At 39.3% G+C, this 128105-nt stretch overlaps 1 protein-coding gene across 1 annotated transcript; it reads left to right on the top strand.

Annotated features, from left to right (window-relative positions):
* The first annotated feature begins 29886 nt into the window (after positions 1-29886).
* ZNHIT6 (zinc finger HIT-type containing 6) lies at positions 29887-85346 on the top strand. The gene is made up of 10 exons (XM_079697266.1): positions 29887-30576; positions 31725-31790; positions 31878-31984; positions 32070-32155; positions 39683-39786; positions 61572-61640; positions 63067-63147; positions 64544-64621; positions 80533-80657; positions 85024-85346. Exons 1-10 carry the CDS (start codon positions 29906-29908, stop codon positions 85056-85058), a joined length of 1422 nt encoding a protein of 473 aa, XP_079553392.1. The 5' UTR covers positions 29887-29905; the 3' UTR covers positions 85059-85346.
* The last annotated feature ends 42759 nt before the right edge of the window (positions 85347-128105 follow it).

Genomic DNA, 128105 nt, shown 5'->3' with positions numbered 1-128105 from the left:
CATGGAGGCTAAACAATACACTACTTAATAACGAAGAGATCACTGAAGAAATCAAAGAGGAAATCAAAAAATACCTAGAAACAAAGGATAATGGAGACACGACGACCCAAAAGCTATGAGATGCAGCAAAAGCAGTTCTAAAGGGAAGTTTATAGCAATACAGTCCTACCTTAAGAAACAGGATACATCTCAAATAAACAACCTAACCTTGCACCTAAAGCAATTAGAGAAAGAAGAACAAAAAACCCCCAAAGTTAGCAGAAGGAAAGAGATCATAAAGATCAGATCAGAAATAAATGAAAAAGAAATGAAGGAAACGATAGCAAAGATCAATAAAACTAAAAGCTGGTTCTTTGAGAAGATACACAAAATTGATAAACCATTAGCCAGACTCATCAAGAAAAAAAAGGAGAAGACTCAAATCAATAGAATTAAAAATGAAAAAGGAGAAGTAACAACTGACACTGAAGAAATACAAAACATCATGAGAGATTACTACAAGCAACTCTATACCAATAAAATGGACAACCTGGAAGAAATGGACAAATTCTTAGAAATACACAACCTGCCAAGACTGAATCAGGAAGAAATAGAAAATATGAACAGGCCAATCACAAGCACTGAAACTGAAACTGTGATTAAAAATCTTCCAACAAACAAAAGCCCAGAACCCGACAGCTTCATAGGCGAATTCTATCAAACGTTTAGAGAAGAGCTAACACCTATCCTTCTCAAACTCTTCCAAAATATAGCAGAGGGAGGAACACTCCCAAACTCATTCTACGAGGCTACCATCACCCTGCTACCAAAACCAGACAGGATGTCACAAAGAAAGAAAACTACAGGCCAATATCACTGATGAACACAGATGAAAAACTCCTCAACAAAATACTAGCAAACAGAATCCAACGGCACATTAAAATGATCATACACCATGGTCAAGTGGGGTTTATTCCAGGAATGCAAAGATTCTTCAATATACGCAAATCAATCAATGTGATATACCATATTAACAAATTAAAGGAGTAAAAGCATATGGTCATCTCAATAGATGCAGAGAAAGCTTTCGACAAAATTCAACACCCATTTATAATAAAAACCCTGTAGAAAGTAGGCATAGAGGGAACTTTCCTCAACATAATAAAGGCCATATATGACAAACCCACAGCCAACATCGTCCTCAATGGTGAAAAACTGAAAGCATTTCCTCTAAGATCAGGAACAAGACAAGGTTGCCCACTCTCATCACTCTTACTATTCAACACAGTTTTGGAAGTTTTAGCCACAGCAATCAGAGAAGAAAAGGAAATAAAAGGAATCCAAATCAGAAAAGAAGAAGTAAAGCTGTCACTGTTTACAGATGACATGATACTATACATAGAGAATCCTAAAGATGCTACCAGAAAACTACTAGAGCTAATCAATGAATTTGGTAAAGTAGCAGGATACAAAATTAATGCACAGAAATCTCTGGCATTCCTATACACTAATGATGAAAAATCTGAAAGTGAAATCAAGAAAACACTCCCATTTACCACTGCAACAAAAAGAATAAAATATCTAGGAATAAACCTACCTAAGGAGACAAAAGACCTGTATGCAGAAAATTATAAGACACTGATGAAGGAAATTAAAGATGATACAAATAGATGGATAGATATACCATGTTCTTGGATTGGAATAATCAACATTGTGAAAATGACGCTACTACACAAAGCAATCTACAGATTCAATGCAATCCCTATCAAACTACCACTGGTGTTTTTCACAGAACTAGAACTAAAAATTTCACAATTTGTATGGAAACACAAAAGAACCCGAATAGCCAAAGCAATCTTGAGAATGAAAAATGGAGCTGGAGGAATCAGGCTCCCTGACTTCACACTATACCACAAAGCTACAGTAATCAAGAGAGTATGGTACTGGCACAAAAGCAGAAATATAGATCAATGGAACAGGTCAGAAAGCCCAGAGATAAACCCACACACATATGGTCACCTTATCTTTGATAAAGGAGGCAGGAATGTACAGTGGAGAAAGGACAGCCTCTTCAATAAGTGGTGCTGGGAAAACTGGACAGGTACATGTGAAAGTATGAGATTAGATCATTCCCTAACACCATACATAAAAATAAGCTCAAAATGGATTAAAGACCTAAATGTAAGGCCAGAAACTATGAAACTCTTAGAGGAAAACATAGGCAGAATACTCTATGACATAAATCACAGCAAGATCTTTTTTGACCCACCTCCTAGAGAAATGGAAATAAAAACAAAAATAAACAAATGGGACCAAATGAAACTTAAAAACTTTTGCATAGCAAAGGAAACCATAAACAAGACCAAAAGACAACCCTCAGAATGGGAGAAAATATTTGCAAATGAAGCAACTGACAAAGGATTAATCTCCAAAATTTATAAGCAGCGCATGCAGCTCAATAACAAAAAAACAAACAACTCAATCCAAAAATGGGCAAAAGACCTAAATAGACATTTCTCCAAAGAAGATATACAGACTGCCAACAAACACAAGAAAGAATTCTCATCATGATTAATCCTTAGAGAAATGCAAATCAAAACTACAATGACATATCGTCTCACACCAGTCAGAATGGCCATCATCAAAAAATCTAGAAACAATAAATGCTGGAGAGGGTGTGGAGAAAAGGGAACACTCTTGCACTGCTGGTGGGAATGTGAATTGGTACAGCCACTATAGAGAACAGTATGGAGGTTCCTTAAAAAACTACAAATAAAACTACCACATGACCCAGCAATCCCACTACTGGGCATATACCCTGAGAAAACCATAATTCAAAAAGAGTCATGTACCAAAATATTCATTGCAGCTCTGTTTACAATAGCCAGGAGATGGAAACAACCTAAGTGTCCATCATCGGATGAATGGATAAAGAAGATGTGGCACATATATACAATGGAATGTTACTCAGCCATAAAAAGAAACGAAATTGAGCTATTTGTAATGAGGTGGATGGACCTAGAGTCTGTCATACAGAGTGAAGTAAGTCAGAAAGAGAAAGACAAATACCGTATGCTAACACATATATATGGAATTTAAGGGAAAAAATGTCATGAAGAACCTAGGGGTAAGACAGGAATAAAGACACAGACATACTTGAGAATGGACTTGAGGATATGGGGAGGGGGAAGGGTAAGCTGTGACAAAGCGAGAGAGAGGCATGGACATATATACACTACCAAACGTAAGGTAGACAGCTAGTGGGAAGCAGCCGCATAGCACAGGGAGATCAGCTGGGTGCTTTGTGACCGCCTGGAGGGGTGGGAGAGGGAGGGTGGGAGGGAGGGAGACGCAAGAGGGAAGGGATATGGGAATAGATGTATATGTATAACTGATTCACTTTGTTATAAAGCAGAAACTAACACACCATTGTGAAGCAATTATACTCCAATATAGTTGTAAAAAAAAGACCAAAAGACAGCCCTCAGAATGGGAGAAAATATTTTCAAATGAAGCAACTGACAAAGGATGAATCCCCAAAATTTACAAGCAGCTCATGCAGCTCAATAACAAAAAAACAAACAACCCAAACCAAAAATGGGCAAAGAGCTAAATAGACATTTCTCCAAAGAAGATATACAGACTGCCAACAAACACATGAAAGAATGCTCAACATCATTAATCATTAGAGAAATGCAAATCAAAACTACAATGAGATATCATCTCATACCAGTCAGAATGGCCATCATCAAAAAATCTAGAAACAATAAATGCTGGAGAGGGTGTGGAGAAAAGGGAACACTCTTGTACTGCTGGTGGGAATGTGAATTGGTACAGCCACTATGGAGAACACTATGGAGGTTCCTTTAAAAACTACAAATAGAACAACCATATGACCCAGCAATCCCACTACTGGGCATATACCCTGAGAAAACCATAATTCAAAAAGAGTCATGCACCGAAATGTTCATTGCAGCTCTATTTACAATAGCCAGGAGATGGAAACAACCTAAGTGTCCATCATTGGATGAATGGATCAAGAAGATGTGGCACATATATACAATGGAATATTACTCAGCCATAAAAAGAAATGAAATTGAGCTATTTGTAATGAGGTGGATGGACCTAGAGTCTGTCATACAGAGTGAAGTAAGTCAGAAAGAGAAAGACAAATACCGTATGCTAACACATATATATGGAATTTAAAAAAAAAATGTCATGAAGAACTTAGGGGTAAAATGGGAATAAAGACACAGACCTACTTGAGAATGGACTTGAGGATATGGGGAGGGGGAAGGGTAAGCTGTGACAAAGCGAAAGAGAGGCATGGACATATATACACTACCAAACGTAAGGTAGATAGATAGTGGGAAGCAGCCGCAGAGCACAGGGAGATCAGCTCGGTGCTTTGTGACCGCCTGGAGGGGTGGGATGGGGAGGGTGGGAGGGAGGGAGATGCATGAGGGAAGGGATGTGGGAACAGATGTATATGTATGACTGATTCACTTTGTTATAAAGCAGAAACTAATAATAAAAAAAAAAAGAATAAAATACTTAGAAATATATATAGCATGACATGCAAAAAAACTTTTACAATGAAAACTACAAAGCATTGTTAAGTGAAATTAAAGACAATCAAAGTAAATGTGTGACATTACATTTTCATGGACTGTAAAACACACTACCATTAAGGTGCCAGTTTTCTACCAATAAATCTATCAGTTCTATACAATCCTTGTCAAAATCCTAGCAAGATCTTTTGTAAAAATTGGTAAACTGATCCTGAAATTTATATGGATACGCAAATGACCTAGAATAGCTAACACATTTTTGCAAAATTAGGACTTAATTATCTGATTTTAGAACTTAATATAAAGTAATGATAATCAAGAGAGTGTGGTATTGGTACAAAGATAGACCTATAGTTCAATGAAATAGGATAGAAATTCCAGAAATAAATTCTTACATTTATGGTTACTTGATTTTTTACAAAATGTCAAGGCAATTCAAAAGCGAAGAATAATAATTTTAACAAATGATGGTAGAACAATAACATATCCATAAGCAAAAAAGAACTCAAACCATTACTTTGTATTATATGTTAAAGAACAACTCAAAATGGATCACAGACCTAAATGTATGAACTGAAACTATAAAGCTTCTAGAAAATATTGGAAAAAAATCTTTGGGACTTTGGTCTAGGCAAAAATTTATTAGTGTGACACAAAAAGCATAATTCATTTTAAAAATCGATAAAGTGAACTTCACTGAAATGTACAACTTTTGCTCTTTAAAAGACACAATTAGGAAAATTAAAAATAAGTCTAGGGGAAAATATTTGCAAACCATACAAGGGCTTGTCATTAATTATCTACTGCTGTGTAGCAATTGGCCCAAAAGTTAGTAGTTTAAAACAACAAATATTTATTATGTCACACAATTTTTGAATCTGAGGAATCTGAGTGCAGCTGTCAGTCAGAGCTGCAGTCATGTCAAGCCTCGATTAGGACTAGAGAATTTGCTTCCAAGCTCACTCACATGGCTGTTATCAAGCCTCAGTTTCTTGCTGTTTGTTACCCAGTGTATTAGTTTGATAGGGCTGCTATAACAAAATAGCACAAATTGAGTCGCTTAAATAACACAAACTTATTTTCCAAAAGTTCTGGAGGCTAGAAGTCCAAGATCACAGTGTCAGCAGGTTTTGTTCCTTCTGAGGCCTCTTTGGGTTGTAGATGACCTTCTTGCTGTGTCTTTGCATGGTTTTTCTCTGTGTGCACACATCCCTGATGTCTTCTTTTGTGTTTAAATTTCCTCTTCTTAAAAGAATTGGATTAGGGCCCACCTGAATGGCCTCATTTTAATTTAATCACCTCTTTAAAGGCCCTATCTCCAAACAGCTGCATTTTGAGGTACTAGGGGTTAGGGCTTCAACATTTGAATTTGGGAAGAACATAATTCAGCCCAGAACGGTCAGAGACTTCAGTTCCCTGACACATGGGCCTCCCTGTAGGGCTACTCACAACATGGCAGCTTATCTCCCCCAGAGTGAGTGATCTAGGAAAGAGAGTAAGAGAGCAATTGGCTGAGACAAAAACCACAGCCTTTTTTCAAACCTAACCTCAGGAGCAACATATTACTTCTGCTGCACACAATTGGTAATACAGACCCATCCTGGGACAATTCGGAAAGGTTCTACTCATTGGTATGAATGACAGAGCTGGAGATTATCGGGGAACACCTTGGTAACTATATAACAAAGACTTTTATCCATAATATATGAAGAACTACTACAATTTGTTAATAAAAAGACAAATAACAAAAACAGGCAAAAGACTGTCTTTTCATTTTGTCAGTGGTTTCCTTTGCTGTGCAAATGCTTTTAATTTTAACTAGGTCCCATTTGTTTATTTTAGCTTTTATTTCCTTTACTTTAGGAGACAGATCCAAAAAAATATTGCTGCAATTTATGTCAAGAGTGTTCTGCCTATGTTTTTCTCTAGGAGTTTTATAGTATCTGGCTTTACGTTTAGGTCTTTAATCCATTTTGAGTTTATTTTTGTGTATGGTGTTAGAGAATGTTCTGATTTCTTTCTTTCTGATTTCTTTTACATGTAGCTGTCCAGTTTCCCCAGTACCATTTATTGAAGAGACTGTCTTTCCTCCATTGTATAGTCTTGCCTCTTTTGTTGTAGATTAATTGACCATAAGTGCATGGGTTTATTTCTGGGTTCTCTATCCTGCTCCATTGATCTATGTGTCTGTTTTTATGCCAGTACCATAGTAGTTTGATTACTGTAAGTTCACAGGATAGTCTGAAGTCAGGAAGCATGATTCCTCAAGCTCTGTTCTTCTTTCTCAAGATATGACTGACAAAGAATTAATCTCCAAAATATACAAACAGCTCATACAGCTCAATATAAAAAAAAAACCCAATCAAAAAATGGGTAGAAGACCAACAGACATTTCTCCAAAGAGACATACTAATACGCACATGAAAAGATGCTCAACACCACTAATTATTAGAGAAATAAAAATCAAAACTACAATAACGTATCACCTCACAGCAGTCAGTATGGCCATCAAAGATGCAAATGTGTGTTCACATGTCCAGTCATGAACTAATTTACATAAGTTAGTTCAAGTGTCTGGCATACATCGTCATGTGTGTGCATCCCCTACAAGTGGTTGTGCTTTTGTGTACTCTACTGTACAGTACTGTATAGGGTACAGTAGTACAGTATCTTTATTTCAAGCCCAGGATGTCCAGAAGCAAGCATAAAGCAGCAGTGATGTAGCTGGTACTGCTAAGAAGCACCAGGAATTGGAGGCCCAGAAAAATGACGAAGAGAGACAAGAGGAAGAAGAACTGACTGAAGAACTGAAGACATTCACGATGCAGGAAGTGGCAACAGGATTTTCTTTACCTGAAGAGGCACTATTAGTTTTTGAGGCACAGGACCCAAACGTAGAACGGTATACGAAGGTTGCAGCAGCCGTCCAGAATACAATCCAGTGCTACTGTGTCATCTATGACAAGAAAATAAGAGCTACTACCCAGACATCACTGGATCGTTTTTTCAAGAGGATAGATAGAATTGAATCTAGCAAGGAACCAGAACCTGTGCCTGTGAGTGAAAATGCAGCTTTCCCTCCGTCTCCTATTGCTGATGATCCTTCAGCTCTACCATCTCCCACCTCCTCTACCTTCTCTAGTCAGTAACTCTTCTTGCCTGTTCACTTGATGCCAGCCCCTGTATACCAGCTGTTGTACTGTACTACTGTACTTTTCAAGGTACTGCACTGTAAGGTTAAAAATGTTTATTTTGGGGGATTTTTTTGTGTATTATTTGTGTGAAAACTATTATAAACCTATTACAGTACAGTACTATAGAGCTGATTGTGTTAGTTGGGTACCTAGGCTAACTTCGTTGGACTTATGAACAAACAGGACTTACGTAGGTGCTCCTGGAATGGAACTCGTTCACATGTAGGGGACTTATTGTATTTACAATAGCCAAGATATAGAAGCAACCTGAATGTCCAACAACAGAGGAATGCATAAGGAAGATGTGGTACATATATACAATGGAATATTATTCAGCCATAAAAAAGAATGAAATAATGCCATTTGCAATAACATGGATGGACCTAGAAATTATCGTATTAAGTGACGTAAGTCACACAGAGAAAGACAAATATCATATGATATCACTAATGTGTAGAATCTAAAAAAAGATATAAATTAACTTATTTACAAAACAGAAACAGACTCACAGACATAGAAAACAAACTTATGGTTACCAAAGGGGATAGCAGGTAAGGGAAGAGATAAATTAGGAGTTTGGAATTAACATATACACAGTACTACACATAAAATAAATAAGAAATACTACTGTATAGCACAGGAAACTATACTCGGTATCTTGTAATAACCTATAATGAAAAAGAAGCTGAAAAACAGTATATGAATTTTATGTATAATTGAATCACTTTGCTGTACACCTGAAACTAACACAACATTGTAAATTAACTATACTTCAATAAAATAAAATTTAAAAAAATGAGAAACAAACAACAAAAAAATGGGCAAAAGAACTGAAAAGACATTTTTCCAAAGAGAAAATGCAGATGGCCAACAAACACATGAAAAGATGCTCATCACTAATCATCAGGGAAATACAAATCAAAACCACAGTGAGATGTATCATCTCACACCTGTCAGAATGGATATCATCAAAAAGAACAGAAATAGATAAATGGCAAGACATGACGGCTGAGCAGAAGGACTTGAGTTCACCTCCTCTCAGGAAAACACCAAAATCACAACTAACTGCTGAACAAACATTGACAAAAAAGACAGGAACCTACCAAAAAAGATATCTACATCCAAAGACAGAGAAGAAGCCACAACAAGATGGTAGGAGGGGCACATTCATGATACAGTCAAATCCCAAACCTGCCAGGTAGGCGACCCCAACACTGGAAAATAATTATATCGCAGAGGTTCTCCCACAGGAGTGAGAATTCTGAGCTCCACATGAGGCTCCCCTGTCTGGGGGTCAGGCATCAGGAGGAGAAGCCCCCAGAGCATTTGGCTTTAAAGGCCAGTGGGACTTGATCGCAGGAACTCCACAGGACTAGGGGAAACAGAAACTCTACCCTTAGAAGGCACACATCAAGGTCTCATGTGCATCAGGACGCAGCAAAAAAGGAGTAACTTCACAGGAGCTTGGGCCAGACCTACCTGCTGGTATTGGAGGGTTTCCTGGAGAGGCAGGGGGGCAGCTGTGGTTCACTGTGGGCACAGGGACACTGGTGGCAAAGGTACCAGGTATTATTCATAGGTGTGAGCTCTCCTGGAGGCTGCCATTTTGACACCAAGACCTGGCCCCACCCAATAGCCCGTAGGCTCCAGTGCTGGGATGCCTCAGGCCAAGCCACCAACAGGGCGGGAACACAGTCCCACCCATCAGCAGACAGGGTGCCTAAAGTCTTCCTGAGCCTACAGCCACCTCTAAACACACCCCTTGACACAGCCCTGCCCAGCAGAGGGATAAGACCCAGCTCCACCCACCAGTGGGCAGGTACCAGTCCCTCCTACCAGTAAGCTTGCTCAAGCCTCTAGACCAGCCTCACCCATGATGGGGCAGACACCAGAAGCAAGAGGAAGCAGAACCCTGCAGCCTGCAGAATGCAGACTACAAACACAGAAAGTTAGACAAAATGAGACGTCAGAAGAATATGCTCCAGATGAAGGAACAAGATAAAACCCCAGAAAAACAACTAAGTGAAGGGGAGATAGGCAATCTACCAGAAAAAGAATTAACAGTAATGACAGTAAAGATGATCCAAATCTCTGAAAAAGAATGGAGGCACAGACCAAGATATAAGAAATGTTTACCAAAGACCTAGAAGATTTCAAGAATAAACAGAGACGAACAGTACAATAACTGAAATAAAAAACACACTAGAAGGAATCAATAGCAAAATATCTGAGGCAAAAGGATTTATAAATGACCTGGAAGACAGAATGGTGGAAATCACTGCTGCAGAAGAGAAAAAAGAAAAAAGAATGAAAAGAAATGAGGACAGTTTAAGAGACCTCTGAGACAACATTAAATGCACAAACATTCCCATTATAGGGGTCTCAGAAAGGGAAGAGGGAAAGAAAGAGCCTGAGAAAATACCTGAAGAGATAATAGCTGAAAAATTTCCTAACATGGGAAAGGAAACAGTCACCCAAGTCCAGGAAGCACAGGAAGTCCCATACAGGATAAACCCAAGGAGGAAGACACCGAGACATATATTAATCAAATAGTCAAGAATTGAAAACAGAGAAAATATTAAAAGCAACAAGGGAAAAGCAACAAATAACATACAAGGGAGTCCCTATAACGTTATCAGCTGATTTTTCAGCAGAAACTCTGCAGGCCAGAAGGGAGTGGCATGATATATTTAAAGTGAAAAAAGGGAAAAACTTACAACTAAGAATACTCTACCCAGCAAGGCTCTCATTCAGATTCAAAAGAGAAATCAAAAGCTTTACAGACAAGCAAAAGCTAAGAGAATTCAGCACCACCAAACCATCTTTACAACAAATGCTAAAGGAACTTCTCTAGGCAGAAAAGCAAAGGCCACAACTAGAAACAAGAAAATTACAAATGGGAAAGCTCATTAACAAAGGCAAACATACAGTAAAGGTAGAAAATCATCCACAAACAAGTATGATATCAAAACGAGCAATCATGAGAAGAGGAAAGTACAAATGCAGGATACTAGGGATGCATTTGAAAATTAAGAGACCAGCAACTTTAAAAGTCTTGTATATACATGGACTGCTATATCAAAACCTCACAGTAACCAAAAACCAAAAATCTACAATAGATATACACACAAAAAAGAAATAGAAATCCAAACACAACACTAAAGAGCATCACCAAAGAAGAAGAGAAGAGAACAAAAGAGGAAGGGAAGAAAAAGATCTACAAAAACAAATCCAAAACAATTAACAAAATGGCAATAAGAACATACATATTGGTAATTACCTGTTATATAAATGGATTAAACACTCCAACCAAAAGACACACTGGCTAAATGGATACAAAAACAAAGACCCATATATATGCTGTCTACAAGAGACCCATTTCAGATCGAGGGACACACACAAACTCAAAGTGAGGGGATGAAAAAAAGTATTCTATGCAAATGGAAATCAAAAGAAAGCTGGGGTAGCAATACTCATATCAGACAAAATAGACTCTAAAATAAAGACTGTTATAAGAAACAAAGATGAACACTACATAATGATCAAGGGATAGATTCAAGAAGAAAATGTAATAATTGTAAATATATATGCACCCAACATAGGAACACCTCAATATATAAGGCAAATGCTAACAGCCATAAAAGGAGAAATCGACAGTAACTCAATAATAGTGGGGGACTTCAACACCTCACTTATATCAATGGTCAAATGATCCAGACAAAAAATCAATAAGGAAACACAGGCCTTAAGTGACACATTAGACGAGATGGACTAAATTAATACTTATATAGCATTCCATGCAAAAGCAGCAGAGCACACACTCTTTTCAAGTGCAGATGAAGCATTCTCCAGGATAGATCACATGCTTGGTCATAAAGCAAGTTTCAGTAAATTTAAGAAAACTGAAATCTTATCAAGCATCTTTTCCGACCACAACGCTATGAGATTAGAAATCAACTACAAAGAAAAGACCATAAAAAACACAAACACGTGGAGGCTAAACAATATGCTGCTAAGGAACCAATGGAACACTGAAGATATCAAAGCGGAAATCAAAAAGTATCTAGAGACAAATGAAAATGAAAATACAACGATCCAAAACCTATGAGACGCAGAAAAAGCAGTTCTAAGAGGGATATTTATAGCAAAACAATCTTACCTCAGGGAACAAGAAAAATCTCAAGTAAACAACCTAACCTTACACCTAAAGGAACTAGAGACAAAAAGAACAAAAATTCCAAAGTTAGTAGAAGGAAAGAAATCATAAAGATCAGAGCAGAAATAAATGAAATAGAGATGAAGAAAACAATAGAAAAGATCAATGAAACTAAAAGCTGGTTCTTTGGAAAGATAAAAAAAAATTCTTGGGCTTCCCTGGTGGCACAGTGGTTGAGAGTCCACCTGCCAATGCAGGGGACACAGGTTCGTGCCCCAGTCCGGGAAGATCCCACATGCCGTGGAGCGGCTGGGCCCGTGACCCATGGCCACTGAGCCTGAGCGTCCAGAACCTGTGCTCCACAACAGGAGAGGCCACAACAGTGAGAGACCTGCATACCACCAAAAAAATAAAAAATAAAAAAATAAAAATTCTTAAACCTTTAGCCAGACTCACCAAGGAAAAAAAGGGAGAGGTCTCAAATCAATAAAATTAGAAATGAAAAAAGAGAAGTTACAACAGGCACCACAGAAATACAGAGAATCATGAGACTACTATAAGCAACTATATGCCAATAAAATGGACAACCTAGAAGAAAAGGACAAATTCTTAGAAAGGTACAGTCTCCCAAGACTGAAACAGGAAAAAATAGAAAATATGAACAGATCACAAATACTGAAATTGAAACTATGATTTGAAAACTTCCAACAAACAAAAGTCCAGGACCAGATGGCTTCACAGGCGAATTCTATCAAACTTTTAGAGAAGAATTAACATATCCTTCTAAAAATATTCCCAAAAATTGAAGAGGAAGGAACACTCCAAACTCATTCTATGAGGCCACCATCACCCTGATACCAACACCAAAGATACCAAACACACACACAAAATTACAGGCTAATATCACTGATGAACACAACACAAAAATCCTCAACAAAATACTAGAAAACTGAATCCAACAATACATTAAAACAATCATACACTATGATCAAGTGGGATTTATCCCAGGCATTCAAGGATTTTTCAACACCTGCACATCAAACAGTATGACACACCACATCAACAAACTGAAGAATAAAAACCGTATGATCATCTCAATAGATGCAGAAAAAGCTTTTGACAAAATTCAACACCCATTTATGATAAAAACTCTCCAGAAAGTGGGCACAGAGGGAACATACCAACAACATAATAAAGGCCATATATGACAAACCTACAGCTAACATAATGGTGAAAAAATGAAAGCATTTCCTCTCAGATCAGGAGCAAGACAAGAATGCCACTCTCGCCACTTTTATTCAACATGGTTTTGGAAGTCCTAACCATGGCAATCAAAGAAGAAAAAGAAATAAAGGGAATCCAAATTGGAAAAAAAGTAAAACTGTCACTGTTTGTAGATGACATGATACTACACATAGAAAATCCTAAAGATGCCACCAGAAAACTACTAGAGCTAATCAATGAATTTGGTAAAGTTGCAAGATACAAAATTAATATACAGAAATCTGTTACATTTCTACAACTAACAACAAAAGATCAGAAAGAGAAATTAAGAAAACATCCCTTATACCATCACATCAAAAAGAATAAAGGACCTAGGAATAAACCTACCTAAGGAAGCAAAAGACGTGTACTCAGATACTGATGAAAGAAATCAAAGATTACACAGACAGATGGAAAGATATACCATGATCCTGGATTGGAAGAATTCATATTGTCAAAATGACTATACTACCCAAGGCAATCTACAGATTCAATGCAATCCCTATCAAATTACCAATGGCATTTTTTGCAGATCTAAAAGAAAATATCTTAAAATTTGTATGGAAACACAAAAGACCCCAAATAGCCAAAGCAATCTTGAGAAAGAAAAATGGAGCTGGAGGAATCAGGTTCCCTGACTTCAGACTATACTATAAAGCTACAGTAATCAAGACAGTATGGTACTGGCACAAAAACAGACTTATAGATCAAAGGAACAGAATAGAAAGCCCAGAAATAAACCCATGCACCTATGGTCAATTAATCTACAACAAAGGAGGCAAGACTATACGAGGGAGACTCTTCAATAAGTGGTACTGGGAAAACTGGACACCTACATGTAAAAGAAAGAAATTAGAACATTCTTTAAACACCATACACAAAAATAAACTCAAAATGGATTAAAGACCTAAATGTAAGGCCAGATACTATAAATCTCTTAGAGGAAAACATAGGCAGAACACTCTTTGACATAAATCGCAGCAATATCTTTTTGGATTTACCTCCTAGAGTAATGAAAATAAAAACAAAAATAAACCAATGGGACCTAATTAAACTTAAAAGCTTTTGCACAGCAATGGAAATCATAAACAGAACAAAAAGACAACCCATGAAATGGAAGAAAATATTTACAAATTAAGCAACTGACAAGAGATTAATCTCCAAAATATACAAATAGCTCATGCAGCTCAATATCAAAAAAACCCAATCAAAAAATGGGTGAAAGATCTAAATAGATATTTGCCCAAAGAAGACATACAGATGGCCAAAAAGCACATGAAAAGATGCTCAACATCACTACTTATTAGAGAAATGCAAATCAAAACTACGATGAGGTATCACCTCACACCAGTCAGAATGGCCATCATCAAAAAGTCTACAAGCAATAAAAGCTGGACAGAGTGTGGAGAAAAGAGAACCCTCCTACACTGTTGGTGGAAATGTAAATTGGTACAGCCACTATGGAGAACAGTATGGAGGGTCCTTAAAAAACTAAAAACACAGTTGCCATATGATCCAGCAATCCCACTTCTGGGCATACATCTGGATAAAATCATGCTTCGAAAAAATATACGCACCCCAATATTCATTGCAGCACTATTTACAATAGCCAAGACATGGAAGCAACCTGAGTGTCCACTGACAGATGAATGCATAAAGAAGATGTGGTACATATATACAATGGAATATTACTCAGACATAAAAAAGAATGAAATAATGCCATTTGCAGCAATATGGATGGACCTAGAGATTATGATACTAAGTGATGTAAGTCAGACAGAGAAAGACAAATATCATATAATAGCACTTATATGTAGAATCTTAAAAAAAAGATACAAAATAACTTAATTACACAACAGAAGCAGACTCACAGACACAGAAAACAAACATGTTTACCAAAGGGCAAAGGTGGGGGGAGGGGTAAATTAACAAGAGTTTGGGATTAACATATACACACTACTATATATGAAATACATACTCAACAAGGACCTACTGTATAGCACAGGGAACTCTACTCAATATTCTGTAATAATGTATATGGGAAAAGAATCTGAAAAAGAGAATTACACATATATTATATGTATAATTGAATCATTTTGCTGTACACCTAAAACTGACACAACATTGTAAATCAACTCTACTCCAATATAAAATTAAAATGTTAAAAAATATATCAAAAACAATATGTGAAACAAGCTTTATCTTGATTCAAACTATTCCAGAAGATAAATCTAAGAAAAAAGTTATAAAACCTATTTTTAAACAACAGCATCACGAAAAATAAGTATATGCAATCCCTAGTTGACTACTTAGAAGGGTAATATTCATTTAGATGTATGTATCTAAAAATAAAGTTTTACTATACTATGATCACATTTAATCCATGCATACCCTCCTGATAAGCCAAAAGAATTAGTCTCACTTTGTCCATTTCAGTAGAGAAAACTACTTTGAACTCTAGCAACCCATAGCATTCTAAGGACCTCCAAGAATTCCACCATGTTTTTTACCTTCTCCTGGCTCAAAACTTTATGCATAAATGATTATGTAAAAAATCCAGAACCAGAGAGACAGAAAAAAAGAGAGAGAAAGGGACTCATTGAGAATGAGAAAAGAATAACCATAACTCTAAGGATCTAAAAAGCCTTGAATTTTAGGTGTAAGTTTCACGTATTTCTTGGAAAAAGTCTCCCAATTCTGAATTCATTCAATTAAAACTGAGCAATTCAAAAACAACAACAAAAAACAAACAAACCTATGTACACTGTTGGTGGGAATATGAATTCACACAGTCATTGTGGAAAACAGTATGGAGGTTTCTCAAAAAACTAAAAGTAGAACTACTATATGACCCAGCAATTCCACTCCTGGGTATGTATCTGAAGAAAACAAAAACACTAATTTGAAAGGACACATGCACCCCAATGTTCACAGCAGCATTATTTACAATTGCCAAGATATGGAAGCAACATAAGGGTCCATCAACAGATGAATAGGTAAAGAGGAGGCGGTATGTCTTTACAATGGAATACTACTCAGCCATAAAAAAGAACAAAATTTTGCCATTTGCAGGAACATGGATGAACTTGGAGGGGATTATGCTAAGTGAAATAAGACAGATAATGCATGATATCACTTATATGTGGAATCTATAAAATACAACAAACTAGTGAATATAACTGTTACTCAATGCAAGTCCATGTGCCCAACACACAGTGAAGCCAAACAATATTATATGTTGGAGTCTGGAGCAGAGAAAGGTTTACTGCAGGGCCATGCAAGGAGATGGGTGGCTCAGGCCTTAAAAACCCCAAACTCCCTGAAAGCTTCTAGCAAAGCCTTTTATAGGAAAGGTGAGGAAGGGGCGTGGTTAGTTGTTGCAAACTTTTTGGTGTCAGATCCTTCGCTTTCGAGGTCAGGTCATAGGTCATGATGTTCCTGTAAACCTCCACCGAAACAAAGGTTATTCTCTGTTCTGACAAGAAAAGGCAAGGACCCAAGGTTCAACTTTTGACCTCCGAGGTCCAAGCCCTGTCTAAGAGGAAGGGTCCCTTTGCGGGCTGGTTACCGTGCCCAGGAGCCTTCGTCCAGTACCCAGTCTGGGTCCTCCCACCAGTGCCTAGACGCAGCTGAGGAGGCAGATCTCAGTTGGTGGCGCCCTCAGGGCCAAGTCCCAGACCCTGCCCAGCCATCACAAGTGAGGGAGCAAGGTGCCCAGGACTCAACTGGCCCTCAGGCTCCTCAGGCCCCCCAAACAGGTGCCGGATTTCCCGGACTGCGACCCATGGACACGGCTGCCACCATTAGGTCGCAGAGGTGGGGATGGGGGAGAGGGTCGCTGCTGCTTCAAGGCCTGGGTCCGACCAGTGGGTGGCTGTGGTGAGGGCTCTGGAGCCCTGCAGGACACAGCCCTCAGCCTGTCCCCGGCTCCCCAGCTCACCTGCTGGCCCAAGGCCAGGGGGACTGGAGGGCCCCGGGAGGAAGGCCGAGATCCGCCTCTCACGGCACTCTCTGCCCCGAGGAACACTGCATGCAGACTGTTGGCAGAGTGGGACCTCTAACTGCCAAGCACTAACCGTCATGTGCTACTAGCTGTGCGCTCGCCCCGCTGCTGCTATTACATAACACAAAAGAAGACTCACAGGTATAGAGAACAAGCTACTGGTAGCCACTTGGGTTGGGGGGGGCAGGAGGGGCAATATAAGAGTTGGGGAGTGCGAGGTACAAACTATTTGTTGTAAGGCAGGCTCAAGGATGTATCGTACCAACACAGGGAATACAGCCAATACTGTGTAATAACTAAATGGAAAATAACCTTGTAAAATTGTATTAAATTTTTTTAACTTAAAAGGTAAAAGATAACATAAGAAAAAATAGGCAAAAGATTTGAATAAACATTTCACTAATAAATATTTCACATATGAATGACCAGTAAGCACATGAAAAGATACTCAACATATTACTAGTCATTAAGAAAATGCAAATTAAATTCACAATGAGATATCACTATATACCCGTAATCAAAAAGACTGACCAGGGAGCCGGAGGAAGATGGCGGAAGAGTAAGACCCGGAGATCACCTTCCTCCCCACAGATACATCAGAAATTCATCTACACGTGGAACAACTCCAACAGAACACCTACTGAACGCTGACAGAAGACCTCAGACCCCCCAAAAGGCAAGAAACTCCCCACATACCTGGGTAGGTCAAAAGAAAAAAAGAATAAACAGAGACAATAGGATATGGACGGGACCTGCACCAGTGGGAGGGAGCCGTGAAGGAGGGAAGGTTTCTACACACTACAAGCCCCTTCGAGGGCGGAGACTGCAGGTGGCGGAGGGGGAAAGCTTCGGAGTAGCGGAGGAGAGCACAGCAACAGGGGTGTGGAGGGCAAAGCAGAGAGATTTTGGCACAGAGGATCGGTGCCCTCAGGCACACACCAGCCCGAGAGACTTGTCTGCTCGGCCGCCAGGGCGGGCGGGGCTGGGAGCTGAGGCTCGGGTATCGGCTTTCAGTCGGAGCGCAGGGAGAGGTCTGGGGCTGGCGGCAGGAAGAGACCCTGAAGGGGTTAGTGCTAGCCCGAAGGGAGTCCGGGGAAAGGGTCTGGAGCTACCGGAGAGGCAAGAGACTTTTTTCCCTTTTGTTGCCTGGTGCGCGAGGAGAGGGCATTCCCCTCCCTCCCCTCTGCCTGAGTGAGCCAGAGCCCCCGAATCAGCGGCTCCTTTAAACCCGTCCTGTCTGAGCGAAGAACGGACGCCCTCCGGCGACCTACGCGCAGAGGCGGGGCCAGGTCCAAGGCTGAGACCCGGGAGCTGTGAGAGCAGAGACAGGGAAATCTCTCTGTGCAGCCTCCGAGGCAGCGGATTAAAGCTCCACGGTCCATTTGATGTGCCCTGCGTCTGTGGAGTGCATGAATGGACAGCGAATCATCCCAAATTGAGGAAGTGGACCTTGAGGACAAGATTTAAGACTTCCCCCCCCCCTTTTTTTTCCTCTTTTTACAACGAATTATCTCAAATTAAGGAGGTGGACTTAGCAAGATTTCAGACTTTTCGCCCTTTTCCTCTTTTTACAACGAATTATCCCAAATCGAGGAGGTGGACTTGGAGAGCAAGATTTTTGATTTTTCCCCCTGCTCTCTTTTTGTGAATGTGTATGTGTAATCTTCTGTGTAAGATTCTCTCTGTATAGCTTTGCTTCCACCATATGTCCCAGGGTTCTTTCGGTCCGTGTTTTTTTTCAATAATTACTTTTTAATTTTAATAACGCTACTATATTGCATACTTTATTCTATTTTATTTTACCTGCTCTTTCTTTTTTTCCTCCCTTCCCTTCCTCCCTCCTCCCTCCGCTCCTCCTTTCCTTCTTTCTTTTTCTTTCCTCCATCCCTCCCTCCCTCCCACCCTTCTTTCCACTTTCTTTTTCTTTCCTTCCTCCCTCCCTCCCTCCCTCCTGTCTTTCTTTCTTTCTTTCCTTCCTCCCTCCCTCCCTCTCTTCTTCCATTCACTCTTCCTTTTGCTTTCATTCCTCCCTCCCTCCCTCCTTTCTTGCCTTTCTTTCCATCCTTCCTCCCTCCCTCCTTTCTTTCTTTCTTCCTTCCTTCCTTACTTCCCTTCTTCCTTTCTTTCAATCTCTCTTTCTTTCTTCTACTAATTATTTCTTTCTACTTTTTCTCACTGTTATTCTGAGCCGGGTGGATGAAAGGCTCTTGGTGCTGCAGCCAGGAGTTAGTGCTGTGCCTCTGAAGTGGGAGAGCCAACTTCAGGACACGGGTCCACAAGAGACCTCCCAGCTCCACATAATATCAAGCAGCGAAAATCTCCCAGGGATCTCCATCTCAACACCAGCACCCAGCTTCAGTCAACGACCAGCAAGCTACAGTGCTGGTCACCCTATGCCAAGCAACTAGCAAGGCAGGAACACAACCCCACCCATTAGCAGAGAGGATACCTAAAAACATAATAAGGCCACAGGCACCCCAAAACACACCACCAGACGTGGACCTGTCCACCAGAAAGACAAGATCGAGCTTCAACCACCAGAACACAGGCATTAGTCCCCCCCACCAGGAAGCCTACACAACCTACTGAAACAACCTTAGCCACGGGGGACAGACACCAAAAACAACGGGAACTACGAATCTGCAGCCTGCAAAAAGGAGACCCCAAACACAGTAACATAAGCAAAATGAGAAAGCAGAAAAACACACAGCCGGTGAAGGAGCAAGATAAAAACCTACCAGACCTAACAAATGAAGAGGTAATAGGCAGTCTACCTGAAAAAGAATTCAGAATAATGATAGTAAAGCTGATCCAAGATTCTATTTCCCAGATCCAAAATCTTGGAAATAGAATAGACAATATGCAAGAAACAGTTAACAAGGACCTAGAAGAACTAAAGATGAATCAAGCATCGATTAAAAACACAATAAATGAAATGAAAAATACTCTAGATGGGATCAATAGCAGAATAACTGAGGCAGAAGAACGGATAAGTGAGGTGGAAGATAAAATAGTGGAAATAACTGATGCAGAGAAAAATAAAGAAAAAAGAATGAAAAGAACAGAGGACAGTCTCAGAGACCTCTGGGACAACATTAAACGCACCAACATTCGAATTATAGGGGTTCCAGAAGAAGAAGAGAAAAAGAAAGGGACTGAGAAAATATTTGAAGAGATTATAGTTGAAAACTTCCCTAATATGGGAAAGGAAATAGTTAATCAAGTCCAGGAGGCACAGAGAGTCCCATACAGAATAAATCCAAGAAGAAATACGCCAAGACACATATTAATCAAACTGTCAAAAATTAAACACAAAGAAATCATATTAAAAGCAGCAAGGGAAAAACAACAAATAACACACAAGGGAATCCCCATCAGGTTAACAGCTGATCTCTCAGCAGAAACTCTACAAGCCAGAAGGGAGTGGCAGGACATAATTAAAGTGATGAAGGAGAGAAACCTGCAACCAAGATTACTCTACCCAGCAAGGATCTCATTCAGATTTGATGGAGAAATTAAAACCTTTACAGACAAGCAAAAGCTGAGAGAGTTCAGCACCACCAAACCAGCTTTACAACAAATGCTAAAGGAACTTCTCTAGGCAAGAAACACAACAGAAGGACTATACCTACAATAACGAACCCAAAGCCATTAAGGAAATGGGAATAGGAACATACATATCAATAATTACCTTAAATGTAAATGGACTAAATGCTCCCACCAAAAGACACAGAGTGGCTGAATGGATACAAAAACAAGACCCATATATATGCTGTCTACAAGAGACCCACTTCAGACCTAGAGACACATACAGATTGAAAGTAAGGGGATGGAAAAAGATATTCCATGCAAATGGAAATCAAAAGAAAGCTGGAGTAGCAATTCTTATATCAGACAAAATAGACTTTAAAATAAAGACTATTAGAAGAGACAAAGAAGGACACTACATAACGATAAAGGGATCGATCCAAGAAGAAGATATAACAATTGTAAAGATTTATGCACCCAACATAGGAGCACCTCAATACATAAGGCAAATACTAACAGCCATAAAAGGGGAAATCGACAGTAACACAATCATAGTAGGGGACTTTAACACCCCACTTTCACCAATGGACAGATCATCCAAAATGAAAATAAATAAGGAAACAGAAGCTTTAAATGATACATTAAACAAGATGGACTTAATTGATATTTATAGGACATTCCACCCAAAAACAACAGAATACACATTTTTCTCAAGTGCTCATGGAACATTCTCCAGGATAGATCATATTTTGGGTCACAAATCAAGCCTTGGTAAATTTAAGAAAATTGAAATTGTATCAAGTATCTTTTCCGACCACAATGCTATGAGACTAGACATCAATTACAGGAAAAGATCTGTAAAAAATACAAACACATGGAGGCTAAACAATACACTACTCAATAATGAAGTGATCACTGAAGAAATCAAAGAGGAAATTAAGAAATACTTAGAAACAAATGACAATGGAGACACGACGACCCAAAACCTATGGGACGCAGCAAAAGCAGTTCTAAGGGGGAAGTTTATAGCAATACAATCCCACCTTAAGAAACAGGAAACATTTCGAGTAAACAACCTGACCCTGCACCTAAAGCAATTAGAGAAAGAAGAACAAAAAACCCCCAAAGTTAGCAGAAGGAAAGAAATCATAAAAATCAGATCAGAAATAAATGAAAAAGAAATGAAGGAAACGATAGCAAAGATCAACCAAACTAAAAGCTGGTTCTTTGAGAAGATAAACAAAATTGACAAACCATTAGCCAGACTCATCAAGAAAAGAAGGGAGAAGACTCAAATCAGTAGAATTAGAAATGAAAAAGGAGAAGTAACAACTGACACTGCAGAAATACAAAAGATCATGAGAGATTACTATAAGCAACTCTATGCCAATAAAATGGACAACCTGGAAGAAATGGACAAATTCTTAGAAATGCACAACCTACCAAGACTGACTCAGGAAGAAATAGAAAATATGAATAGACCAATCACAAGCACTGAAATTGAAACTGTGATTAAAAATCTTCCATCAAACAAAAGCCCAGGACCAGATGGCTTCACAGGCGAATTCTATCAAACATTTAGAGAAGAGCTAACACCCATCCTTCTCAAACTCTTCCAAACAATATCAGAGGAAGGAACACTCCCAAACTCATTCTACGAGGCCACCATCACCTTGATACCAAAACCAGGCAAGGATGTCACAAAGAAAGAAAACTACAGGCCAATATCACTGATGAACATAGATGCAAAAATCCTCAACAAAATACTAGCAAACAGAATCCAACAGCACATTAAAAGGATCATACACCATGATCAAGTGGGGTTTATTCCAGGAATGCAAGGATTCTTCAATATACGCAAATCAATCAATGTGATACACCATATTAACAAGTTGAAGGAGAAAAACCATATGATCATCTCAATAGATGCAGAGAAAGCTTTCGACAAAATTCAACACCCATTTATGATAAAAACCCTGCAGAAAGTAGGCATAGAGGGAACTTTCCTCAACATAATAAAGGCCATATATGACAAACCCACAGCCAACATTGTCCTCAATGGTGAAAAACTGAAACCATTTCCACTAAGATCAGGAACAAGACAAGGCTGCCCACTCTCACCACTCTTATTCAACATAGTTTTGGAAGTTTTAGCCACAGCAATCAGAGAAGAAAAGGAAATAAAAGGAATCCAAATTGGAAAAGAAGAAGTAAAGCTGTCACTGTTTGCAGATGACATGATACTATACATAGAGAATCCTAAAGATGCTACCGAAAAACTACTAGAGCTAATCAATGAATTTGGTAAAGTAGCAGGATACAAAATTAATGCACAGAAATCTCTGGCATTCCTGTACACTAATGATGAAAAATCTGAAAATGAAATCAAGAAAACACTCCCATTTACCATTGCAACAAAAAGAATAAAATATCTAGGAATAAACCTACCTAAGGAGACAAAAGACCTGTATGCAGAAAATTATAAGACACTGATGAAAGAAATTAAAGATGATATAAATAGATGGAGAGATATACCATGCTCCTGGATTGGAAGAATCAATATTGTGAAAATGACTCTACTACCCAAAGCAATCTACAGATTCAATGCAATCCCTATCAAACTACCACTGGCATTTTTCACAGAAGTAGAACAAAAAATTTCAAAATTTGTTTGGAAAAACAAAAGACCCCGAATAGCCAAAGCAATCTTGAGAACGAAAAACGGAGCTGGAGGAATCAGGCTCCCTGACTTCAGACTATACTACAAAGCTACAGTAATTAAGACAGTGTGGTACTGGCATAAAAACAGAAAGATAGATCAGTGGATCAGGATAGAAAGCCCAGAGATAAACCCACGCACATATGGCCAACTTATCTTTGATAAAGGAGGCAGGAATGTACAGTGGAGAAAGGACAGCCTCTTCAGTAAGTGGTGCTGGGAAAACTGGACAGGGACATGTAAAAGTATGAGATTAGATCATTCCCTAACACCATACACAAAAATAAGCTCAAAATGGATTAAAGACCTAAATGTAAGGCCAGAAACTATCAAACTCTTAGAGGAAAACATAGGTAGAACACTCTATGACATAAATCACAGCAAGATCCTTTTGGACCCACCTCGTAGAGAAATGGAACTAAAAACAAAGATAAACAAATGGGACCTAATGAAACTTCAAAGCTTTTGCACAGCAAAGGAAACCATAAACAAGAGCAAAAGACAACCCTCAGAATGGGAGAAAATATTTGCAAATGAAGCAACTGACAAAGGATTAATCTCCAAAATTTATAAACAGCTCATGCAGCTCAATAGCAAAAAAACAAACAACCCAATCCAAAAATGGGCAGAAGACTTAAATAGGCATTTCTCCAAAGAAGATATACAGACTGCCAACAAACACATGAAAGAATGCTCAACATCATTAATCATTAGAGACATGCAAATCAAAACTACAATGAGATATCATCTCACACCAGTCAGAATGGCCATCATCAAGAAATCTAGAAACAATAAATGCTGGAGAGGGTGTGGAGAAAAGGGAACACTCTTGCACTGCTGGTGGGAATGTGAATTGGTACAGCCACTATGGAGAACAGTATGGAGGTTCCTTAAAAAACTAAAAATAGAACTACCATATGACCCAGCAATCCCACTACTAGGCATATACCCTGAGAAAACCATAATTCAAAAAGAGACATGTACCAAAATGTTCATTGCAGCTCTATTCACAATAGCCCGGAGCTGGAAACAACCTAAGTGTCCATCATCGGATGAATGGATAAAGAAGATGTGGCACATATATACAATGGAATATTATTCAGCCATAAAAAGAAACGAAACTGAGCTATTTGTAATGAGGTGGATAGACCTAGAGTCTGTCATACAGAGTGAAGTAAGTCAGAAAGAGAAAGACAAATACCGTATGCTAACACATATATATGGAATTAAAAAAAAAAAAAATGTCATGAAGAACCTAGGGGTAAAACGGGAATAAAGACACAGACCTACTTGAGAATGGACTTGAGGATATGGGGAAGGGGAAGGGTAAGCTGGGACAAAGGGAAAGAGAGGCATGGACATATATACACTACCAAACGTAAGGTAGATAGATAGTGGGAAGCAGCCGCAGAGCACAGGGAGATCAGCTCGGTGCTTTGTGACCGCCTGGAGGGGTGGGATGGGGAGGGTGGGAGGGAGGGAGATGCATGAGGGAGGGGATGTGGGAACAGATGTATATGTATGACTGATTCACTTTGTTATAAAGCAGAAACTAATAAAAAAAAAAAAAAAAAAAAAAAAAAGACTGACCATACCAACTTTGGGCAAGAAATGTAGAGAAACTGGAACCCTAATACTTTGCCAGTGGGAATGTAAAATGGAATAGATATTTTGGGAAACAGTTTGACTATTTCTTAAAAAATTAAACATAAACTTTCTACATGGTCCAGAAATTCCACTCCCAGGTACCTATCTACTCAAGGGAAATGAAAATATATGTATACACAAAGACTTATATGTGAATGTGGAAGCAGAATTAGTCATAATACCAAACCTGGAAGCAATCCAAATGTCCATCAGCTAGTAAAGGGATGAACATAATGTGATATATCTATACAATGGAATATTATGCAGAAATAAAAAGGGAACAAACCACCAGTACATGCCACAACATGGGTAAGCTTCAAAAACTTTATGCTAAATGAAAGAAGCCAAACTCAAAAGACCACATATTGTATGATTTCATATGACACTTCCAAGAAAGGCAAATCTATAGAGATAGAAAACAGATCAATGGTTGCCTGGGAACAGAGATTGACTGCAAATGGAAACAATGGAATTTGGGGCGAAGATGGAAATGTTCTAAAACTGGACTGTTGTGATGGTTGCACAACTCCATAAATTTAAAGTTACTGAATTGTAAGTTTATAATAGGTGTATCTTTTTAATAGGTGTATTTTTATGTGAATTATACCTCAAGGAAGCTGTTACAAATAACACACAATAAAACAACACTATGTATTTCACAAAGACGTGCTTACATAAGGAACCATATCAAACGCATGAGAGTGAGGCGGAGGGTAATGAGAGAGGAGATGTACAAATGACAAAAACATTAAAGAAAGGATTGTCGCACATGGTGAGAATGTGCTGAGAACTGGGGAATGTGATTATCTCAGCTTTGTCCTCCACAGTGAGAAAGAGAAAACAAGTAAGCTGTCATCAGTGAAGCTTTCAAAATTACTAGTAGAATGAGGAAAATAATACTTATAATTATAAAATGCTTTACTGTTTAAAAGCTCACATACATTTTCTCATTTAATTCTCAAAACAGCTCTGTTAAATAGGTATAACTATCTCCATTTTACAGATGAAGAAACCAAATTAGACGTGGCGCGGTCACACAACTAGTGGCTACTAGTAGCTAGTAGCACGTAGCTTGGAGACTTAAACCCAGTACTTTTCCCATTGTCATCAGAGAACACTGCCCAGATCAAACTGGTCTTCCCTGACAACTCCACAATCATGTTTACACTAAGAGATCCTATCCCCCCTTACTTTGCTTATCCACTCAGACTCTTCCCCAGACATTTGGAAATGGACGATAGTGAGTCTCCATGACTACACGCACTGAGGATATATAAACCCGGGGGTTGTGGAGTGGCTGTATTTTTTAACAAGGTACATGGAAGAGAGACAACTGGCCTTCAAAGAAAGAAGAACGAAGCGGATTCAGTGACAAAAGGCCCTGTGGCCACCAAGGCAAACACACATTCACACTGTGGCAGCCATGGAGAGGTGCCACCCAGATCCCCCTTCAAAGAACTTGATATGCAGCCACAAGAAGTGCAGTCATCAGCCTCCAGCTGTCAGCTCCAGCTGCAGAGAAGCCTACTGCCCAAGATGACGCCCTTTCTGGGGCAGCCTGCATCAGGTGACTGAGTGGGGTCAGATATAAAGCATGGAACAGTTCTGCCTGATGCAGGACACTCGAAAGAAAACGCTTTCTCCAGAGCTAACCGGCAAGTTGGCCAAAGACTTGTCAGACCTGCATCACATCTTAAATTCTCTCTTTGACCAATCCTGCTTCCTCTTCCTTTCTTTACAGGCATTGAACCCTAATAACTCCTAACAGCATCTGTTTCTCAGTAACCCAACATGCAACCCATCACAACACATGCCCACAAGATAAAATTCAGGCTTCCAGGCTTTCTGGTTCCTGCCTCTTGTGTGGGCCCAGCCGCACTTCCACTTTCCAGCCTTTATTTTAACCAGGCTCAGGTGCGAACAAAGGCTTTGACCAGATCATTAATTTTCTGTTAGAGTACTGCCACTAATAGCCACGTAATTTTGAGCAAATCATTTTATTTCTCTGGGTCTTCACTTTCTTACCTGTCCATTAAGTGATCAGGAAAGGCCCTCCTAATCTTTACCCTATAGTCAACCAGACACTGCCTGCTGAGCCACCAAAATGGTTTTAACCGTCCATAATATACACTCTCTCATGGTATTTCAGTCTTAGCTTAGATGCTTTCCTAGAAAGTATCCCCAGCTTTCTAGCTGTTAAATTGAACTCAACTATGATTTCGGCAAAGGGCCAGCTCCCAAAGTGAGTAGGAGAGCCGCACCATGGATGCCTGGTGCAGGGCTGGGAGACAGAAGATAGAGGATAGCATGAAGGTTCAATCCTATACTGCAGGAGCTGGGCTTGTCCCTCTACTCCACTGAGGTAGAAAAGGGAGGGAAAGGGGTTTGAGGAACTGGATAGGAATTCAATGATAGCCCCACAAATAACTTCATCCCCCCCGTCCCTGCCATGTCTGTCCCTGCAGGCAATACCCTTGCTCTATACTCCAACAACCCAAAGTTCTCTCCGGCAGGACCACTCAAGTTCCCCTTTTCCCTCAAAACTGCCATTTAACAACATCACCACAACCTCTGATACCTCCATCAAAACTACAGCCCTAAAGTGTTGTTTAACTTAGTTAAGTGACTAGCTGTGATACTCTCAAGAATCCTTACTGGTTTAACGATATTCCCTCTAGTGACTGTGAAAAAAACATACAGATTACAAGAAAAAATGTAGGAAAATGACAAATATCCAAAATACTCCAAAGCGTTTTTGCTTCTGGTGTCTGATTTGTAGTTTCACAACTTTCTCTGTGATCTTAAATGGACATCCGTTATTCTCATGAGAATAAACACTTCCTCTTGTTCTCATCCCCCAAATGTTGTCTTTAGCAAGGCCACATGGATTCTTTCTGTCATTTAGCCCCTATTCCTAGTATAAACGTAATCTGGCCTGCAAATCTGAGACAGGCTGGGACCTGGGACCCTTTGCTGCAGTGCTTGCACCTGGACAAAGAGTAACAGAATACAAAGAAACTATAAGGGACTAAAAATAACCGTGTGCAGGTGGGGCAAATTAAAAACAACAAGATACAAAAAGACCAAAAACCCAACTGCCACTTCTCAGGAGTCTGCAGCAAAAGCAGGGTACTGCACTTGCACCCTGCACACAGCACCACCAAGGAGATAGGCAGACCACCTAAGCCACCCCTCAGGCGGACCCCTGACCCACCCCTATCCTCACCGCATGTAAAGGAACCAGCTCCCTCCTGCCCCACCCCCATCCCAAGAGCCAACAAAGGCACCTGTTACTTGTTTTCGCTCCCTTGTGCTGCAGCACTAGTCCCAATAAAGTCTTGCCTGATTTTCTTATCTGGCCTCTTATCAATTTCTATTGATTAAGGAGTCCAAGAACCCTGGTCGGTAACAGGGTTACCAGTCAGGCTCTTTTTGACTCCATGGGTAGCTGGCACCTCTAAGTATATTGACAAAACACTGTCCATGTGACTCCTTTGGAAGTCTCTTCCTCGTAACCCATAAAAAAAATTTTACGAAACTTTCCCAACTTACTTCAATGCTCCTTCCAGTGCTACAGTATCAGTGGAGCCCCAACTAAGGTTTCAAAATTTCCTCATTCTGCTCACCCATTCAAAATTCCCATTCCCTGATGAACATGTGAATGAGTGATAACAGTTAAATGCCCTGCAAACCATAAAAGGATTTGAAGGATTGGCACAAAGCAGCCCAAGCTAAAAATCCATTTCTTTGAAGTCTCCTTATGCAGAGAGAAAAATATGAATCTCAGACATTATGTAAAGATTAGGTGAAAATGCCTAATGCCCAGTATGTAATATTAATTTTCAAAAGTAACTGAAACGGATGCCAGGCTAGTTTTTGTTTTCTGTGTTTTGGTTTTAAGATGTTCTAGTCCTGGGGGTTGAATTTTCGGCCCAGTCTTTAAATATGTGTGATATATATATATATATATATACATATATATATATATGTATATGTATATATAATCCTTGACTGTTGTATCTCTGCATTTATTTGGTTAACATCTCTCTATATATATATATTCTAAAAATATATATATATTCTATATATATATATATTCTCTCTCCTAGAGAGAATCCTGTAAGATGCTATAAATGGGGAACTGGCTGATGCCGGCTGTTACGGACAAAGAAGTGAAAGAATTAAAGTTAATGCCCTCTTTCCTACCTGAAACCTATCAGGATTCCCAGTAATAATAGCGACCATATGTTGACTTTCATCACTGCTAGCTTATTTCCATGCATGATTACACTTAATCATCAAAATAAACCAAAAGATTTGTAATACCATCGTCTCTGGAGTACTGCTGAAGAAACTGAAGCATGGAGAGGCGTAATATCAGGTGTTTCTTCCATTTTCATGCACGTTCAGAACAGATTAGGGTAGTCTTCCAATTACAAAGCTGTGAGGGTCCCGCTTCTCCCCCCGGAGCGGAGATCCTCCGCTCTCTTTAAACGGAAGCGTGTGGCCACGTGCACAGGGCGCGGCCTCCCCAAGGGAAGGGTTTGGCGAAACCCCGCCCCGAAGGCGGGATGACAGCGGGCGCGGCCTCACTCGGATCCCGTAGGATCTGTGCCGGACTGCAGCAGAGCCGTAAAGAGCTCTACGAGTCGTGAAGCGGCAATGCGCGGAAGCGTTGCTTTACGACTGCTTGGATAGACGCGCCGGGCCGGCGTTTTCTTCTTGCTACTTCTCTGATCCACACGTGGGCCGCTGTCGGTGTTGTGGCCAGAAATTCATTCCTATTGGCGTGGACCAGCCATATTGAAGGACTGAGTGGCAACGGAAGTCAAGGATCTTGAGCTGATGGATTTTGCTGCTGAAAATGAGGAGACGTCGGGAGGAGGTCTCCAGAGTGGAGCTGAAGGGGCGCGGCTAAGTCTCGAGTCAGATGGAGAGAGAGGCAGGGGCACGGTAGGGACCGAGGAGGCCGGCAGTGGAGAGGCGGGGAATGGACTGACCGGAATGGGGAAGACAGGGGAAGGGGAAGAAGGAAATGGACCAAGGGCAGAGGAGATGCGAGTGGACCTAGCAGTTGTGAAGCAAGAAGTAATGGACTGGTCAGAAATGAAAGAAGGTATGCGGAATGACCAGTGGGTAAAGCAGGAGGTGGAGAATGGGCCTGAGGTGAAAGAGGAAAAACCAGGCACGTTGGAGGTGAAGCAGGAGACGGATAGTAGTTTGATGGTAAAAGAAGAGAAGGTGGAAGAACCAGAGGTAAAGGAAGAGAAAGTGAAGGTGAAGGAAGAAGTGATGGACTGGCTAGAAGTGAAGGAAGAGAAAAAAGATGGCTTGAAGATTAAAGGGGAGGAGATGTTTCTTGATCAGAACGTAAAAAAGGAGGAAATAATGGATGAAGTGTGTGTAAAAGAAGAGAAGTATTTCCCTAAAGAAGAAGTGATGGATGATACAAAGGTGAAAGAAGAGCCTCAGATAAATCCCCCAGTGGGCTCCAAGCGGAAACTGGCCATGTCAAGGTAGGGCAAGGAGAATTCCATTGGGGGAATAAAGCTATGGAATTTTCTGTTGTCTAGATTGAAAGAAATTACACTACCAGAAGGGTGTGGAATAATGATAAATAAGCGCTAGTTTGGGCCCCTGGAGCCTGAATGATGGCGGGGGGGAGCGACTGGGAAAGGAGGGTTTTGTCAGATGACAATAAATTCGGTGAAAATATGTGAGGTTGGTACTAGTGTCCAGTGGCCAAGTTAGGAAGTGAAAATTCTTGGGGCCAGAAAACCCTTGGACCAGAATCTGGCTTGACTTAATATGCTCTTGGCTCAGTATTCTTTTGAGAGAGGATAGGTGTGAGGAAAAGTCTAATAAAACCAACAAGGACAAAGTGGAGTAAGTTAAAATTAGACAAAATACACTTGAACTCACCCAACTATCTAGTTTCTCTGTGGGTACTATGAATATTTATTGCTTTTGATTTAATTTCCTTATAGTGTGATAATGAGGCAGCATAGGAAATAAGAGTAGTCAGTTTCTTGGGATTATCACTGTCTTGAACACAGTGAGTAAAACAGAAGTAGCTGTAGTTTGATTGTCAGTATCCCAAGATCCTGAAAGAACAGTTGAAGACAGATGATGCATAATAGCATTTCTAGATTATTTTGACGCCCATTCTAGGTTGGGTGAGGAGTTGAGAAAGATGAAACTGCTACTCTCTAAATTTGCCTGGGTCTTATATCTTTTTCTGGTGTGTCTGCCTTTAAGATAAATAAACATAGCTCATGGGTTGGACTTCTGGGTATGTGCACACACACAATTGTTAACAGTGTCAAGAGTTACAAGTTAAAATATCGAATGATCTCATTCTCAGATTATAGTAGAAAAGGAAGTCAAAGTGAGATGATTTTTTTTAATTTAATACGTGTTTTCTTGAATTACATATCATTAACAACATTGTAAATGTAGTTGTCATTTCCTAGAGGAGAATTTTCTAATGATGTTTGACAGCTATCAAGTATTTCATAAGAGTTACTTGCATCTACTTTATTCACTATGATTACACATCTGTAAATTGATTGTGATGAGTAATTGACTCAGCATTAAAAGTTTATAAATAAACATGTAAAATTAATATTTGATAATTTATCAAGTTTCATGTGGGCTTTTGTAGATGTGAAACTTGTGGTACAGAAGAAGCAAAGTACAGATGTCCACGTTGTATGCACTATTCCTGCAGGTATGTATGTCATTTCCTACCCTGTTATCTCTGCCTGTACCCTTTTTACCTCAGAGTGTAAAAGTACCTCCTCTTTTGTCTCTTCAGTTTGCCCTGTGTAAAGAAACACAAAGCAGAACTGACATGTAATGGAGTTCGAGATAAAACTGCATATGTTTCAATGCAACAATTTACTGAAATGAATCTCCTAAGTGGTAAGCCATCTTCTGCATAGCCGATTGATGCTTCCTGGCCATTGGCATATATCATTTGTTTATTTTTCTATTTCGAAATTTGTAGATTATCGATTTTTGGAAGATGTGGCAAGAACAGCCGACCATATTTCTAGAGATGCTTTCTTGAAGAGACCAATAAGCAATAAACATGTAAGTATTTCTTCTACCCCCTTCCAGTTAGAATTTCTTCTAATGAATTAGATTCTTTTTTTTTTTCACTCAACAAATATATTAAGTTACTAGGGATACAGCAGTGACCAAAACAAGGTCCTTCTCCTCATGGAGCTTGTATTGTAGCAGGAGAGACAGGAGATGAGTAGAGGAACAAATATAATTTCAGGTAACGTTAAGTGCATGTGGAAGATAGGACACAGGAGATTAAAGAAAATGAAAATGGTGTTTGTTTGCTGGGGGAGGAGGGGGTTATAAGGGTACTATTTTCCGTACAGTAGTCAGGAGAGGCTTCTCTGAGGGATGACATTTAAGCAGCAGTCTGAATGATGAGAAAGAGGCAGTCATGTGAAGGTTTGGAGAAAGACTTTCCGGTAGAGACAAAAGCAAAAGTAAAGAATGAGTCGGATGAAGTTAGAGTGTTTGAGGAATTAAAAGAGGGGCAAGGTGACAGAAGCGTAGTTGAGTGAGGAGCATGTTGAATGTGAGGTTAAAGAAACTAGTGAGGGCTCCTAATGTATTCGAAGTAAAAATGGAAGCCATGGGTGGATATTGAGCCTGTTTGCTTTTAGAAAGATCACTCTTGCTGCTCTCTGGAAAGTGGAATTGAGTAGGTAAGAGTGGAAGATTGGAAGCTGGGAGACCGGTTATAAGGCTGTTGTTGTGGTTCTAGTCAGAGAGGATGCTGTTAGAATTATTGGGAAGTGATTAGATTTGAATTTTGAAGGAAGAGCTAACAGGACTTGTTGTTTTAGTGTACTTAATTTTCATACTTTCATCCCTTTTTCATTCCTTATGCACTATGCAAAATTAAAAGCTTACATATTTGAAGTATTTTGCAGCTGCTGTTGTTCTAAAATTTCTTTAATAATATTATTAAATCACATCATGGTACTATGTTCGTTTTTCAATACCATTTTGGTATTGGAGTTGCAGAATTTTAGTACCGTTTAAACAGTTTATTTTGTTGGTGTTATTGGTACAGACATGACATTACCCACATCTGAAAAAAAAATTACCATGCACCAAGTTTTCTTTTCCCTCAAGCTTAATTAGACATAATTAAATTCTACTTAAAAGATAAATTACTTTTTAAATTTCTTTTTGTGAAATATGGCATGCATATAAAAAAGCATAAAATAGAAATACACCTTTTTTTTTTTTTTTTTTGGCTACGTTGGGTCTTCGTTGCTGCACGTGGACTTTCTCTAGTTGCGGCAAGCAGGGGCTAATCTTCATTGCGGTGCATGGGCTTCTCATTGTGGTGGCATCTCTTGTTGCGGAGCACAGGCTCTAGGCGCATGGGCTTCGGTAGTTGTGGTGCACGGGCTCAGTAGTTGTGGCTCACAGGCTCTAGAGAGCAGGCTCAGTAGTTGTGGCGCACAGGCTCAGTTGCTCCGCGGCATGTGGGATCTTCCCAGACCAGGGCTCGAACCTGTGTCCCCTGCATTGATGGGTGGATTCTTAACCACTGCGCCACCAGGGAGGTCCAGAAATACACCATTTAATGAATAATTATGCAGTAAACATCCATGTAACTACCACCTAGGTCTAAAATTAGAACATTACCAGCTTCTCAAAAGTTCCTGCCACCAGCTTATGCCCTTTCCTGAACCATTCTTATTTCTGGATTTTCTGTAATAAATGGACTCTGGGTTTTCTAAATTTTAGAAACAGTGCTATGGTGAACACTTCTGTTTAGGAATTGTGGTTTACTTATACATATGTTTTTCTGGGGTTTATAACTAGAAGCTGAATTGCTTTGTTGTGGCGTATGCATATCTTCAATTTGACTATATATTACCAAAACATTTTCCAAAGTGGTGATACCAGTTTATACTCACAGTAGTGTTTAAGTGTACCTATTGTCGCATCCTCTCCAATACTTGGTCAGAGTTTCTGAGTTTTTGTCAATTTGATGGCTGTGTTATTTTATTATGATTTTTAATTTGTAGTTGTCTGATTCTTAAAGAGATTGAGCACCTTTCAAATATTTTATTGGCCAATTGGATATTCTTCTTTGTGGTATGCCTGTTAAGTCTTTTGTTCATCTTTTCATTGGTCAGTTGTTTTTTCTTACTGGTTTGTAGTAATTCTTTGTATTTTTAGATGCTAGTTGTTAGTTGGTTGTGTGTGTTATAAATTCCTTCCTTCATTCTGTGGCTTGTCTTTTTACTCTCTTTAGTGTTTTATGGTAAACAGATGTTCCTAATTTTCATGTAGTAAAAATTGTTGTATGTTTCCTTTATAGTTAATAGTTTTATGAGTTTATAAAGAAATCCTTCCCTACCTTGTTATGAAGCTGTTCTCCTGTAACTATTTTCTAAAAGTTTTACAGTGTTGCATCTCCCATTTATGTCTGTAAACATGGAATTCATTTTTGTCTAGCATGTCAAGTGGAGGTCCTATGTAATTTTCCACATGGATAATCTACTTTTTCTAGCATCATTTATTGAAAAAATTCATCCTTTCCCTACTGCTCTACAGGACGATCTTTGTCATAGTCAAGCATCCATATATGCTTGGGTCAGTTTCTGGCTTCTCTGTTCGTTCTGGTGGTCCTCTTATCTATCCACACCAATGCTCAGCACTCTAAACTATTGTAGTCTTTTACTGAAACTCACTGAAAGAATAAGTCCTCCCACTTCATTCGTTTTTTAGAATATAGCCATTTTTCTAGAATATTTTCTAGAGTATTTTCTAAAATATGGCTGTGGCTCTTTGTAATTTTATACAAATATGAAAAATCAGCCTGTTGATTCTACAGTCCTACCTTCCCCACCTGGGAATTTTGATTGGGGTTGCATTTATTTTGTAGAGTTACTTGAGTGATTGGATTTTACAGCATTGAATGTTTAAATCCTTGACTGTTGTATCTCTGCATTTATTTGGTTCTTTAACATCTCTATAATTTTCTCAGTGAAGGTCTTGCATATTTCTTATTAGATTTATTCTTGAGCACTCTATTTTCCCATACTATTTTAAGTAGTGTTTTCTTTTGAATGTTTTATTATCTCTTTGCTGGTATTTAGGAATGAGATATTTTTGTTGTCTGTTTTATAGTAGTAACCATATTAAAATCTGTCCCAATACCTTATCTATAGATTCTTTGAGATTTTCTCTATAAACAGTTCATCACAATTTGTTTCTGTCTTTCTGTCCTTGTTTTATCTTTTTCTTGCCTTATTGGTATAGCTAGGACTTCCAATAATGTCAAATAGTGCTGATGATAGTAGATATTTATGTTGTAAGTTGAAGTCCATCCCTAGGTTTGATGATTTGCTGAAAGGATTCACAGGATGCAACATACAGTTGTACTCATGGCTAAAATTTATTACAGTGAAAGGATACAGAGCAAAATTAGCAAAAGGAAAAAGTATATGGGGCAAAGTCTGTAGGAATCCAGCCACAAGCTTCCCAAGGTCCTCTTCTATTCGAGTCACATTGTACGCAGTTAATTCCTCGGGCAATGGGTTGTGATAATTAACGTTTGAAGTTATTGTCTACTAGGGAAACTCACTGCCCAAGGTTTTTACTGGGGGCTGATCGCAGAAGCACCCTCACCCTAGCACTTGCCAAATTCCATACTCCCAGAAGGGAAGCAGATAAAACCACATTTTTGTACAATTTCAGCACAGTGAACCACTCTTATCATTTTAGGAAAAGTTTTATGTCAGTGTAGGGTCCATTTACCCGTCAGTCAAATTCCCAGACACCAGCCAAGAGCCAACTTTGCCAACAGAACTTTCTAAGGATAACAGTCTCGGGCCTGGTATATTAACTCTTCTGTACATCTTTGTTTCATAACTCCTGATCATAGAGGGAAAAGTTTCAAGATTTCACCATGATGTTTGCTTTTAAATTTTTTGTAGATACAGTTTGATATTTAGATTAAAGCAGTTCTGTTCCTAGTTTGCTAACAGATGTTAACATGAATGGTGGTTATATTTTATCAAATGCTTTTTCTGTATTTGATTATTTATTCTTTTAATTAATATATAATATTCTAGTATGAATAATAATCTTTTAATCAATTTTCTCTTGTAAGTTAAACTTGCATGGTATATTATTATCATACCCTGCTTTTTATACTTTGCAGAATTCAGTTGTATTACGTATATGTACACATTATCCATTCATTCATTTTTGCATTTCTGTCCATGAGTGAAATGACTTCTGATTTTCCTTTTTGGTATTCTTAGGTTTCATATCATTGTGATTTTAGTTTCATAAAATTATTTGGGTATGCTCCCATTTTGGTCCTGGATACATTAACTAACATTGGGATTATTTCTTCCATGGAAGTTTGGTAAAATGTATTAATGGGCTTCTGAAGTTTATTCTTTACCGTTTATTGGACTATTTAGGTTTTCTCTGTCTTCTTGAGTCATTGTTAGTAGACTACATTTTTCTAAGAATTTTTCCATTTTACCTAAATTTTCAAATGCATTGGCATAAAGTTCTTCATATTTTCCTTTACGTGTCTGTAGAAGTTGTATTATCATTTGTGATAATCCTTATTTGTGCTCTCTTTTTTTCTAGATCAGTTGCTATTGTGAATTCCTTTTCTATTTTGTTAACGTGTCCTCTTGACTTTTGTTATATCCTTCTATATTTTTAGCTTAATTGCATTGTGGTCAGAGAACATATTTTTTCTGAGTTCATTCTTTTAAAATACATTAAGACTTGTGTTTATGGCCCAGCATGTGGTCAGATTTTGTAACGTTCTCTGTTTGCTTGGGAAAGAAAAATTATTCTGCATTTGCTAAATCTAGTATTCTAAATATATTCATTCCTTTTAGGTCAGATTTGTTAATTATGTTGTTCAAATTATTTATAGTGCTACTGGGTTTTTTTTGGTTTTTGTTTTTTGTCTGTTTTTTCTATCAGTTACTGAGAGAGGTATGTTAACATTTCCCAATAGATAAAATCAAAACGATTTGTATGTTTCTCCTTGTGGTTCAGTTAGCTTTGCTTCATATGCTTTAAGGCTAAATTATTAGATACATACTTCAGGAAATTCTTGGTGTATTTAACCTTTGGCATTATGATGTGACCCTTTTTGTCTCAAGCTTTTTGTGTACTTTATCTGGTATTGAACTATTTCAGTCCTTTGGTTGGTATTTGCATGGTGTATTTTGTCCCTTACTTTTACTTTAGGCCTTTTTGTATCTTTATGTTCTGGATGTACCTTTCCAAAGTACCATATAATTGGGGTGCAGTTTTTCTCCATTCTGACAATCTGGAACTTTTAACTGAATCATCAAATTCATTTACTTTTTAATAAAATTACCTATATATTTGACTTTAAATGTGTCACCTTACTTGTGCTGTTTGTCCACTTGCTTTGTTTTGTTTTGTTCTTTTTCTTCTTGTCTTTTGGACTAATTGAGTAATTTCTTATCATTTGAATTTTTCTTCTATCAGTTTAGAACTTATACATCCTTTTTCTATCCTTTCATTGGTTAGGCTAGACATTGCATGCATACTTCATTTATCCGTATCTAAAGTTAATCAGTACCTCAAGCCTGTACTTAAACAATGCAATGACCTTAGAACAGGAGTTGGCAAACTTCTGTAGAGTCAGATGGTAAACCTTTTTTTCAAACCTTATGGTTTCTGTCACAACTACGCAACTCTGCCACTGTAGCAAAAAAGCGGCCATGAATAATACATAAACAAGTGCGCAGGGCTGTATTCCAACAAAATTTGTTTATAAAAATAGGCAGCAGGCAGGATTTGGCCCTAGTTTGCCAGCAGTTACCTTAGAACACTTAAATTCCATTTAACACTCTACTGACTTTTCGTATTGTTTTCAGGTATTTAAATTGTCTTTTTTGTTTCAATCTCCATACAGTAATTACTGTTTTATCTAGTCAGTGTTTGTTTTGGTTTATCTTCATATTTTCCACTTTCTTTGCTCTTTATTTTTTCTGCCATCATCTTAGACTTTCTGTCTGAGAGATCACTTTCTACCTCAAGTAGATCTTTTAGAATGTCCTTTAGAGAGAGTTTGCTGGTTGCCAACTCTTAGATTACTCTATCGGCATTTAAATCACTCTTAAATGATTTTTGTCTATAGAATTCTGGGTTCAGAATTACTCTTCCATTGTCTGTGGCTTCCATTTTTATTGTTGTAAAGTCATCTGTCATTTTTAACTGCCTTTGAAATCTTTTTTCTCTGGATGCATTCTTTTTATTGTTGGTCTTCTGCATTTTTACTATACTGTGAAGATGCACCTTTCTTTTTATTTATCTTACTTGGGAATTATTAAATTTATTGAATTAGTGGAGTGTCTTTCATCAATTCAGGGAAATTATCAGCTCATTTCTCTTAAAATATTACCTGTGCTTTACTCATTCTCTCTTCTTCTAAAACTACCATTAAACGTGGCTTAGGCCTTCTCCCTATATCATACCTACACCTTAACCTCTCCTGATTTTGCCATCTTTTTTATCTCTAATGCAAAATTTTAGTTTGGCTTATTTAAAAATCTGCTGAGTCACTTTTTATAGTTTCTCTTCATTGCACATATTTTCAGGCTTTCTTTTATTCCTTTAAATTTTGCAGAGCAGTTCTGTTATCTGTTTATGATTTTTTTAGTGTCTGAATATATAGGGAGCTCTCTCAGCTACATCTTTTTTCCCTTTTGGTTCCAGTACACTGAGCCTTATTTTCTTATATTGTTTATACTTTTTTATTTTTTGTTGAGTACTGCTTTTTTTTTTCTTTAAGTATTATTTGTGGGAATTTTTTGAAGGTTAGAAGAAACAGGCCTTCCTTTATTCTACCAGGTACGTAAGAACATTGCAGATCTGGACTATCTTAAACCAAGTTGAAGGTTTAAGATTGTGTTAACCACACAAGCAAGGCAAATCATTTCATGGGCTAGCATGGACTCAACCAACGTACATGATCCATTGAGTAACACATGTCAGAGCTAGAATTCTCATATCCCATTTTGTACATCCTACATCAGTGGCTACTTTAACTTAAGCCTTGTACTAGGCAGTGCCATAGTTCCTCCCTGAATGAAGCTACCTGACTAGTAATAGAAGCAGGCATATATATATATATATATATATATATATATATATATATATATATATATAGCTAACTATGGTATGAAACCATCAGTAAAAAAAGAAAGAACTGTATAGGTAATCCCTGTGATTGCTAAAACCTGTATTTTTTTTAAATCCCCATAAAATTCTTCTTTTGGCTTATAGAGTATATGGTTAAAATCACAGGCTCTGGAATTAGACAGACCTGGATTTGAATGTAGGCTCTACATCTCAGAAATAGCTGAAATAGCAGAAATGGGAGTACTAATAGTACCTGCCTCATAGTATTGTGAGGATTAAATGAGACATTGCTGTTTAGTGCAGTCTGTGAAACATAACTACTCAATAACTATTAATTATTGTGTTTTGAACATTGTTTTATGTGCTTTTGGAATTTAAGGCATTTTAATATTAATTTGCCTGTTTGTTTCTGGTTGTTAGATGTACTTTATGAAAAATCGTGCTCGAAAGCAAGCTATTAACTTAAAACTTCTACCCAATGGATTCACCAAAAGGAGAGAAAATTCAACATTTTTTGATAAGAAGTAAGTGTCTGACTTCTTTCTTAGTATATCAGATGTTCTGATTTGATTAGGAACATCTTTTAAGGTTTGGTTTACTATAGAACATTGCTACTCGAAGTGTGGTCTATGAAGTGTTTGTTATTGGTACAGGACAAGATGACTGCACGAATTGGAAATAAACATTTAGGAACTTATGCTAATTTTATGTCATGTGACTTTAATAACACTTTGGGTTTGCTCTGTGTGTGTGTGTGTGTGTGTGTGTGTGTTGTGAGAGATGGAGAGAGAGAAGAGAGTGTGTGTACATGTCTGTCCTTCTCTCTGAGACCTAAGATACCGTGAAAGTATTTCAGAAGCTTCAAGGACAAAGCAATAAGTCAAAGCAGAATTCCTGCATATTTTTAACCAGAGCAGCTTGGCTTTTATAATCCTTTTACTTTGGGATTCCAAATACGATTTCATTTGAGAGCCAGTGATGGAGAAGAAAGGGAACTTGGAAAACATTTAGTCTGTAGTGAATCTGTGAATACAGATAATACATTAGAGATGAGTTTCCTGCTCTCTGAAAGTGCTGGGTCAAAAAGGCCCCAGTAGTACAGAGAAGAACAGGATCCCAAAGTACTGTAAGTAGCCCACTAAATTATTGGATAATACCTTTCAAAAGTCAACATTCTGGATTTAGAGTCAAAAAACCTGAGTGGGGGCCTCCCTGGTGGCGCAGTGGTTGAGAGTCCGCCTGCCAATGCAGGGGATACGGGTTCGTGCCCCGGTCCGGGAGGATCCCATATGCCGCGGAGCGGCTGGGCCCGTGAGCCATGGCCGCTGAGCCTGCGCATCCGGAGCCTGTGCTCCGCAACGGGAGAGGCCACAACAGTGAGAGGCCCGCGTACCGGAAAAAAAAAAAAAAAAAAACCTGAGTGAGTCCTCCCACTTCAGCCTCTTAGTAACTGTGAGGCCTTGAGCAAATTACTTCTTTTCTCCGGGCTCCATCTGTATAATGGTGGGCGTTGTACTAGGTAAACTGTAAGGTTCCCTCACAATTTTACTACATAAATTGAAGAAACAGAAACCTTCCATCTTTTCAGAAGGTATTATATTATTAGAGAATGGTGTTATCCACTTATTTTATATGTTTCAAGACAAATATTTCTAAAGGTGGTTTTCCCTTTTTTCGGTTGGTTTCTAGGAGTAAAGTAATACTTTGCATTTATCAAATATGAGATGATTCTTTTGTGTATTTTGAAACTGACATATCTAGAAATAGACATAAGTTGTTTGAAATTTAAGATAACTGGTTTGTGCCTTCTGAAATATAAAATGTATTCCTGTTTTATGAAAGAAACCATTCAGAATGGTTTTACTACTACTAATATAGCCTCAAATTTTTAATTTTGGGGTCTTTAGACACATGAATGTATGTGGGAAGTTTTTTCCAAGAATACTACATTCGGTGTATTTTCTGAGTTTAGAACACAAATTTATACTGTTATTTTGGAACACCTCAGATCTCTGAAATGGCAAATTGGACTCTTGCATTATGCCTTTTACTCATGAATTTACAATGATTTGGGCTTCATTTTCTTATATTTTTAGTGTCTTCACATGAGGAGATTAGCAACATAGTACACAGTAGACTTTAGAGTCAATTTCTTAGCTGCTTTCACATATGTAAAATGGAGCTAATGATAGCTACTGTGTAGTTGTGACCTTAGTGTATTAATTTACCTAGACACTAACTGGAGTGTAGGAAGGAATCAGCATATAGTAGCAATTGTAAAAGTAATACATCCTCATCATAAAAAAATTTAAAGGAAAAATAGCACCTTTACTTCCACTACGCAGAGACAACCACTGATAATATTTTATGTTTTCTTCTAATCATGTGTCCTTTTTTCAATCAATAAAGTAAAACATAATATTAAATACTTATATAAAAGTATAAAAAGTTACATGACTCTCCTCAAGTTAAGCATTATTCATCTCTGTAAATAAAGGCACACACTGTTTTTTCTACAGCTAGCTTTTTTCTATTTAACAATATATTAGGGACATCTTACTTGTTAATGCAAATCTGCCTCGCTTTGTTTAAGTAGTATATTTCAACTATGACTACTATATCCTAATTTATTTAATTATTCCAATATTCATGAACATTTTTAGCTAATTTCTAGATTTTAATTATTACAAATAATGCTGTTATAAACATCCTTGAATAAATTGTTTTGTGTGCTTATGTGAATTTTTCTGTATGATAAATTCCTAGAAAGTGGAATTACTGGATCAGAGACTACATGCATTTATACTTTTGAAGGAAACTTCAAATTGTCCTCCCCAAAAAAGTACTACTTTGTACCTTCCACAAAAATGTATGAGTGCCTATTTTAGTTATACTGCACTTTAATTGAATATTATTGAACTTTTTTGCATATCTGATTAGAGGTTGAACAGTTGAATTTTTTCATTTAATGTGCCTGCTTATATCTCATTTTGATCTGTTGCATGCATTGTAAATATTTTCACCAGTCTTTTCACCCTTAATTTTGTCTTCCAGTCATTTTTGATGCATTTTAAACAGTTGTAAATAAAATTCTATAAAACATAGAGATAGGGCTTCCCTGGTGGCGCACTGGTTGTGAGTCCACCTGCCAATGCAGGGGACACGGGTTCGTGCCCCGGTCTGGGAAGATCCCACATGCCACGGAGCGGCTAGGCCCGTGAGCCATTGCCGCTGAGCCTGTGCATCCGGAGCCTGTGCTCCGCAACGGGAGAGGCCACAACAGTGAGAGGCCCGCGTACCGCAAAAAAAAAACAAAAAACATAGAGATAGTAAAATGGAGTGGTTAAGAGCACAAACTGGAGCTAGGCTGCCTGGATTCAGATTTCTAACCAGCTGCTTCCTAGCCATGTGATATTAAGCTAAGCCACCTAACTTCTTTGTGCTTCAGTTTCCTCATCTATAAAGTAGGGCTAGTAAAAATAAGCTAGGGATAAGCCAGTTTTCATTTTCATTTGTAGTAAATGAGAATACCTGGGCTTCCCTGGTGGCGCAGTGGTTGAGAGTCCGCCTGCTGATGCAGGGGACACGGGTTCGTGCACCGGTCTGGGAGGATCCCACATGCCGCGGAGTGGCTGGGCCCGTGAGCCATGGCCACTGAGCCTGCGCATCCGGAGCCTGTGCTCCGCAACGGGAGAAGCCACAGCAGTGAGAGGCCCGCGTACCGCAAAAAAAAAAAAAAAAAAAAAAAAGAATACCTGTTTAAACATCTCACTAGCACTGAGTTGTCTCTTTTTTTAAAAATTTTGTTGCTGTTTTGGAAGGTGGAAATGGTATTTTGTTTTAATTTGATTTTATTTAATTGCTACTTCGATATGGAATATTTGGCCACATGTTTCAGAATAATATCTTAAAATTCAAGGGTGAAGTTTGACTTAATCCAATCTGTGGTAGTAAGATGATCTTTCATTTTTATAACTATTTTGGTGAAATAAATAATTCTGAATAATTTGGTGAAATAAATAATTGAAATCTATGGAACAGAATTTTTCTATTTGTTCTTTGTTAAATTTCCCATTATTATTTCTAAATGAAAAATGCCACAAACTGAATTTAAAATGTCTGTGTTTGGGTGTTTGATGAATAGTAAAGGTTTAAGGTGAATTCCCAGTTAGTTGATAGCCATACTTAGAATATTCTGCTTAGTTTGTTGATAGTCAGCTTGGAAATCTCTTCAGTGTGTTCCTATATTTTGTTCATTCTTGTTCAGCATTTTCATCAGTGACTTAGATCATGATATCTTATCTTGGCGCTGTGATGTTTTAAGTCACAGAGTTCTTTGTCGTGAGTGGCTGGCGTGTGTATTATAGGATGTTTAGCAGCATCCCTGGCTTCTACTGACTAGATTTTGGTAACACCCACACACACACATCCCCTGGGATGGGGGCAGTGGGGAGAGGCAAAATTTGAGAGCCACTGATTTAGATGAATACGGAAGACATACTTTTTTTTTTTTTTGCCGTACGCGGGCCTCTCACTGTTGTGGCTTCTCCTGTTGCGGAGCACAGGCTCCGGACACGCAGGCTCAGCGGCCATGGCTCACAGGCCCAGCCGCTCTGCGGCATGTGGGATCTTCCCGGACCGGGGCACGAACCCGTGTCCCCTGCATCGGCAGGCAGACTCTCAACCACTGCACCACCAGGGAAGCCCAGACATACTTATTGAACTTGATGTTTGGCAAGATCAGGATTGCAGAAAATTTTGATTGCTAAAAGGTGATATATGAGTAGCAAGATAAATATATATGGTCCTGTACTTTACTCTTAGGGGGGAAAAGTGAAGAAAGGCATTTAGAAGTATCTTTTTTGTAATATCTGTGTTTTCTCAGACATTCATATGAAAATGATAAAAATTGTAGGTGATCGTAGTGTTATTTGCTGGAAGGAGGGAAGAAGAGGATGCTACATCTTATCAAAGAATTATTTTTACCTCCCACATCGCCAGTATTGTGTTTTTAAGAGACTTGTTTTCAATGCTTTTTTAAACTTTTAGAAGTGGTTAAGGTTTTGACTGAGATAAACCTGAATTTGAATATTGCCTCTACATATGGTTCACGTTAGGTGACCTCAGGCAAGAGCGAATTTACTGGGTTGTTGAGGGGAGTAAATGAAATAATACCTAAATTAATACCTGGCACTTAGTAGATAATGTGCAATGATAATAAACGATCTGCATTCTCTTACTGGAAATCTTTGGGGATATGTTACGTTTACTATATTATATTCATCCCTAGTAGGTCTGAGGCAGCATTATATAATCAAACAATACTATTTCTGCAGTGAAACCTACAAATGTTTACATTTTAATGGGAAAATAATGACTGTAAATGAGCTCAGTCAGGTTTCTGCTGCTGGAGGAGTTATGAAAATTTTTTAGTTTCAGAGATTCAGGGTTTGGAATTATTCGTATGCGATCTTGGTCCTGTACTAAGATTATTATAATTACACCCTAGGTATTAAATTGTTCCTTTGTTTGTTTAAGCAGCTTGAGCTACAGTATACACAAAAACTCAAATTGAAGTTCTTTAATGTTCCACAATGTTCATTGCAGCACTATTTACAATAGCCAGGACATGGAAGCAACCTAGGTGTCCATCGACAGATGAATGGATAAAGAAGATGTGGCAAATATATACAATGGAATATTACTCAGCCATAAAAAGAAATGAAATTGAGTTATTTATAGTGAGGTGGATGGACCTAGAGTCTGTCATACAGAGTGAAGTAAGTTGGAAAAAGAAAAACAATACCGTATGCTAACACATATATATGGAATCTAAAAAAAATGGTTCTGATGAACCTAGGGGCAGGACAGGAATAAAGACGCAGACGTAGAGAATGGACTTGAGGACACGGGGAAGGGGAAGGGGAAGCTGGGACAAAGTGAGAGAGTAGCACTGACATATATACACTACTAAATGTAGAGTAGATAGCTAGTGGAAAGCAGCTGCATTGCACGGGGAGATCAGTTCAGTGCTTTGTGACCACCTAGAGGGGTGGGATAGGGAGAGTGGGAGGGAGACACAAGAGGGAGAGGATATGGGGGTATATGTATACATATAGCTGATTCACTTTGTTATACAGCAGAAACTAACACAACATTATAAAGCAATTATACTCCAATAAAGATGTTAAAAAAAAAAATTAAATGTTCCAGTGGTAACTTTTGAGCATTCTGACTGAAGAATTCTTTGTGGTGTTTTTGTAACTTTTCTGTAAAGTTTGAAATTACTTGAAAATAAAACGTTTTTTAAAAACAATTAAATAGCCCCATATGAAGTGTGACTAAAGCACATTCTGCTTGAATTACCTCTGTAGGACTAACAGCAGGTTATGTGGTAGCAAGTGCATTAGGTACCTTAGAATCATGGGTTCATTTTAAGCCAGGCATCCTTTATGGTAGGAGTTTTTGAACAGTATGACTTCAAACCTCTTAAAATCATATGCAAAATTATGTGATATGTGAATTTTTCTAAGACTAGGAACCATAATTTTCACTTTATAGTCAAAGTGAGATATAACACTAACCAGCCTGTGGTGTCAAAAGTGTATTTAATATCAGTAGCAAGGAATTTTAGAGGACTGGTGAATTTGCTGGAACGTCATAATGGATAACTTTAATGAACAAAGAAAAGTTAAGGGATGCTTATATTAAGAATTAGTTGAGCCAATACGAAAAAGGCATTCTCTGTTAAAAATAGAGGAGCTTGGTAAGGAAATGTGTGCAATATAAGGCTCCCCTACTTATTTTATAGCAGATCCCAAACTACTTCTTTTAAATTGTGACTCTTTCAAAGGTAACTTCTCTGCCTCATCTCTTACGTGGGGCATGTTAACTTGATGTTTACTTTCACCCAATGCTAATCAAAAACTATTGAAAGAAATATGAAAGTTCTCTATGAAGAAAACTTAAATTCTACTGAATGGCTTAAAAGAATTGAACAAATGGGGGGAAAGGACCATGTTATTAAGAGACTCAATATTATAGAAATAACATTTGTTTCTTAAATGAATGATCTTTAAATCTGATATGATCCCAATGAAAATATTAATGGGATTTTGTTTGGTTTTGATTTTGGATTTTTTAATATTTTTTTTTGGAGAAGGAAAGGATTCATGATAAAATGACTTAAGTTCATTTGGAAGAGTAAACATGGGAGAAGCACCAGGAGAACCTGGGAAAAGAAAGAGTAATAAGGCTGGACTCATTAAAATGTATGAAATTTTAGTAAAGTTTTATGGTGTTGATGTAGGAATGAACAGTTAGTTCAGATAACAGAGAATAGACATCAGGCTACTTGGCACTCTGGTGTATGATCAGGTAGTATTTCAAATTAATACAGAGAATGACTTATTCAATAAATGGGGTTGAGACTGTTTGCCATTTGACAGTTTTTTTTACCAGAACTTCCAGGTGGAATTAAAATCTTTTTCTTCCCGTTTTATTGAGATATAATTGACATACAGCACTGTATAAGTGTAAGATGTACAGCATAGTGATTTGATTTACGTACATCATGAAGTGATTATCACAATAAATTTCATGAACATCCGTCATCTCATAGATACAAATTAAAGAAATAGAAAAAAAGTTTTTTTCCTGTGATGAGAGTGCTTGGAATTTACTCTTTGAACAACTTTCATACATAACACACAACAGTGTTGATTATATTTACCATGTTGTATATTACATCCTTAGTATTTATTTATCTTATAACTGGAAGTTTGTAACTTTTGACTACCTTTGTCCAATTCCCCCTCCTCCTCCCCTCTCTCTGGTAACCAGAAATCTGATCTCTTTTTCTATGAATAAGTTTATTTTTGAAGAATAAGTGACCTATAACATTATGTTAGTAAAATTTTAAACTTAAAATGGAATTAAAAATATGGGAATATTTTCATAATTTTGAAGAGAGGAACATCCCATCCAAAGCCATAAAGGAAAAAAAACTAAATTTACATAATTTTTTTTTAAAATTGGCCAAAAAAGACCATAATAAAATCAAAAGACTACCAGACCCGCTTCCAAAAAAAATCTTTAAACATATATGACAGTGCTTATGCATTAATAAAAAAGACTAGTAACTAATTAGGAAAGGGGCAAAGGATTAGAATAGATGGTCATAGAAAGATATATATATATACATACACATACACACACAATATGCGTCTGGCAAGCATATATTAACAATATCTAATATAGTGAAGGTATGAGCTAGCCAGACCATTTTCTTCTTCCACTGTTTTTGAGAGTAAAAACTTAGGTGTCATTTTAGAAGACAATATTTCTAAAAATGTTATACTTACCTACTCAAGGAATTTAGCATCAAATATATTAGTACAGTTCACAGAGATATATGTACATGTATACCTATTGCAACATTGTTTTTAATAGTGTAAAAACTGGCAACAGCTTCGAGTATCCCTCAGTATTGGGCTGAGCTAAGTTAATAATGATGCCTTCATACAGTGGAATTCTATGCAACCATTAAACAAAAACAATTAGATACAGAAGTATTGTCATGGAATGACATCCATGATATTGAGTATGTTCAGTTAAAAAATAATGTTGGAGTTTAAATAGTTGTCTGAAAGATATGAAGCTCACTTTTCCTATTGACGTAAAATTTACAGGCAATGAAATGCACAAATCTTAAGTGTGTATTTGTTGAGTTTTGACAAATGCATATACCAGTATAACCCAGTCCCTGTAAATATATAAAATATTACCATCACCCAAGAAAGCTTTTTCCTAGTTATCTCCTCTTCTCCTCAGATAACCTATTCTAATTTTCACCCTGAAGATGAATTTTGCCTGTTTTAAAATTTCATATATATGAATCATATAGGTCACCCTTACTTTTGTTTGTTTGTTTGTTTGTGTTTTTTTGCGGTATGTGGGCCTCTCACTGTTGTGGCCTCTCCCGTTGCGGAGCACAGGCTCCGGATGCACAGGCCCAGCGGCCATGGCTCACGGGCCCAGCCACTCCGCGGCATGTGGGATCTTCCCAGACCCGGCACGAACCCGTTTCCCCTGCATCGGCAGGCGGACTCTCAACCACTGCACCACCAGGGAAGCCCACCCTTACTTTTGAATGATAGTTTAGCTGAATATGAAGTATCTCAAGTTGACATTTATTTTAGTACTTCAGTTTATTTATTCCACTGTTTTCTTACTTCTTTTGCCCTTATTGAGAACACTGATGTTTTATACAATCTTTCTATGTCAGTTGCTTTTAAGTTCTTCACTTTTGTCTTTGGGGTGATTTATCTTCCTTTGGATTTGCTGTGCTTTCTGCATAATTCTGGAAAATTCTAATACATTATCTTAATTTTTTATTTCTCTGTCCATCTTACCTACATTCTGGGTAATTCATTCAGGTGTATCAACCAAGTCACTTTCCCTCCTTAGCTGTGTCTAATTAATCTGATATTTAGCCCATGTACTGAGTGGGCTTTTTGTTTGTGTTTCAGTTACACTTTTCATTTCTTGAAGTTCTGTTCCTTTCCCAAATCTATCTGGTCTTTTAGGTAGAATGTATTCCTTTCTCATGTTTTAACCTCCCATTTTATTCAATAATTTAGTGCATTTGTTATTTGTGTAAATAATTCTGTCTGAATTTCTTGGAAATTTGTTACTGCTGTCTGCTGTTTCTGCTGACTCTTCATTTTGATGGCTTGTTTCCTTGTTTTTTTCTAAAATGTAATTATGAACTCAAGTTCATGTAGGAGGTGGTATGCATTTGCTTATGCCAGATACCCATCGCACCAATCCAGGACCCTCTTTAATTTCTTAGTCTGAAGTTTATCAGACTGTACTACTGATAATAATTTGAACCCCAAACCCATTTGAGGAGTCCATACTTATTCATTCTCAATTGAAACCTTTCCCCCACCTCCTATACCTTTTTCTCTCTCTAGACCTCAAGCTGAGGTGGACAGGTTTCCTCATTGTCTCCCTTTGCTGATTGGCAGAATTTTTCTGGTTCACTCTTTCACTGCATAGTTTTATGCAGTGATCTCAGTTTGAGGTCTCCAGCTTATGTGAGATCAGTATCTTGTCTCATGTCCCGCAGTGGCTGTTGAAACATAAGCCTTTTGGTTACCAAGCCTCTTGATTACTTGGAGGCAAAGGCCTCCAGAGCAGGTATAGCTTCCACATTCCACTATGGTTTTTAGTTCCTGCTTCCTTTTGGCCCCTGATAATTTTTCATACTTTTTGATGAGCTCAGTATGTTTGCTGTATTTCTCCAGGATTTCTTATTGTGTGCCTTGACAGAGTTTTCAGATGATCTTCTCTGCCAAGTTGCCCTAATTGCTTAAAATAAGTAGTGGCCCCAAACAAATGGAAGGTCAGTTGTCGAAGACAGATGGATCAGGAAGGCATGATAAGTACTTGTTCACCTAACAATTCTACTTTTAGGAATTTATCTGATATATATATAACCATACATATGGTGCAACATTGTTTGTAATAGCAAAAGAGTAGTATGAATCTAAATATCCATCAATAGTGGACTGCTTAAATAAATTATGGTACGCCTTTAAAATGGGGGAAAAATTCAGCAGCTCTAAATGTATGAGTATTGGAATGGTTGCCAGAAATACTAAGTGAATAAAGATAGATACAGAACTATGTTCATTGTGTGCTACCATTGTGTGAAAAGTAAAGGTTATATCCGTATATACTTATATTATAAACTATTAATAGTAGTTATCTTAAGGGAGGGAAATTGGGTAGAGGGGGACAGGGATGGGAATTACATGCCCTTTTGTACCTTTTTTGAATTTTAGACCATGTGCATGTAATACTTAAGAATAAATAAATAACTTTTTTAAATAATAATTTTAAAAGACATTGATGGATGTGGGCAGGACCATTATACATTTTGAGTTGTAAATATATTCAATAGTCTTTGAAAAGTATTCTGATACTGTCATATAAAATTCCATGTTTTTATCCATGGCTGCATCTTTTCAGTTGTGTTTTAGTGTTTTGCTACAGAAAGCCATGGATAGCAAACCTGGAGATTATCTTGGTTGTGTTTGAATATCACATCTCATTTGGTTGCCCAAGTCCCTCATTTTATTTTCCTGGCTATTTGGGCCTGAGGATTCAGCAGTGAGGGGGAATATATTTTGACTTGTCATTTGGAAAAAAGAATTGGATTGAGAGACTCCTCCCCAGTAATATCTTTAGCTTAACTCCAGGCATGTACTCTCTTGTGTGGTCTAACCTCCCATTCCCTAGGTATGGACCCAACTTTTGACCTTCGTCTTCTGGCAGTTTGTCTCCACATGACTTCGACCCTCATTTCGAAGCAGCCCAGTCCTTCTTCATTCCTTTACAACTGTCAGCTTAGAGCTGAGTTGCTATCTTCCTTTTGGCCCAGAGTTCTTAGGCTCTCTGTCTAGGGGTCTCTCTTAAACTTAGAGTATTAAGATAGTGGAAGTGTGCCCATTATTGAACAACAGTGTGAATTGCTATTTGAGCTCCAGTCCTATTTTAGAAGCTAGCCACTAGATGTCTCTCTTGTAAAGAAATAACCTTTTATAGATTCTTAAAATTACTTTTTGTAAGAGTGTCTGTATGTGTGTAACTGAGTCACTTTGCTGTACGCAGAGATGGCACAGCATTGTAAATCAACTCTATTTCAATAAAAAAAATTTTAATTACTTTTTGCTCTTTGGATAAAATTACAGCATTCAAATTTTATTGCGATGATATACATATCCACCTCTGTATTAACGTCAGTAGCATTTTTTTCTTTAAACAATTATGTGGCAATACATTTCTTAAAGCACAGGTTTTTTGGTTTTGTTTTTGTGGGTTTGGTTTTTTTGGGGGGTATGGTGTCTTATAAGTAGTATAGGTTTGTACTTTGCTGCAAACTAACTTTAGAAAAGAGCAAAGGAAAATGAAATGGATTTAGCAGTTGTGGTCATGGTGAGAGAGGTAGATTTGGGGGGATTACATAATAGGTGCTCAGTACAAACTTGTTAACTAATTAAAAATGATTAGCTCCATGGTTTCTCTCCGATAACTGCTTTGATACAGTCTGATGAAAAAATTTCAAAGCAACAGCAAGGACTTAACACTTCTATTCTTTCACACTGGTTTTCTAATGGTTCCTCAGTCACTCAGGTATTTCCTTACTGGGGCCATGTAGACAGTGGTAAGAAGGAGGTTCTTATGCCACAGCATCACAGAGGGTATATCTTTCCACAGCAACAGTTAGCCAGCATTCATACAAATGGAAACCAAACATTCTTGATCATATCAGGGTCCCCATACTGGTTCAGTTAGGGAAGTCCTTCCTCAGTCAACAAGTCTGCTTCTTCATGTTATGCCTCAGGAATGAGTCCCTTTCCACTTCCTTCACTGCAGCATCTATCAGCTGTCTTCTCCCATGCAGGCCCAACTTGTCTCACCTGGGACCATTGGGGAACTTCTAAGAGCTCTCCCTACCTTCAGTGTCTTCTCACCTCAGTCACTCTTATACATTGATGCCAGATACGTCTTCCTAAAGCATGTTTTTAGTATGATGGTCGCCTGCTCAGAATCTTTTAATGCTTCTTGTACCCACAGGAGTCATTAGCTCAGAGATACCTTCATTGGTCATAGGCAGAATTGCCAGTAGGTGAAATCTGTCATCTCATGTGGCTTTGGATGGACTGCCTGAAGCTCTCAAGTGTTGTACTCTATTCCATGGCCTAAAATTAACTTCCTTTCTTTATCCCCCCCCCATTTGAAATTGCTACTTTTCAGGCAGTTGGAAATATCTCTTTCAAGTATTTCTCATTACCCAAAATAATGAAGGGTCTTCCTCAGTGTCTTTACTTTTTAAAAGAGGAATAATAATATATTTAATAATTTTCAAATGTTTATTTTGTATTAAACATGACAAAATTTAATTTAATTTTTATGTGTAAGGGAGTTTTCTTGGCAAGTTATTTACCTCTCTGTGCCCATTGCCTTATTTGTAAGATGCGGACAATAATGTGCCAGTTTTGTGTAAATGGTTTTCAATCTAGAGTATACATCAGAATTAACTGGGACAATTTCAAAATGCAGCTACCTGGGCCCGACCAATAGAATTCCTAAGTCATTGAGCCTAGGGTAGAGCTTAGGTATCTTTACATTATAAAAGAACCAGATGAGGCTGTGCATATGTAGGGGCAGAGGATATATGGGAAATCTCTGTACCTTCCTCTTGATTTTGCTGTGCACCTAAAGGGCTCTAAAATAATTTGTCTTTAATTAAAAAAAAAAAAGCACTAGGTGATTCTGATGTTTATCTCTACCTGAAAAACACTGACCTATATGCCAGTAAGTCACTGTCCTTCTTCTCAAGTAGTTCAGTGGGAAGACAAGACAGCAAACTTTCATAACGTAGTGTGGTGAATGCTCTGATGGAAGATACATGGAGCGTTGTGGGAGCACAAAGGAGGGCTGAGTGCCCCAGCCTTGGGGAAGTGTTATTCCTTAAGAGCTGGGGACTGGAAAGTCCTCCCAAGAGAAGATAGAATTTGAGCAAAATTATTGAAGGACAAGGAGGAGTTTTTAAGTCAGGGTTTTATCCAGACAGAGGGAAGGATAGTCTTATGGTGAGAATATCAGATGCAAAAGGAGTAACAAATTGAAGACAATGTAAGTAGTCTGGTATATCTAGAAACTAGGGTGGGAGTTGGGAAGTGGTAGGGGATAAGACTGGAGAGAGCCCCACTGGGGCTGGGCCTTGCAGGACCTTATATGCCATGCCAGGGAGTTGAGATAGAGTCATACTTTAAGCAGAATATGTTCCTGTTCCTCTAAGGGATCCATACTAAATAGTGGATCTTCATAGTTGTCCCCAACTGAAACTGGGGAGAATGAAAACCATAATTTTATGTCTCACATCATTATGAAAATACTTTGAAAAGTTGCAGTTATATATTGTATTGTATGTATATGTATTTCCTAATGTATTCAACTAAATGTACCCAGGCTGGTTATATTCTTTTTTTTTTTTTTTTTTTTTTTTTTTTTTTTGCAGTACGTGGGCCTCTCACTGTTGGGGCCTCTTCTGTTCCGGAGCACAGGCTCCGGACGCGCAGGCTCAGCAGCCATGGCTCACAGGCCCAGCCGCTCCGCGGCATGTGGGATCTTCCCAGACCCAGGCACGAACCCGTGTCCCCTGCATCGGCAGGCGGACTCTCAACCACTGCACCACCAGGGAAGCCCTGGTTATATTCTTAATCCTAGAATGTCTTCCCCTTTCATATTTCCTAGACATCTGTGGAAGTACACATGGTAGCTCATCTTCTCCATTATTTCTTCTTTGCCAGAGTTCCTATAGTACATATTTTCTCCAAAGTTAATGTGAAACAGATGCTGGCATTTAGTGCTGGTATTCAGTTTTTGTTATGCATGTATCTGCTATCCTTTCTGTGTTCTGGTGTTTCTTAGTAGGGGCTCTATTGGCATTTTGAACAGGACAGTTTTTGTTGTGTGGGACTGCCCTGTGCATTACAGGAAGGTTAGCATTTCTGGTCCCCGCCCACTATATGCCTAAAGTGCTTCCCAGCCTTGGAACAATCAAAACTGCCTAGCCACTTCCAAATGAGATTGATGCCACTCCCAGTGGAGAACTGCTTTATTAAGTGCTCAAGTATTTACAGTTATTTGAAGCAAAATGTACTTTTTCATTTCAATCTTGACCTACTATATCCATTTTCTTAATATACTGTCTACTGAAGCCAATACCACATACTTAACCTGTTTCCTATTATCATGTAGTAGTGAAACTGATTTTTAAAAGAGCAAAATATAATATATAACTGGAACTTTTCAAAGTATTTTCATAATGATGTGAGACATAAAATTATGGTTTTCATTCTCCCCAGTTCCAGTAATTTTAATCCATGCTAAGTAACTACACAGATCCTTTGTGTTCACTCTTCCAAAAACACTTATTATGGTACCAATCCTAATAAAATAGATGGATTATTTTTATGAAGTATAGTTACGTTTATGTTTGAAACTTTAAATTTTGATCTTGAAATACATTTCAAAAGATAAAATGCCTGTGAGTGAAGAATTATGTAGATATTTTGTACATTTGTTTTTTCTTGAAGGGTTTCACATTTTTGTAGATTTTCCTTCTGCTTTAAGTTAAAATAAGATTTCATAACCCATAGTGGAACAAAATGCCTTTTTCCTGAAATTCCATCAGGTATTATTTGCTGTGTCCAAATTTTATAACAGTTGACAATATACAGATTAGTCTACCTTTTCCGTTGCTTAGAAATGCAAGATGACATCGAGAAAGAAAAATTTAATCCCTTATATCAAACAGTTAGGATGCTTTATTTTTCATGAAATAAAATATTCAGTTCAAACCGGTTTGAGCTATAAATAGGGTGTATTATTGGCTCTCATAACTGAATGTTCTGAGGTTGGATGGACTTCAGGGTGAATAGGTACAATGACTCAATTGTATGTTCAAGGACCCAGTTTATTGCTGATTCTCCATTGTATCTTCTATGGTGTCAGCTGAATCCTTGTAACAGTTTAGGTAAATATTTAGGAATGCTTCTTTCCCAGCATAACTGAACAGGAAACCTGAAATTCACCATGAGTGGACCGCCTAGGTCATCTGCCCAGTCCTGAACCATTGTGTCCAGGAGGACATACGATGTGATTTTCTTAAGCCAGGCAGTTAAGTGTATAGTCCTGGAGGTATGGATGGGATCCATTCATCAAAATATGGTTATGGATTAGGAATGAGTATGGTGATAGGGTTGCCAAGGAGACAAAATGTCCACTATAACTCTTAAAAGTGATTTTAAAATATGGAGGCGAATATTTAAAATAAAATATAATTGAGATCCATTTGAATTATCAGTACAGAAAAATACATGGCTTGTTACTGAACTTTCATTTCTGGAAAGTTCATAATAGTATACTAGATTGGAGCATAGACTCTAGAGTTAATGTGCTGCCTGGGTTCAAATCCCAGCTCTGCCACCTTCCAGCTGAATAATCGTGTTGGAGGAGTGACTTACTTCTCTCTGCCTTAGTGTTCTCACCTGTAAATAATAGCACTTATCCCACAGAATTACAAGAATGAAATAAATTAACACATATAAAACATTTAGAACAATGCATGACATTCAAAAGGCACTTAATAAACTAGTCAGCCCTCTGTATCTGCAGGTTCTGCATCTACAGATTCAGTTAACCACAGATTGAAAATATTTGGGGGAAAAAAATCTCCAGAAGGTTCCAAAAGCAAAACTTGAATTTGCTGCACACCAGCAACTGTTTACGTAGCAGTTATGTTGTATTAGGTATTATAAGCAATCTAGAGATGATTTAAAATATATGTGAGGGGACTTCCCTGGTGGTCGAGTGGGTAAGACTCTGCACTCCCAGTGCAGGGCGCCCGGGTTCGATCCCTGGTTGGGGAACTAGATCCCGCATGCATGCCGCAACTAGAAGTTCGCATGCCGCAACTAAGAAGTCTGCATGCCACAGCTAAAAGATCCCACATGGCACAGCCTATATTAATTAATTAATTAATCAAATATTTTTAAAAATAAAAAAAATTTTTTAAATAAAGTATATGTAAGGGTGTGTGTAGGTTATATGCAGATACTATACCATTTTATATAAAGGACTTGAGCATCTTCAATTTTTGTAACTGTGCAGTGCAGTGTGGGGAAGGACTGAACCAATTCCCCCAGGATACCAGGGGATAAATATTGTTATTGCTACTTGCTAGTGCTCTCTGGTAAAAGGGTATACTGGTAGTCTTCATAACCTGTAGGCTTTTCTAACTTAATAAGTGGTATAGTACTCTGAAGATCAGACTTGTGGAAAATCTAGCTTTAGCTTACGTCATGGAGTCACCTGTATTTAAAAATCATAAGTAAAAATTTCAGGCATATTTAAACTGCACTATGTCAGTGAACTTCTCAAAAGTAGTAGGAAATACTTTTCTTAATAACTACAAACAAGGGCTAAAAAGTTAATGTCCTGAATATACTCTAGAAACAGTTATTAGAGTTAAATAGTAGGATGAGAGATCTCCTTCTAAGCCCCTCATTTCCCTCTTCTTTAAAAACCTTTGTTGGTAGTGCACTAACCACAGAATGAAATCCATATTGTTTGGCAGAACATTCAGAGCCCTTTATAATCTGGCATTAGCCCACATGTCCAGTTTCATAAACACTGAATTCCGTGTAAGTAGAGTTTGGTTATAAATTCATGGCGCAATATTCTTAGTTAAAGGCCCCGTCGGTATTTCTGTTCTAAGCTTCATAACTCACAGAACATTAAACTGAATGTAAAATTATAACAATGGTAAAAATAGTAACTAGCATTTTTGATTACTGTGTTCTGAGCTCTTGACGTGTATGTACTCATTTAATCCTATGATATAAATACTGTTCTCCCCATTTTACTGTGAGAACCCTGAGGCACAGAGATGTGTCTCTTGCTCAAGATCACATGAAGTAATCAATTTTGTTAAGAGTAGGTTTCAAACAGAGTCCACTTAATCTCTGCCCTCTCCTACCTCTGGGCATTACAGTATATTGGATATCCTTTCTGTGTACAGTGTCAATAAAGAACAGGGTTCTTTTACGTGAAACTCTATACGCTTCTCACAGTGATTTGGAAGAAAAATGCAGTGGGTTGGTGGTTGACTCACTGCCCTAAAAAAGGTCTGCTTTGGGCTCATCCCCTCAGTCTCTTTGAATCCCTAATGCCTAGCGAGCCCTTAGAAGTGTTTTTTGAGTGAATGTTGGTTAATCAGTGATGGAATGGAATGAGAATTGGTGATTTTTTTTTTTTAGGAACAAAAATATTCATGCTCATTTAAACTTTGTATTAGAAATCTTAGTTCTTAGAATTCAGCCTCCATATGTAACTCTTAGTCGTAGCGTATTTCTTGAAGAAGATAGCTTTGAAGCTGTCAAATAATTAGATAAGTAATCATTTGACAGTTCTGGTTGGATAATAATTTCTGAGATAAAAAGGAAACACCTTAAAATAACACTTCCAATAATAAAATGTTTTTAAGTTTAAAAAGAATGTTAAAATTATTCCTGTCCTTTCTGTGACTACCATCCTGCACTTCCCCGTGAAAACATCTTTGATTTTTCTGATTATAAAAACTACTAGTCAGTCATTATGTCAACAATTTATTTAATACAGACACATAAAGTAAGAATTAAGTCCTTTCACAATGTTAAGAAATAACCATAGTTAAAAGCTTGGGGCATATCCTTCATACTTGTAAATACAAAGTCATGAAGTCAGAATAATAATTTAGTATATAGGTATAGTACTTCTCCCCCAAATTTGTGTCTTCGTCCACATATTACTTTCTTGAAACTGTGGAAGAAAATGATCCTTAACAGTTTCTAGTAAGCAAGAGTTGTTAAATAAGTGTCCTATATTAACTCACTAAAATCAAGTATAAAAAATATTTATTTTTGTCATTTAATACTTATACATATAAGTATTTCTCAACTTTTTTTTCATTATTGCCTCCCAAAGAGGCTTTTTAAACATTTTCCCTCAAATTGCGCCCCCCCCCCCCCGATATTTTGATACCACAGTTATACACTTTATATCTGTTTATGTACAGGGGCCCTCTAAAGGGCCACAAACCATTATACTATCTAAGATTTTTTTTACCCTCCTAAGAACCAGTTTTCAGCCTTTTTTGGGTGATGCTGCCCCCGTTGAGAATGCATGGGGGGGGGTTGTGAGAGAGAGAGAATGTATATGTGTGTGTGTGTGTGTGTGTGTGTGTGTGTGTATGTTGATATTTGGGGGAGGAGGAGAAAAGGCTTTGCTGTGCATGAATAGTTACTTCAGTTTCGTGGCACTCAGAGAGAAGGGGTCAGTTTTTCTGTTACTGTATCAGGTTGTCCAGAAGGGAACATTAGGTTTAATGATTACCACCATTACTTCACCAGTCTATTATCAAACTCTAAACATAGTGCCTTGGGGTGCCTAAGTGACCGAGAATATTCTGGGTACTGTATTTCCATTCTTGAGAATGTTGATAAATATGACAAGGACACAATGACATTATTATAGTTGAAAACATTTTATTGAATTTAGGGAATAGTAGTCCTAATGCATTAAGAACAATAATAAATGTTTAAACCTCTGTCCCAGTGGTTCTCAAAAATAGTGATTTTGCCCCCCGGAGGACATTTGCAATATTTGGGAGCATTTTTGGTTGTCACAACTAAGGAAGTGGGTGTTGCTAGTGGCATCTCATGGTTAGAGGCCTGGGATGCTGCTAAGCATCTTTCAGTGCACAAGACAATATACCTCCACCCCTCAAACCATAATAGAATTTATCTGGTCCAAAATGTCAGCACTGCTGAGGTTGAGAAACCCAGCTTTATCCTAATGATTCTATTTCTTGGAATCTATCTTTAGAAAATAATCCAAAATACAGAAACAGTTATGTATATGCCTAAAGATACTCACCGAAGCATTCTTAACTTTAATTTTTTCCTTTACAAAGTCTGTCCTTTCAGAAAACTTATAAGCAAAAAAGAGGGGGACTCAGAGTTCCCCTCATAAGTAATGTTGTTGGGATTTTGATGTATGTGTATTTTTTTAAGTGGGACATATATCACTATATATACTTATGAAAAACGAGAAACAAACTCAATTCTTTCAGACTCAGGAAGAGATTTGGTTGCCTGTGTCAGGACCACATCAATTTCAGGAAAACTAAAGAACTACTTTAGAGATAAGTAACTCACTCATTTCAGGAATTGTTTATACAACACCCTTCAACCTCTTTGTCCACTCTCTCTTAAATCTTATACTCTGCATTACTGTTCTCAAATGCCTCTTATACTACCATAGAGTAAAAAAGTATAGGCAGTTTTTCAATGAAGTTAACTTTTAGTTCTGTGCACCAGTAAAGGTAAATGATGGTCCCATTCCTGAGGATATTCTTTTATTTTTTTTCTTTACTGTGATTTAATATGGAAGAACAAGAACAAATGGTAAAAAATTGGAAGCAATCATAAATGTCTATCAGTAGAGAGTAGATAAATAGATTTTAGCATTCTTCATGCAATGGAATACAATGTAGCAGTTAAAATTAATGAACTAATTTACATGTATATTCATAAATCTCCAAAGCATAATGTAAATGAAAAGCAAGGCATGAGATATTTAGAGTATAATGCTGAAATAAACGTTGATATCACACAAAATACTGTATTATTTATAGATATATATATATATATTAAAAATATAAAATCATGGATGGCAAAAATAAACACCCAACCTCAGGATAGTAGCTACCTCTGATGATGAGAAGAGAATTGGATCAAGGAACAGTAAAAAGACTCATCAACCATATTAATAATCTTATATTTCTTAGAAGAAAAGTATCTCAAGCATATAAATATGGCAATATACAAGTTGGTTAAATCTGACTATGGTTACATTGAATGTTTTTATTCTCTTTTTGTTTTTGAAATATTGCAACATCACATTTTTTTAAAACTAAATGTACTTTTCAGATTTGTTCATATTTGAACTGAGGCCAAATATAGAAAGATTTTTATAATAGTCATAATTTAGCAATGTATATATAATAAAAGTAATGAATGATTTCCTTATAACCACAACTAACTACAGCAAATAAAATTGTTTTCAAGGGCTTTTCTCTCTTTGTTTTTGGAATGTTAAGTACTTTCTGAAGTTATTTAGGGTCTACTGAATGTTAAGAAAGGTGAATGGTTCTTGAAATTACTCAAGCAATGGGGTAATTGAGTATGATTTACCGTTCCACAAGATGACAAGTTGGTAAACTTTTTTCTTCCCCATGTAACTTAACAAATATATTTAAAAAGAAACCATATTGTGCATTAAGATTAAAAATCAGTTTATTTCATAGTAAGAGAGAAATGTGGTATCTCTCAGCCTCTTGATAGTGATACTACGCGATGCCTGTTTCACAGATAACAAATATTGCAAGGTGTTTCATTTTAGAAGACTTCTTTGTTTAAAACCAGTAACTTTGTGGTGTGCATTCAGATTTTCTTTTTTTAAGTTTTTTCCTCTGAGATTTTAGACCTTTGGCCTTTAAATTAGTAAGGGGTGCTTTACAACTTTGTTCTATCCAAAAAAGTATTAAACTTAACATGCTTGTTTCTTGTGTGATAAGTGGCACTATCAACATAAGCATAATCAAGCATAGTTTTCTCTAACTAGTGCTCAAAACTGTCTTGTTATTAACCAAATCTGTGATTACTTACCCTGATAGAAGGATTTTTACTTGATTTTATGCTAGTTGTACTCAGACAAAAATTTGCTTAAATCATATAAATGTTTGGTGGGAGATACTCTACTAGATTGTATTAAAAGAAAATTATTTTAGGTTTTGGGCTCGTGCTGCTAAGGGATAGTTTTATAGGAGATGCTAGTCATTGCTTGGACATACAGCTGGCAATTAACTTGCCAATGGGTTGTTAGAAATTTCTTCTAAGTAAGGAAAACGTGTAAAACGATCATGTAGTGAAGACATTTAAATTTCTGTAATGGATTGACTATTTTGAGCATTAAATTTTTAAAAAAAGGAATGATGTCTAGTGTCACCAAATTTAGGTATGTTAAATAGAGCATATGGCTATTTTTCTAAAATCACACATTTAGTGAATTATTACTGTTGATCCTGTTATCAAACCAAAGTTTAGACTGAAAACGAAGGGACTAACTCGGAGTGCATTCTGCTTAGCAACCAACTTGTCTCCTGTTTTGCTATTGAATGCAAGTACTCATGGCTCAGAAGTGTATCTGCAGCCAGCTGGTCTCAACCAGACAATACTTCATTCACCTAATTTCCAGACTAGTCAGGCAGAGACATCAGCTCATTATTTTTAGTCACAAGGAAATTTATTTGTAAACTTCAAGCAGTAGCACAGTGATCTCAGAAGCCCCTGAACTATGAGAAATTGCCTTCTAATTCAAGAATGAGAAGTCCTTGGAATTTCGAACTGCCTAATTTTTTTTCCTCTTAAAACCTCTTGCAAGTATATTGTTTAAAAAACGTAGCCTCTAAAATCCTAGGAAAGAGAAAATATTTTTTAGTTGAAAAAATACGTTAAATTCTAAGAATACTTTTAGAATTATTACCTGAAAACAAAAATTCAAGAAGTGAGTTTTTTGTTCAGACTTTTATTGTCTACCTTGATCCCCACATGATTATTTTCTGTCTTAGAAAACAACAGTTTTGTTGGCATGTGAAGCTCCAGTTTCCTCAGAGTCAAGCTGTGTATGTAGAAAAAAGGTATAGTATCACTACTGTCTGTTAAGAACTCACTTGTTTTCATTTTGTCTCCATATTTGAAATAAACTGTTAACTTAAACGAGATGTCAATAGTAGACTGGATAACTAAGTGGTATATTCATACAATGCAATGCTATACACCACTGAAAATGAATGAACTACATCTACACATACCAATGTGGATGAATCTCAAACATAATGTTGAGTGAGAAAAACAAGTTAAGGAAGAATTCAGAGTATGATTTTCATATGTAAATATGAAAAAAATGAAAGTATACTTTTTAGGAATACTTTTAGTGGTGGTAGAACTCTAAGGGAAATGATTAGCACAGAAATCATGATGGTGTTTACTTCAGCATGGGGACAGATGTTAAGGAGAGCGATGCAAGGAGAATCAAGAGGGCTGAATCAAGAGGAAGAATCTTAAGCTAGGTGGTTATATAGGAAATGAAAAATAAGCCAAAATTCTGCTATGATAACATTGCTGCTATTAACATTATAGTGTGTCCTCAGAAAGTACATGATTTTAGACATGTATATATGTATACTCATAATTGGAAGTAATTTGCATAACAGTTTTTTATCCTACTTTTTTCATATTATGAACATTTCAAATGTCATTTAAAAATTTGAATGGTGATATACTATTTGATTCCTTGGGTTAGGAAAATTTTAAGTTGCTTTTTAAATAATATCTTTAGCATATATTCACATTATGCATAAATGTCCTCTCTTTGTAATTGTCATATGGATTTTAAGAAAGAACTTTCTTATTTAATGTTGCATACCAGACTGAAGACAGGGAAAGGACTCATATTTTGCAGGTGGAGTATGTAGCACAGTAGTGTATATGAATATGTATAAATGATTAAGGAAAATTGCTAGTTCAAAACAGTGTCTTAATTTTGTTTTTACAGCTTTATAGTATAAAACAATATGCATGCATACATACAGGAAATTTGGTAAACCTAAAATGCTTTGTTTCCAGGGAGAGTAGTATCAATTTTTTAACCTGGTCTTATGATTTAGAATAAATAAACTTGAACATGCACTGAAACTAGCATCATCTGAAACCTTTTTTTCAGATTTTTGATTTCTGCAACTTTCAAATCTATTTCACCGTGATATCTTTCTTTTCATCTTTGAACACAGAAGTGTGTTAAATGAGGCTTTGTATTTTTATAATTGATTTATAGGGAGCTTCTCAAAATATTATTTTTAAGACTTGTTAAATGTGTCCAAGAAGTGTTTTTGAGCTTTTTTCCTAAGTAATTTTTGCTTAAAAGGATATTATATTTTGCCAAGTCTAAAATAAAAGGTCCGTGTTCAGTTATTTTTTTTAAGCCATAATATTTAGTAATTCTAAATTAACACCTTTAATAGAAAATTATAAGTAATAAGTTTTGTTTTTGTTTTTGTTGGGAAGAGTATCAGATGATAAAACTATTAATGAAATCCTAAGACCTTACATTGATCCTGAAAAGTCTGATCCTGTAATTCGTCAAAGGTATGTTTCAAAAATCATGTAACTTTCTGAAATTATTAAAAATGTTGAGATATTTACTATATGCATATTTATTAAATAAAGCCATGTCTTTATTAGAGTATAATGTTTCCGTACTGCTTACTTTCTGTCCCATTTCCTTGGTGTGTACTCAAGGCTTTGTCAGTCAGAGATGATGCTCTGGGTGAGGATTTTGGTTATAGTAATAACAGCAGTACTTAACACTGTTTGCTGCATTCCAGATACTACTCTTTGAAGCTTATAATAATAAATGTATTAATTCTTTTAATCCTCACAATAACCCTTTAAGGTAGATTATTGCCGTTATATCTATTTTACAGATGGGGAAACTGAGCCTTAAAGTGGTTAAGTGACTTCACATGGCTAATAAGTAGGGAAGCTAGGATTCAAATCCAGGTGGTCTGGAGTCAGAGTCTGTACTCTTACCCCTTAAACTAAACTGCCTTTCACAGTTGAACTAAAAACTCTGAAAATTGAGTTTCCAAGTAGTTAAAGACAGGAAATCCTATTTTGGCCAAGTCTTCATAAAACTGAGTAATACACACTCTGCCTCCTGTCCAGAAACACACCATGGACAAAAATGGTTAACATAGCATAGTGGAAAGATTCAGTTATGAATATCTGGGTTAGAGTAGCTAATTCTGTCCCTTATTAACTATGTGATCAGGAACCAACTTACTTCTGGACCTTAATTTTTTCCATCAGTAAAATGAGAATGATGATGTTTACTAGATAGAGTTGTTACGAACCTTGTAAAAAATTACATATATACAGTTCTAGTACAGAGTCTAGCACATAGTAAGCAGCACTCAAAAAAGAAAACTATTAATATGTGAATTATTCGTGTTTCTGAGCAGGAATTTCTTTTCACCGGGTGATACCTGCTTAGGTTATGAATACTTGGTTTGGTTAAAATTTGAAACTGGGTGGATTCTGAAGTGTCTGATTCAGGTCTAGTTAAATCTCATCTTCTACTTTTCATAGAAAGTGGTGCCCAGACGCAAACAAATCCATGTCACATATCAAGCGGTGTCTCTGGGACCGCTACCAGAGTTGAGTTTCTTTTCCTCTTATTACCAATAATCTAATTGTTATCGCTGGTCATATATTTAACAGTAAGACAAAATACCTGCCACCAAATTGGATACATTTTTTAAAAATAAATAAATTAGCAAGATTAATCTGAACAGAGAGAAGAAAGGTAATTTTTAAAACAGATCCTTGGTTGAAAAATATCTTTAACACCTTTTCTGTGCTTGGATAGATAAATTTTAAGTATTATTATTAACTACTCATAGATGCTTAGTTTCCATAGGCACAGGTTTAAAATACACTAAAAATCAGTTTTGCTTCCTTTAATATGACATTTTTATTTCAGGTTGAAAGCCTACATTCACTCTCAGACTGGGGTCCGAATTTTAATGAAGGTAGAAAATATGCAGCAAAATTTAGTAAGGTAAAATTGCTTCCCTCTCCATTTCTTTAAATGTTTTCTAATTCTGTAATATAATTAAGTAGCTTGCTTAGCTTAAGTGGCTAGTTATTATACTAATTATCTGGCAATCAACAAAGCCTAGGCTTTTAAAAATGACCTTCAAATTAAAATTTTTAAATAATCACACTTATCATAATACAGGATAAATTCAATTGAAAAATCACCCTGGTTAGAATATTTTAAAGTAACATCATGTGCAACTGAAAGATTTTTAAATCCCATTTTAACTTATTTCAAGAAATATTCTGTACAACAGAGTTCCAAAGTTCAAGTTTTTGCTTTTGGAAATAAAAAATTCCTGTGATGAACTGACCATTGTATATATCACAGTGGAAAGAACTCTACATAGAAATGTGAAGAAAGCCAGGTTCTAACAAACTATGTGATTTGAGAGTTTTAATATCACTGGGCTCCCTGTTCCTTCATTAATGGAATGATGAAGTAGACTACACTAAAAGATCTCTGAGAGTCACTGCAGTGTCTGCAGTTATGTGTCATTACATTGAATTGCAAAACGCTGATCTTTAATATCTGTGATGCTTTCCCCGTCTTCCATCGTTTCATTAACAAAACTACTAGATCCAGTTCAGACTAGATAGGATTGGTCTCATCTGCTAGTAGAGCTTAGAGATGTAAGCATCCAGGCTGTGAAAGCAGATCTGGGTTTGAATCCCAGCTCTGCCTGCTTCCAGTTATGTTAACTTGAGTAAATTACATAGCCTAACTTGCCTTCATTTCCGCATCTCTAAACTGGAGGTGATGATAATCAGATTATCATGAGAGATTAAGATGATTATTTAGCACATGGTAAGTGCGTGCTTTTATTATTTCTACTATTACTATTACTACTACAGAAGATAAATGGATTCTTAAAAAATATCTTCTTCTAAAATTCAAGGAAACCAAAGTTGTATGTGATAAAAGGTAAATGTAGGATACAGAATATTTTAAAGTTTATAATATAGGACAGACTGCATAGGCCCAGATAGCATTCACTTTTGACTTGGAAATATGTACTGTAAATCTACGAAGAGGGAAAGGGAATGGTGATCTCAGCTTGTCCTAGGAGACAGGGTTTTCTAGGAGAGTGGCAGAAATGCATGCAGCATGACATGACCCAGAGGGGAGCAGTTGGTAAAACTGTTTTGGGCAGTTGCATAGAAGGAAATCAGAACACAGAAAGACCAGAACACAGGAGGATACTAATAAGACTGGTAGGTTTTATTTTAACAAAGAACCAAAGAGGATAAACCTTCACCAAAAAAAAGGTTAAAGGAGCATACTGCAGTGAAGATCAGATGACATAATTCTAGACACTCAACTTTTCTGGGCTTCATGTCCCTTTAAGGTCCTTTACTTTCTCTTATTTTATGACTTTCCTTCTTTAGGAACCCAAAAAGGACTTTGGTTGGGCCTTGGGTTAACCTTCTTAATCCCCAAAGGGGAGGGAATGATAGATTAATAAAGTAAAAGATAAGTGGTATTGACTTTAAGGAATACCTAGAATAGGCTGTTTTGTTACTAAACCTGAGCCAAACTTAGTAACATGAGAAGTACTCTGACTTTACCTTATCTGTATAGAAAACATGTCCTCCAGATTTCCCCATTTGAGTTGTTTACTTGAACTCAATGATATATGAAAATACCATCAAAGAATAGGAAGCAGAAGTTTACAACCAAGATCTAAGAATTTTGTATTTAAAAATTGCCACCCTATTTAACTTTGACTAGTGATATTATCACTTTAAGGCAATAATAATGTTAGAAACTCCAATTGAGGTAGCTTTTGTCATGAAGGTGGACCTAAGTTGGAGTAAGGTACATCCTTATATTTCTGACTGTTCAGTCAGCCTTAAGGTATAGTTATCCTAATTTCTACAAGACTTCCCAGTTTTATTAGGATTTTCTAATTATGAATAATGAAAGTAGATACTATGGAGATACATTTAGAAATAGATTTTTTTTAATTAAAGATTTTTAAACCAGTGTTCACCAGATAGTACATTCATAGATGGGCTAAGATGAGCATTCACACTTGATTGTATGCTTAATCATAGTTAGATCATTAAAGGAAAGTACATTCAGAGAACATCTAAGTAAGATTATTATAGGTTATAAAATGTGGGCTTCTAATTTAAGATAAGGAGGATTTTATTATTTCCTGAGAAGTACTTAGAAGGTAGAACCATGTATTTTCCTTGTGGCTTTCTGATTTTAAATGTATCATATGATTTATAGCATTCCAGTAACTTCAGAGTAGAGTCTTTTTACCAAATACTTGGTATTGCCAATTTCCAGTGGTTGTGTTTTCCATTCTTGAAGGGTTTATGACAATTGTCCCATGATATACCTGATCAGCTAGAGCAATCTTAAATGTTTCCCAGGCTTTAGCTTTGCCATATACAACTTTTATTTTTAGGTTTAGGTGATCATAGAATGTATGTCTAACTCTAAAGAATTTGTTGCTGATCTATTTCAGAGTTTTCTTTCCAGAATACACAGGGTTTGAATTTGTATCTTCTTCTAAAAGTAAATATGTCTTCTTAAGTAAATCCATTCATTCATTCAGCAAACACTTAGTACCCATTGTGGTCCAGGTGTTGTTCAAGACATTAGGCTGATAGCAGCAAGCAAAACCATTCCTGTCTCTGTGGAGCTTACATTCCCAGTGGAGGAGAATTCATGTAAGGTACCCTCTTGCTACATCATTTCTCACCAGCTTTCTTTTTTTTTTTTTTTTTTTTTCTCACCAGCTTTCTGTTCTCAGAAAGTAAATGAGTGTTTTGAAGCAGAAAAGCCTATGTTGGTAACACAAGGCACCATCAGAGACAGCCATTGTATTGCTGCTAACTTAAGTTATTACTGACAAGTTAGAATACTCCCAGCTTTGATACTGTCCCTTTAATTGTAATTTTTCAAATCTATTGAATTTTAGACCTATATTTTACTTACTAATGGAATCATTTATTTATTTTTTATTTTTATTTTATTTTTTTGTGGTACACGGGCCTCCCACTGTTGTGGCCTCTGCTGCTGTGGAGCACAGGCTCCGGACACGCAGGCTCAGCGGCCATGGCTCACAGGCCCAGCCGCTCCACGGCATGTGGGATCTTCCCAGACCGGGGCACAAACTCGTGTCCCTTGCATCGGCAGGCGGACTCTCAACCACTGCACCACCAGGGAAGCCCGGAATCATTTATTTTTCATGAAGAAATTCAGATACATTTTCTCTTTTTTATGTTTACTTTGCTGCTTTGATGTTTATATAAGATCCTGATTTTGATAAAGATGTGGTTTAAGCTATTGTGGGATGATTCTTTCCAAATTTACTCAAAAGCCATTAATTAAGCACATTTACTCTCCTAGGCATATAAATAAAAATTGGGGTTTATACAAGACTGAGTAGGGTACAGTTCTGTTGTAGCGGAGAAAACAGACATGAAGTAAAGGTGACTGGGGTACCTGGCATGGATCTGTCTTCTGAGAGATGAAGGTAAGGCCTGGAGAGGCTTAGGGCACATTGAGTTTCAAGTAGAAGTGGCATCATTTCCTCGAACGTTATTTTCAAAAAGAATGGCCTTTCCATACTAATCCCTTATTACTAAGCTCCCTTCAGAGTAAGATTATATCACATTCCAACAAGAAATAGTAAATCCTTCCAGAATACATAATCTGTGGAGAAGTAGACCTTATTTTACTTTAAGAGGTTCCAGGTTAGACTTTGTAGACCAAAAGTTTTACCATTACAAATACTAAATTTATTAAATCACTACTTCTCAAACCTAACACAAATTATGAGATGTTCCAAAATAACCTTTTTGCTCTTATCCAAAAACCTACATCAAAGTAGATTTTCTATAAATTTGAAATAATGTTATAAATTTGATGCAGACCTTGGAAAGTTACTAAGTTTCTGTTTTCCCATCTGAAAGTGGGGATCAAGACAAAGGTATTGCACTGTTGTGAAGATTGCTTTCAGATAATGCATGTCAGCTACTTAGTATGGTGCCAGGCACATAGCAAATCACTCTCAGTAAATATGTATTATTCATGTATTACAAGTTGCAACATTTAGGTCAACATCTTGCTGAGTTGACTCAATGAATGTAAGAGTTTTTGTTGTTTCAATCCTAGAAATTACTTTTCTTAGTATCAATAAAAGGAGGAAATCTGTTTAAAATAAAAAGTTCTGTGTGGCTGGCAGTTGACTTAAGCATTACTTTTTTTTTTTTTTTTTTGCGGTACGCGGCCCTCTCACTGTTGTGGCCTCTCCCGTTGCGGAGCACAGGCTCCGGACGCTCAGGCTCAGCGGCCATGGCTCACGGGCCCAGCTGCTCCGCAGCATGTGGGATCTTCCCGGACCAGGGCACGAACCCATGTCCCCTGCATCGGCAGGCGGACTCTCAACCACTGTGCCACCAGGGTAGCCCAACGCATTACTTTTTGAAAAATAATGGCTTCTTTCAGCCAAATGATTTCTTATACTTCTGGGAAGTACTCTAAGTTCAATCTTAGCTATGCTCCCAACAGGTCACTCACCACTAACCACAAGGGGGCAGATACCCAATCATGTTAGTTTACATTTCTTTTGACATACATTAGTATTGGAAGAATATGAAGCTTCAGGGGCTACTTTATTTAAGATGTCATCAACTGTTATCTCTGTACAAATGACTCCGAAATCTAGAGATATTTTCAACCTTTCTCCCAGACTTCAAATCTTAGTTTGCACGTATCTTCACTTACACATCTCATTAAATCTTAAACTCAACATGTTTAGATCTCATCACACCACATCCATTTGTTCCTAGTGTGTGTTTCTGTGTGTGTTGTTTTAAATGAGGATTAAATGGACTGCTGATGTACCTGACATCTAGTAAACAGTCAATAAATGTTGACAGTCATTCCTTGTTATTGGCACTGTCATTCTTCTTGTAAGCAAGGCATATGACCTTAGAGCCATCTTTCACTTCTCCCTCACCACCCTGCCTTACGTGGTCGGCCTCCATATGAGCCTTCTGTATGTTCTCTCCATTCTTTTGAGAAGGTTATTGTTTATCAGTGTCTACAGTGGAGCCTATCCCTTCCCCCCAACTGGATGTAATCCTTATCCTTTGAGCCTCAAAAACTTCTCATAGGTTCCTGCAATCCTCTCTTATATTTTATCCCAATAAAACATCCCATATGATGATAAACTCCCTTTTGAAGACAGTGTCTGCCTTAGGCATCTTCATCTTTATATTTCCTGCAGTGCTGAGTCAGTGACTTCCCCATAATAGGAATTCAGTTTTAATTTTTTTAATAAGTAGTGTACTAATGCACTTAAAATATGTGTGCCTGCTATGTGCTAGGTGTTGATACCACTTTAATACTCTAAAGCAGGGTTCAGACAGCTTTTTTGCAAATAGCCAGACAGTAAATATTTTTGGCCTTGTGGGCCATACAGTTGCAGTTGTCAGTCCACCACTGTAGCGCATAAACAGCTATAGTCAATACATAAATGAATGGGCATGACTGTAAGACTTTATTTACAAAAACAGACAATGGGCAGGATTTGGCCTGCTGACCATAGTTTGCCAATTCCTGCAGGCTTCAATTCTCAATATGTAAAATGAAAGAGAGAGAGAGAGATTATTAAAACTACCAAGTATAATTTAAAGTTTCTTCATGGATACATGTATATGTATGGCTGAGTCGCTTTGCTCTGAACCTGAAACTATCACAACATTGGCAATTGGCTATATTCCAATATAAAATAAAAAGTTAAAAATAAATAAATAAATAAAAATAAAAGTCTTCGCAGTCCATTAAATAAATAAATAATTAATTAATTAAAGTTTCTTCAGAAAATGTAGCACCTGTTCAGAGAACAGGCTTTCTGATATGTAACCTTGACCTGAAGTATCAGTGGGTTAAGATTGATCAAGTCTTGAACCTGCTGTATAAAAAATAAATAAAATTCAAAAATTCCAAAAAAAAAGATTGATCAAGTCTTTATTTTTCATTTATTCAGATAATATTCATTGAGCACCTTCCATGTGCCAGCACAGCACTAAGCACAAGGAACACATAGACATCTAAAACACTAGCCCTCAAGATGCTTACAGTCAAGGATGGGAGATAGGTGTGTGGTAATGTTACAATAGATATGTGTTTAATACATACGGCATAGCAGGTGACCAGTGGAAAACACGGGCATCTTTGCATGTCAGTTTTTGATTGATGCACAGACCAGTTGCCTTTACTCTACTTCCAAAAATTGGCATATAGAGCCAAGAGTTGAGACCTTAAACCCAAGCCAAATTAAAGCTTTATCTAAGCTTTGATTTCATGAACATCACAGAAGATTATTACTCTTTCTGGGGGGGACTACCCTATTGTACTTGCAGATTCTATTAGTTGTTTCCTGCTGTGCTGGTTGTAGTTAATAATTTTGGAACACTTTTTTCTTTTTTTAAAAAAGGCAACCAGCAAAAGAATGAGCTATTTCTCTTGGATGATTTTATTTCCGTGCTGAGAGGATTTTTTTTTAATAAAAAACTGAAGTTACTTTACTTTCTTTGGATCTGTAACATGAAATATTTAAAAATCATTGACTCTGAAGTTAAGAGGTAAGACACTTTTTCCTACGCCCTTTTAGATAAATTGGTTTCTCTAAAGGCTTCAAGTAAGACCCACCTGACGTCTTTTTGACTTTTGCTAACACCCACCCACCAGCAAGCAAAGACCCCCTTCTGCCTTAAAGCAGAGTGACCTCCCAGTTCACATTACTTGCTCAGATTCTGACTTCCTAGAATCTCAACTCTGCCTGCACGATACCACCTCTCAGCCTTGTTGATTTAAGAGTCTAGTCTCTTGCCTGCCTCACCTCGTAGTCCTGCCAGGTCTCTCCTTGCTTTTCACCTAGCGCATACCCCTACTGGCCAATTTTGCTACCTTGCCATAAGCATCTCTTCAACTGATCATTTAACCTGTATTTCTTTTCTCAGAACATTGCTTCTCAGATTTCAGTGTCCATCATAATTATCTAGGACAGATGAAAATGTCGATTTTCAGCCCACCCTCAGAGTTTTTGGTTCAGTCAGTCTTACCTAGCCCAGAAACCTGCATTTGTTAAAGTCTCTGCCTCCTGAGGGACCCTGATATAAGTTATCCCTGGGACCACACTTTGAGAAACACTGCCGAGGATGAAAATCCTTGAGGACATTTTTGAATCCCATACAAGTGTCTAACATGTTTTCTGTATAACAAATATTTGGTAGATGTTTATTCAGTTGAGTTGTTGAAGTTGTGTAAAGAAATATGTCATTTAATATTAGGATGAATTTTTGAAGTCAAATTTCTACATCCTTAAAGATACTAGTCTGTACCCTTTGCCTAATTGAACTGGAAGTAGAAAATTAACTCTTATTTCAGGCTTACAGAGAATGATTGAAAAGTATATTTAAAGATACTCTAAATAGGAAATTTATAATATATATGTTAAAAGTTAGGATTTTTTAAAAAAATATCCTGCCATTAGAACTGAAGACCTTGGAAGTTAAGATTATTTTGATAATAATGGTACAGAATTAAATATATGTCAGAGAACGTTAAAGGAATTCCAGAATTTCTAAGAACAGCATTAACTACTTTCAGATGCCTTGTCTTATGTAAATAGCCAGAGACCATTTCTGCCTTTTAGTTAGATCCCTTGAAAATAACTGTGATGAAGGAAGGGTTAGTGAATAACAGCAGTGTGCTCTCTAGATGAGATTACTTAAACTTTCTTTTGCTTTCCTTCTGGAATTTAATTCTAGTAATGAGTTCTGCAGAGATAAATGGGGGAAATCGCTTAATCTAAGAGTCAGTTGTAAACAGCCTTGCGTGTAGTAGAAGATGCCATCATCAACACTCACCCATCACATTAAGAAATGCATTTCCAGTAAAGTTTTACTATAAATGTTTGTAATATATTTGTGTTTTGATCAGTTTTGTACTAATAATAATTATTCAATCCAGAAGGAATTTTAACATTTAAAGCCTTAAGGTCATAGATAATAAAATTAAATTTTTAGCTTACATACACATTTTTGTTACAGAGAAGTGTGATTGGGCTATAAGTAAAAGATTTTCAAGCATAAATGTATCATTATTTAGGATAAAATTCTGTGGAGAATTGGAATGGAAATACAATCAAGGAGAAAAGGAAACTATAAAAGATTTCTAACTATTAAGGAAGAACTTGTTCATACAGTTTTTAAATTGATGATACTGGTACCATTCCCATTTTACTTAGATTCTAGTGAATTTTTATAAGAATGATGTAACATTTTCATTCTAAACCATCAATATTTTCACTACACCATAAATTATGTTCTTTATATCTATTTTAACTTGTGAGTAAAGAAATTAAATGAAATTTCAGATGTCTGTTTTAAAATGTACAAAGGTGTCATTGTTTTCTGAAATTATTTTAGGTTAGGCATAAGCAGAAAAGTGTGAAGAACCTGAATAAGTTTTGCCAAATACACACACAAAAAAATGTTTGCTGCAAGGGTCATTTAAAATCGGGGTTAAATCTAGAGGCTGATGGATGTCTTTATGGAACATAATAAGTATTAATGACACCCTCTTTTTTTAATATATATATATACTTTTTTAATATATATATTTATTTATTTATTTTTGGCTGTGTTGGGTCTTCGTTGCTGTGCACGGGCTTTCTTCGTTGTGGTGCGCAGGCTCCTTGCTGCGGTGGCTTCTCTTGTTGCGGAGCACAGGCTCTAGGCACACGGGCTTCAGTAGTTGCAGCACGCAGGCTCAGTAGTTGTGTCTCATGGGCTCTAGAGCGCAGGCTCCGTAGTTGTGGCACACGGGCTTAGTTGCTCCACGGCATGTGGGATCTTCCCGGACCAGGGCTCGAACCCTTGTCCCCTGCATTGGCAAGTGGATTCTTAACCACTGCACCACCAGGGAAGTCCTAATGACACCCTCTTATTGAATGTCTTCTACTGTATTTCACGTACTTTGTTAAGCATTTTATATACATTATAATTATGTTACGCTGTACATACATTATACATTATAAATATGTTAGTTGCATGGAGAGCCCTGACTGCAGCTTTGTAACCATTAACTGGTGAAGCCTAGATCCAAACCTATGCCCACCTCTCTCCAAAGCCTTTGCAATATAGCACATGCCTCTCAGCGCCATAAATGACCACAGTGCATGTTCTTAGATTACGTGGAACCCAACCCCAGTTCTTTGTTATCCCTCTTTGGGATTATTGATTGTTTTCCAAAGTGAGAATCAAGATCATGATGAGTACATGCTCAAAATGGTCTTAACCTTTGGCCACATTTTGGACATAGACTCTAGAACAATGGAAGCAAGGTATCATTTAAGGACTAGAAAATGTTAGAATCAACCTGAAGAATGTCCACACACATAAAGAAAATATGTAGAGCAGGGTGCTAAATACTTTTATCATCTCATAGATCACACGTCCAGTGATGGAATGGGTTTCATATGTGGCATTCTGCTTGAGGCAGTTTTATGATAAGACTTGTAAACTTAGCTGTAGGGAAGTTTACTCTTAGGTAGCTCTAGGGAAGCTGAAGCTCTACTAGTTGGCAGAGCTGGGTGAGTGAAGTTTCAGCTGCTGTGAACTTGAGAAATTTAATTTGAGAGGCTGTACTGAAAAGTAGATCCAAAGTGATATGATGGTCAAATTCTTAACAGATTATAAAGACTACAGTTTCCATAGTAATGATCTCATTTCAGATATGTACTATTTTGATTATTGATTAAGGGAATTATGTAAAATATAAAATGAGAGTTTTCTCTAAAAACTTGGAAAATAAATTTTAACCCTCCACTTAATGTTAATCCACTAAATTTATCCATTCTAGTTATGTTACATAATAATTTATATCTAACTTTATATACTCTTCAGAGAGAGTAATGACATAATTAATTGAAATTTCTAGGTGATTCAGATACTTCATTTTAGCCAAAGTGCTTTACCTTTTCAACCAGACCTCCCACTGAAATTTATACGTACCAAAACTGTATGAATTCTCTGTGTATTCCCATATCCTCTACCTTGTATAAGTACTTTCTTCCTAGAAAGCCTTCATCTTTTCATCTCTAGTGAATACCTAATAGTTCACCATTGTATTCCCAGTTCCTAGAACAGCATCTGGTACATGGTAGACCTCCCTCAGTAAATATGTGTTGAGTGAGGAATAAGCAAACAAGCAAAGAGTTGAGTGAAGAACTCAAAAGATTGGCTTTACGGTCCTAACTCTGCATCTCCTTGAGCAACCCTGAGTAAGATACTTCTCAGGGCTTCAGTGCCCTCACCTGGAAGACAAAAAAAGTAGATTAAGTTCTTTCTAACTCTAAAATAATATAATTCTATAGTGTAGTTAATTCATGAACTATTTAACTAACATTTAAGCAAAAGTTTTTTTGAGGAACCTGATCATATTTTCCAAAGTGATACTTCCTAATAAAGATTGAAAATGTAAGAGTCTGTACTGATCAGACTCCTGCATTTAGTTTAGCACCAGAGGAAGCATATGTTTTGTTAACAAGAGTAAGGCTAATTAAAATTTCCTGTGTTAATTAGGAGAAAATCCATGGAGGAGGAGGGATTTTAAGAACCAATTAAGGAGGAGGAGAGCTAGAGTTAGCAAATGAAGTGCCTAGATATTATAGGCACTATAATATTTGAAAGAACATTTGGAGGTGAATAAGGGACAAGAAAGAAGGTTTATTGAGTATCTACTTAGCTTTAGATTTCTGTCCTGATGCTTGTCCTTATGAAATGTGATAGTTTGTTTGTTGACCGGCACTCCCAATAAAATGTGGGGTTTATTTCTATGAACTTCCATTACCTAGCAGACTATCTGTAAGGGTAGACACTAAATAAATATTTGAGGAATTGATTGATTAATGAAGCTAGGCACTGTTCACATTTTCACATTCATTAATTCTAATGAAGTACATACTATATCTCTACTTCACAAGATAGGAATCTTAGGCTCTGAGAAATTGACTTAGCCCAAAGAAACCAAGCTACAGTTACAAAGCCTGGATTTGGACTCGGGTCTTTTTGGCTTCAAAGTTCATGCTTTTTCTACTAACTAGTCCATCATATAGATCATGAAGATAATCCCTGATAAGTATGTTATTTCCCTGCTAAAGGTGCTAAATTACCTTTGAAGTATAAAGTCTTATTACTAATATCAGTTTGGCAAGTTACACTTTAGAAACATTTTCACCTGTTACATTTAATCTTTACAAGCTAGCTGATGAGTAGATAACCTTTCCATCATTATACTGATGAGGAAAACTGAGTACCCTTGAGGAGTCACAGCTTCTAAGGACCTGTGATAAGATTGGAACCCAAGCCTTCTGGATTTAAAAGTAATTGAGCTTACTAGTGAAGATAAGGAAAACCTGAACAAATAGCACCTAGAACAAAAGCCTTGTAAGGCCCTCTTTAAAGCATGTTTTAAAATGTGTAATTAGTCACTTTATTTCACCGCATCCCATACCTTTTGTGTCATCAATAGATGGGATCATCTACCAGCGCATTTCTGACCCATAGAGCTTTCTGAATGGAGGCATGTGTCTGCGCTACCCCACTCATGACTGGTGCCCCAGGTCAAGCATGTGGAGCCCTCATTTACACATTTACATAAATTACATAAAAGTCCCAAAACAAAGTGCAGCAAACCACTAATTCAGTTACTGTTATTTTTTTAATATTAAAACTAGAGAAATTAGGTAAGAAAAAATTTAACTTTGACACAATCTACTTCTAATGTGATGGGGACAGTCTGAGTTGCAAAAATTGTCACACAGGAGTATTTGGAGGAATTTTAAATAATACCTTTTACTTGTAAACAGAAGAGTTAAAAAACTCTCTGACCCCTGTACTTAGTTTGATTTATATGTTTTAGTTTGAATGTATGTATCTTTTTTCTCCTATTCTGGGTCTTCATTAACAATCTGGTTTCTTTCTTCCTTTTCATTTGGATTTTAGAAGCTAGTTTGTTCACTTAACCTGTTCTCTTTCTGCTCTATTAAAATAAGTTTAGTTAGTACTTTTAAATTACTTATTTTAAAGGAATTTGATAAGTATGAATCTAAAACATGCAGTTTATAATACACTCAGGAACCTTACTGAATTCAGTTAATACCAAGATGAGCCATACTTTATAAACGTTTAGCTACCAGATAACAGTAAACTGGTTTATATTAAGGTTAAGTTTTTTAAACAGCAAGAGATTCAACTGTGTACATTTGGAATCAGTTAGTTGCACTTTTAACCTAGAAACCTAAGTTAAGAAATAAATACAAATGACTATTAGGAATATTGGTTAAGTGCTGCCTTTGGCAGACAAATATCAAAACTTGTACAATTTTAGAGCTGGAGGGATCTTGATCACCTCATCAGATGACCTTATTTTGTAGTGGAAAAAATTCTGTGGCCTAGGGATTGCTATTAGAGTGTTAAATTTGGAGAATATTCAAATTTAATTTAAGTATTTTATTAGGGGGTAGAAGGGGAGATGATCTAAGGGGTGCCAGTGATCAGGTGGGAAATAGAATGGTTTGTGACTCCTTTTTTTTTTATTCTCTGTCTCCTTTTGAGTTATGGGAAGTTAAAAATAAATCCTAATTTGCTAATGAAGTGCAGAGAAAGAAGTTCAAGAACTTGGCCAGTTTCTTTGAAAGTTAGTAACAGAGCCAAGATTAAAAGCATACCCTTGAGTATCAAGACAACTTTTATTTGTATGATGTCAAACACTGTAACACCTGTTTAGCCTACTGAGCTATGCTGCCCTTACAATGCCCCTGTGAAGCTGCCTGGAGCAGGGTCAGCTAGTGAGCCTGTGAGAGTAAAGCAAGTGAAATAACAAGAGGAAATGTCTGAGAGGGTCCCTAAGGGTAAAATAAAAGACAAATGTTGGTATCTTAATTCTTTCAAACCCAAGTAGTTTGTCTTGTGGTAGCAGAGCCCTTTTACTAATGGGAACACCAGAGTTCCTGAAAATTTCAAAAATAGATGAAGCTGCCCCTTAGGATTCAGTGACTTAATGACTTGCAAAGGAGCTAACACCTAAATGTTCTGGGCAATGCCAAGCTGGACTCTACACCTTGCCTCAAGATAATGGAAACAGGAGGATTCAACGTAGTTGTACCTCTTGGAAGTAAATGTAATATAAAATAATAAAAAACTGAAAGTTATACGGAAAGTTGTAAGACTACGTTTAAAATGCAGAATGCATAAAAAGGCAAATAAGTGTTTCAGTGCTTACATAAGAAGTGCCATTCTTTGTTACTGAAGAAGTTCAGTGACTTTGTCCTGAACTAAAGTTTCTGTAAGAATGCGTTGTTATTTTAGGTAAATACAACTGTAAAACTGTGTTCATGGCTTAAGTAAATGAGCTAACAGTTTCTGTGTTTTATCATTTAGCCCTCATAATAACTCTCTGAAATGATACTGTTGTTATCTCCACTTTCAAGCATGGAAACTAGGGACTAGAGGAGTTAAGTAACTTGTCCAGAATCGCAGACCAGTAAGTGATGGAGCCAGGACTTTAACTCGGTGTTAGACTCCAAACCCAAGCAACCACTAAAAGTTACTGCTTCCTTTAACTAAACCCCATGTCCACACAATGTTACCCCATCTGTGTTTAATAGCCTTTCTTTATAAAACAGTTTACATAATTTACTTCTTAATTACTGGCAAATATTAATGGTAGACTAAGAGTAACCACTCCTAGTAGAAAAATCAAAGAAATTCAGAATTTAATTTAAAAATTATCTAGTGAAGTCTGACCTGTTTTAAGTGACAGACTGGAAAGCTGAGGCCTTGAAGCTTATTGACACTCAATAGCAATATTGCTGTGATTAGAAGTTTACAACATCTTCAGGTAAACACTAAATAAAATTCAGTGGTTCCCATTAAAACCACACAACATACCAGATTTTCACTGCATTTGAGTGAAATATTTTAAAGTAATTCATTATAAATTCTTACATAAATCTTTACATTCTAAATGCTTTGTACAGAGCCTGCATGGCACATAAAATAGGGACCAATTTTTTTAATAAAACAAGTGTAATTAATTATAGTTTTAAGATTGAAATAATGTATAACTTATTACATGGTAATTTTTAAGAATCTCTGAATGTTCCTCTGCTGGGATCATATTTTGTATTATATCAGCATTAATACTAGGTTCTGATTACCATGTGCCTTTGAAGAATTTTTTTTTTAATTGTTTCAGCTTTGGAAATCTAGAGAAGCTTAACGAAGATTTAATATTTTAAAAAGAAATAAAATGCCTAAAACATTAGGTATACACTGAAAATTATTTACAAAAAAAATGAAATAAGTGTTGATAGAAAACATTCCCTGATTTGGGAAATGTCTCTTAATAGAAGCCTTATGAGTCAGTTAAAATGCACAGAAGATAAGTTGTTACAAGTGTTTGTAGGATACCACTTGAAAAGTTCCTATTTGAAAATTCAAGTCTTGCTTTCTCTTAAGAAAAATTTAGTTATATACACTTTATATTTTACTTTATAAGTTAATTTTATACTTTTATATCTAATTCAGCCTCTCTCTTTTTTGTATAATCACTGCTAACTTTTTAAAAAAACACTGCTTGTTTCAAAGGGAAATAATGTGTAAAAAATGTGACGCATTTAATCCTTGAATGCTGGAAGAACACTTTTAAAGTATTGTAAACACATCTGTATTATATTACACAGGGAAAAGAATGTATGCACTCTGTGGCCTATGGGCATGAGGGTGGCTGGTTTAGGAAAACTGAATATTTTGCATTTCAAGTTTCTTTTCCACATAAAAAATATTCTGTGATTCTAAAATGAAGAATTTAATTCCAGGAGTGGGTCATGTGGTGAGGCAAACAGGAGTAAAGTTTTGGTTTTACAGCCCTCTCATTTGTCACCCACTTCTTAAAAAGAAATCAGTTTTTATAATGGGCTCGGCTTTGCATTTTGTTAAGCACTTCTGCTTTCCCTTATTGGAAAAATATTGCACAGGACAGACTTAGAACACAGAGAAATCACTATACCAAGAGTTCATAGTAAGTGTGCTGCATGTCTGAGTCAGCTGCAAGGTATGGTGCAAATAATTTGTCACTAATTAAGAAATATCGAAGTTTGTATGATTTACTTTTAAAATTACAGCAGATTCATATGTATCCCGATGGTAACCTCACTCTTGATCACTGACTGGTATTCCAGTGTAATTTCTTGAGTGGAAGGGGAAAGGATGGAGTTCCAGCTGTCAGGCCTGGCATCCCTTGGGATGTATGTTTTGTATGTGAATATCATCTGTCATTGGTAGAGATGGAGAAAAAAAGTTGGAGAACTTCTGCACTACACTGGTGAAGGTGTTCTCTACTTTCTCCTCTTTGTCGTGACATGATAGTCACTTGCCAACACATTCCCTTATGCAGCTCCTAGTGAGCTAGCTGAAATTCCACCCCTTTATTCCTACCTCAGAAAACAAGCAAGGGAGAATGCTAGGGGCATGCAACTTTAATCAACTAAAAAAGAAAAACTTTTTTTTTTTTATGTAATGACTTGAGAATTTCCGAGACTAGAGCTTTCCTAATGTCAAATTATTTCATATACTTTTGATTTAGCTTTAGGACCTCTATAATAATAGCTCTTTTACCTGATTTTCTTGGTAAAGTTACTATATTATAAGGAAATAACTGTTGAATTAATGTCATCACCATTTAAAATTTTTTAATGTAAGGGACTCATATTTTATTTACAAGTAATTTCAAATAAAATGGTATTTTTTATTTTTGTTTTGCTTTTTTACTATAAGATATTATGAAATGGATCCTGACAAAAGTCTCCTTGACAATTTGAGGAACAAAGTGATCATTGAGTACCCAACATTACATGTGGTATTAAAAGAATACAGTAATGACATGGAAGTTCTTCACCAAGGTAAGTGTAAATTTGTTCCTGTAATGCTTAAATAACTCTAGTGAACTGAAGCAATTACATTATTGTCTTTATATATTTTCCCACTGTACTTACACACTTAACTGAATTTACTCTGTAACTACAGATAATACTGTAAAGAACCATATGATTGAGCTGTTGCTTCTGTTCTGTTTCAGAGCATGCAAGCTTTTATCAACTTAAAATGAATGAATCGGTTTGAATGTCTGGCTGTAAAAGGATATACTTTGCCTTTTGGGAGTTTTGTGTGTTTTTGTCTTTTTTTAAGGTAATAGTCTTCAAGTAACAGTCTGCCTATGATCAGATAAATTTACTCCCTAATTAAAACTCTTTAGAGATTCCTAAAATGAGAGATTACAAAACATTTTTAGTATTCTACCTTACAGAAAAGGGAAATGTTTCAAGGAACATTGTGTTTAAAATTTGGACTGCATTTAGAATAAGCTGGTGCCATTGCCTTGACCCTTTATCTCCTTTTCTTTTAAACCGACTGGTTTTACTTTCTCTGATTTTGTTTCCTTGGCTATATTCCTTGGCATTTTAGTGATTCCTTAAAAGTAGATACTTTTCCCCTCCTTGGTGAGTAGTGGAATTGGGAGGATTTATTAAAACCAGAAATGCTGTATGTAAAACGTTAGTGTATAAAGTGACTTACCCATATCTGCAGTTACTGATTAAGCTAATTATGTTTCAGTATGTAAATTCTAGAGGATGAATAAAATTTTAAAATTACTTCTAAAAAGAGAGAGAGCTTACTTACTTAACTCAAAACCATTAGATAGCACTTTCAGCTAAGAGTTATAGGTACAGACCAAGTTTCATTGTAACAAACTCCAGAGGGCCATAGAATCCTTGGATTGGATTGAACTCTATTTTTTAAAATAATATGTTTTGAAGTATGTGGTTCAGGTTTTATTGTTATACAATCATTATGGACTGTAATAGGCAGTAAGCTTTGTTGTAAGGTCTTCTCTGTATGTGTGTATGATAGCTTTTTTTCTTTGTGCAAGTTAATATGAGAATTACTTTTTTTCCCTAAGTGGCCAGAATTTTGTCAGTGCCACAATGTGAAACCGGATTTTTAATTGGCACACACCAAGTTTCTAATAATCAATTATATGTCTCTAAATCTTTAGGTTAATTCTTTTTTTTTTTTTTAACATTTTGAATGGATTGATTTTTTGGGGGGGGGCTTGTTGGGTCTTCATTGCTGCACACGGGCTTTCTCTAGTTGCGGTGAGTGGGGGCTACTCTTCATTGCGGTACGGGGGCTTCTCATTGTTGTGGCTTCTCTTGTTGCGGAGCACGGGCTCTAGGTGCACAGGCTTCAATAGTTGTGGCATGTGGGCTCAGTAGTTGTGGCTTGCGGGCTCTAGAGCTCAGGCTCAGTAGTTGTGGAGCACAGGCTTAGTTGCTCCGCGGCATGTGGGATCTTCCCGGGCCAGGGCTCGAACCTGTGTCTCTTGCATTGGCAGACAGATTCTTAACCACTGTGCCACCAAGGAAGCCTAGGTTAATTCTTGACTTTATATTTTCTACAATTTGAGAACATCCATTTTTATTTTCTCAAATTAAGTTAGAAATTTCAGTTCTAAATGACCAATTTCACTTTTTTAAAAAGCTGTGTAAAACCTTATTTTTTCCTTAATATAATTCACATAGCTCTCTCTCTCTAAATGTTGGTTTCAGGGAAAGTTGTTTAGTAATGTGGGTTACTAGCCAGAGCAAACATTGTCTGTGTAAATAACCACAGCACACACAGTTCCTCTTTCACCTTGTTTAGGAATGCACATTGAAGTAAGGCTTCCTGTCATGAAGCAAAAAGAAAAGGCTACTTTTGTAGTGTACTTGGAACCTTATGAAGTAAAATGTGCTATTTTTTGGTGGGTATACGATGTTTGGCTTATTTACAGGAAGCTCAAGTGACTCGTGCTTTCAGTATAGAGGATCATTTAGGGCTGCTGTGGCAAAGAACCAAAGAGGATCTAGCAGGATTTTAAGGACCATATCAGTGTTGTCACATAAATACACACACTTTAAAAATAATGCCAGGCCTTCCTGTAGATGCTTTTCTTTGTGTAAGCACTTCAAGTTGTCTGTTTCTTTGTACATTCCCACAGCGTTGGATGTTCTGCAGGGTGGTCCCTTAATGCAGGGGGAGGGTTATATAAGAACAAGGCATTTTCTTTGGAAAGCCTTGAAATTCTTTCTCTCTCCAGAGGCAAAAATGTTGGATTTTGATCTTGAGTTCATAGCAAAGGTGTCTCTCTTCTAGTTTGGGAAAAATGTGTTTCTGGACTGGAATTCAGTTGTTTTTCACACTTCATGATTGTTATAATGTTTGTTATAAGTCTAGATTGCCATAGTTTATTTTTTCAAACGTCTGCCTTTTTTGCTGGGCAATAGACAAGTTTTGTTTGCTTTGCTTTTTGCTTTTTACAGAATGAAAAGGGTTGACTGGAAAAGGTTAAGCAGTTAGGGTAGCCCACTAGGTGTAGAGTGTAGAGTGCTGCTCACCCACCTTGTATCAATCCAGTGGGAAGTGCTCAGAATGGTGTTACTTGTCTCACAGGTCCTTGTTTGCCAAAGTTAGCTGGTAGATTTAAATGACACAATAGAAGCATCCTACATTTCAGTCTAAGGAAAAAAGAATGGACTTCCATGAAAAGAAGAAAACTGGGCAACTTCAGTAAGCAGCAAAAAGGAAAGGTGTTTCCCAAACTGCAGTGCCAAACAGCACAAAGCCCATTAACTTTAAAATACCAGCAAAATATTTGTCTCTGTTATTCTAATATAACTCAAAATTAGAAAATATCTCTGTCTTTTGAGGAGTCCAACCCAAAAATGATTACTTGAATTAGTGAAAATACTATCATAGCAGTTACTTACATATCAGTCTCTTCTTTTTTAACTTTTTTTGATTTTGCCCACACCATGCAGCTTGTGGGATTTTAGTTCCCTGACCAGGGATCAGACCCAGGCCCTTGGCAATGAGAGCATGGAGTCCTAACCACTGGACCGCCAGGGAATTCCCACTTCAGTCTCTTCTTGGGCCAATAAATCCTTTCATCCATTCTTCCTCTCTCCTCCCTCACTCCTGCTTACCCCCTCTTTTTCTTCCTTTCTCTTTCAGTGTGTGGCGGGGGGGCAGTGGGATGGGGATGGAGTTCAGGCACAAGAACACACATGTAAATGCCACAGTGCAATAGGTTCTATAATGGTTTCAGTGCAGAGAAAGCCAGAGGAGAAAACAACTAACTTGTAATATCGTGGAGATACTTGAAGGACTCTGCTAGAGTTTATGAAATTCCATAAGGATCAGGACCATATCTTGGATAGAACCTATTTCAGTACCTTCCTCATAAAAAGGACTCAGTGGACACCAATTTGGTTGCTGGTACAATTGTACATCTAGGTACCATCGGCATACGCCAAGGAACTTGGCAACTGGAATATGAGGCAAGATCCAAGTTTATGGTTCTGGCATCGGCTCTTATTAGCTGGGTCCTTGGCATTCACTCTGCTTCTCTGAGCTCTATTTTCTTTATCTACACAATGGAGATAAAGGGCTATAAGCCTCAAGCAAAATAATCTCTATTTTAACCTTAACCATTTTCAAAGTGTTTATGTGTTATTTCCTTTTAGCTTCACTATACCATGAAATAAGTGGTGTGGTTACTCTGCTTCCCATTTTGCAAATTGAAAAAAGAAACCTAAAATTTGGAGTAACTTACAGTTATATTGATTCAGCATACATGCTACCCTGGGAGGGATAGATATAGGAAAGAAAGGTCCAGTGTCTATCCTCAAGGAACTCTCAGTTTAGTTAGTGAATCATAGTCTTGCTGAAGTCAAGGCAGCTCCTTTAAAGGAGTTCCATTTCTGCTCTGAGTCTTCTTTCCTGTGAAAAGAAGGAGATGGAGATTAGCTAGTCTTCTGTCAGCCCACATTCACTCAACATATACTGACCCTCAATTTTAAGTTTAAAAGAAATCATGGAAAAAATTTATTCCAACCACACTTGGCCAGCCTCTGTGATAATAGTGGTCTATTCAGTGGCAAAAGTATTGGATCCTACCCACACTGAGAAGTGACCATTCCCAAGTCTTCCACAGAGTCAGGAAGGATGTTACCTCACAAAATATAATTGCCACTTTCAGACATCATTTCTCTATTTATTGTGGCCAGAATTGTATATCCCAGCTGCCTGGGACATGACATGGTTTGTCTGTCACCATGAGCAGTGCTGTTGGTATGCATCAGAAGGGAGGAGAGAAGAGGGGAAAACAGAACAGGCTAAACAGAAACAGCATAAACACTTGACTGTATGTTTACTTATTTTTTTCAGTGAAAGGTGAATCTACTAAGAACATTGGCAATTAAAATTGAGCACTTCTTTTGGAGGAAGAACATGAAGATTCCCAGACAATTGCAGAGGACCTTGTTGGAAGATTTGGGAGTATTGTCGCTTGGTGGTTGGAATTTTTTGTTTCTCTGAAAAGTAATTAAACAGTCTTAAAAAAAATTTTTTTAATATATTTTCTAGCCTCTTAAATTGACTCGTAAGGCACAGGCTTTAATATGCTTCATTCTGTAGGCCGAAAATTTTTTTGTTTGTTAGTTTGATGCAAGACCAAACCCAAGGATCACCTGTGTCAGCCACAAACTTGGCGTTCTCTTTAGTGGAACCTCACTAAACAGAAAGGCCATGTGGCAGACCATCTAGCCACAGGAGGACTGGTCCATCATTTGCCTATTCTTGTCTTTGGGATTATATGTAACTTAACCTCTCGAGACAACTGGATGAGTCTTTTATACTTGGGTAGCACCCAGTATGATGTCCTTTGTAAAAGGTTGTCTAAATACTATGAACTGCTATTTCTTATATTCATTTCAGAAAATCAGTGGCTCCACATTGTTTGAACCATCAGTGCTCATGAATTTGGCTTTACTTGTTCACACAGTGAGCTCTTACTATGAATTCTGTGCCTTTCATCCCATTCCCACTCTACTCTTGTCATTACCACACAGGGTGTTGTGATGAGCAGTTTTATGCTGTGTTTTGAAACATCTAGCAATAACTAAAGAAAAAACACTTGGAACTCTTCAAAGTGTTACTGGAATGTATGTGTGAATTTATGTATATACATGACTTAATTTATACCTTATGGCAGCTCTGTATACATTATGATCTCACATATTAAAATTAAAGTTTCCTAGTTTTATTGGAATTTATACAGTTATGAAATTGCAATATGTCTATAAAAGATTATTACATCTGTATTGCATCTGTGCACTTAATGGTTAAAAAAATAATGACAAAATTGGACATTAATGAAATTAATTTTTAGTTTACAATTAAAATAAGTTTTAAACCAAAAGGAAACCAGAGGTATTAAAGAGATTTGGAAAGATTAGAAATATGAAAGGATAATGAGAACATGAGTGTAGGAGAAACTTTTAGAACACAGATATATGTAACTTGGTGTACATATATATGAGAAGAACCTCTAAAGACAATAGTGGCACAAAGACCCTTGTTATAAAAGTGATAGTGGAAATGTGATTCATAGACAGTAAGGCATTGCCATTTGAGAAATATATATACTTCCTAAAGCAGCTTCAGGAATCTTCTCCTCATATAGCAAAAACTTTGTGTAGAATTATGTTTTGCACAGTATAACTGGAGAGACAATGAAATGGGAATTCAAAATTTAACAGTGAAGTTTGTCTTCTTGAGACAGGCAAGAAAGAGAATGAATTGAATCAAATGTGTCATAGAATTGTTATTGGGAAAAGTGGGATAAAGAACACAAAAAGAACATGTGATCTGAATATCAGGGTGGAGAGGAATTTCCTGACAGTGAAATCTGTTATGATGTAGTCTCATTTCCAAGAAAAGTGTTGAGTTCCATCCGTTTAGAATTTAAATTGAAAACTGGACAAAAATCAAAGGATTTATCCTGTACTTTCCCTCCCCCTACCCAGGTGGAAAACGAAAGGGAAAAAACCCTACATGATCTAATGCATCTTTACCATCCCTATTGTCTAGAATTCTATTAGACTTTAAATTATTATAGTCTATTCCTTAGGAAAGAATTTAACTAGCAGAGTTCCCTTAACATAACTATCAACTCATTTGATTAATATGCACATTTATTCCCACAGGATTTACAATAAACATGTGTTTTAGTGAATAACCATGTCAGCTGCTTGGAGGGGGTGAATTGGAATAATTCACTGAGAGCCCTAGAAGTTTGTAGTATTACAACCCAATTTCTTTTTTAGAAGCCTTCACCATTTTGGATTCCTGACAAATTCTGATGAATAAACAAACTCCCTGGCCCATGTTAAGTTCAACATCCTGCATTTTGTTCACGAACCACATTTTAAGAGGGGAAAAGTTCCACCTGGCCTTCTTTATTTTTTAAACAATGATTTCAAAGGGAAGATAGGCCTTTCATAATTGCTAATTATTACATATGGGATTAATAGCCATAAATTTACAGTAAACAAAACTTGCACCTGTTCATATTATAAATATGAATTAAAGAGAGTTACTATAATATTTAAGATTCCTAAGTATAGTTGAGCCAATTTGTTTCTCTATAGCAAGTGATGGGATTCAGGTTTCACAATGTATAGTAAAATGTTAAACACATAACTATGAGGCCAACAATTTCCTTTATACATTTTGTTTAATTTGGTTGGCATATACAGTGTGTTCTACCTGATTTCATATCAGTCATTAAATATTAAGTAAAGATACCTACTCTGCTTTTATTTAATCATAAATTACTGTAGTAAAGTGTGTTGTTTATTTTCAGGTAGATATTGTATACTTTTGATTATTAACCAATCATCTTTCAATTGCAAGTGTCAGAAACTCAACTCAAGCTAGCGTCAGCATGAAGGGCAGTTTACTGGCTCCTACACTGGGAAATTCAGGCATGGCTGGGTCCAAAGAACCAAAGAAGCCATCTTTCCACCTCCCATACTTGACCCTGATTTTTTTTTTCCCGGATTGGTTTTCTCTTCCAGGCAGACTTTCTGTTTGGGGATGCCCTCTTTGAGGTGGGAAGCAGTGAGGTGAGGATGGTAGGTGACAGCTGTTGACAGTTTCAGCTTACATCATCATAACCAAAGCTTGGCAGCAAGTTATGTAAAATTTGGAGTAAGAACTTTTATTTTGCCCAGATTGGATCACATTCCATTCCTGAGCTGATGTGGAGTTCCCCCAGAGAAAGGGAAAATTATCAGGAAAGGGGAAGGTGTAGGGAGCAGGTGACGAAAGGTTGTTCCTGAGAATACAAAAGTAACAAACAGATGTCCACTGCACACTTACTTGAATTTGAGTAGCAAGAGGTTTCTGATTTGAAATAGCATAAGGAGTAAAATTCAAAATTAACCTGCAAACCTTCATTGGCTTTAACTAGAGATTTCAGTTCCTATTTGATGCCACTGCTACTTTGAGTTGCCGTTACGGTTTTTTTTTTTTTTTAATGCTTCCCATTTGTGTTAAACATTATGTTGCTACTGGTTTGATCAGATGCACAGAGCACCAATCTGTTTCCATCATGGATTTGGAAATTTCCAGTTTCATGAACATTTGAGAAATACTGATTTTGAAATTAGAGTTGTGCTGGAGGACAATGCTTCAAAAAATGAAGACTAGGGCTTCCCTGGTGGCGCAGTGGTTGAGAGTCCGCCTGCCGATGCAGGGGACACGGGTTCGTGCCCCGGTCCAGGAAGATCCCACATGCCGCGGAGCGGCTAGGCCCATGAGCCATGGCCACTGAGCCTGCGCGTCCAGAGCCTGTGCTCCGCAACGGGAGAGGCCGCAACAGTGAGAGGCCCGCGTACCACAAAAAAAAACAAACAAAATGAAGACTATTTAAATAAAAATAGGCCCTTAAATAAACCTTTGGGGATCTGTACTTCATTACAAAGTATTTTCTTTCAACTTTGGTCAACTGGAAGCTATGTAAAGTATCTGTGCGTATGTTCTTTAAAATGAACTAAAATGTAAACATTTTCCATATTGGAGTGTGGTGGGCTGCACTCATTTTGAACTTCATAACCAAATGCATCCTTTAGCCTTTGATGACCTACTACACAACTCTTCTGTTGCCGTTTTTATTTTCTTACTGAATAAAGTACCAAATGCTTACTCTTCATGACTTGGCCCCAAGCTAATTTTGCAGCCATCTCTTTCTTTCATCTCCACCCTTTACTTCAGTATTGTAAAATGACAAAAAGGTTACCATATATACGTCCCAGCCTTTTTCCCCTTGAAGTGCCTTTCTCCTTGTTCATATTCTCCACTTGAGCGTACTCTCCCTCTCCTTTGAGACCCAGCTTGACCAGTAATTGCTGTGATCCTCCCATGTAGAACCCATAGTTATGTTCACACTGCATGTGTCTCCTGATTGGCTGATGCTAATACTATACTGATTGTTAAGTGTTTTTAATATCACACTATAATAAGAGTAGTAACCAATGTGTATTAATAGCTTACTAAATACCAAGCACAATTCCGACAGTTGTGAATCAGTCCTATGTCTGACTTGTACTTCTAGGAAAACAGAATTAGTCCAGAAATCTCCCAGGTAGTCGATGCCCATCTCATCAGCCTTCTCTGAGATTAACTCACCCTCTGCCTCTGCACTTCCTGAGACAGCCTGCCACTTCCTCACCCACCTTCACCCCCTCTTTCATATTCCTTGATTCAACCAAGAGTTAAGGATTTGAACCCTCATGCATTTGTGAACAGGGGCTAAGTGGAAAATGGAACCGATTCATGTTATTGCAAGCAGTATTATTGACGGGTTTATGATAAACCCATTTTACAGATGAGAAAATCAAGTCACATAGTGGTTAAAGCTTATCCTTAGGTAACACTGTTAAATGGTAAATGATGGACATTGGGTTTTCTTCCTTCTCTTAATTCCTGTCGGTACCTGGTATTATCTTTCTTCCTGTCTATATAATTTTTTTTTTTTTTTTTTTTTTGCGGTACGCGGGCCTCTCACTGTTGTGGCCTCTCCCGTTGTGGAGCACAGGCTCCGGACGCGCAGGCTCAGCGGCCATGGCTCACGGGCCCAGCCGCTCCGTGGCATGTGGGATCTTCCTGGACCGGGGCACGAACCCATGTCCCCTGCATCGGCAGACGGACTCTCAACCACTGCGCCACCAGGGAAGCCCTATATAATTATTGATAAAATTCTTCATTGTTTACTTGGTCTTGAAGTCCAAAAGTGTGGGTGATAATTGCGTCACCATATCAAGCACAGTTTCTGGCATAAAGTAAGCCCTCAATAAAGACTGGGTATTGAGATAAGGTCGGAGAAGTAGGGAAGCTCTCTAAGTTGAAAACAAATTTTTAAGACTTTGTTATAGATTGATATCTCTCAATCTATAGCAAAGCCTCTGACTGATAGACTAATATTAATAGCTAAGAACATAGAACTTAGCATAAGCTAGGTGCCATTCTCAGCACATTAAAACATTAATCACTGAATCCTCACAATCCTGTGAGGGTAGGTACTGCTGAGTTTCATTGAATCCAAAATGTCATTAATTGTAAGATGTGCCATTTTATATAACACTAAGAATGAAAACAGTGCTGCCAATTAAATTATGACAATGCTTTTTAAAAACTCAATTTAGAATGCTTATACTTATGTAAAGAGCTCTTTTGGCATTTTATTTCAACAAATCTCAGACTCCAATTGTAAGGCACACCACTTTGTATACCACTAAGAACAAAAACCATGACTTAATTAATTGTATGACACATCCTTACTTGAGATGTTAAAATATTGAAAAAATAGCTAGAATTGATGTAATGTGATATTGAGACAAACTTTTATATCATTCTGTGCTTATACTTTAAACAAGTGAAATTCACTGGGTAAGGCATTCCTAAAACTTTACAGCCTGACCTTCATGACTCAGACTTCACGATGCAGCAATACTTAATGAAGTGCTCCACCACTGTGCAATTTCCTTCAAAGTCATTGACACCCATTCTGCAAGTTCTAATGCTGGTGTTTTCTTGATCAGAAGATGTTAATAGAAGGGTTTCGGTCAACAGTTATTAGGACGATGGTCTGTGGAATGCAGTATTGAAGGGTTGCTGATGTTGACTTGTGCCACCAGAATCAACCACCAAGTCCACATATGCACAAGCAATGAATGACAGATACATCATGACTGTGGCCTGGCCACTAGCCTTTTTAAGACCCTAAAGATATCAAGAATGTTAAAATGTGAGCTCTAGAGTCAATAAAATACAGTACCATTATCCGCATTTTATGTGGGAAAGGAAATTAAGGTCAAACCAGATGGGTCACATGTAAGCAACTAGGCGAGCCATGATTTAAACCACGGCAAGTGGGCTTCAGAGGTCATGTCCTTAACCATTAGGCTAATTGGCCTCCTAGGTGGGCTCTGCCCAGGTCACCAAGCCATCCTGAAGTCATACTATGTTTCATGATAATTTAGAGAGAATATTACAGTTCACTGCCACTTAAAAATGGATAATTATTTTAATCGGCTACTTTAATGAATTTTTTGAAAAAGTAGGACAGTTTTTTCATGGTTTGTGAAGCCGCTTTTCTTGGAGGTTTCTCTCTTTGTTGATGGACAGCAGGCTGTTTCTTCTAGCGTGTTTAGTTCTTCTCTTGAGTCTTTCATCCATGTTACTCACATATTTTGCTGATTTGGGTATAAAAACTTCAATCACTTCAGTTAGTTTGAAACCAGCTGTTAATGCTAGTACCAGTTTCTTTCAGTGGATTCCAACATAATAGCATCAAGTCTGTTTCATTGTCCATTATGAATTGTGCACTGCTAAGTTGAACAGTGTTCAAAGCTGTTACAGCAGACCTCAGGGAACATGGCTGTCCAGGACTATATTGTGAAGGGGACCCATGTGGAAAGGACATAAGGACACAAAGATAGCTGTTAATGATTGTCGAGTTGACCTTATGTTGAGCTGCGGAAGGAACATATTCTTGGTACAGTGGTGAATCCAACTGAGAGCTGCCGGGCAATGCCTCTGAACAGGACAGGCTTGGGGGAGCTGGGACAGTCATGGGAGAGGAAGTATAATCTCAGGACCTGTTGGAAATCTTGGGAATGGCTTCAGAAGTGGAAATGGGATGGTTGGAGAAAATCCATGAAAAGACAAATGAAAGGCATTGAAAATAGTGAAATGTGAGTCTTAATTCTTAATTTCATGGAAGCAAGTGCTCTGAACTGTATAACCAAGGAGAAGTAAACTAAGCCTCGTGATTTTTAAAAGGGAAATTTCCATCCCCCTCAGGTGTAGGTAATGAAGGGTCTATCAATGGTTTCACTTTTTATTTCAGAAAAGTTTTCCTCCTCCCAGGTTTCTGCTAAGCACTCTAGGTTATTTTTACTGTGAGGAGAGATTGTCACACGTCCCCTCTTGGTATCATGATTTCTTTTGGCTCCTAATTTAAGTCCATATGGTATGAATCTGTGGTGCAAAGACAGTCCTAAAGCCCAGTAACTTCTTATTTTTCCTAGAGCTCTGTGGTCCTACTCTTGACTGCCCCTCTGTGTTCCTAAAGAAAAAGAGTAGAGTTTGATCTCTGTGTTTTGAAGTTTCAGTGGTTGGTTAACCAGATGCTGTGATGCTGTGCTTTGGAGCTTCTGCCAATATAGAAGAGACAGCAAGTTTTTCCATGTTCCTGACGGATTGGAAGGTGTTTTTTCAAATTACCTGCTTCAGATCTCTCCCTGGAAAGGTTGGTCAGTTGTTCAGCCAACACCCTTGGCCTACGTAGCAAGTGCAGCTTAGAAGCCTGTAAATAGTTTCTGCCACATTTGGACCCTCACAAACAAAACTTCTATGCATTGGAAATGAAAAAATTGAGGTGACCAGGAAAGCCAAGTGAGAGCAGGCATCCAGTCTTCCAGGTAATGAATTCATGCAACTCGGTAAGAAGGAAGCTACTGTTTGTGGCTGACCTGTGTGTGGACAGTCTAAGGGAGAGCATGATCCAGATGTTCATTCCTCACTTTCCTAAATGCCAAGGAGACGAGTTGTGAGGTTTGGTTTGATTTTTTTTTTTCCTAAGCAGTCAAATCCTCCTTTCCCCTACCAAACGTGTGTGCCCCTTAGAAGTGAGAAGGAAAGCAAGTTATTTCTTAGCCCATCAAAAAATACTTTATTTGAAATCCTGTAACTTAGTCTACCCAAAAGTACTTTATAATATTTTGTAATCTCCTATAGTGTTGTTTAGTATTTCTCCAAAGGGTAGTAATGAATCTGTAAAGCTTAGGCCAAGTGATGGTACAAGTATAAATTATATTGAAGGGTATGGTAAACATCTGCTGTTTGCTACTCAACATGCATCCCCCTTCTTGTAACCCTACTTGAGTTCCTTTGGGAAACTACCAGCTCCTTCCTGTTCACAGCCATCTGGTTTGGATGGGATTAAGCCCAACCCTAGCTCCTGGGTGGGTTTTCATCAGGCTCAACAGATCAGAGTATCCCACTCCTGTGATCTTGTGTTTGGTTCAGAACTGTGCAGGTGACCTAAACTGGTACAATCTGAGGGACCTACAGAACAGGCAGATAGACTCTGTCCTGCTATAAAGCTGTAAGGTTAAAAGCAGGTCAGCCTGTTTTTCTACTGTAAGGGGAGCCTGCCTGAGACTGGTGACAACTCAGAGGAGGCTGATTGGGTTTAGATTAAGCCAAGCCCATTTATCCCTCTGGAGTGTTCAGTTATATTAGCCAATACGTTCCTTTTTTTTTTTTTCCTTAAGTTTGTGTAAGTTAGATTTTCTGTCAACTATGTCAGAATTTGATACCAGGAAATGAAGGGTGGCAAGTTACAGCCCCTGGATTATAAAATTGGATGAATCAAGATAGGAAACCCTCTGTGTCCTAGGCTAGGGTGTTAGTAAGGATTAGATTGGTCTGTAAAAGGAAAAATAATCTTAACTGGCCCTTTAAGGACAGTTTCTGGAAGTTGCACACAGCACTTCTGTTGACATCCCATATGCAGAACTTGGCCATGTAGCCACACCTGCTTTCAAGGGAATGGGAAGAAGTCTTTATTCAGGTTGGCAATGTGCCTAATTAAAAAATGTGGCTCTTCTTACTAAGGAGGAGGATTAAATGGGTATTGGGACAAGTAACAGTCTTTAACACAGCTGGTCATTGGCAATTCTTGTGGTACCGTAACAGTGGGTTACTCCATTGGCTAATATATATTGGGACCTTCAGCCCATATGTCTCCCTGGGCTGCAGCATTAAGGGACTTGGACAGAAAGTTTAGGTTGTAGGAATGTATTGGTTACAGGTTGAAGCCTTTGTAAATTTTTACAAGAAAGAGAGGTTTTCTTTGAAGCTTATGCCTCTAAAAACAAGAAGGAATGAAATAGGGCTTTGCTACAAGAAACAATTTCTGCCTGTGACCTGCAATCCAAGTCAACTGAGTGCAGCTGTCTGGATCCTTGACTGAATGGAAAAGCCAGATTCCTGCATAAAGTTAAGTTAGTTTGAGCAAAAGAAGGAAGAAGGGAAAAGTACAATAAAGAAAGATTATGACCTAGAATAAGTGTGATCTCCCAGGCCTCTTCTAGAATCCTCTTGTTATAACCCCCCTCAACCTGTCAAAAGGGACATCCATGCCTCTTGAAAAGATGCAGCTGGTGTGCAGCTTTCCAGCAAAGGGAGAGTAGCTGTTCCTCCCTTCTCCAGGTCATTGCATTATATTGTCCCCAAAAAGAGGCCAATATAGATGCAGAAGCCATTAATTTACAGCCTTCCCAAACCTGTGTTCTAAATGAAGGTATCAATCAGCTAATCTCTACTTTTATTACTAACCCATGGAATTGACCAGTGTATTATCAGCATTTTCCAGGAAAACAGAACCAATAGAAGGTATACATGTAGAGAGAGAAATAGATTTATCAGGAATTGGCTCATGTGATTATGGAGTCTGGCAAGTTCCAAGATCTGCAGGGTGAGTGCTTGAGCTAAAAACCAGAAGAGTAGGTGTTTCAGTTTGAGTCTGAAGGAATGTCCCAGTTCAAAGGTGGTCAGGCAAGAGGAATTCTCTCTTACTCAGGGGATGCTCAGCCATTTGGTTCTATTCAGGCCTTCAACTGATTGGATGAGGCCCACCCACATTAGGGAGAGCAGTCTGCTTTACTCAGTCTTCTGATTTAAATGTCAATCTCATTCCAAAATATCCTTACAGAAACATCCAGAATAATGTTTTACCAAATATCGGGGTACCCCGTGGCCCAGTCAAGTTGATACATAAAATTAACCATCACAACCAGAAGCACATAGATGGGAGCCAACTGAAGTCATGAGGGATTTATACTACAGAGGAACCTTCAACTCTGATGAAAAATACTCCACGATTGCCCAACCCTGAAAGCAGTCCTTGGGACCCCTTCCTCCACCAAATATACATTCCCATTTATACCAAAGAGTAATGGTATTTAAAGCTGCCCTGTCCTATGAAGAGACTTGCACAGAAATAACAGACAAGGAGGATCCTCTTGGAGAGTGAAACTGAGGCAGCCCCAGACCTCCACTTCACTGCAAGATAAAGGAGTCTGCCATTTCTGTCCAAAAAGATTGTAATATGTATGAGGACTGATAGCCACTGGATGTTCTACATTCTCCTCTTTGCAATTTGGAATTTTTATTGCAGTTCTGTTTTCTCTCTCCTATTATATATAGGGTGTGGCTGAACTTATTATTTACCCACAGATCACTGAACCATGAAGAGTCACTTGACATAATTTGCACACTGATGTGAAATACTGGACTTGGATCTAGATTTAATAATAAAAATATTTCACATGAAGTCGCTTTAGGGAAGGAACGTGACCTGTATGTGTGGAACCTGTGGGTTGATGTTAGGCAGCCAAAGGCTGGACTAGCCAATGTTGCTGAATCCTTCTCTGTGGTACTCCACATTTCCTTTGAGAGCCACTTCCCCACATCCTCAGCTGTATGGTCTAGTTGGGATTGATGCCCCCCACCCCATTCTACCATCTCGGCCACAGTCATTGGTTCAAGAATCGGCATGGAAATCCATACTAGAGGGAGCCTCCGATTTTTGCTAGGAATGGTAGAACTCCAACTCTCTTCCTCACTGGGCTAACTCATGTGGGGATGTGAGCTTTAGAACTGCTGTGACCATTTTTGGTGCCACCAGGGGAATGAGCCTGAGAATCAAGCTAAAAGCAGAGCTGAGAGAAGGATCCTAGTTAAAACTTTTTGCTTTAATTTTGCAGTCATTCTGTAGGGCTTTTCCCTCATTTGCAGCAATGACAAAATTTCCCAAGTGACATAGAGAATGTGAGGAAATTCAAATGAGCATCTCCTTTTAGTGGTCTTGTCATCTTTCCAAACAGCTTTCCCCTGTGTGTCACGACCTTCAAAGTATATGATTGAAATCCGCAGAACCACAGAATCTTAGGATCTCAGAACCAAAAGGATCATAGAGATCAACTAGTCCAGGGCCTCCAAAGGTGACTCAGGGGGTTAAGCAAGGGGATTTTTACGTGATTCATGAATATTTTTTATTTTAAAAAAATACGTAATTATGAATCCTAGTAAAATATAACTAGCATTTTTCACATCAAACTTGTGATTTCACAGGTTTTATGTAGTGCTTTTACCAAAGGGGAAATTGAAGCTTTGAGAGATTACTGGCTTTTTTAGGGATTGCCCAGATGGTGAATGAAGGGTGGGAGATATTAAATAGGGAATCATAACTGGAAGGGAGCCTAGAGGTCATGGAGTCACCTCCTTAGCCTCACCCACCTCCAATGTCAAAATTCCCTCCAAAGCATCTCTCACAAGTGGTCATCCAGCCTCTTTTTTAATATCTCCAAGGATGGAAGGCTTATCACCATTTGAGGCAGCGCATTCTGTTTTGGCAGTTCTGATAGAAAGTTCTCTCTTACACTGAGCTGCTTGAAATTGCTTTCCGTTTGGTTCCAGTTCTTCCCTCTGAAGCCGCTCCGCCAACTTCAAATGTTTCAAGACAGTTAATTCCACTTCTCTCTCAACACACACACACACACACACACACACACACACACACGTCTCTTTTCATGAAATGTGGTTTTCTCATCATTCTTTTTTGATTTGTTGCTATTAAAGCTGTGTGTCTAGAACATGCCTTAATATATATACAGTGTAGACTAAACTAGAGCCCTCCCACACTTTGTCCTAGACCCTATGTTTCTATTTGGGCAGCCTGAGATCACCACATCTATGGCTGACCATTGAGTGACAGCATCCATCTTTTTTCACCATCATTCTGTAGTCAGTTGGCTGACTAACTGAACCTCAGTTCATGACTTGTCACTTATTCTTACTTATTTTCATTCTTTCATTTCAGTCTGTTGAGGGGTTTTGTTTGTTTTTGTTTTGGATCTTGATTCCATCAACCAATTTATTAAATGCAGGAGTAATAGAGAGTGGGGGCGTCCCTTGAAACGTAAAAGTAATTTCAGGATACATAAAAATGTAATAAATGTAGAAAATAATAAACATATGGAACCTAGTATTCAAGAGATTGATGTAGACTGAAAATATGAATGGGCTCAACATATGTCAATGAGAGATTAGGAGATATATAGGAAATTATTCAACTTTTTAAATACAGTGTCCTAACCTTGCCTCTCTACTGTTCCTGCTGGTCGATGTCAGAGACAGAACATCGAGTTATACTAGTTAAAGGTTCAGCTCAGCATGGGATTTCTTACCAATTTCTCCCTGCTGCAGAAATAAATCCGTCTTTGGTCCCAGGAGCCAATCCAGTATACGGATTGAAGGAACATGTTTGTGAGTGAAATAGAACTGAATTCAAATCCTGACTATGATTTTCTAGTCATATCTCCTCTTGCAAGCTGTACCTCCTCTCTGAGCCTCAATTAACCCAGGAAATAATATGGTGCCTGTCTCAGGCTAAAAATTACATAAAGTAGTATATATAAAGCATCTAGCACGTGGTAAACACTCAATATGCTATGGCTGATTGTTTGTAAGTCTATTGATACACACACAAAATAATTAGAAAGTTGAAAATAAAAATTAGCCCATGGAGACTGGAGCTGTCCATCATGACCTCGTGTACTTTGGTTGGTCACCATCTGTCCTGAAGTAATTCAGTCAGGATACTCTGTTAAATTGGTGAAGAAAACTCTAAGCCTCCAAGGGCTTCCCCTGTAGAGAAGTTCAGAGAGCAGCTTTGATGAAGGAGCCAGCAGAAACCAGCTGGAGATGTTTCCTGCACCACCAGGCAAACTCAGCAGTGTCTGGAAGCACAAAGATGCCCCTCCACTAGGAGGCCACTCACTCTGAGTCACCTCCAGAGGCATTAAGGTCCTAGCTTTGCCATCCAAAGGGGCTTAGGGGACTAGAGGGCTTAGAAGTGAAGAGACTGAAGAGGTGCCATAAGTGGGCTGTTTGTCTCCTGCTGTATTTTTCCCAACCCTGTGATTTGCTGTCCCACCTGAACACAACTTTGAATGTAAGGCAGTTGTGGTGCACGTGTCTGGGCAGGCACAAGCTTCTAGGGATGGCGCTTTCAAACACTGACAGGGCTTGCCAGAGTTGGGCGAGGGTGGCCTGATCTGATCTGAGGATTATTGTCAGGCAGGAGGGTTTTAAAAATTTAAATCCGAGAGTTTTAACAAATAGGAAGACACCTGGTTTCCTACCCTGTGAAATGGATTACTTCAGTTGGCTTTGCTTTTTTTTTTTTTTTTTTTTGCAGAGTGTTTAGATATAGTGCTTTTTTTTTCTCTTCGTCACCAAAAGAGCAATTGATGTCTAGATATCCATCTATGGCCCCCATTGTTAGGACTCACAAAGGCTCCCAGATTTGTACCTTCTCGGGACCCCATGATTTACAGCACGTCTCTTACTCGCTGCCATTCCTTTAGTGTTCAGTGCTGCCCTATTGAGACAGAAGTATCAACAGACTTTTTACTTGGAAGTTCTTAGGATATTTAATTAGTCATTCATCCTAGATTTTCAGAGGGTGTATGTATGTGTTTCTGTGTGTTTTGTCCTTGGCCACACTGGTTGTTGTGCTTTGTTTGTGAATGTGCTTTTCCCCATCTGCACAAGGTCACACTCGGAGCTCTTCCTCCCTGAGGGGAGGTTGCACATTCATCACTTAATCTGCCTTCCATTTCCTTCATTTGGGATCACTCAGCCCTTCCTGAGGTATTACCATTTTTCCATTTCTTCTTTGCTCCCTCCTTTTTTTTAATAACTCTGGGAGACAGGGAGGCACCTTGTAAAGTTAATTTCCTCCGAAGCTTTCAAAGTAAAAGCATCTCTCAGCCCAGACACCACCACCCATCTCCACCCCTCGGCGAGGACACACACCCCTCCTCAGAGCCTTAGTCACTCTGAGCTGTGCCCGCTGCCCAGGACTCTCCACGCCTCAGCTCCGTCTCAGGGGCACAGTGAATTGCTCTGTCTAGTGACTCTTTGGTCTGGGTGTGAGGAGCACAGTTAGGAAGAATCTCCCCATTTATTTTCCCTGCACCTTCCTCCCATTTTTCACTTCCCAGCTGTGCTCCCCCTTCCCTTTCACTGCTTTCTGCTTCTTTCTGGTACTTTCAAGACTCGGGCTGGCTGCCTGCCTGTCCCAGGGATGGCATTTCCTCTTCAAAGGCCTGTGGCCTCAGCCACCCAGCTCTACCAAGCACACAAGCCTTTGGAATCGCTGTGGCTTTGCTGCCTGCCTACTTGGACGGCAGAGGGGCAGTTTTTTAAACACCCCTTTGGTTTCTGGGGGTGAAGCTTTTCTCAATCCTATTTTATTTATGTGAACACGATCTGTGGCTTTTGAATGTTTGCTTTTGAATGTTTGTGTTAATGGACTAAGCTGAAAGGGTTTCCTCTTACCGGACAGAGGGCCCTGCACAGCTGGGGGCCCGACTGCTCAGCTCAGGCAAACACTGTCCCAAGAGGAACAAGTCGCCAGCCAAGGGAGTCTGGCGGCTCTGAGAGGAATTCATTGAGACTTGCATGGGCAGCAGTGGTCAGAACTGGGATCGCAGACCGGGCCATGGAGCTCAAGAAAATCCTTTGATTAATAGGGAGGGCCGGACTGGAAACACCTAGATTTTTGCAAATAACGTTTTTTACAACGGTGCATATATTTACCAAAACTGTGGTTTTCAACAGCTTGCGTGTCTGATGTTTCCACCCGTACTCCCAGCCTTCTGAGTTACTCCTGGCAGTATTAAGAACTTCAGAAGCTTAGCTGATTCCTGAAACATTTGTAGGTGAACCTGTCATCTGAAAGTGTGGCAGCGTTCTCAGACAATTAATGGGCTTCCTGTGTATTTCCTTCCCCTTCTTCTCTCTCCGTGGTACCTAAGGGCACTTCAGATGGAAACAGAAACAAAGACCCAAAGGATCCACTGAATGGACAGTCTTTCCATAGTTAATGACTAGATATCCTAACCCTGGTGTGAGGAAGGGAGACAAATGGGGCAAGTGGCATCAGAGAGGACTGTCTGAAGGGAAGAGGATCCTCAAATTTGCCATGAAGACCAAGGAACAGAGTAGAAGGGACTCGGGGCTGGGATATCCTCAAGGGTAGACCCCAGCATCCCACCAACACCAACCCATAGCCTGTATAGCCCTGTGTCCAGTGGCCCCGGAAACCTGTAAGCCCTTGAACCAAAGGTGGGAGACTTACCTGGACAATTTGTGTGAGGATGTGGGCATGACGAGCAACACGTCTCTCTCCAAACAAGATGGAACTGAGCAGAACTAGCTGAGAATCTTTCTACGGTCTGGGCCAAATGGTGGGTCCACCATTAATGTTGCTTAAGTTATTAACCTCCTTAAATGAAGGGGCCGGCTGGTATTGGAGACTGTAGACAACTGGAGCAGAGAAGAATTCATGTGGGGCTCCACAGAATATAGAAGTTACAGTTCCTGACGCAAACCATTCCAGAGTTCCTTTATTGAAGGTATGAGTTCAACGTTGGTGACCCATCTGTTCAGTCTACATCCTCTCCTTGGACACTGTCTTCTAACTCCTTGGCTTAGTGACCACCGATAACTCCACATTCTGAATCTCTCTCCTGACCTTCAGACCCGACCTAACTGCTTACTTGACACGACAGTCACACATGTACTCAGTGTGACCCACGGCTAATTCATCCTTTACTCCACTTGCCCCTAACCAGCTCCTCCTGGGTTACGCATTGTTGTCACTATTCAACCAGTTGCTTATGCCAGAAATGTCAGAGGTATCTTTGACTCTTTCCTTCTCTCTAACACTCCCACCACCTACAGGATCCTGTTCATTCTACCTCCTAAATCTCTCTTTATTCTGTCCACATCTCTTTCTCTCTTTGGCCACCAAACTAGTCCAAGTTAACATCTTTTCTCGTCCAGCTACTACATTGGTCCTCTGACTAGTCTCTTGGCCTCTGTTCTTATCACCTTGTAGTCCATTCTCTACATGCCAATTCGAACAATGTATCTAAAATATAATCTGATCATATTTCTTACCTGCCCAAAACCTTGGAATAGCTTTCTATTGCTTTTCAGGTAAAATCCAAAGTCCAAATTCCAACCTTGCTTACTCCTTCCAGTCTCATCTGTTACCAGGACAGAGACCTTGTCTTTCCATTTCATTGCTGTTCCCTCAGCACCTAGAACAATGTCTAGCACAAGGTTGCTTTCTATAAATAGTAGTTACATGTGTGAATGAATGAATTAATGAATACACAGAATTTCTATGCATTCAAGGATAATCAAGGAGAATGGAGAGTGAGAAAAAGCCAATATTATAACCTCTCAGGAAAATGGTTCTTATTCTAAGACTTAAGCGTTTTGATCCCAGGGCCAGAATAGTAGAAAGTACTTGAGCAAGCATAGCACAAAATGCAAGGAATAAGATGGTCTCTGTTATTCTGCCCCATGAGGTCCCCATTCTGGGTGTGAGAGCAGCTTGCTATGCTGTCTGTCAGATTGTCTGTGATGACTGTGGGAACTGAAAGGTTTACAAGGTAAAGAGAAGAAATGGCAGTTGGAAAGATTAGTGTAGGGGATAGTTTTGTTTCTTTTGTTTTTGGCTGACTAGCATCCACTCCACTTCCTAACAATACCCCAATTTCCTTCTGAAGAAGGATCTCTTCCTGTTGGATTCAGTCTGTTGGGACTGTAATTAAGAGCCTGCCTTCTCCTGGGGCCCAAGTTAAGCCAATAGATGCTTTCTCCCTAGAAGTAGATTCTTGAGCACAGAGATCAAGAAACTTAAAACATTTGCTGTGTGGAGGTGACCTCCCAGCCATACCATGCCTGCTATGAGACCACCATGGTGGTTCCTGGGGGCCAGTCATCCCATTAATTAGACCAATCATGGGCTCCTAACCATTGTAGAATGAACTTATATCCATAACTTGGTCAGAGTTGTTCCTGTTACTTGTAAACGCTAGTATGATAATGTTGATACAAGGGAATATTATCAGAATATAGTTCTGACGTCTTTTAATTGTTTTGGGCCAAAGCCATTATGTGAATCCCAGAATAAACATCATGTGCAATTTGACCTCGGGAGTTCAATTATGACTGACTTTCCTAACATGGAAATGTATAACATTCAAACGTGGATCTTCTTAGCGATCAGTAGCAGAAAATATCACTGTTTGGATTGGTCATCTGTATCTAAAAGAAATAAACTAAAACCGCTCCTTCAGCTTTGTCTTTCATTGTAGCCATAGCAAAAGACTAAAAATGATCACGCTTACTACTGATCAGGAAAATACAAACTAAAATAATTACCATGCTCTTGCCAATCAGTTCTGCCAAAATTAAAAAAAAAAAAAAAAACGACAATATCCATTGTTGATGAGAATGTGAACAAAGGCCACCCTTTCATAGTTAGTAGAAGTGTAAATTGGTCAGTCTTTCTGGAAGGCAGTTTGGCAGTGCCAATCAAAATTCAATACATATGCATACCCTTTGACCCAGCGGTTCTGCTCTTAGGAATAAAAAAAGTAAAAGGTTACAGATGTAAGAATGTTCGATGCAGCATTAATTTGTCCTGCCAAAATATTAGAAACAACCTAAATGTCCCTTAATAGGCTGAATACATTATGGTATAGTTTCATGATTCATTCAGTAGCCATTATAAAGAATGTGGTTGATATACCTGTAACAGAAGTAGAGTCCACAATGTTTTACTGACTGCAAAAAGCAAGTTACAGAGTAATGTGAATAGAAAAATTATTTTTAAAAAAATAAAGCTATACACAGACTTTATAAGCACATGTATGTGTATGTAAATATGTCTGAATGTGTATAGAAAAGATCCAGACGTATTCATACTATAGTTATTGGTGGTTACTTTTGATGAATGGGGAGGAGCGTTGGAATGGGAGAAGAGAGGAAAAGAAGGGGAGGTTTGATTTTATATTTTACATATTTTGGTATTATTTGATTTTTTATTGCCTTTGTATTACTTTTGTAATTTTTTAAAAACAGAAAAAAGGAATGAAACTACTAAAATGTGAATAAATAATCAGATAGCAGGCAGAGCAACCTTTCCAGAGGTCAAGGGTGGGTTCTGACCCACTTGTCTGGGCAAGAGTCTGGTTGATCCCAGTAGGTGGAAGCTGAGGGACTAGCCATGCCCAGGGTACAACCAAGTTTCTGTAAGAGAACCACCTAGGCAGGCCAAAGGAGCTCCTCCTGGAAGGCTTTCCCAGGCTGGGTGGAAATCAACCCCTAAAGCAGTTGAAATTGCATAGCTGATTGTTTTTCTTGGCTCTGCCCATCTTACCTTGAATACCTTCTCTTTTGTTCATGAACGTTTAATGTGCCATTGTGTTATAGCTGCAGCAAGATTTCTGTCTACCTAATGTCTAGCAGACAGCAGTTAGAACCTGTTTGGTTCATTGAGATATCATAACACCACCAGGTACCTGTTTTTCATGCCGCCTGTTTGGGCAGAAAGTTTATTTATTTTCTTGTATTCTACTTCATTCCAAAACACCTGGTATGTTAAATATACTGGTTTTTAAAAAATCATAAAATGGGAGGTGAAAGAAAAATAAGGGTATAAAAACAAAATTAAGCCAACAATGAGGTGGTCACACAAGCTACATATTACCTAAAGTTTTATGTACTTATAAGTTAAGGGTGGGCCACAGTTTGGCTCTGAGTTTCCTAGTTGGCAGGGTGACATGATCAGGTACAGGATCAAGTGACAGTCTTGGTTTTCCTGAGAAATGAAAGGAGAAAAATTTCTTAGCAAGTATGAATATATATGTAGCTGAGAAGAAGTATTCTACTACAGTCTCATGGGTTTGAGAGCTGAATCCTGACTAATGTCAGTCAACTTACAGTCCTTTTCCAAGGCAGTGGTAGTTTCCTTCTTTCATATGAACTACCTTGAGTCACTTGGTCCCCTTGAATTGTGGTCCCTCCTCTCCAGAGAAGGATGCTTGTTCTTTCTCTCAAAGCCATAAGCCTGGGGAAGAAAGCTACTTTGTTCAAGTTATCCTTGATTATTTTGGAACTTCCTAAAGCTCCTGTCATGTGGTTCCAAGTTTAACTGTAGTCACTTTGGACATGAGTTTATTTCCACAATGATGTATGTCAGCAACCACAGAGTGAGCTTCTTGTATTTTTATATCAATATGATACCCTTTGTTTATTTGTTCCTCAGAGGTTTCACTTTCGCTTATGTAATGGGCTATGGCATTTTTTGGTCATTACCTCATGCTAGGTTCTCCTTTTTCTTTGCATCTCTGATGCATCATATTCTTGACACTCTACTCCTTTGGATCTCTGAGATACAGTGCTCTGAGGTAGTGGGCGGGAGCTGGTGGAAGCCAGATTATATGATGACTTCTCCACCCTTCCCCACATAAGAACCGCCTGAGTTTGTCACTGAGTTGTTTCTGTACTCAGTCTTTTGGCATTCCCTCAAAAAGCACATTGGCTTAAAACTACAGCAGCTACCAAAGCATGAGGGTTAGGTGGGCCTGGAAGACTGTAGGCTCCACTGCTGAGTTGGGCAAGAAGAGTCTCCTGAACTCCAGAGCTACATCGACCCTGTTCCCACAGAGTCTGTAGCTAGAAGTGGTCAGTCCCCTGCATGTACCCCTGTCCAAGCCTACATTTTAGGAAGATCCTGAAGGAAACATAAGCCTCAAAATAGGAACATCCCTTGGCTTGGGGCTCGTTTTCCTGAGCTCCTCCATATTCTCATATACATCTGTCTGCTTAGATGTCTAACAGTAATCTCAAGCTTAACATGTGCAAAACAGAACTCCTGCTTCGTGTTCCCACCCCATACCCGCCCAGTGCTACTCTTCTACTCTTCTCCATCTGGAAAATGGCACCACTATTCACCCAGCTGCTCAATCCCAAAACTTAGGAATCATGCTTGATCCCACCTCCCCTTTCCTTCACCTTTTATATCTACTCCAAATACCCTGTTTCTACTTCCAAAATATATCTAAATCCCTCCACTTTTCTCCATACTCACGTCCAGTAAGCTAGTCCAAGCTGCTGTCATCTCTTGCCTGAATGACTAAAATCACTAACTGGGATCCCTGCTTTCCATTCTTGCTACCACTACAATCTGTTACCACACCAGTATTCAGGGTGACAGAACACATCACTCCTGTGCTTAAAACCTTCCAATGACTTCCTGCTGCTCTCAGGGGGAAAAAAGTCCTATTGCTCCTGCCCACCTCTCAGATCACATCCCAGACCACTTTTCGTGTCACTCACTGAGCTCTAGACACACTGACTTCTCTTCCTCAAAAATGCCAAGTTATTTCTCACTCAAGGCCTTTGCACTTGCTGTATCCTTCACTTGTAATGTTTTCACTTGACTTCTTATCATTGAGCTCTTGCTTCTTCAGTGATACCCTATTCCCAATCTTTCTGTTAAATGACCCTTTTACTTCCTTCATAGCATTTCTTACAGTGTAAAAATATCTTGACTATTAATGTGTTCACTTATTTATTATTTGTCTTCTTCATCCAGAACATAAGTTCAATGAAGACAAGGATTTTGTCTGTTTTGTTCACAACTGTATCTTTGGTGAATATTTTTAAAATAAATAGGTGTATGAAGTAATGGATAAGCAAGTTTTACAGAACATGTGTCAATTCAACTCAACAAACATTTACTGGGCATCTATTATATTCCAGGCACTTGCCAAAGTTCTTTAGATTCAAAGATTAAACAAGTCCTATTTCTTACCCTTAACTCTGGAAACTTTTTAGCCATTTTATCTAAATGCTGCCTTTCTCATATTCTATTTTTTTCTTCCTGACCCCTTCAATATCTTATGCTTCCCATTTTTTGCCTTTTTTTTTTTTTTTGCTGTATCCTGAGCAAATTCTTCAGATATATCTTCCAATTCCCTAACTCTCTTTTTACCTGTATCTGCTCTACTTTTATTTATTCACCATGTTTCTAATTTTAATAATTATGTATTTTTTATTTCTAGAAGTAGTATTTTGGTTCTTTCTCAATTCTGCCAGATCTTTTTAGATGTTATTTATTCTTTTTCATGTTTTTGTTTCCCCTTTTTATTTCTTTAAACATTCTAAGCAATTTATATTTCATATATGATAACTGTTCTAATGTCTAGTTCTGTAGTTTCTACTAGCTTTCATTCATGGTAGCTTGTTTCCTAGTGTTGTTTGTAATTTTAGATTGTGATCTCATGTTCAGTGGGGCTTTATCTGTTAGACTCCAGTGAGGAGACCTGGGTGACTATCCCTCCAGTGAGGATGCCAGGTGCTCTGAGATGTTACCAATCTGGGACCAATTTAAACTAATTTTCAGCTGAAGTTCCCAGACCATGTAGATAATATAAATTCAAACTCTAAACCTGTGAGATGGGAAGTTTGTGATTTTAACATCTTATGAGCACAGGCCAAGATAGATATTTTCTTGTTTTTCTTCATTGCAGATAGGGTTTTTTTCTAGTCTATGCTTTCATTGAGTAGTATCCCTTGTGAGTCTCACTTTTATGAGAAGTCTCAGTTCCAACTCACCGTCTTTTGAGGGCACTAAGCCTTGTCTCCTGTCCTCCGTAAAGCCCCTGAAACCAAAGCCCAAAGTCACTGAGATAGACAGACTTCCCAGAGTAGCAGAGTTTCAGTGGCAGTTTACCACTCTAAATTCCAGCCCCTCTTTATGTGTGTGTATGTGTGTGTGTGTCCATGAAGATTTCCCTAATTCACATGAGAGTTTGGCCAGGCATTTGAAGTATATTTATTGTATTTTATTTAGGCTGTCCAGGTGTTTAGTCTGCCTTATAGCAAGAAACACAATACTACCTGCCTTCTATGAGCATGGGATAGAGTTCTAGGAGACAGAAACATCCATTCATCCAACTATCCTCATTTACTGAATGTTTTTTTCCATGCCAGACACTAATAACCAGGTACACATAAGAATGTGCTGAGGCATGCCCACAGTGATGTGAGGATACAGAAGTAAAAGAGGTCAATTCTGATGAGGGATCTGGGAAGGCTTTGCAGATAAAAAGGGGTTGGAGCTGGATAATAATGAGATTACCTAATTTTTATCTAGTGCTTACTCTGGACCAGGGCACTATGGCAAGTACTTCCCATGTATGGTCACCTTATCCTTACAACAAAGCATAAAATTGCCACCATTCTTATCACCCCAACTTTATACCTGAAACACAGAGAATTTGAGTAATATGCTCAGTCATACAAAAAGTAACTGACACTGCCTGGATACGAATTCAAGGAGTTTGAGTCCTGTTCCAAGGCTTTTAGCTATTATGCTACATTGTGCTTGAACAGACAGGGATTGGGGGAGGGCATTCCATCCATACATTAAGAAAAATCATTCTGACCTCCTAGATTGTTGTGAGGATTATCTGAAATACTGTAAGGAAAAGCAGGTAGCACAGTGCATACTACACAACAAGCAATAAATGCCGACCTTCTTCCCTCTTTAACCCTCTACCACCAACTTGTCCACAAATTCCTTTAGGGATGGGGCCATACTGTACATGAAGACATGTCCCACCCCCACAGAACCTAGTATTGATGGATGATTGATCCCTTGACTGATTCATTGATTGAATTAATATGTTAGATAGTAGTTTTGGTACTTTGGTTTGTGTTGTGGTTTAGTTCTCAAAGTACTTTTATGTCTATCAGTTCAAGTTATCAGCACGTCAATTCTTAGAGATGGAATGGACATCTGGCTTTAGTGACAAATGTGAATTTTACTGAGGTGGGAATAGCTCAGTCTTGGGAAAAGGGTGAGTATGATGCACATGCAACTGGATGAGAACGAACCAGAAGAGAAGATTCTGAGTGTGGCTCTGGAAGGAGGTGGTGGCAAGAGGCCAGGCTTCTACTCCCGAATGAGCTCTGTAGCTCCAGTCCTGTCATTGTCCCTCTGTGAGAGCTTGGGTAAGGTGTCCCATCTCTCAGAGTTGGCTGCCTCATCATTCAGCCATCACTCAGCACCTGAATGTGGGTTTCCCTTCACATGACACCCATCACACTTCATGGGGGGTGTCCCTCATTAGACTGCAGACTCCGTGAGAGCAGAGACTCCTTACTCACTTGTAACCCCAGCATCTAGCACATGTCTGACACATCGAAGGTGATCAAATATCTAGTAAATGAGTGGTGAATGAGTGGTTTAGATAAAAAGAAGAAAGAAGAGAGGAGAAACAAGGCCAATGTCACAGGTTCAGATCTAAGGTACAGAGAGAGGAAGCAAGCAGGAAACAGTGAGAAGGCTAAGCCAGAGAGATTGTCCTGTCCATTCAGTAAGCTGGGTACAGTCATGACTGATTATGAAGCACTTTAAGAGTCAGGGGGCTTCCCCAGTGACTATAATCACAGACTGTCCTTTCCATTTGTTTAGCCCAACCTTATTTCAAAGGTAGCACGGACATAAAATTTAGCCCTTGCCTTGCCCAAAGGGCCACAAACTCCAGTTAGTTGAGAAAGCTCTCTATCAGTGCGTGTTATCAGTGAGAGTTTACACCAGTGAGGGATTGCAGAACACTTTGTGAACATGGCCCTGATCAGCTTTCATCTGCCAAATAAACCTCTGTTCCTTTGGGATCCCCTTTCTCTCACTCTTCAGAGTCCTAGTTCAAAGTCCAGCCTCTGTAATGGCCTGAGCATCTACATGCATTTCTGGGCTCACCTCTGGGGGCAGCTGGTCCTTCCTCCTCACCCTGTTAATTTCCTTTCCTTCTCCCTTGCCCAGGGTCTACCTCAGCAGACCTTCCACAGACCAAGAAGCCACAGGCCGCCAGGAAACAGTCCTTTCTTTTGTCTGGAGCATAGCAATACAGGGTTAGATTTGGCCCAAGGAACAGTATGATTAGATCAGCAAATCAACCCACAACTTATAGAAACAAGATGTGCTTACCCACCCATTACAGTGGATGTCGTGGTTCTTTCCACTTGGTTGGATGACTTACATTAAAACTTTTAGATGCTGGGTGCAGGTAGTGTCTTTGGGACCAAAGGGATGGGGATCTAAATACACATCCCAGGAGGGAACCAGCTACCAGCTGCAGCTCATCTCAAGTCTGCCATATCTCTTCACCCAACTATGAAAATGACCTGATTGTGTACAGACAACAGCAGTTGTACAGGGAAAAATAATACAGCAATGCAAATATTCAAACCAAATTGGAAAAGCAAAGCAAGAAGGAGCCAGAAAACATTAGATCATTCAAATTGCAACCTGGCCAAGACAGCATCTGGGCATGCATCCTCTGTCCAGCTTTTGTTCACATATCATCCCTAATGCTTCTTTGCATTTATAGAATCATGGCTAGGTATTTGCACAAAACCCTTTGTGTGGCTGCATTCTAAAGAACAAGGTTTTCTCACAGTGTCTCTCCAGAAGGGGCAGAGAATTCCCCAGTGGAATGCTTTAGTAGGCTTCCCGGTCAAAAAGGGCCCTTCTCTCTCCGAAGATGGGTGGAGGAGTGATGTACCTTTGGCCAGCGTATATGTTTTAATTGTGTGACCGGTGCAGGCCATGCTCATTTTCCTTCCTCACTGGGTCATTTCCACTTTAGTTCTGAAAACAAAAAACAATTGATTAAAAAAAGAGCCTTCCTGACTGAACCTTGGATCCCCTCTTTGGATTTGGACAAGAAGCAGGGGTGTTCCTACTCTCCCCCTCCCCCCCCCCCACCATATCCTAAAGCTGGTTCAAGTCTGCCTGAGAGTCTGAGGAATAATGCGGTCTCTCCTGGCACAATCTTGTGTGTGTCTTTGTTGAGTGGCCCCCACCCCCTTCTATGGGGAAATCACTCCTGGTCAGGCTCTGGAGTCTGAAGCCCTGGGCAGAACCGGCTCTGCCACTGCAGGATCTTGGACAGAACAGACGACCCCTTAGAGCTCTGGAACTCTCCTGTGTTAAATGACAATAAATAATACTATCTGCCTCCCCGGATTTGTGAGGATGAAATGTTATCAAGAGCTTCTCAGAGCACCTGTCACCTAGTAAGTATTCCAGAAATGGGAGGTTTTCTTGTTATCACCACTTGGATGTCCCTCAGCCTACCCACCCCCCATCCCCTCAGTAGTCAATTGGTTACCTCAGCACAGGTCCAGTGAGGAAGCAGCCAAGGAGCGTTCAGGTTTTAGCAGCTGATCCTAACAAGTTTCTCTGGTTCATGAATGTGAAACACAGAGAATAGCGTTTACTCAGTGAAATCCACCCCCGACCCCCATCAGCTGGTGAGTGCTGGACCCTTCCCTGGGGAAACGTGAGCAAATCACTGCACAACCCCAGTTGCCTAGAGTTTGCTGGGGATTGTCTTCATGTGGGTGACGTCTCCATTTGTCAAGACGTAGAAAGTCTTAAACAGCTGGGGCACTGGGAGGAGGGAGAATAAGAGAAGAGAAGCAGGGACCTCAGACAGACAGACCCTCCTTTACCTGCATCACTCAGCGCAGCCGATGCCTCCGCCCACAGAGTTCCCCAGGAGGTGCACCCGGCGGCTGATCGCAGAAGAATCACAACCCGGGGCGCGAAGGGGCGCAAATTACCTTCCTTGGAGCCCTAGGAGTCGGGAGCCACGCGAAATAGAGCGGAAGGAAAAAAAAAAGTCCTGGATTCAAATCCTTTCCCCGCTCCTTTCCAGCGGAGTCTGCTTGGGCAAGTTGCTCTCCTCCTTGAGGCTGGAGAACTTCGTTTGGAAAAGTGGCTGAAAGCAACACCGCCCTGGGACGGTCGTGGGGAGGATGAATGGGGTGCGGAGGCAGCGCGCGGCGACTGCAGGAAAGGACGTCCCCGCAGCCCCGGTCCCTCCCCTACCGCCACCCGCGCTCCTGCGGGTCAGGTCGCGCCCGGCCTCCAGCGTGGACCTGACCCGGCTCCGTCGCGCAAGCGGCTCTCGGGTTCCACGAGGCCCGGGCCACTGTCCCGGGGGCTCCGCGTACGTCAAGCGCTGGCGGCCAGGGCTCCTGGGCCGGGTCTGACGCGCGCGCTCGGCGGACAGGGGCCATTGTCCCGCGGGAGGGCCCGCGCCGCCCCGGCGGCTCATCGGTCACCGAACTGGGGCCCTGCTTAGTCACAAGTGTTACAACCCAGTTTCTGATGTTCTAACATTATTGCCTGCAAAGAAAAGTCTTAAAGAGAAGAACTCTAGTTTGTGTTTGTATTTGTTGCCATGGGGTTCAGTTCAACTGTACACAGACGTAGTTTTTTTTTTTTTTTTTTTAAACTTTTCAAGCTGTGTACTTCAGTGGACAAAGATTACACACCATATTTGTGTTGCAGTGTTGCTATGGAAGTGCATATGGTTTTATTTGGTAGAAATTTGCAGAGAAATCTAAGGAAGTCATATGTATGCATGACAAACATGAAGTTTCAGAGGAAAGGATTCCAATCAAATTAGAATTAAGAGGGCTTTTGACAATAGCTTGAAATCTGGAACGCGGGTGCATGGATGCTGCTCTACCTGCATGGGCTCTAACCCAGAAGGCAGAGGTTTTGGAGTCTTAGAGTCAAGAATTTAACCAGTTCTGCCACTTACTAGCCATGTGAGTTACTTGGGTGAGTTACTAAGCCTTGGCTGACTTCTGCTTTCCTCATCTCTGAATCAGGGAGCCATTACCCCCACCTTGCATTGCTGATGTTGAGAGGAAACAAGATAACAGGTCTTGAGCACTGTATACAGTAAGTGCTCAATAAATGGTAGGCATCCTTGTGGAGTGGTGATAGCAGTCCTATTAAGCTCCAAGGGTGTGGGCTCATTCATCAAACTATCTCTGGGGCTTTGAGGCTTACAGCGTTTGGGGGAAGCCAAGGAGGTTCAGTGCTGGCTAACCTTGGTTTTGTGGACAATTGTCATCAGGCTGGACCATCACTGAAAAGTATAGACTTCAGCTGCCAAAGGAATTGAAAGGTGGTCTGCTGCAAACAATGAGGGTGGCTCGTCGAGGCAAGTGGGTGACACTTGCCAGGAGAGGCCTCTCAGCGTCTGGCTCCAATTCCCACCCCCCACTCCATGTTGTCAGCAGTCATCTAGCCCCTCATAGGCTCCAGCACCCCTGAGAAAACAGAAAACCGTTCTGCAAATATTCACACCTGAACACTTTTAGAGGGCTGGGTAGTGATTATAATCTTAACATTTTAAAATCTTCATTTAAATCTTCAAGTTAATTCATGTAGATTGAAATCTGCCAGGGAAGTACCCTGCATACACTTTTTGTCTGGCTTGCATTTTGAAACGTTCACAGACCTGTTGGAATGCTGTCTTCCCCACCCTCACTCTTCTCCAATACACACAGTAGAGGTTGGCAAAACAGTGAGAGCTTGTGCTAACCTTGGTCAAGTTACTGGATCTATCTGGGGCTCTGTTTTCTGATCTGGAAAATGAAGATGCTGGATTAGGTGATTTCTGAGGTCCTTCTAGACCTAAATGACTATAACTGTCATTCTTCTACCTTGAATAGAAAACAAGAGGTCTTTCAGTATTCTAGAGGTTCTAACTAACCTACATTAGAAAACAATGAGAAAAAAAGGCTATATCCTCCCACAACCTGGCATTCTAGTTTCTCAGCCCCTTGAAGGGCCTTCAGAAATAAACATCTAAAACATGCTTGAGATTGTCTTCATGTCGGTGGCATCTCCATTTGTCAAGACGTAGCAAGGCATGACCTTCTCCCTTGCCCCAACCCAGGAACTCCACAGTTGGGCAAACTCTTCCTCCCCCTGCCAAGGCTGTTTGAATGGACTTTTGTCTTTGTGTCTGCTTTTTCAACACCTTCATTATGACTCAAGTCACTTTTTAAAAACTAATATATGCGAAAAGGGGGAGGGGGACCTAACGAATTCTGTTTTTAAACTACAAGTCGTATAACTTTGTCATCATTCTGTGTATAATTCAAAGGAAGTTTTTTTTTTTCTTCTGGCAAAATTAAAGGACAAATGTTCACTCATTCAATCTACATAATAAAATGATCAAGGTGTATATTTAGATAGTGACTATGTTATATAAATCTCTTTCTAATGAATATATATGTATTACTGCTAGAATCTTAAACTTGAAAAAAAAAATGTCTGCCACAAATGGCTAATGATAACAGTCCCTTCCTTAGTCAAACAGATACTGCCTCTTTCACTGAGGACATGGGAGATTAGCAGAGTTAGCTGGCTAATGATGTCCACTGTGTATCTAATGCTAGGATTACTAATGACTCAAAACCCATAAATTTTCCTCTTCCTTCTGCCCCTGACTACTTTGATCTCGGGTCACACGTTGGCTGAGGCATGGGAATGAAAACTGGCTCACCTTGACGCTGTTCGCAGCTCTGCCATTACCCAGCTATGTGACCTGGGACGAGATTTTACACTTTCTGGACCTAGGTTTCCTCATCTGTAAAGTGAAGGACTGGGGCTTGGGCCATCTCTAACCTTCTTGCACTAACAGTCAAGGGGTTCGGCTATTCTCCAGCCTGGAGAGGTTATCTGCTGCTGCCAGCTACTGTTGGTTCTTGGAACTTCTATTCACAGGAGCCTGATTCTCAGACTCCACCAGCTCTAAAAGCCCTTGGCCCTTGCACTCTATACTGCCCTTCCAGGAATCAAGACTGAAGCTTTTGCTCAGACTTGGGTTCAAAACCCCAGAGTCAGTGAGAACCTCCTCCCATTTCAAGACTAATTCAAGAACTACAGCCCTTCCCAAGGTAGGTAGGTCATATTTCCTGTGTGTTTGTTCTGTCACCCGATGTTTGCTTATCTTCTGTTCAATCATTCGGGTGAACATTCCATTTTCTTTTATTTTTTATTTTTTTGCCTTCCTCAGATTCCAGCCAGTTGAGATTGTGGACCGCTATGAAAATGTTCCCTGTGGGCATTTCTCATCTCCATTCTCTTTTTAAAGACATTTCCAGGAAGGACTGTGATATAATTCCGTGGAATAGCACCAAACAGGGTGGTATGTATCCAGGAGTAGCCTCCACAGGCTCCTGGGCCAGAGAAATAGCAGCCCCCAGTGATACGACCTGAGAGTGGGCAATGGCCTTGGCAGACCCTTCCCGTCCCTGACCCACTGTGGGAGTGCGTGCACCCTTTCCCCTTGTCTGCAATGGGTATCAAACACCTTTCAATACATACAAGGTTGAAAAGCCACTAGAAAGTAACACACCTTATACAGTACTACTCATCAAAGAAAACCTTTATACAGCACTTAAATGGAATATTCTTTCTGGAGTTGGAGAAGACTTATTTTCAACTTCTCCCACGAGCTCTTTGCTCTTCTTTTCCTATGCTTATCCTTCCTTCCTTCTCTCTCTTTCGACATCCTAACTGAGAGCTGGGAGATGATTTTGGGATTATCTTGGTTTTTCTGTAACTTTTTTTGCTGTTAAAATAATGGAATGAGGGCTTCTCTGGTGGCGCAGTGGTTGAGAGTTCGCCTGCCGATGTGGGGGACGCGGGTTCGTGCCCCGGTCCGGGAAGATCCCACATGCCGCGGAGCGGCTGGGCCCATGAGCCATGGCCGCTGAGCCTGCGCATCCGGAGCCTGTGCTCCGCAACGGGAGAGGCCACAACAGTGAGAGGCCCACATACCGCAAAAAACAAACAAACAAACAAACAAAAACCTGAATGAGATCCTGACCAGTTTGGAAGGATACCCGGCAGCCACTATAATTATTTGTTACGGGCTGACAGGTAAATAGAGAAGAGGTCTTTTGGAGCTCATGCAATGAAGCCTTGCACGAGAAGGCCCATGTGGGGAAAATGAATGACTTCAGCCAAAGCAAGAAGCACAGTATTATTCTGGTAAAACAGAGTCTGCCGTAGGGCACGTCTTTGCCTCCCCCTCTTCTGCTGGACCCAGTGCAGGCAGCATGTGGTGCTCGGGAAAGGCCTTTCTGGAAGGGCAAACCACAAGAATGCAGTCCTGCGTGTTGCCTCCTGAGCCAATCAGGGCAGCGACGACTGGCCCACATGAACGTGCAGATTGGTTCTGCTGTTTAACAGCTCATTCTGGGAATAGATACTCCTGTCATTGCCAGGCTAGTGGTGGGAGTGAGGTTGGGGACTGATTTGAAGTTTGGGATCTCAAGTTCATACGTGGCCAACCCAGGTTGGACAGTGTGTCCAGCTTGCCCTGTTGGTACCTTGTTCCTGCCCTGTGTATACAATTCCTTTGCCAAACTGGTATTTTGTCCTGAGTCTTAGGGCACAAGAGAGCAAACAAACAGATGGAATACATTAGCTACATCTCTTTTCTTAGGCCCTCTGCCGATATTAGTTAAAGCTGCTTTGCTCTTTACTTGGAAGTAGTTTGAACTCCACTTTCAAAGTAACATTTGCAAAGGGAATGCAAACCAGTGCTTTGTCATGATTCTTCATTTTCAGGGAATCTGAGATTTGAGTTCTTGGCTGAGTGAATGAGGCCTAAAAAGGCATGTCTTACTGAGCTGTGGCTGCAAAGATGCTGATCAGAAAGGAAGGCTGCTGCTTCTTCCTCCCCTCTGCTCACTCCCACATAAGCCCTCTCAACACCGGGCTGCTGGTTTTCATCATTAGCTGCATCTGGAGGTGAATTTTGGCTGTCTGGGAACTCTTTCAGATATTTACCAAGCCATTTAGAGAAAGCCCAGGGGTTGTGAGGGCGAGATTGAGTGAATGTGTGTATGACATGCAAAACCTCAAGCCGACAGAGATGGTCTCATCGGCAGCAGCAAGGGTCTTGATTTATTCAAAGATGTTGTTAAATATCAGCTGAAGGTAAGTGACATGGATGGATCTCACCAGCATAATGGTGAGCAAAACGAGCCCTTCACAGGAGTATATGCAGTATGATTCTTTTCATAAAAGCTACATAAACAGGCAAACCTAATCTAGTCTGTTAAGATGTCAGGTGTGTGGTTATGCTTTGGGAGGGGATAGGTCGTGCCTGGGAAGGAACCAGAGAGGGACTTGGTGGAACTGGTAATGTTCTGTTCCTCGATCAGGGTGCTAGTTATACAGGTGTGTTCAGTTTGTGAACATGTATTCAGTGGTATTCTTGCAGTATATGCACTTCCTATATGTATACTATATTTCAATTTGTTACTGAGAGGCTGTTCTATGTATAGAGGAGTGGAAAGATCTCCAAGGTATACAGCTAAATGGGAAATGCAAGAAGCAGAACAGAATGTAGAATATGTTATTATTGGTGTAAAAAATATATGTGGGCATATAATTGTATATGAATAGAGCACCTCTGGAAGGCTACTGGGAAGAGTGAGTGCCCCGGGGGTGCCTGGACAGAGAGGTGGGAGAAGAACCTGCTTTTTACTCTACGTCCTTTTGTGTCTTTTGAATTTCATATCATGTGCTTGAATATTTTATTCAATAAAATTATTCATTAAAATGTTAATTAAAGAAGACATTATGCTAAGTGAAATAAGCCACAGAAGGACAAATACTGTGTGAGTCCACTTATATGAGGTACCTAGAGTATTCAAATTCATGGAGACAGAAAATAGAATGGTGGTTGCCAGGGGCTGGAAGGAAGAGGGGATGGAGAGTTTTTGTTTCATGAATGGACGCAGTTTCAGTCTGGGAAGATGACACATGTTCTGGAGATGGATGGTGGTGATGGTTGCACAACAGTGTGAATGTACTTAGTGCCACTGAACTGCACCCTTAAAAATGGTTAAAATGGTAAATATTCTGTTATGTATATTTTGCCACAATAAAAAATATATATATTTGTTAAGGCTAAAGTCGTTATGAGGGAAACATCTATCTGCTAGCTCTGTCATTTGCAAGCTGTGTGACCTGAGGAAGTTACTAACCCTCCCTGTGTGTCCATTCCTTTGTTTCCTCATCTGTAAAGTGGGATAGTGTTAGTACCTATCTTATGGGATTGTTGTAAGAATTAAATGAAAGAGTACATGTAAAAAGCTTAGAATAGTCCTTGGAACAAACGTGCTTAAGAAATGTTGCTTATGATTATTATCATTTTTGCAGACTTCTAGGTGTAATACCATCCCTTTCATATTTTGTGGAAAGAATCTATATACGTGTGTGTGTGAGTGTGTGTGTGTGTGTGTGTGTGTGTGTGTGTGCAGCTAATGTACTCACTCATGCACCCATCATGTGTTTATCAAATACCTTCTGTGTGCCGGACATTGTGCTAAGGGTTGGGTAGACAGTGATGAGCATGGATTGTCAGGGTATCTAATGGTGGTGACGATGAGACTCCTATTTAAATAGGGAGGTCGCAGGCGGCCTCTCTGAGCAGGTGACAGTTCTGAGTAGCTAGTAGCAGAGTCCTGAATGGGCCAGACACACAAAGACTAGAAGGACTTTCCTGACAAAAAAAGTAGAATGCTGCAAGATCCCAAGTTTGAAGGCCCTTTGTGGGTGAGTTAAGGAGGAGAGCAGTGTGAGAGGAGGATGGAAGATACATAGAAAATTCTAGAAAGAGGGGGAAGGAACTGTTCAGAGTGGTTTCTGCTAGGGAGTGGGACTCAGGGAGGTGTAGGGAGGAGGCTGTGGAGTGGAGAAAAGGAATTTCGCTTTTCACCTCGTTCCCTTCTACACTGTTTGAATTATTTGCCATAAGCATGTATCTTATTATTAGGGGGGAAAGCTGGTTAATAAAAAAATTGAGGAATTTTGATGATTAATAGTAAGGAATCTAATAACCTTTCCTTCTTTCAAGAACCACCTCATCTCAACTCTCTAGTTACTTTCCATGCATCAAGAGAGTAATGCCATTGATCTGAAGTTGCTTTCTCCACCTATGTATTCAACCATCTCTCTTTTTGAGCTGCTAATAGTTTTTTTCAGTTGCCTGCGGTGAGACCCTTCAATCCTCTCTTCCACTAGGACTATTTTTACTTTTTTTTAAAAAGACCTTTCACATTCATGTAGGATTCGTACTTTGTGGTCACTGCAATGGCAGATGAGCCCAGGGGCAGGTGCTCAGCCTTTTGGCCAATTGGAATAGGAGGAGAGAGGCGAGGGGGAGCAAGGGACTGAGGGAGAAGAAAGAAACAAAGCACTGGGCCTGCGAAACGAACCCCAGAGGCTCTCTGGGGCTGCATGCGGCCCTTTGTGCCTCCGCTGGGGCGCCCAGCGCCTTGTCTAAGTCAGGCAGGAGTGAGAGTTTCCCTGCAGAGTGTTCCGAAAGGCAAAGAGGTTCGCTTTGGCCAGATAGAATTCCAGCAGTGCTAAGACCACTTAGACCCAAACTTTTGAGTCAAGACAACTGATGACTGATGACGTGCTCTAGGACAGATCACCGAATAGCCCGAGGCAGTGTCGGGGGCGGGGGGTGGGGGTGGGGGTGTGTGTGGGGGGGTTGATCTGGAAGTCTCCTGGCATTTTCAATCCTCTAAAGTGAGCTGGAGTTAGGAAGGAGGAAAACAGAGCATCTGATCCGTTCTTGGCCTCCCTACCTTGCTGACAATGTCATTGCCTACATGGCCCAGGAGAAATAAGGTGAATAACACCAATCTGGAAACTTGCACTGGGCTGTTTGTATGCCCAGACCACGTCCTAAATGTTTCTTCAGTGTCCCCTTTGTTTATTCTCTGGACATTTTGATACATGTTTCCCATCCAGAACAAGTACTTTAGTTGCAGCTTTGTCTTTGGCATCTGGTCAGATGTGACACTTAGGTTTCTTCTCTTCTGAGCCTTGGCACTGCCTTTCCCACTGTGTGCCACGTCCCAGTCCTCCTCCGCCAGACAATTCCACACACTGCAGAGGAGCTTTTCCTTTCAGGTGTAACCCATGCAATCCTATTCCAGGAAGACTTCCTCTCTCCCCATCACTGTGTTGAGAAAACTCACTCTTTGTCAACTATGAGTAATGATATTAGTAATAAGCTAATATTTATTGAGTGCTTATAATGTATCAGGCAATATTCTGAGTGCTTTACAAGGATTAACTCATTTAATCTTTATCTTTATCATGACTCTTTGAAGTAGGTGTGGTTATTGTCCCTGTTTACAGATGAGGAAACTGAGGCCTGAAAGGATTGCTTCCACAGCTTTCCTTTCTGCTGGGGTCTCTGATCTGAGCAAGCCAGCCGTTCTCTGTGCACATCAACAGCCCCTGCCTGGGGGCCTGGCTCTTGGTGAATAATCTCTCCTTGATCTCCTTCACTCCTCATCTACTTTCACATCCTAAGCAAAAAATGTGTCCCTGGATTCCTCCTGCCAGCTCCATCTGTGAAGCATGTGAACCGATGTTTGAATAAGAATGACTAAAGGGGAAAGCGGTTTTATGAACTTCGGACTGTGAGCTCAAGGAAGAGAGTGAGTCAGGCCTCCACATTCCTGAAATACTTTTGGGAGGCTCAGTGACCTCAGACAATAAGAACCTGAGGCAGAGCTCTCCGGACGTCCTTGGGAGGCCTCCCACGAGGAAGAACGCGAGGGCGGCCTCTCGTGTGCCGCGCTGTGCGGGGGATTGAGGGCCACCACCCGGCAGAGTGGCCCGCAGCTACCGAGGGCCTCCACGCTTCTGCCCAGGCTGTTCCCTCTGCCTGGGATGCCTTTCCCTAAGCTCTCGTCCACTCCTGTCTCCTCCTTGGGCCGCTCCAGGCAGAATCAGAGGCTCCACAAGGCTTTGTGCATGCCTCTCTCACCCCCAGACTCCGGGCTCCTAGAGAAATGAGCTGGCAACCTGTCTGCCCAATACACTCCTTAGACCTCTGAGGTTGGCGACAACTCCAGGGTGGAGGGAAAAGTCCCGTCCTGGGAGGTGGGAGATGTGGGTTCTGGTCTCATCTCCGTCCTTGGCTATGCTGTGTAACCTCCTCTCACATTCCCGGGGAATTAAAATGATTTGTTTTGATCTGCCTCTTCCACAGATGGTGACCTGCCGAAGGGCAGGGACATTTAACCCTAGACACTGGTCTCAACAAGGAGTAAGCACACCTCTATTAAATAAGTTTAAGTAATCGTGGACAAATCTTTCTCCTTGGCTCTTACCTCCATCCATCCCTTTCCTTACCAAGTTTAACCCCATAATTGGCCTGGTGTACAACCATCCACAAAGGGAAAGGATCATCCACCAAATCAAAAAAAAAAAAAAAAAAAAGTGATTTTTCACGTGTGTGTTGTGAGAGCAGAGCGAACCAGAGGCTGCACATGTCTGAGTTCTGGCACCACACGTGTGAAATGTGAAGAATGACTCTCACTCAAGATGAACCACATGTTACTGCAGGGAATCCTTCCGAGATCCTTGAGCAGGGAATGAGTGAGAGGCTTTACTTGGGGCCCATTTTGTGGATGGAAAAGCTGAAGTCAGATTCACAAGCAAGAGAGTTCTCCAATAGCTGCAGCCACTTTCTTTTTTTTAAAATAACTTTGTTTGTTTATTTATTTTTGGCTGCATTGGGTCTTCGTTGCTGCACGCGGGCTTTCTCTAGTTGCAGCAAGCGGGGTCTACTCTTTGTTGCCGTGTGCGGGCTTCTCATTGTGGTGGCTTCTCTTGTTGCAGAGCACGGGCTCTAGGCACGCGGGTTTCCGTAGCTGTGGCTCGCGAGCTCTAGAGCACAGGCTCAGTAGCTGTGGCTCCCGGGCTTAGTTGCTCCGCGGCATGTGGGATCTTCCCGGACCAGGACTCGAACCCATGTCCCCTGCATTGGCAGGCAGATCCTCAACCACAGCACCACTAGGGAAGCCCATGCAACCACTTTCCAAAATGAGCAGTAAGTGAAGGATAGAACCAGGACACAAAACTAAATAGGCTGGGCCTCCCTGGTGGCACAGTGGTTGAGAGTCCGCCTGCTGATGCAGGGGATACGGGTTCGTGCCCCAGCCTGGGAGGATCCCATATGCCGTGGAGCGGCTGGGCCTGTGAGCCATGGCTGCTGAGCCTGTGCATCCGGAGCCTGTGCTCCGCAACGGGAGAGGCCACAACAGCGAGAGGCCCGCGTACCACACACAAAAAAAAAAAAACTAAATAGGCTGTGAGTTGTTGGTCTAAAGGCCAAGACTTAGGCGCTCCAGTCCCCTGACTCCTTAGGAAAAGTGCTTTCCACGGTCTGCCCACCACACTGGTTAAAGCTACTGAGATTGGCAACAGCACCCAATGCCAAGGAAAAAGCCCTGCCCTAGAAGTGGGAGATGTGGATTCTACCCCCATCTCTGGCACTAATGAAGTCAGTGGCCTTGGCCATGTCGCAACCTCCCTTGGTCACCTCACCTGCGACCTGAAGAGGTTGGGCTGAGGGTCTGTGACTCCTGCTCACTTCTGCTCTCCTGTGTCATCTGCACAAATGTTTCTCCAGTGACCAATCTGGCGCTTGCCCCAGCCTCTACTTTTACATGTAAAAAGGCTGTCACCTGTCAGTTCCAGCCTCCATGACAGGAAGGAGGGAGTGTGAGTAAGTGCAGGTACATATTGGCACACATTCAGTCAGGCAAATGGGACTTTTATTGCCTAAATGAGTTTAAAATTTAAAAATGAGTTTCAGGCTGAGCAGGGGAGGCCCCCTTCCCCCATCCCATCCTTGCCTTCATCCTTGCCCACTGGCCCATCCGCACCCCACACTCCCGCCCAGTGGGGGCCTTTCTGTCATTCTGGCCTCCAGTGGAAGCTGCCTGAGGAAGCTCGGTTCTGCAATCCTAATCAGAGCTGCCCTGGTTCACCCTGCTGCACCTGCCAGATGCCACCTCCCAGGTAGTTAATGATCTCCCCATTGGGCAGAAGAGTCTTTTAATAATTTACCAGAGTAGATAAAGAAAAAAGCATAGTTTTCTACTTGGAGGCCAGTTAGGCTGGCAATTCAGACAGTATGGATGGAGTTAAGATTGACTTCAATTTCAAACCTAGCTCTTTTGTATAGGATTCCTGCCTTATAGCTATGTATATAAAGTCTTATCAGAATCTTCATTCATATATTTAAACATCCCAGCCCCACTGTATGATCAGCACTTCGGGGCTCCTTCACTGCTTAGCGGAATTAGCTGCATAAAATAAAAGAAACCAAAATACCCTAGGATAAAATGAGATTTAAACATTTAAAGAACTCCAGAGAAAGAAAAGTTACTTTGCATTGTCTGACTTCTTGAGTTCCTTATTAGAATTTGAAAAACAATTTTTTGCAGGGAAATGTGCATTTCTTTGAGTCAAGAGTGCAGATTCCAAGAGACGGCAGTGTGGTGCAGTGATAAAAAAACACATGCTTTGGAATTAGAGATCTAGGTTGAAATCCGGCCTTCAACAAACTGTGAGACTTTGAAGAACTTACTGAGGTTCTCTGAATCTCTTTCCTTATCTGTAAAATGGGAGTAATAATTCTGTCCTTGGGATTTTTTTCATGAACCATAAATATGTAAAGAACAACCTGGCACACAGTAGACAATAAATGAAGCATCCTCCTCCTCATCTCCCTCATCATCATCAGGCTTGCCCATATCCAGAAAAATTTGGATTTTGAAAAGACATGAGAAAAAAAAAATACTCCCGCTCAAAAGTTTAACAATGAAGTTTAATAAGGGTAAATATAGTAGACTGTAACATTTGTGGCCCCCAATGAACCACACCTCTTGGAATCCATGACTTCGTGCAGTTCCCTTCCACACTGACTCTGGGTTTGACCATGTGACTTGTTTTGACCAATGTAAGTGCCATATTCAGAGGTTTAATAGGTGATTGCATACTGGGGCTGGTCTTCCTGGAACACTCCCTCTCAGAAGCCAGCTTTTGGCTGTAAAGAAGCTCAGGCTAGACTACAGAAGATGAGAAGCCACAAAAAGAGAGACCCTGGTGGATAAGGGCCCATCTCAGACATTCCAGCCCCAGCCAGGCTCCTAAATGAGTGAGGAACTGCAGGAGTAACCACCAAGCTGAACCTAGTCAAAAAACAAAATAAGTCACTGTTGTTTTAAGCCACCAAATTTTGGAAGGGTTTGTTACACAAATACCAAGTCCTAAATTTACATTAAGGAAGGTCAACAATATAAGTAGAAATGGCAGATTATCCTTACAGAAGTTCACATGAACTGGACCATGGGATTTCAGTTAACCATAAGAATTGACATACTGCTAAACAAACTAAATGCAGGCTTAGCCTGCTTTCATTAAACAAATGAACTGGTTGATGGACCATACAGTTATTAAGTGCCTGCTGGTTACCAGGCTTTGTATCAGGATCTGGGGATACCAAGAAACTTAAGACCCAATTCTCCTGTACCATATTGTCTCTTGGATTCTGAAATTTAAGTCTTTACTTGTGTTGGGGGCTGGGAAGACAAGAGAGTAAGTGCTCACAGTTTAGTAGGGAAGGTGGATATGTAAATAGAAGGACACTTTTAGGTCCCTTAAGGAACCAGATAGACTTGTTGGAGTCGGCACTCAGGGAAGATCTAGTGGGCTCTGTTAACCCACCAATATCCCATTTTTAGAGTGACCTTGACAAAACTCAAGTGTATCTGGGAGCAAACAACCAGGAAATGAAGGCCTGAAAACCAGATCATGTGAGGGATAATTGTAGCCACCATAAATGTTTCTCCTAGGAAAAAAACAAGGAAAGGAAAGAAAGGCTGGGAGTGCAGTTGGGGATGGAGGATGGAGCACCTACTTAGAGGACTTTAACTATGACATAAGGAAGAGAATTAAATTCATTCTGAAAAGCGCTAGGAGGAGAACCATAAACAGTTACTAAAAGCTATAGGAAGATGGGTTTCAACTTAATATCAGAAGAATGGCTAACATATCTGGAGCATGAACTGCAGAAAGAGGCAGAGTGGGCACTATCTCTGTCACTGAGAAAGGCTGGGGTCACCCCCTGCCAAGCAGGTGGGGAGAGGCTTCTGGCAGTAGGTGGAGTCAGAAACCTCTAAGTCTCTCCCAAGTGTAAGGTCCCCCCGTTCATTCCCAAAGCTCTGTCATCCTCATCCTGACTGAATAATCTTATGAAGTAGAACAGATGACACCGGTCTGCCAGCAGTGAGTGGGAGAATTGTCCACCGATGGTGCAGGAGGCCCAGCCCAGAGATTAGGGGTATGAGCATTCAAGCCTCAGAGACCCATACCCACTCCCTTAAATGTCTCTCACCGTTCTGAAGGGCCCGTGAGAACTTGTGTTTTCCAGGAATTATTTATCACTCCCTGGAGGCAGACTCAGAGGAACAGGTCAGGCAAATATGAGCCTGCAGATTTAGCAAGCGTGGACAGTTCAGGAAGGGCGAGGGACGAGGACTAAGCGAGTGTAAGGAAGTCATTTGGCATTTCCGGTCAGGTATTCTGCTCTGTCCCAGAACCGCTGTCAGGGTACCTAACTGGCTCTCTCCTGCTTCTCTCACCCTCTAGCCTGTAAAACTATAGGGGAGATCTTTCCAGGGATGTGGGCCCCATTTCCTGTTGGTGGGTCCTGCAGCACCAACGGTACCAGGACTAGAGACAGGACTACAGCTTCATAGGTTCATGGGAAACAGCACGTCTGGGAGGTCAAGTTTAGGATTTCCCGGAGACCTTGCAATTATGGGCCCAGTCAAGGGCCGTCTTCTACCTCTCAGTCACCGGCTCTGGGAAGAATGAAGGGAGGAACTGCAGAGAGCCCTCTGACCCGTCTTTCTCGGGGGCTTCTCAGGCTCTTGCACAGCTGTGCCTTTTCACAGGCTGTTCTCACCACCCCGGTTTCCCTTTCTCCCTTCCCCTTTTCTACCAAGACCCAACTTCCAGATTCTACCCCCTGTAAAACCTGCCCCAACTCTCTCAGGCCAAGGCAGCCTCGTATCTTTCAGCAGAGCTTACTGTAACTAGACTGTGAGGCCAGAAACTGTCTTGTTCACCTCTTTCTTCCCCAGAGGAAGGGGCCCAGAACCTGGAGTGTCTCTGATGCTCAGTACACATGGTGGAACGTGCGGCGCGCTCCCTCACCCCCATACGCGTGGCACATGCTCACCGATGCTCTGTTCTGTGCAGGGCACATACCTGCATTATCGCTGTGGCCCATCTCTCTCAAGTTGGAATGCAACTCTGCTCAGAAATAACTTCATTCTAAAGTAAAAGAAACAAAGGCAACTATGGTTTCCATCTGTTCCCTCAGCAATGGGGAAGGCCTGGCACCTGGGGGAGGGGATTTGGTCTAACGGGGGCCTGAGCAGACCAGGAACCCTCGAAGAAGAGAGGCCAGTTGCGGCAGAAACCCTTCAAGCCACTGACCCAGCACAAAGGCTCTGCTGTGAGGAAACTCAATATAAGGGTGTGCCTTGCTCTGTGGGAACTCGATACACAAAAATCCGAACTCATAAAATAGATAAATCTGTGGTGGTTACTGACTTCACAAGAGGACTCACCAGCAGCCCCTCTGAATAGCCAGCTCCCACAGTCTACTTTACCTCTGATTTTATTTTCAGGCGTTTGATATTACACACCGGTTTTCAGGAGAAACATAAATAGGTCCCCGGGGAGCTTGGTGTCACAGTGTGTCTGGCCAGCGGCTTGTTGACCAGGCCTTAAGGCGAGCGGGCCTGGAGCTGCCCTAAGCGCTGAAGGGGCTGTGTTTCAGGAGCCCCCCTCCAAGCTCTCCGAGTCTGACTGCTTCCAATGGCAGGAGAAATAGGAAGAACCAGGAACAATCTGGACCTTCTTGCCTCTACCTGAGTGGGCTGATTGATTGCTCAGGGGAACACAGGATTTGTATCAGCTACTCATTCATTCATTCACTCACTCACTCGTTCATTAAGAGGTGTTTGCTATGGACTTGCTGTGTGATGCTGCACTAGGTGCCGCAAAGCAGAGAAGACTGTAAGGGGGGTTCCTGTCCTCTAGGAACTCACAGTCTGGTGGGAAAGACAAGTCCTAGATTTCACTGATTCTTTTTTTTTTTTTTTAATGCTTTTGAAATTTTTATTTTTTAAAAGATCTCGAAACTAATATGACAAAATGTTGACAGTTTTCATCTCTGGGTGGGGGTATGTGGATATTTGTTAGATTATTCTCTTTACATTTTGGTTATTTTTTTAAATTTCTCAAAGTTAAAAAAAAAAAGGATCTGATCTTTCTATCGTGATTTCAAGAGTGATTTTTTTTTATTAGTTTCTGCTTTATAACAAAGTGAATCAGTCATACATATACATCTGTTCCCACATCCCTTCCCTCATGCATCTCCCTCCCTCCCACCCTCCCCATCCCACCCCTCCAGGCAGTCACAAAGCACCGAGCTGATCTCCCTGTGCTCTGCGGCTGTTTCCCACTATCTATCTACCCTACGTTTGGTACTGTATATATGTCCATGCCTCTCTTTCGCTTTGTCACAGCTTACCCTTCCCCCTCCCCATATCCTCAAGTCCATTCTCAAGTAGGTCTGTGTCTTTATTCCCGTTTTACCCCTAGGTTCTTCATGACATTTTTTTTTTAATTCCATATATATGTGTTAGCATACGGTATTTGTCTTTCTCTTTCTGACTTACTTCACTCTGTATGACAGACTCTAGGTCTATCCACGTCATTACAAATAGCTCAGTTTCGTTTCTTTTTATGGCTGAGTAATATTCCATTGTATATTCATTGATTCTTGAAAGTACATGTTTTCACCCTTTAAGACCTCCAAAATCACAATGCATCTTACTTCAGGTGTGACTAGTTTAACTGGCTGGGTTTTTCTTAGTGGTATGTAAAAGGATGGTGTTACCTTGCAATCGTCAGTGTCTTAGATGAAACAGGGTAGATGAAAGTGCTAAGTAATGGTTTAATGCCACAGAACTCCAAGTGGGATTTGATATTGGAAGGATAAAATTAGGCCCCTGTGTGAATATCTCATGGGTTTCCTGTTGCCGAGAATGTGTGTCACAAGTTTGAAATAATGTCCCTTGTCCACAGTTATCCAGGGAATCCAGGCTGGAGTAGCCTTGCCCTTCCTCCATTCTGGGCGTGGGAAATGGTAGCCCCACACCCTGACTGCCTTCCATGTGGGTCCTGAGAAAACCAAAGGAGCAAAGCAGCAGGAACAGGTCTGGCTGGCAGCCCTTCAGGAATGAGGAAATTGGTGTTGGATCTCTGACTCTTAGATGGCAAGTCCTTAAGTCCTTGGTCAGCTGGACCTTCCAAGACCCAGCACTGTGCCTGGCCAATAATAAACAGGAATATAAACAACAACTCGTGTGAGTGTGTGTGTGTGTGTGTGTGTGCAGATAGATGTAAATATATGTACAGATATATGTCAGATGAATGAACTTCTGTTACGGAGGCCAAATTTTTATTACAAAAAAGGTTCAACGTGACTGCTAATCTTGACTTCTTGGCCCAAATTCAGAATGATTTCTTACAGTCTGTCTAATGTTACAGGGGATTTCTTCCCTATCTCTTTTTGGCTTCATTATCCCTTACCCCAAAAAACAGTGGCTCCTGTTGCTGGTACTGAACCGTTGCCCTGTTCTATTTATTTAAATGGCTATGTTCCCATCACAAGCCAAGAGATCTGGTCTCTAACTTTTGAAAGCATAACGGGGATGTACAGCTTCTAGGCAGATGACAGTGAAAGTGACGGTGGGGCTTAAATAAGTTCTTAGAAGCATATGCAGATATCTGGAATGGTTTAGACCAAGTACATTGACATAATAGCACAATCCAAATCCTCTGAGTTGGTTCTCATTGATGTAGCACAGAAAGACTATGAATTACTTTATAATTCTTGACCATACAGAATGTGAAGGCACTTGGTTGTTTAGTTATGCCTTTTCTTGACATTCACTATGATTGTGAGTGCAATTATGAGAGTTCTTTCTCATCTGGAAGAATAGATGAGGTTTCAGGAGCCAGCATGGAGCTGCCCCTGTGGCCTTTTGTTTACATGTCACACACTGCAGGCTTTAAAATACTGGATGAGAAAGCTGTGTGCAGCTAGCAGGAAGCATGAACATCACTCGAGAAGGATCCGGAAGCCATTAATGGTCTGGCC

This window comes from Hyperoodon ampullatus, assembly GCF_949752795.1.
Source record: "Hyperoodon ampullatus genome assembly, chromosome: 2".
NCBI lineage: Eukaryota > Metazoa > Chordata > Mammalia > Artiodactyla > Ziphiidae > Hyperoodon > Hyperoodon ampullatus.
The sequence above is the reverse complement of the archived record's forward strand: the minus strand, read 5'-3'. Positions and strand labels throughout refer to the sequence as shown.

Coding starts and splice junctions, on each gene's coding strand:
- ZNHIT6 (XM_079697266.1), top strand. CDS start 29,906: ATGGATTTTGCTGCTGAAAATGAGGAGACGTCGGGAGGAGGTCTCCAG. Junction 30,577..31,724: donor CGGAAACTGGCCATGTCAAG/GTAGGGCAAGGA, acceptor GGGCTTTTGTAG/ATGTGAAACTTGTGGTACAG. Junction 39,787..61,571: donor TCAACATTTTTTGATAAGAA/GTAAGTGTCTGA, acceptor TTTCTGTCTTAG/AAAACAACAGTTTTGTTGGC.